This window comes from Pinus tabuliformis, chromosome 3_2 (genome assembly GCF_031772625.1).
Source record: "Pinus tabuliformis cultivar Carrire ecotype Pingquan chromosome 3_2, CPIR1, whole genome shotgun sequence".
In the NCBI taxonomy this organism is placed as follows: Eukaryota; Viridiplantae; Streptophyta; class Pinopsida; order Pinales; family Pinaceae; genus Pinus; species Pinus tabuliformis.
The window spans coordinates 301,226,382-301,370,560 of record NC_142302.1 but is presented as its reverse complement, the minus strand read 5'-3'; positions in this window follow the sequence as shown (position 1 = coordinate 301,370,560).

Below are 144,179 nucleotides of genomic sequence, written 5' to 3'. Positions count from 1 at the left end.
GCCATCATTCCACTTGACAACCTTGCTTCCTCTCCCCGTCACCTGCATCCAAAATGATCATGTGCCATGGTAGGCTAGGAGGTTTTGGATTTGATGTCGTCTCATCATGAGTGACTGCAAGTACAGGTACACCAACAAACATGGTAAGACGGCAACGAAGGGAGCACATGCAGAAGGACAGGTTCACTAACAGACAAATGAACGAAGCAGGGGAATGCGGTGAACATGCACCTTCGCGAACAGATGAGCCTGTCAAGCCTTCCAGCATGTAAGCAAGGAACAACATGCTAAAGCTTCATCAAGTGAACTAAGGACCATCGAAGACTCCGCACACTTCGCCATGTGGAAGTGACACTATGATACACCATGAGGACATCCATCACCCAACAGCACTGTAACTCGACATGCACTCCAGCAACAATGCGAATGTACCAGCACTGTCATGTTAAGTCATGTTGAGTCATGTCATGAGTCATGTCGCCCACATCTCCACTATGGGTTATGTTGTCAATCAATGTGATGTAACGTGGAAGTCCAAGATACCCACTTGTTGAATAAAGCGTCATGTAAGTCGAAAAGTCATGGAAGCCAAATGATCATGAGTGTAGTCGAACAACCACAAGGGTCAGTTTCACCTTTGGCTATAAATACCCCCTCATTTGTACATGCAAAGGACTTTTCACCTGAGCTCCTCCCACACAACCAAGAGATTTTGTAATCTTTTCTTTGAGGAGTAAGTAGTGGTTCCAATGCCCCACACTCAGGGTTAGTGATGTATGGTGTAACGATGTGTCTTGGAACTTTTGCTTAATTCAGAAGCCTGCTAATAGGCTAACACGTTTTCACACATGTATTGTATCTGTTGTAAGACTAATTTTTAACACTTGTAATGCATGTTGTTTTAATTTGTGTTCTACATCTAAACTGTTTCATTTGTTGTAATGCATAATCTATTAATGGAAATGTGTTATATATGTTGTTAACGCTGCCTCGCTTGTGTAGACTGCTCTCCCGGACATCGGACATACTTTTCACATGAAGCTTGCTATAACAACCGTTGCAATCGTTTGCACTGATTTGTTGAGTTCTGTACGTGTTATCTTACTTTGTATGTTGTGACTGCCACATCTGTGTGGATTGCTCCTCCGGAAGTTGTGCATGTCCAATTGTGTTGTGTATTCCTAGCAGTGTTGGGACTGCTCCTAATCGACCCAGAAATCATTCTCATCCTCTCCATCGACAATGAAAGAACCATTGACACAAGTGACACTTACACTCACTAGGCACGCGAACCTCACTTCTTAAAGAAAAAAAAAAGCACTCTCATGTGCTGACAAGCAAGAGTTGAGGCAGATATTTAATATAATGGCAATCGGGCCATTGTACTGGTTGGGACTCTGATGAGCCTCATAAATGGGTAATTATATGGGCTCATTTTACCTCCTAACCTAGTCAAATCAACCATTCTCTTAGCTTATTGCATGATTTTTTGATTATATTTATGCTTATAGAGTGAGTTGAGTTAGTTATGATGCCATGAGGTCTAATATGTGTTTAATGCAGATTATTGATGATTTTTGTGGTCAAAGTCAAGGATCCAGTGGACAAATGGCAGCAATAACTCGAAGTGGACAAAGGAGAGGACTTATAGGAGGGAATCCCCCTCATTTATTACTCCTCACTTCGAATTTCCCTTCATTCAGCTCGGAGTACAAGTAGCCAAGTCATGCATTAGCAGGCAGCCGAGTAAAGTGGAAGATAACTGATGTTTATCTCGAGTTTTGGGAGCCAAGCCTCCCTGATTTTGAGGAGGATGTTGGGAACTTCATTTGTATAAGTAGAGAGGCCTAGGGCCTCACTAGGGAGTTGGTCGAATTTTTGTTGAACTTTTGCTGTAGCATTGCTTATGTAAACTTTGCTCAACTTCGAGCTTATTATCTTGTGACAGTTCATGTAATATTACTATTGTTTTGAGAATAAAGATGGAATACTTTTTGAGTTAGCATTGAGTCACCTCAGAGGGTTGAAGCTCTTGGGTTAGGGCCCAATACAAGTAGCCAAGCTCCTCTTTACTTGGATTTGTATGTTTTATTTCAGTTTGTAGATTAGGTTGTTGTTAGATGTATTTCTTTTATGGTTAAGAATAGGTTGCTTTTGATGATTCGATAGTTTGTTTCTATTTGTGCTTCTATAACAGGTTAAGTAGTGATAAAAAAAAGATCCAAAAGGGTAGCAGTAGTGCTTTGGCCTCTTTTCCTCCCTTTGGGACAATGATTTGAGGCAAAGACCCTCTTTCTGCCCCAAAAACACAAATTTTCGTCATCCATAGGACTTCTAGTGTTTACAATTTTCTAGTTGGTTCATAGTCTAGTTTGCTTTGCTTCAAAACTTCTTCCTCATGCTCATTTCCTTATTTGCAACAGTGTCCTTTCATGCTTTTCTTTCATCAATAGTTATCAACATTTCCTTTCATAGATCATAGTTTATTTTGATGCAAAAAATCAGTTTTTTAGATGCACTTATTTCCTTGCTTGCTTAATCTCATTAGTTGACTGTCATTTGTTTATGCAGCAGATATTTTCTAGCAGCAGTCCAGCCTATCAAGCATTCCACCCTCCATCTGATTCATGCCCTACAGGTCGCCCAAGTCTCCCCTCAATTCTGCCTTAGTTTCCTGCATTTTCCATAGGCTTTCCTCTCTCTCCTTGAGCAAATCCAATTATATTTTTCTCTCCTAATAATTTTTGGTAGACCCTAGGTGCCCTAACACTTCATTCCAACCTTCATCTACTTTCTCCACCTACTCTCCCACCTTCAAAACAGTGAAAATTGCTCTCTGCCTCTTGTAGAACGCTGTTTTTCCTCCTGTAGATTTTCCTGTAGGCTTTCTTTTGAAGGTCGAGTTTGGGTAAAACCTTCAGAAGGCGACTTGAGACCTCCTAGGACCTATTCACACCATCCTACATCCTCTCACATCCCAAAACCGCCCTTCATCGCCACCTATTCGCTGCCACATTCACAAACAAGTAAATTACTTGCATGACAAATTCACATAAAAATACATAAAAATCCAAAAAGATGCTTTTTGCTCATTTGCTTCCAGAAATAGCTTAGTTAGATGTTGTTTACTTCCTTAAGTATGTAATGGAATTCCTTTCATGATTTTCATAGTTTTGCAAGAGTAGGATTGGTGGTTAACTAGGATTTCCTTGGTTTGATTTACATTTCAGTGTTCCTTTCTGCAAGTAGAATATCATCAGTAGAGTAATCTCTCTTTTTCCTTTCATCACATATAGAGATTCTTTTGTAATCCATATATGTTGGCTCGAGCTCTTAATGATCTTGTGCTGGCTGACCAAGTGACAACCTGTAGTAAGAACTAGTACTTGTGCATACAACACCATCGCTTCCAAGTTTGTTACGAACTACCGGGTTGATAAAAGTAAAGTAGGAAGCCCAAGAGTTGCAACATTATTTCTGCAATACTGGTGCCCACCACTTTTTGGCGCCATTGCCAGGGAAGCGTCAGAGTATTCTGTGATTACTGCTTTCTTCTATTTTCTCTTGCAACATTTTGCTAATAGTTTATTTCAGCAAAAGTAGAATAAACATTTCCTTTCTTCAGTTCTGCATTTCTTTTGCTTTCTTTTTCCATTTTGCAATTTCCATTTCATCAAAAGTAGGATAGTCATTTCCTTGTTTTCCTCTTCAATTCTGCAAATTTCATTTCAGCAAGGTAATTTTAGTTATTTGCAATTTGTTTGTTCAATCAAATTCAATTTTGCAGGTACTATTAGTGTGGGAAAAATAAACAAAAACCAACCAAAAAGATTTCCTTTCATGCCTTGTAGGAATAGAAATAATTTAGGAAAATTTTTGCCCAACACCCCCACTGCGCCACATAGCCAACCTTCTCTCTTCTTTGGTGGTTGCGATTAAGAAGAACCCTTAGGTGAACAACCCGACATATTTGAAGAACCTATAGGGGAAGAAGAAGAAGAAAACATTCCTTTAGAGCCAATGGCTGAACATAGAAATTCTAGGGGAATGAAGAAAGAATAGAGGGTACCTTTCCCATTCGGGAGACCAATGGGGACACCAAAATGAAGAATATAAGTCCTTCCACCCTACCTCATTTCCATGGTCTGACTACAGAAGATCCTAACACCTTTTTGTTTGAGTTTGTTGTTATTTGTTGAACCTTTGACTATGCAGAATATGAGAAAAAGTTGAAACTGTTCCCTTCTACTCTCAAGGATGCAACGTTGCGCTGGTTCATGGGATTCCCTGGAAATAGTATCACAACTTGGGATCAGATGCAACAAGCCTTTAACAAAAAGTATCGAGACTATTGTAGGTCAAAAGATACTAAAGAAGAAATTTTCCGAATGATTATAGGAAGTGATGAGTCCTTGGAAGATTATGAGGAGAGTTTCCAGCTCAGTTATAAAAGGTCCGAGTGTACACTTGACCCTAAGTCTCTGAATATGGTTCTGCTCAGGGGAATTTGGGAAGATCTTTTAGACACCCTCCATCTACTGGCCGGGGGAGACATCTACCAACTATCATATGAAGACATAAAGACTGTTTTTAGAAGCCATTCTAGAGAAATCAGAAAGAAAGGTAGGGGGAGTCAACCGATAGCCAGTACCTCTTCCTCCAACTCATCCATCAAAGGCGAAATTGGAAACATGTTGGAAGACTTCAAGAGTGAGATGTTGCAGACTCTTGCCATGCAAATGGATACCTTGCATATCAAAAGGAAACAAGAGGAAGCAGAGAGGGCTTTTGCCATATTTTGCCCTAGATGCACCAGGAGGCATCCTAGGAATGAATGCCCATTGAATTCCATAGAGGTTTGTTCAGTCTGTGAAGAAAATCATTCCACAGATAAGTGCCCTTCCTTATCCGGACTTAAAGCTATATATCAAGGGGCTGGGGGAGTCACTGAACAACTCTATTACATAAACCAAAGAAGGTTGCACGAACCTAGACCATACCAACAGGGGATGCAAGGGACATCCCATGCATACTACCACCCCAACCAAGTCACTTCCATACCTTCTTGGGGTCCCCCTACTCATCCTTCCTGGTCCATGCCTCCTCCTTGGTCCTTCACATCTCAATATCATGCCCAACCAGCCAACCATTCATTTCAATCCTATGCTTAGCGATCACCTCAATGGAATGCACCTCATCAGGGGTGGAGGCCCCAATACAACTCTCTCCTCGCTCTTTTGCCTCCACCACCTACCCAACCACAACCATTACCTCCTGCTCCTCCAAAGCAACCCCAAATGCCTGCCCAGCCGAATCCGAACTCGAACAACAGACAAGCTCAACAAGTGTATAGTGGGGAACCATCATGCCCAACTTATGCTGTGGAGATTCAGGAGATCAACTTGCGATCTGGGAAAGTTCTCCTAGATAGTCAGCCTCCACCTAGGGAGGTTGAGGAAGATAAAGAGGAAAGTGAACCGAAAGCAATTCCACCCTTTCCTGAAAGACTATCTGTGACAGTCCAGCCTACCCCAGAAGAAACTGAACTCCTGGGGGAATTGAAACATTTATGTGTAAAGATACCACTTCTCCAAGCCATAAAGGATGTGCCTATCTACAATAGGTTGATTAAAGAGAAGTGCTTTAGGCATCTAGGAAGGCACAAGAGAGATGCCCCAACCATCAATGTCATAGGGCAACTATCCGACCTGATGTTGGGGCAGGTAATCTGTCCAAAATATCTAGACCCTGGAAGCCTAGTAGTTGATGTCCACGTAAATGGCACTATGATTCCACATACTTTGATTGATCTGGGAGCTGCCATTAATGTGATGACAAAGGACACTATGCTCAAACTCAACCTTCAGGGCTCCTTGAGGAAGACCACAACCGTGCTACAGTTAGCAGACCGCTCCAACATGACCCCTGAGGGGATTGTGGAAGATGTGATGGTCTCCATTGATTCTTGGGAGTACCCTGCTGATTTCTTAGTTCTCCAACCCAAGGCAAAGCCCACTAGGTATCCTCTCATTCTGGGAAGACCCTGGTTAGCTACCCCCGATGCCTACATAAGCCGTTGAGCTGGGAACATGACCATAAAGAACGAGCATATGTCCAAGCAGTTAATCCTATATCCTCTTGCCCAACCTTCGTTAGAACATGATCTACCTCTCTGGTTGGAGGAGGAAAATGAGGATGAAGTTTATTCTGCACTGCTTTGTACATTATAAATCGCCATGGGAGGAAAACCATAAGATGAGGATGATATGATTAAAAATCTGATTCAAAATCCACCTCCCATTGTATCACCTTTAGAGGACATAGTAAGAGAAACCCAAAATAGCCCCTCAACTGATCTCTGTGTAGCTGACTCCACTTCTCTCCTTGTTAAGAATATAGAGTTCGGTCCCAAAAGAACCTTGAAAATCAATCCATCCCTATCCACTTCCGAGGAGGATGAACTGTGTAGCTTGCTGAGAAAGCACTTAGATGCCTTTTCCTGGAGTTATAAGGAGATGAAGGGAGTGCACCCTTCAGTTTGTACTCATCATATATACATCAAGGAAGGTTGCAAGCCAGTCAGGTAGCCTCAAAGGAGGATGAACCCAACACTTAAAGATATTGTTAAGGAAGAACTGCAGAAATTGCATGATGCAGGGTTCATCTATCCCATCTCTGATAGTGAATGGGTCTCTCTTTTGGTGCTAGTGCCAAAGAAAAATGGTAAGTGGAGAATTTGTGTCGACTATCGAGAATTGAACAAAGCCACTAAGAAGGACCATTTCCCTTTACCTTTCATAGAGAAAGTGTTAGACGGTCTGGCAGGGAAAACGTTTTTCTCTTTCCTAGATTGGTTCAACGGGTACAATCAGATTCAGATCAGCCCAGAAGACCAAGATAAGACCACTTTCACTTTTCCGTGGGAACTTTCGCATACCAGGTCCTCTTTTTTGGTTTGTGTAATGCTCCAACCACTTTCCAAAGAGCGGTAATGAGTATATTCTCTGAATTAGTTCATGATGCAGTGGAGATATACATGGATGGCTTTACTCCTTATGGCTCTGATTTTCAGGAAGCTTTATCTAACCTAGGAAAAGTTCTCGACAAGTGTATTGAGATGAACCTGTCCTTTAGTCCGGAAAAATGTGAATTTTTGATGACTGAAGGGATTGTGCTAGGGCATGCAATATCTCAACAAGGATTGTAGGTGGACCCCACCAAAATTGCCATCATCCAACAGTTCCCACCTCCTCAAAAGGTGAGAGATGTCAGAAGTTTCCTAGGCTTAGCTGGGTATTATTGAAGCTTCATTAAAGATTTCAGCAAGCTAGCCTCTCCATTGTTTGGCATTTTGGGTAAATATGTTGAATTTATATGGTCGGAAAACTGTTAAGAAGCCCTAGATACCTTGAAAAGAAAACTTGTGACTACCCTAATTTTGAGAGGCCCAAACTGGGCCCTACCTTTCCACATTCACACAGATGCTTCGAACAAAGCAATAGGAGCAGCCTTGGGACAAATCAATGAAAAGTTACCTTATGCCATATAATTTATAAGCAAAAACTTGTTAAAGGCAGAGTTGAACTATACGGTAACCGAGAAGGAACTCCTAGCTGTCGTGCATTCTTTAAACAAATTCAGACATTATGTCACAGGCTATCAAACCTTTGTGCACACTGATCATGCTACAATTAGATATTTAATGAACAAACCAGATGTGAATGCTCGCATTATTAGATGGTTGCTTTTACTGCAGTAGTTTGATTTGACCATTGTTGATAAGCCTAGTAAAGAAAATGTTGTTGCTGACTTTTATCTAGAATAAATTTTCCTGCAGGTGAAGAAAGAATGGTGGATTATCAAATGCCAGATGAACACCTGTTTGCTATCTCAGTACTCTCTCCATGGTTTGATGATATAGCAAACTACTTGGTTTCAACACAGTTCCAACCACACTTATCCTCAAAGGAGAAGAGAAAAATAGTAAGGAAAAGCTCCCCTTTCACCTGGATTGGGGGCAATCTCTTCAAATTTGGCCCAGATCAGATCTGGAGGAGATGTGTCAGGGAGGAGGAAGTTTTTGACATCCTCCTGACTTGTCATAATGGGCTTTGTGGAGGTCATATTGCAACAAAAAGAACTACCTTCAAGATACTGCGAGCATGCTACTATTGGCCCACTCTTTATCAGGATGTGAGGAGATATGTTAGCCAGTGTGATTGGTGTCAAAATATGGGGAAATACACTCCAAAGGATGAAATGCCCATGCAACCTCAAGTGACCTTTGAGCCATTTGAGAAGTGGGGCATCGACTTTGTGGGGCCTATCAACCCTCCTTCAAAACAGAAGCAATACATCATTATGTGAACCGATTACCTGACAAAGTGGGCGGAGACAAAAGCAATTAAAGCAGCGACAAAGGAAAAAGTAGCTGAATTTTTGAGAGAGAGCATATTGTAAGAGTTCGGGTATCCAAGAGAGTTGGTCATAGATCAAGGCAGCCAGTTTACTTCTAATCTGATCGAAGACCTACTCACACATCATAGAATCAAGCACAGGACTTCCACCCTTTAGCGTCCACAAGCCAATGGGCAGGTGGAGGTCACTAACAGAGCATTGGAAGGGATCGTGACCAAGGTAGTGAGCAGCGGCAGAAAACACTGGGTGGACAGATTAGTTGAGGCCACTTGGGTCTACAACACAACATGGAAGACCACTACAGGGTTCACACCCTACGAGTTGTTCTATGGGAAGAAGGCTTTGCTGTCAATAGAATTTGAATTCAACACCCTAAGGATGGCAGCTCAGCTAGACCTAGACCTTAGCCATGCATAGAAAGAAATATTACTCCAACTCAATGGATTGGATGAACAGAGAATGTAGGCCCTTCTCCATACAGAGGTAGTTCAGCTTCAGAGAAAGATATGGCATGAAAAAAACATCAAAGAGAATCAATTTCAAGAGGGAGATTGGGCACAACTCTATGATTCAAGATATAAAGATTTCAAGGGCAAGCTGAGGACAAGATGGCTAGGACCTTACACTGTGGATAACAAGGATAATTTTAGGGGCGAATGTTCGCCCTTTGGCGAAATTAAGGGGTTTTAAATTTTTAGTGGGCGAATATTTTGTATCATAGTACATTTTTACAAATCACCTCAAATAGCCCACCTTATTTTAAGGGAGAGGGTAAAAAAGGTAAATTTAGCCCTTGAAATTAGGACTTACAACCTTCCATTCACCCATTTTCAAGAATAGGTTTTATTTAAGTGAATCCATTCGTCCATTTTCAAGAAAAGGTTTTATTTAAGTGAATCCTATGGGCCAAATACCATATTTATAAAAGAGGTATGGTAAATTAATAAAAATATAAATAAATGAGAGGTATGGTAAATAAATAAAACATTTTTTATATTTACTCCATAAGTCACCTTATATACATGTAAGGGTGTAAACAAATAAAAATATAAGTAAAGTGGAGGTATGGTAAATAAATAAAACATCTTTTTATACTTGCTCAAAAGGTATGGTAAATAAATAAAAATATAAAAAAACGAGACGTATCGTAAATAAATAAAACCTCTTTTTATATTTAGTCCATAACCCTCGTTCTATTTATGAAGGCTCAAGAAAGAGGTTTTATTTAAGTGAATCCTATGGGCCAAATACCATATTTGTAAAAGAGGTATGGTAAATTAATAAAAATATAAATAAACGAGAGGTATGGTAAACAAATAAAACATTTTTTATATTTACTCCATAAGTCACCTTATATTTACGAACACTCAAAAAATGGGTTATATTTAGGTGAACCCTATGGCCAAAATACTATGGGACAAATACCATGGACTAGATTGTTATTAATACCATGCAAAAAACCATTATTAACCCTAATTTTAGAATTAATAAAAACAAAAATGGCACATGGTATTGACCCATGGTATTCACCAAAATGGCACATGGTATTGACCCATGGTATTCACCTGGAATGTAGCCTATTTAAATGGGGAAATTAGACCAGCATGTAGCCTATGCTAAGATTCACTAGGACTTTACAAAGTTTTATTATTTAGTGAAAGACTCGCCAAGATCTTACAAGATTTTATAATTGAGTAAAATATTCGCCATGCCTGGTGAGTGATTCGCCAAAAAATTATATATACATATTATATTATTGATAAAATCGCCTTCCATTTTTCCTATATACCATGGAGATTCGCCCATTTATTATATTTATAAATTTAGGGGGGGTTCTTAAAATTTTCCCTGGTGGATAAATGCAATGACAATGGTTCAATTCTGATCAGAACCATTGATGATAAAGCCATCCCCATGCTTGTCAATGGACATTGGTTGAAAATCTACAAGAAACCCCTCTCCAAGCGAGAGTTCATTGAAGGATTGAATAAGTCAGTGATGGTAGTGGAGCATGTCTTAGCTTCCACTTCACCCACTCACTGAAGAAAAGAGAGGAAAAAAACAAAAAATAATAAGGACTCAAGTGAAAACCTCCATGAGGCGCTTGAGTCCCATCATTGGGTTGAAAACCTCTCCTGAGACGGCCCAGTGGTGTCAAAAAAGAGAAGAAAGAAAATAAGATCCCTGGGTGAAAACCTCCCTTGGAGGCGCCCAGGGCAGGCAACTAGGGTGAAAACCTCCCTGAGGCGCCCTGGTTGTTTTCAAAAAAAAAAGAGAAGAAGAAAAAGAAAAATGAATTTCTAGTTGTATTGCAGGTTTGCAGGAGGACTACAAGAAGCATCAACTGGTGCCAAGGGAGCTCTAAAACTAATACCGGCACCTATCCTACCTTCCCTCACCTTTCTCCATCATTCTTGACATTCTTTTCACTTCACTGTGCTTCTTTTTCGAAAACTGTGTTTTCTACAGGAGGCTCCTGTAGAAATTACAGAGAGCCAGAAATGGATTTTAAAGGCAGTTTGATCATAAAGGGTTTATAAATCCTCCTCTAGTCTTCAAACCTCTCTTCCATCATTTATAGACCTGCATCATATCCCAAGCACCATTCTTTTCCCTGCCCAGAAAAAACACAGAAAAAACAGTGTTTTAAGAAGAGAGAAAAACACAAAAAAATAATAAGAGAAAATAACAGCACCATTCACCTCACCTGAAGCCTAACCATTACCTCTCCATCTCTATCTGCATTTTTGGCATCATCCTCACAGCTCCAAGCACAGAAAAAGCTAAAAATTTCAAAGGGAGAAGCAGCTACAGGAGCTCCTGTAGGAATTCCTGTAGCAGCTGATCCCATTAAAATATAGCATCAACAACATGAGGGTGAAAATCTGAAAGTTGAAGCAGACACCTGAAGATCAGATCCAGCCAGAAAGGAACCTGCACACAGCACAACCATATCTCAGCAAGCAGACAGGCATGCATCAAAATAAATAAGGGCATGCAGCAGAAGGAAAGGCCATAGCACCTCACAACAAACACATTTGGATCTCAGGTAAGTAACTAACCCGCTCCTCTGTTTGCATTGGTATAATTAGGGATCATGCAACAACAATGAGATGGTTGAGGCTGGTTGGGGTTGAGGTGGCCAGTTAACTTGGCCACATTCATCTAATTGACTTCACTCATCCGAAGATGTCACCACACGCGCTTAGTCAAACTCAAGAGAGATGTCAAGGACAGGTAGTGGAGGCGATGGGAACTCCGATGCAATCATGAGAGATGATTACGAGGAAAAGGAAATGATGACAAGGCAGGTGGGGGCCAACTGTCCGAATGGGGCCAACGTACACTTGGCCAACTCACCCTCCATCACCGGAGATATCCATAAAAAGCAATAAGTACTCTTTGCCGAAGCACTCTCACCACCTTTCTCCTTCATTATCTCCTCGAAACTCCACTCCTGCTACCTTCTCGTGCCCCCACAAGCCTCATACCTATCATTTTCCACTGATCTCTCCAATATCCCTGCTCTCGGCGTTCTACAAGAGCACTTACAGGTTCTACAGGAGAACCTACAGGAATCCTATAGGAGGACTGGCAGTATTTTACAAGAGGGCCAGTAAGCTGTTTTGGAGAGGGAAAACACGATTTCTAGCACAATTCTCAGGCTAAAGAGGTAAGTTCTTGGCATACCTCCATTGAATATCAAAATATGAAAACAGTGGTTTAATTTTGAGGGGAAAATAGAACTTTTGGGTGGAGGAAATTCATAAAAAGAATTGCTGCTCATTTCTTAAAAAAAAACACAGTCTTTGTCTCTCTGTTTTTCTTCAAATTTTTTTCTCTCCATCTCCATAATTGGTTTTCCAAGGAAGCAGAGACAAAATGACAGGGGGTTTTATCAGGAAGGAGCCCACCAACTCCTCCAGGCTCCATGCACGCCCCCAAGTAGTGGACATATTCACAAGAGCCAATTCGATGAACTTTTTTGAGAAATTCCGAGGGTTTGATGAAGAAATTGCTCAGGAATTTGCCCACTTTTTGGTGCCTCACTCCAGAACACATGCCATTGTCACCTTTAGGGGCCTTTCCATGGAGATAACCTCTAAATTTATCAGTAGGGTCACTACCCTTCCTCTTGGGTTGCCTTGGAGTAAGGATGAAAAACCAATTGGCTAGGTTGCCAAGAAAAACTTCTTCCAAAACAATGAAACCCCTTTAGAAAATAAGAATGGCATAAGAAGAGCTAGCATACCATACCCTTGGGATGAGGTTAGTTATCAAATAATTAAGTATATTTCCTGTGAGAGGAGGTATACATTGTCTATGGTTACCACTTTAGAATCATGCATGAATTAAGGTATGGCATGGACACTCCAGCCCCTCAGAAGCTCAGCATCCCTTACTTCCTCCTGCAATCCCTCATTGACTCTAGTACTAAAGTAAAAGCAGGAAATCCAGACTAGCTAGCTCACCATGGGTTAATCAAAATTTTAGTGGAAGAAGTCATCCATACATTTACAATTCCCATAGCATGGGAGATTTTCTGAAACATGACTGCTAAAGATGACATAAAGGCCCTGACCTATGACATTAGCCCCACTGGTAGTGAGGAGGAAGAGCAGTAAGAGTGAGAAGGTGGAAAAACTGGTGATTTAGAGGGACAGGAAGGGAAGAAGGAAGAAACCAAAAGAGAGGAGGAGAAAGATGAAGAAACAAAGAAAACAAAGATAGAGGAAAAGACAGAAGGAGGAGAAAAAGGGGCAGAAAAGACAGAAGTGTCTCTTGAGACCCTAGAAAGAGAGGCAACAACTGCTCTAACTGCCCTCAGCTCCCCAATTAAACCAAAACAAAAGAGGAAGAGACAGACCTCAATGTACTTCAGGGCTAGGAAGAGCACAAGGATCAAAACAGGGAAACCCCAGCCTTATTCCAAAGTGCCAATTATTATTGAAGATTCACCCCCTGCCCAAGAAAAAGAATCACCTTCCAAGACACCTATCACTTATGAAAGGGGGACTCCTAGGTCTCCCACATGGAAAGAAAAAGTAGAACTACAGGACTCAAAAACAATTCTACAGGAGGGACAAACTGTTTTACAGGAGACCCTGTCAAAACTACAGGAGATCGAAAAACTTGAAAAAAGGGTAGAAGGACAGCCACAGGAAAAGGAGGAAGAAATAGAGGCACAAGAACATGACCCCCAGCCTAGTCTTGGCTCTTAATACAATATTCTTGAGGTGGGGAGAATCATTCCACAAAAATTTGCAATTCCACTATTCTTTGAGTTGGAGAAAGAAAGAATAAGGACCCATAAGTGGATGCAAATAGCCAAATCCGAGGGAGTTGAGGATTTTGGCCACATGGAGAAAAAACTCAGAGAAATGGGAAGAGAATTAAGCGCTGTCAGACACAGAGAAGAAATCAAAAGAAGTCACTTGGAAACTGAAAATGAATTGCTAAGAAGACCGCTACAAGAGAAAGAGACCCAACTGGCATGCATGGCCAACTGGTCCATGGAGGCATTGCAATGTAGGACACCAACAAAATCCTATGGCCTGTATCTCAAGGACCAATGGATGCAATTTCAGATCAAGACTTTGGCACAAAGAGGCACAATGCCTTTCCAAGATTACAAACACTTTATGGACCTGTGCGACCAAAGCACATCAGAAGATAAGGCAAAGATGGCAAAATTCTATCTGCATAACATGGCCCTCATAGACATGAATGTGTGGGACCTCAATGCTAGGCTAGGGGATCTGCAACTAATGGCCATGGCCTCATGGATGAACCATGAAGAGTTAAGGGCAATAGAAATAAGAAAGTTGATGATAAAGGAGCAGAATGAGCCCTTAATGATTAGAGTTGAGCCATCAGACCCCATGGCACTCATCAGCACACATAACCTGCTTGCACATAATCCTCAGATTTCCCCTAGATATATCAGTGATCAGGCTCAAGCCATTGCACATTTTGAGGATATGGAAAGGTTACTGGGGGATGACTGTGTGCATGCTTGTATGAGGAGATGGAACACCTTACCACACAGTCTACAGATCAGGGAGTATCACTCCCCAATGAGGATGAAAGAGGCATTAAGGAGAGTGCCAATGTACAAGCGCTCTATGCAGAGGTTGGAGGTCAATTGGATTGGCCTCAAATTGAGTCCCCCAGTGTTGCTAGGAATGCTAGAAGATAGAAAAGAAGAAGAAGAGCAACAACAGTGGGAAGAGGTAGACAGAAAGACATGATTCTATGACAAAGAGGAGGAGACCACATCAGAAGCATGGGATGCTAGGGAGGCCACCAGGGCCATCAAAGATGAGGAGATGGACTAAGTTGCTCAGAGGATGAGCAATACTTTTAGTAGGGGCTGATGATGAGCCTCATAAGTGGGTAATTATATGGGCTCATTTTACCTCCTAACCTAGTCAAATCAACCATTCTCTTAGCTTATTGCATGATTTTATGATTATATTTATGCTTATAGAGTGAGTTGAGTTAGTTATGATGCCATAAGGTCTAATATGTCTTTAATGCAGATTATTGATGATTTTTGTGGTCAAAGTCAAGGATCCAGTGGACAAATGGTAGCAATAACTCGAAGTGGACAAAGGAGAGGACTTATAGGATGGAATCCCCCTCATTTATTTCTCCTCACTTCGAATTTCCCTTCATTCAGCTCGAAGTACAAGTAGCTAAGTCATGCATTAGCAGGAAGCCGGGTAAAGTGGAGGATAACTAATGTTTATCTTGAGTTTTGGGAGCCAAGCCTCCCTGATTTTGAGGAAGCTATTGGGAGCTTCATTTGTATAAGTAGAGAGGCCTAGGGCCTCACTAGGGAGTTGGTTGAATTTTTGTTGAACTTTTGCTGCAACATTGTTTATGTAAACTTTGCTCAACTTCGAGCTTATTATGTTGTGATAGTTCATGTAATCTTACTATTGTTTTGAGAATAAAGATGGAATCCTTTTTGAGTTAGCACTGAGTCACCTCAGAGGGCTGAAGCTCTTGGGTTAGCGCCCAATCCAAGCAGCCAAGCTCCTATTTACTTGTATTTTTATGTTTTATTTCAGTTTGTAGATTAGGATGCTGTTAGATGTATTTCTTTTATGGTTAAGAATAGGTTGCTTTTGATGATTCAATAGTTTGCTTCCATTTGTGCTTCTATAGCAAGTTAAACAGTGATAAAGAAAAGATCCAAAATGCTAGTAGTAGTGCCTTGGCTTCTCTTCCTCCCTTTGGGACAATGATTTGAGGCAAAGACCCTCTTGCTGCCCCAAAAACACAATTTTCCTCATTCATAGGAATTTTAGTGTTTACAGCTTTCTAGTTGGTTCATAGTCTAGTTTGATTTGGTTCAGAACTTCTTCCTCATGCTCATTTCCTTATTTGAAAGAGTCTCATTTCATGCTTTTATTTCATGCAATGGTTATCAACATTTCCTTTCATAGATCATAGTTTATTTTGATGCAAAAACTCTATTTTTTTAGATGCACTTATTTCCTTGCTTGCTAAATCTTATTGGTTGACTGTCAGTTGTTTATGCAACAGATCTTTTCTAGCAGCAGTCCAGCCTATCAGCCAGTCCACCCTCCATCTGATCCATGCCCTACAGGTCGCCCAAGTCTCCCCTCAATTCTGCCTTAGTTTCTTGCATTTTCCATAGACTTTCCTTTCTCTCCTTGAGCAAATCCAATCTTATTTCTCTCTCCTAATGATTCTTGGTAAACCCTAGATGTCCTAACACTTCATTCCAACCTTCATCTACCTTCTCCACCTACTCTCCCACCTTCAAAACAATGAAAACTACTCTCGGCCTCCTCCTGTAGGCCTCCTATAGAACGCTGTTTTTCCTCCTGTAGATTTCCTGTGTCCTCCTGTAGATTTTCCTGTAGGATTTCTTTTGAAGGCCGAGTTCGGGAAAAGCTTCCAGAAGGCCACCTAAGACCTCCTAGGACCCATCCACACCATCCTACATCCTCTCACATCCCAAAACCTCCCTCCATCGCCACCTATTCGCTGCCACATTCACAAACAAATAAATTACGTGCATGACAAATTCACATAAAAATACATAAAAATCCAAAAAAATGCTTTTTGTAGATTTGCTTCTAGAAATAGCTTAGTTAGATGTTGTTTACTTTCTTAAGTATGTAATGGCATTCCTTTCATGATTTTCATAGTTCTTTCTGCAAGAGTAGGATTAGTGGTTAACTAGGATTTCCTTGGTTTGATTTACATTTCAGTCTTCCTTTCTGCAAGTAGAATAGCATCAATAGAGTAATCTCTCTTTTTCCTTTCATCACATATAGAGCTTCTTCTAGAATCCATATAAGTTTGCTTGAGCTCCTAGTGATCTTGCTTCGGCTGACCAAGTGATAACCTGCAATAAGAACTAGTACTTGTGCATACAACACCGTCGCTTCCAAGTTTGTTACGAACTACCGGGTTGATAAAAGTAAAGTAGGAAGCCCAGGAGTTGCAGCATTATTGCTGCAATACTTGTGCCCACCATACTCCTAAACCAAACGGTGTGAGGTCTAGTTGAGACTTCATACCAGGGAGATCCCCTGATGTTGGCGGGTCCAACACCGTCAACATTTTGGCTCTAGAAGGAGGGCCAGATGACAAGCTGAGTCCTCACATCTGTTTTGAATCTCTACTTATATATCATGACTAACTACTGAGTTACTCTTTCGGAGTGTATGTCTTATGCAAATGATTTCATCATCTCGAAAAAGCTTTCAGATAACTTGTCTCATAAAACATTTGACGGTGGAGGCTATGTAGCCTTTGTTAGGCACGCGGTCAGCGTTGTAGGCTCATGCGAAAGACATGTATTTTTTGAAGAATACATGATATGCGCGTCGTTCATCTACACGCTTCGAGGGAACCACATGCACCAGTGTGCCAAGCTGTTGGAAAAATTTATTCATTCTCTTTCTTATCTGGTTGCAGAGATTGACTGTGCTTTTTATCACTTCAACTGGAAATCACTTGATCAAGAAATTTTGAAATTACGAAAAGTACTCGATGAGTCCGTTGAACAGTTTTACACACACTTTTGTAATCTTGGATGCTGATTCCTTGAAGATGAAATTGATTGAGAATTTCTTTATGGATATTTGAGTATATTTTTCACATATTCGAACCCCTCTCAGCACGCTTCGGTGATGGATCTGTGCAATCATAGGCAGGCACAGTCGCTATCACAAGTGGCTGTCCCTTCACCTCATCAAATAGCTCCACCATCGCGGAGTGATGTGGGAGATCATGCACATGCCTCTGTTCAAATGTCACACTCTGCCACCCCACCTGCTCTTGAGATTTGCGTAGAATTGGCTTGCAAGCATGTTGGTTGTCACATGGACTCTTTTCCTTGACCTCCATCCTCGTGTTCTATTCATCCTCTAGATTGTACTATCTTGTGTTTTCCCATTCCGGACTCCTCACTGGTTGTGAACGAGGATCAAGCTGTCGACGGAGTTGGTGTTATGCAACCAACCTGCGCCATCATTCATGATGACTGTGTGTGGGAATCTAAATAAGAACTTGTGGTGAAGGATGACTCCCTTCCAACCGCACCTCATCCAGTTCATCCTGACATCCTTTGTGATTCTGCCACTGCTGATTTCCCCTGTGAAAACCCATTTCCAGATTTTTCTACTTCCAATCTTTCACAAGACACCTCGGATGTCAGTCTGTCATTACAGTGCGAAGAGGACACATCTTCCTCAGAAAATCCGTTCAATATATCATTTATCTTTCTTGAAAACATAGAGGGTGAACATATTTGCTTCTCATCTACCCCTCTGCCCGATTCATCAAATCATGAGGATGCCGAAAAACATCTTGAATTTTTTGATTGTGGTTGTCGTGATCTATTCAATTCCTCATCCGATCACAATGTTGATTCAACCATTGTCAATCTGTCCCAGACACTAGTCTATGATGATATATCTGTCAACGAAGTCGAAACTCTACAGATTCTCGATGCACTTCAGCCCGAGCTGATGGTTATGTCAGGCCCTCTGTCCTGAGGTTGGTTCCACTTCCGGTCAGGAAATTTTTGAAACACTCAAGGCTCCTTATCACTCTCTGCTTTGCATTGAAGATCAACCAAACACCTAGATTTCCCTTCCTCCACTCAAGTTACACGATCCCATTGCTCATGAGTTGGAGGAACCTTACACATCAATCACACATGCACAACATAAGTGGCCTACCCTTCTCACGTTTGCTTGCACGTCATAGTCAATAGAATGCACACAGTCAACATCTGCATGCAGTGTAGCACAACATCGTGGCAACACCACAGAGTGCATGTCATGTGCATTCACTCATCTCTATTCTGTGGTTGCTCATAAACTCGGAGTTTGTTTGTCTTCACTGTTATATTTTTCTTGTTTATTGGTTCGCATATCTGTTTTGTTTGTGAACCATGCCTTCACTAATATGGGTCAACTAATGCGTCGGTGGCTGCATTGGAAGTATCACCTCACGTGAGATGGTCCATGCACCGTTAGTTTAGGAGTAGGAGTAGTGTTTGCTTTTTCGCTTGTCTTTGCTTTCTGGTTTGCATGATTGTTTTCTTGCTAACTTGGTTTCTTTGCTTTCTTTTTGTTGTTCTCACTTTGTTTGTTTTGCTTACTATTTTTGTTTACGTTGTTTTGTATACTTGGTATATTACTATTTTTGTTTCCGGAAATAAGTGCTTCCAACTACTACATTCTAACTTCTGAATAGAGTATGTGGCTAAAATTTGAGGAAAACTCGTGACACTACAGTACTTGGTCAGTCTTGTGTCCGCCTTCTCTGTGCTTGGTTGTAACCATCGACTAAAGAATTCCTGACGGAAAATACGAACTGTCTGCAAGGGAAGTTTCGGTCCAACTGTGAACTTGTGTCCACACTGTGAAGCCCCATGCCTATACCCATCCTTAATATCTGTGTGTTCAAGCTCATTCAACTAGTAGAAACGGAGAAGGGAAAAATTCAAACGAGAAAACCTATGTCAGAGGTATTACATGATTCTCTAAAGGAAGAACCTCTTTTTCTCTCAATAAATCAATATCCCACTTCTGCCCCAAAAATAAATAAGTGCATATGCATAGTCCTCTTGAAAAATACAAATGCGAAAGAAGAGAAAGGCTTCTTGTGCAGAGAGGTGAAGCATGCAACTCCACCGGGTTACTGACCAGTATCACTGGCAGTGGAGCAATGTGTATGTTCCTACGTGACTCCACCGGGGTACTGTGCAGGTATGCTAACAGCGAAGCAACACCAAAGATGAAAACTTATACTCTGAAAATATTCAACTCGTGAGCTAAACTACCCTTCCTGGATTCGAAACACTGAGATCTAAACTGAAATTTTGATTGAGTTTGAATGAGTTGGCAAAGGGTGAACCATGTATGTCCATGAGGTAAGTGGGGAAGCTGATGTAACCCACACAACGATTCAATACTCCCCAAAAGGCCAAGGCCCTGTGCTAGCAATGAACTGAAATAAAGACGCTGGAGTTATACCAGTGTGTCGCCAAGTGTTGTAGTGGCTACAACCACCCTCGAAAATTTTCCCTACACCAATTTCGGAGCCTCTCTTGAGAGTTTCACGTGAACATTGCACACAAACGGGTTCACTCTGTGCACTCCTGTGAGTCCTCGCATCTGCCTTACTTGTTCATTTCATTCACGTTTTTGCATGCTGGTGTCTAAGTCATGCTTGCGACCATGTTTCGGTTATGCTCGAAGTCTTCACTTCGTATGTGATTGTTGTGTTCGCTATGAAAGCATCTGTCGCACTCACACACAGAGTCACGTTCATTGTTACACAAGCGTCGTCTCGATCAGTGAACGGTTAATCACGAGTGCCGCGCTTGTCACTTGCAGCGTCGATCATTCATGTTGAACATGTGCGTCTGGATGGTTTGAGTTGTTTCGTCGTCGAGTCATGTGAGTGTGTGTTTGCATGATCACCTTGCATCTTTCAATCGTTCTCACACTGAAGTCCTGACGACCAAAATCTTCTCTGACATTCAGACCATCACCTTGCCATCGACTCGATCGATTGTCAACCAGAATAATGTAGAAGCACTAAGCTAGTATTTTCAAGTTGCGCTACCTGCAAGCAATTCAATCAACTTCCATGTCGACTTCCCGGACAATCGGACCTAAAAATCACCGCGGGACTGAATTATTTAAAAAAATGTGCAGATGCCATTGAACTCACTCACTCAATTGACTAAGGAAATTGTGCAGACAGGTCAGATAGACACCAAGTGCCCGTCCCTGTCTCCTTCAGAAAATTGCGTGGTTTTCCTAGTCAGCCATGTGGAAAGTTGACCAACTGCTCGTCCAAGAAATTGTGATATTTTCATGAGCAGGCCTTTTGTTGTCCATCAGTTTTCTCAGCTTAGAAATTGCACAGAGATGATCAGCAGGCAAACTTCCCAGCTTTAGTGCAATTTCCTCGCCAACAGCTCCTAGCAGCAGATTGCGAGTTCCCTCTAGGAATTGCATAGTTCTACTGCGAGTGACTAAGCAGGCAAACTATCAGTTCCCTTTAGGAATTGCGTAGTTTTGGCTTCCAGTGACCCCAGCGGTCAACTTCCAGTTCTCTCTGGGAATTACGTAGTTTTTTCTGCCAGTCTCCCGGGTAGTTCCTCCAAAAAATTGCGCAATTTCTACCTACTGACCCTTCATCCAACTCGACTCGTTCCTCTGGAAAATTGCGCAAATCTGGCTGTCCAACCCCTTGTTATAGGTCTATTTGGGCACATCAGTCTCAACGATCAAATCAGCGTAAACAAGGTCTATCAAACTCTAATTCAATTGCTACATGCCCTAGACATGCCACTTCATTGAGTGCTTTCATCCATGAGAGTTTCCTGACTTCAAACTCTGCTGAAGTGCTTCCTTGGGTCACCAGCGCACCCTTGGTCAGGGGTAAGTTCTCTGCAGAGCAGGTAGCCCCATTCAAGGCTATGTTTTAGAGCACCTAAGCCCACTAACTCTACGTTGGGCGAGAATCCCTGAAATGTTGATTGGATCCTGAGTATATTCCTTCTTTCTAGAGCCTTCTAGAAGGAACCCAAATCCTATCCTATCAAGATGAGCTTTACTTAAGATAGCCTTGGATCATCTAATCCTCTATCCTCTCATCCCTTTGAACATGGAAACTAATCATCCAATTATGGAAAACCATTCAATGCCATATTAATGACAAAACCACTTGCATTCATCTATAAATTGGTCTCCCATCATAGAACCAAGGAGCTTGGTTATTATAGAGAAATACTGTTGGTTTAGAGATTTGAAATCATTATCAAGTAATGTTATGATGCTGGATTGTTGTTACTATTGGTGTGATGAGGTATTGGACTAAGCTGGATGATTGACACGAGATCAAACCACATTGGGTGTAACTTCTTCTATCAATCAATAAAGTTGTTTGTTCCTTTTCCAGTACTTTTGTCTATATCTATGATGAATATATGTTCAAATGGTGTCAATTCCAATTGTTTACAATAAATAGATCATATGATTTGATTTTGGCAGGTACCAATTGAGAGAATTCAGTTTGAGCGGGAGCGAAGAGAGAAACTCAAAGGAGATCAAAGGAAGCGAAGCATCACAAGTAGGTTCCTTTATCTTATCTGTTTATTGTAGAAAAACGTTAAACATCTTTACTTTAGTTGTTCTAAGTGTAACTACCCACCTAGGGAAGATATACTTATCCGTAGGTATAAATTCCGTATAACAAATTGGCGACCATACTGGGGACCGACTATCATTCCTGGTACTTATCCCTTATCTTATAAGCACCAGTAGACTTTTCTTTAGTTCATTTACCCATATTCAGTCATTTTGAAGCTTGTTTGGTCAAAATGTGTGCTTATTTGTGTGCTAATAGTGTTCTCTGTCATCAACACACTGTTGTTCTTGACACAGTGCTCTGCAGAGAAACCTTAGCCTAGAGACAGTGCTCTGCAACGCACTGTCTCCCACTCAGGGCTGCGCTGGTCCATGTCAAGCCAAAAAGCCATCTTTTTGCTTTATTTTTTCCAAACAGTTTCCAATATTGTTTGCTGAATGGTCAATGTTTCTTTATCACTGAAGTCCAAATTACCATTTCTTTTCCATGCCCACTTTGGCTTTTTTTGTTCAATGTTTCTTTATGTTTTCTTTATCATTGTCGAATCAATCCCAAAGTTAGCTTACATTGATTAGTCTTTACTTTTCTGAAAAAGAATTGTCATAAAGTCTTCATTTCTTTGAAAAGGAAACTTTCGTAAAGTCTTAGTTTCTTATGAAAAGCACTGATTGATCATTTGTGCATTTAGTTTCTTTATGTTCATCTAAACATTAAAGGAATGAAAAGAAAAACATGCATAATGCATTTAGAAGTTTGTGTGTGCTTATAGGAATGTAATCTTCTGTTTATGTTGGCAGGTACCAATTGAGAGAATTCAGTTTGAGCGGGAGTGAAGAGAGAAACTCAAAGGAGATCAAAGGAAGCGAAGCATCACAAGTAGGTTCCTTTATCTTATTTGTTTATTGTAGAAAAACGTTAAACATTTTTACTTTAGTTGTTCTAAGTGTAACTACCCACCTAGGGAAGATATACTTATCCGTAGGTATAAATTCAGTATAACAAATTGGCGACGATACTGGGGACCGACTATCATTCCTGGTACTTATCCCTTATCTTATAAGCACCAGTAGACTTTTCTTTAGTTCATTTACCCATATTCAGTCATTTTGAAGCTTGTTTGGTCAAAATGTGTGCTTATTTGTGTGCTAATAGTGTTCTCTGTCATCAACACACTGTTGTTCTTGACACAGTGCTCTGCAGAGAAATCTTAGCCTAGAGACAGTGCTCTGCAACACACTGTCTCCCACTCAGGGCTGCGCTGGTCCCTGTCAAGCCAAAAACCCATCTTTTTGCTTTATTTTTTCCAAACAGTTTCCAATATTGTTTGCTGAATGGTCAATGTTTCTTTATCACTGAAGTCCAAATTACCATTTCTTTTCCATGCCCACTTTGGCTTTGTTTGTTCAATGTTTCTTTATGTTTTCTTTATCATTGTCGAATCAATCCCAAAGTTAGCTTACATTGATTAGTCTTTACTTTTCTGAAAAAGAATTGTCATAAAGTCTTCATTTCTTTGAAAAGGAAACTTTCATAAAGTCTTAGTTTCTTATGAAAAGCACTGATTGATCATTTGTGCATTTAGTTTCTTTATGTTCATCTAAACATTAAAGGAATGAAAAGAAAAACATGCATAATGCATTTAGAAGTTTGTGTGTGCTTATAGGAATGGTATAGGGAAAGTTGCATTAGATGTGCTCTATGCTCTTTGTTTAGAGATTATGATTGCTCTATCCCTTTTAGTTACGGTTTTCATTAGTTAAATCAAATGAAAATAATGTTTCTCATCTTAGTTGCATTTTAGGAGTTTCATAAACATCACACAGTGAACTTAAAAGGAAAACTTTTAAATGAGATCAACTAAAATTTATCTCAATTAACCTAATGGAGCATTGTAACTTAACGCATAAAATTTTGAGGTCTAGGGTAGAGATGTGTTTCGGCATCGTTAAACATAGCAGCTGTCGTTAATGGTCTGTGATACATTCCGAGTGTGATACCTCATTCCACGTACGTAAGTATATCGTACCTCATGCATGTACTTTCGGGTATATCAGATGGTGTTATAGTACGAAAAGTATAAGGGAATGATATCACTTTGCGGTTTCTCATTAGACAACGCTAACACGGATTGGAACTCCACGTACTTTCGAGTATATTTGGGAGGACTACATTAGGTTGCTATCCATCCATAAGTAACCGAGTCGGTTGCCTTGTATACTATGATACACTGAAAATAACATTCGAGGAGATTACCTGCACGCATGTTAAGTCCTTGGCTCCTCTGAGGTGGTATATTGTAGTTCACAGTTACTTGGTAATTATTTTGCCTAGATTACCCTCTTTTTGTTTATTTCTTTTTAGAATAAAATCAATCAGCAATTGTGGAAGAAAATCAACCTTTACCTCGTCGTTCGTGTAGGATAGTGAGTAAACCGTCTTCACCGCCTGAAGCTACACCTAGTTGGCGAAAGCGGTCTCGTTTAACTGAGTCTAGTACATCAGAAACTTCTAGTTCTTCATCTGATTTACCAGTCGCCTATACTAGTATGTACTGCGATTCTAGTTACTCCTACTATTACTCGTTTATCTTCTACTGAAGTGGAACCTTTACAATTACCTGAGGACACTGAAAGTGAACTTAGTGAAACAGTGATTGAAGTTGTCCAACAAGAAGTTGATCCTTAACTAGAAGTTGTTCAAGAAATTCATCCTGAACCCATTGTTCTTTTACTAGAACACTTGGTTCCCGAAGTTGAACAACCAGAAGTTATTCCCATACTGGAAGACGATCGACTGGTTTATCCTCAGACATCTGTCACTGTTGAGACTTCTCCTTTACCGCAGAGTCAAACACGAAAATTTATTACGAACCTGATGGTGAAATCCTTCCACCCAGTTTGATTGCTATTGAAGAGGAATTTGAAGAAGAAACTTCACCTAGAACTCCAACTCATTTTGGACCAGGGCTTTATCCTTATCCTTCTTTTCCTCTGTTAACTTATACTACTCCTCTTGATCCTGTTTACTTTCAAACTCCCATAGATTCATTAGGACATTTATTGGGTCATTTGACTATCGCTGAAACAATATCCCAGACTGCATTTTCTGTTACAGCTGCGACATCATCTACTGTCGCTACTTCTTCGATGTTTACCACAACAACTGAGTCACATCAGTATGGTGGTCCTTCTGTCCCATTGGGTTACTAATCATTATCTGGAACTCACTCCGGTGTTTCTTCTAGTCCATGGTTTTCACCCATGTCGTTCACAGGAAGTTTACCTGGTTCTTCACTTGCGAATACTGAATAGTTTGATCCATCAAGTCAATATCAAGTTGGTTCATCTGGTTACTGTCCAATGTATCCACTTAACTCTGGATTACCTCCATATGGAGAACAATATGCCCAATATTCTTATTCTCCATACTTTGAAGGGCCACCATATGGCAGTACACCGTCAAATTTAGGTCCAACTTATTCTGGAATAACTGTTTGTCAATGGCAACCTACAATGCCTATTCAACCAAGGTTTGTGTATCCATCACAGCCAATACAACTTGTTTCATCCATACCTAATACGCCTGTCGTTATGACTTTACCACAGTCGCAAGCTCAGTTGATTCTATCTCAACCTTTGCAAGTTGATCCTTCAACCTCTTATCCTAAAGTTTCAGGTCTACAGACTTAGTCTTCTTAGGCCATTTTACAACAACCATTTGTGTCTAGAATCCAACAACCTCAGGCTAGTTTACCATTAACTAGGATGACTCAGACTTATACTAGTCCAATTTATCCACAACCTGGTCAAACTTATACTGGTGGGAAACAACGTTGTATCAACAACCGTGGTAGCCACAATACCAACAACAAAAATTCCAACAGTACCAAACTTATCCTGGACTTGGTCAACAAGCCTATGTTGGGTTTGGTCAACAACAAGGTTACCTAGGTTCTAGTCGACAAGCCTATGCTCGTTTTGGTCAACAACAAATTTATCCTGGTTCCCAACAACAATCTTACACTGGATATGCTCAACAAACCTACCCTTATCAAGGTTATCAACAACAAATTCCTTATGCTGGTATGCGAAGGCCTATTTCCCAGGCAATTCCATCTTACCCTAGTTACGCTCAACCCGACCTAAATCGACAGTTGCCTTTTGTCGCAAAACTTGAATTACCGGATTTAAATTAGCTTACCAATGATCCCATTCTTTATTCAGCTTGGTGGTCGGTGATTCCACCCAAATTTCCTTATGATATTCCTAAGTTCAATGGAAACCATGGAGAAGATCCATCCAATCACGTTATGACCTTTCATTTATGGTGTTCATCCAACTCCCTAAATGATAATTCAATAAGACTACGTATTTTCTAACGAACGCTCACTTGTTCAGCTGCAAAATGGTATATTGAATTACCACGAGCTTCATTTGACAAATTCACAGCCTTAGCCACTACATTTTTTAACCATTTCCAGTTACCCATCGGATATGAAACTGGAACAGAACTGTTGACAAACTTTAAACAGACCACATCTACTCACATTTCTGATCATATTCATGAGTGGCGTCGTCGTTGTCGAATGGTCCAAACTTTTGTTCCTGATCAACTTTTAGCTGAGTGGTTTATTAAATCCTTGTTGCCATATATCACCGAGGATGTGGCTAAAGGAGGAGTAGTTACTGAAGAGCAAGTAATTGCTCATGCCCAATACTTAGACTTGATTTACACCCTGTCTGGAACGCTCTATGATAAGATTCCAAATGCACCTAGACCAACTTTTACTGTTCCAACACCTCCATCCAGTAAGGACTCTCATGCTGGTGACAGTGTGATAGGTTCTTCAAGCACTCAAACAGTAAGTAGAACATCTAGTCAAACACTTGCTAAAAAAATCAAACCTCTAATACACCTGATAATACACTTTCTTCCGAAATAAATGCCGTGTCATCTGACAAAGGTAAAAATGAAAAGAAACCTGGAAGTAAGAAAAAGGGGAAAACCAAAAGGAAACAAAATTCTCCCCCTCAAGAGAAATCCCCTGATTTCTCTTCTTCGGATAGGAAACCTCATTACCCATGTTTAATTTGTAATGAGGAGCACTTTACGTGAGAGTGTCCTCACTATTATGAAGTCTCAGAAATTCTTAAGACTTCTAGTACTTTCCCTGTGTTGACAGATAAGAAATTCTTAAGACTTCTAGTACTTTCGCTATGTTGACAGACCATTTTCCAAACCGAGAGACTCATTTGGTTGCTTCCACTTCACAAGTGCTTATGCTATCTGCCACTAAGCCTAAGACTGATGTTTTGGTGACTACACGAAGTAAATATTACAGTAATCCACCGTCGTTGTCAAATAACCAGGCTATAGATCAACCCAATACTTCGACTTCGACTTCGTCTGACTCCATTCCACCACCCATTGCACTAGAGTTAACAATAAAACCACCTAAGGGAGTTGTTCATAAATCTACATTCAACCCTTGAGCTCGAGCAACACAAAATTATAACATAGTAGAAGATTTGGCTCAGTCACCTTCTGCTATGTCGACGCTTGAGGTGCTTCAAAATTGTCCCTCCCAAAAGCATGCTTTATTGTCAGCAATTGGTGGAATTGATCCAACAAATTCCAATCTCGTAGTTTTTAACCATGCAGGTTATATGCCACAATTACTAGCACAATTAGCATTCTTGATCCAAGTAAATGCTTTGAATCACCTCATTCACCGAACCATTGTTGACGAAGGTGCATCTACTTGTATCATGTCAATGAATTGCTGGAAAACACTTGGCTCACCGCCTTTGTCACGATCACCTACGACGTTAAAAGCTTTTGACGGTTGCACTTATACACCTTGTGGAATTTTAAGTAACCTGCAGATAGAACTAGGGGGAAAAACTATAACTGTTGAAGTTGAGGTCGTTGACGGACCCCTTGACTACAATATTTTACTATGAAGACCGTGGGTTTACACTATGGCTGTTGTGGTTTCGACATACTTTCATATGATCGCTTTCCCTCATAAAGGCAAAATCACAGTAATTGATCAACTTTCCTTCTTCACCTCTAGTTCACAGGCCACTGGAAGCGCTCCATTAGTTCACGGACTTTCGCTATCTCTTCAGAACAATGGAGTAGGTCTCTTCAAAGATTCTTCCCTAATGGGCACCTTTTCACTACCGCCACCATCACAAATGGCGGAAGTTGCAAAAGTTGAGACCTGTAACATGATATCTTCCACTTCATCTAACTCATGGAAGATTTCCAATAATTCCGAAGTTGATATGTGCAATGAAACCATGTCGCTAATCCCAATTGATCTTGCATAGAAATCAATCTTTTTGGCTTGCGTAGAAAATCCAAATCCATCATCACCGATTGTATGGGTTGATTGTTCATTAGAATATGGTACTTCCTCTGATCCTTTTTCACGTACATTTTCTACTGATGAAGGAATCTTCCAATCAATGATGACAAAAGAAGAATCATGGGCAGACTATCATCATCGATCCCATCTTCTAGATCACATAGAAGATATTCCAAATGAACTAAATCACCCTCCAATCATTGATTTCCTTTCAAATTCTGTATTTATAGACACAGTCGATTCCGAACGAAACTTATCGAATATCGAAGAAACCATTTCTATCGATATTTTGACCAAACCTGTAATTGTAGAAAACATCCATGTTGGAAAATGGGTTGATCATTCATGAAAACGGGTTGATCACCTGCAACATTTGAGAGCCATATTTTTACGGTGCTGACACTACAAAATTTGACTCAATCCACATAAATGTGTGTTTTGTGTTGGTTCTGGTTGTTTGCTTGGTTTCGTAGTGTCTAAAGGAGGAATTCGACTCGAGCCCTTCAAGGTTTTCTAAGGAGATTCATTACCAACTGTGCCGAAATGGCTAAAGGATTTACTCCTCTTTTGAAAAAGGGAATTCCCTTCCATTGGGACTAGGTTGTGCAAGCTTCCTTTGATACTCTCAAAGATACCCTGATCCGAGCGTCATTAATGTATTCCCCTAATTATCAGAACGACTATTTCCTATATCTCGCCGCTGCAGATACAACCATTGCTATGGTTTTAGTCCAAGAAGAAGATGGGATTGAACATCCGATCTATTATTTGAGTCGTAATCTCAATGATATAGAAGTTAAGTATTCTTACGTGGAGAAACTATCTTTGGCTTCCGTTCAAGTTGTACATATTTTTTGCCATTATATCCTGCTTCGAAAGACCACTGTCATTTCGAATTGCAACCCTATGACATACATCTTGTCACGTCAATTGCTGGGGGGAAAATATTCAAAATGGATCGTCATTTTGCAAGAATTTGATTTGGAATTCATCAAATCTAAGTCAAAGAAATCTCTAGTTTTTGCTGAGCTTCATTGAGACCTTCCCTCTACTGCCATCGACTCAACAATGGAACAATCAATTCCGGACGAGTCTCTGTTTCTGATCTTGTCATCTGACCTTTGGTATGGAGATATACTGATCTATCTCCAAACCCAATCTTTCCGGTACGATACCTCTCACTTGCAACAACAACGTATTCGATATCAAGCCAAAGATTATCCGATCATTGGTGACACCCTTTACCGTCACGGTATCAATATGATTTTTCGTAGGTGCCTCATGCATGAGGAAGCCGAGAAAATTCTAAATGATTTCCATTCTGGTGCTTGTGGTGGACATTTATTTGGTTATGCTACCGCACAAAAAATTCTCTGTGTTGGTTACTTCTGGCCCACCATATTCAACAGTTGCATTACTGCTATCAGAAGTTGTCATGCATGCCATATGTTGGACTGTAAAACTCGATTACCACCTGCACCACTACATCATGTCGTCGCTATTGGACCATTTGCAAAATGGGGCATTGATTTCATGACATGTAACCCTCACTTGGCCGGGGAGCATGGGTATGTTATTGTCGTCGTTGAATATTTTACGAAATGGGATGTGGCGATGCCTACAATAAAAAACATTGGTGAGACAGCTGAGACAGATGCACTTTTTTTCTTCAACCACGTGGTTGAACGGTTTGGTGTACCACAAGCTATAGTTACAGATTATGGTTCGCATTTTGGCAATCACATAATGACTGAATTCATTGCCAAGTTAGGACTCTCACATGATAGTTCTACTCCTTATTATCCACAGGCTAATGGATAAGTTGAAGCCATCAACAAAGTTCTTAAGCAAATGATTCAATGAATGATAGGAGTTCACAAATGGAACTGGAATTTGATCCTGTACTCAACGTTGTGGTCTTACCGAACCTCAGTAAGAAACACAACTTGATTCACACCTTTCCAATTGGTGTATGGTATTGGGAAATCTTGCTAATACAATGTGAGATTTCATCACGAAAACTCGCAATTGGCTTGTTACCTGACACTTTTGATGAGGAAGCATATTTCTTAGAACTCATCCATCTAGATGAAACACATCGTGAAGTTGCATTGGCCAATGAATCACATAAGAAACGAATCAAGGCACAATATGACTGCAATGTGAAGCCTCACATATTCTCAGAAAGAGACCTGGTCTTGCTTTATGATCAGGGAGCCGATAAATTAGGAACAAGAAAATTTGAACCACTATGGATGGTCCCCTACATTGTTAAGTGTGTTTTGGAAAAGGGCGCTTATGAGTTGGTTGATTATGATGGAATTCCATTGTTGCAGCCCTGAAACGGGTTGTATCTTAAACATTACTATGCTTGATTGTGCGTAGTAAAAACACTGTATATATGCTTTGATTGCGTGTGTGTGTCACAATATGACTTTCAGAGTTTTTATGTGGTTAATAATCCACTTTGCATTTATTGCAGATGTCAGAATCTTTGGAACCAATTGTTGGTTATGCCAATGGTCCTAGTTGTAGTACGTAGAACCTATCCTCTGCAGCATGGGCCATATTCGCTCCAAGTGGCGAGTTAGTGAGTTTCCAAGGGATTTGTATCGGTTGTTCTACGAACAATATTGCTGAGTATAGTGCATTGATCGAATTCCTCTCTGATTCCATTTCACTTGGCATTCGCCGAATCATCATTAAGGTAGACTCACAACTTGTCATACTACAACTTACGAATGTTTATACCGTCTGAAATCGAACTATTCATCGTATATTCCTTAGAGTTCGTCTCTTGGAAATACATTTTGATTACATTCAATATCAACACATTTCCAGAAACTTTAACACATTGACTGATTCTTTAGCGAATTACGTGCTAAACAAACATTTACGACATATGTAAAAAGAATTTTCAATTCACATCAACAGTTGAATAGGATTGCACATAACCATACAAAAACACTGAAAATAAAATAGATAGATGTTCAAAGTTTTTACAAAACTTTCTGTCCAAGACATGTTGGTCCTCTAACCTCAAAACCTCAAAATTCATATAGTAAATCATCCTAAGTAGATCTAATGATTTTCATGATAACGGGTCACTACCTGAACTATCATGCACAATAGCCTCATTCAACAACTAGGTACACTAATATTATGGCGCTGTAGTCTCATCAGTAACTCCTCAATCCGAACATCCGGTATATCGAGGGTTGACCCCTATATATGACGCTGCAACTCCGCCTGTGTCTCGATCAGATCTAAATCCTGAAGAACTTCTCTTCCGACATTTCTCCATGCTGGTTCACCCGCCTCCTGTTGATAACCCATTGGTCAAACAGTGCCAACATATGTATACATGAGAACATTTTTAGTTTAGTCTTGGAAACATCCAAAAACACAAAAGCATGTAAAAACTCAAAAAATCAAAAATACATGGTCAAAACAATTTACCTATAGCACCCCATTGAGCACCGACTAGTAATCTCAAATCTGGATCTCCATGAAAATCCATCCCTGCATATGTATGCTCGTCTATGACAATATGTTCTCGATGGAACCAACTGAAGAATGTGGTAGAAAATGAGATAGAAGACTGACGAGCATGTATAACGATCAACTCTACCCGTCTTTGCATCCATGGATCTCTAGGACCAGCTAAACTCAGTGTCACATGCTGAGGTTGCATTAATGGAATTCTCTCTAAAGTAAAAGTAATCAAGATCGATCCATAGCTGAAATTTTCCGTCTTATCGCTTTTTTACTTTAGTCAACTGCTCTTTCATCAAAGAAAATGCTACCTCACACTAGTTGAACATAGTTAGCTCAAGACACTTGAGCGCATACTGCATGTATGATCTAATCGCGACATGAAGTGTCACGCTACCTGACAACTTTGTGATAGTAAAGAGGATTCTTTGCAAGGGCATATCACGAACATCTTTGATGTTTAACATTCCATCTTTGCTAGGATGTGTACCTGGCTGGCAAAATTGTTGAATGTATTCCCTCACTGATTCACCCCTACGAGTAGAACTTGAAAGAGAAATGGGGGCACCACATCTCGACAATCCTATGAGAATGTAAATATCATCAATCAATATAGGGAGCACTTTGTCCCCTATGTGAAAAACCTATTCCACTGGATCCCATGAATGAACCGACAACTGCAATAGTTCTAACTGTTGCCTTATCCTGGATAACCTGAAATATTTGAGTAACCCACAATCTTTGAGGGTCTCAACAGTACCAGGATCATTTAGGGAAACCATATTCTATTCTTCATGTTCTCTTTCATGCCATGTGATAGCCATTTTGATCCGATCAAAGTATGAAATCACACCATATGCTTAGTTAAGATCCATTTCATGCAAAAAACTGAAGAGATTTTGGATAGAAATGATGACTCAAATTTCTAAATTGCGCCCAACACACCTGTGATCTTTAGACAGTGCAATGCAAAGCAGTATCCCTTTTGTTCGACTGCTCCACAACGCAGTTTTCGATGCATAAGGGTGCATTGATCCTAGGGCGTGATATATTTACCTAAATATGCCAAAACCCTAAATTTTTTACTTGAAATTGAAAAATAATGACCTTAAATAAAAGAGAAGAGGTAGATATCCTACTTGGTCTTGACGGCACGAAGAATGATCCACAGAATCTCCCGCAATCAGCCGCTGAAGTATGAGGTAAAAAACTGGTTCATAGCAGAAAATTGAATGGTAAATGTCAAATGGTAAAATGACTTGGTAAATTATTGTTTTATGGTTATTTCATGTTCACTAAATGAATAAACTATAGTTTTTACCTATTTTTACCAATGAAACAAGTATGTTTAATCCGTTTGGTGGTTCTTTGAATAGGTTTACAGCTGACAGTGAATTTGACATGCATGATCGTAAAATGTAATGTTGACCACATAGCATACTTTTATCTCTTTTTTGAGCTCTATTAAACGTCGAAAAAGGAACCCCCCTAGAGTCCTCTTTCAACTCTTTTCAGACTCTCAAAATATTAAAAGATTGCCAGGTGCTTGTCCTTTTCAGCTCACAAACAGATTGGAAACGACATCTACTCAATATAAGTTTAACCCTTTTCCAGACTAAGATAGATTACTTACGAAAAATGAATACGTTGATCGAACATGGTCAATAGGTTCTCTCTTGTATTATTTTACGCTTTTTCAGAGTTGAGAGACAGAAAAAGAATTTGTGGAGTTTTCTTTTTGTCCCTTTTCAAACTCTCTAAACATGAAAATGACCGAGTTCTCATTGTCGTTAAACTTGTTAAAGCATGAATTAGCGACAAACTTGTCCATCATGACAAGACCGAGTTTCACCTTCGCTAGACTCATTAAAAAATCAAATAGCGATAGATTTGTAGGAATTTACAGGGTAAGTTCCTCAGACAGAACACCAAAGGACACCGCTCACAACCAGATTGCAGATCAATACACCAGTATTTTTGACGTGGTTAAAACCCTCAAAGAGGGAAACAGTCCACAGCCTGAGCCAACGTGGCCACTTCAGGCAATTTATTAATAAAAGAATGAAAATTTACATATGTTTCTCTCATGCACGGATTACCCTACAAATGACCCTCCATGCGCTTTAAATAGAAATCATGGACCAATCGGGTGTCAAGCCACGGATCAAGTGTCGGTAATACCGAGGAGAGAATGAACCGTCGGATCACTACATATCGTGACCGTTGGATTGTAAGTTACAAAATGTACAACGGTAAAGAAACACACTTTACCTAACTCTATACCTAACTCTATACTAGACCAAGTTGTACTTAACTATTTCCTATGTGTCGGAATATCCTAACATCCCCCCTTAAGAACAACTTGGGATAGGATTGAAGGATTTACAAATATGACACAACAAGAGAAGGAAGGAGGCACTAGAGCCTATCCCCCCTTAGTGACAACTTCCTGAACTCCAACCATAAATCGAAGTTTAGTGAACTTCGCCTCTGTGAGAGCCTTTGTGAAGATGTCTGCAACTTGATCATCTGTTGAACAATATTGCACTTCAAGAACATGGTCGTGAATGAGCTTTCTGATGAAGTGCATGTGTAGTTCAATGTGTTTGCTGCGCTGATGTTGGACTGGATCTTTTCATAGTTGAATGGCACTTTGATTATCACACCAAAGTGTAGTCGGATGCTGCTGCTCAAAGCCAAACTCTGATAGGATCTGACGAAGCCACAAGGCTTCCTTACTAGCTTCTACGGCACCACGATACTCTGCTTCTGCTGATGAAAGAGAAATGGCACCTTGTTTCTTGCAAGCCCATGTAATAGGTCCTGAACCAAGAGTGAACACATAACCGGCAGTAGACTTCCGATCATCAGGGTCACCAACCCAATCGGAATCAATGAAACCAACCAATAGAGGAGCTGCTTCGGCACTGTAATGAATCCCAAACTGAACTGTACCTCGAACATAACGAAGTATTCTTTTAGCTGCTTTCCAATGACTTTCACGTGGGTTTTTCATAAACCGAGCAACAAGGACAACGACAAAGGAAAGGTCAGGTTGAGTATGGGTTAGATACAAAAGTTTTCCTACAAGTTGACGGTATAAGGTAGCATCAACTTTAGGAGAAATACAAGTGACTGAAAGTTTGACTGCAGACTGGAAGGGAGAAGGGGCTGGCTTACAGTCTTCCATGTGAAAATGGCATAGAATATCACAGGCATACTTGGACTGGGAAAGGGAAATACCCTCCTTGGATTGCAAGACTTGAAGACCAAGAAAATAATGTAAGTGTCCTAAGTCTGTCATTTCAAATTTCTTTTTAAGGCTGGACTTCACATGGTTTATAAGGTTGGGATCACTACCGGTAAGGATAAGATCATCAACATAAAGAACAAGAATGATAAGGGACTTGCCCACTTTCTTGGTGTAGACAGTATTGTCAGAATGACACCTAGAAAATCCAGATTCTAAAAGAAAGCTATCCATTTTGGCATACCAAGCTCGAGGAGCTTGCTTGAGACCATAAAGGGATTTCTTAAGCTGACATACAAGGCTGGAGTCTATTTTTATGAAGCCAATGGGTTGTTCCATGTAGATTTCTTCATGCAAGTCCCCATGCAAGAAGGCAGACATCCATCTGATGGACTTCCCATTTGAACGAGGCAGCAAGGGAAAGAACAAGGCGGATAGAGTTCATTTTGGCAACAGGGGAGAAGGTTTCAGTGTAGTCAATGCCTTCAACCTGTGAAAAACCTTTAGCAACAAGACGAGCTTTATGTTTATCAACTTTCCCATCTGGACCATACTTGGTTCTGTAAACCCATTTGCATCTAACAAGTTTTCGTCCCTTTGGTAGAGGAACAAGATCCCATGTATCATTTTCCAATAATGAATGATATTCTTCATTCATAGCTGCTTCCCAATCTAGATGGCCTGAAGCTTCTGCAAAGGTGTCATGATCACAATTTACTGGAGCTTGAGCCAGTAAAGAAGAGGCTCTGTCAAACTGAGAACGTGTGCGTCGCCGATCTGTAGGATCACCGGCAAGATCACCTGCTGCATCTCGAGTAGCACGAACCCATTTTGGAAGCTGAGGAGCTGAAGGAGGATCCTGAGATGGTGGGGGAGGATTGTCATCCTCACTTTCATCATCTGAAGAAGAAATGTTTTCAAAGGTAGAAGAGATAGGGAGAGGTGGCACATCCGCCGGACTAGGCTCGCAGGCCGATATATTTTCATCAAATTTTACATCTCTTCTAATGATAACATTTTTGGACTTAAATGGAATAAGTCTATAGCCTTTGACATCTTCAGAATATCCAACAAAAGTACATTTTTCACTCTTAGGTTCTAAAGCTTTATGCTTTTCATCTGGAATATGGGCCCAAGCTTCACTTCCAAAAACACGAAAGTGACTTACATCTGGTTTGATTGAGCTCCATGCTTCTTCTGGAGTGATATTCTTTAAAGCCTTAGTGGGAGTGCGATTTATTATGTAATTTGCACAGTTAATTGCTTCTGCCCAAAAACTAAGACCAAGTCCTTTAGATTGTAGCATACAATTAGCCATTTCCTTTAAGGTGCGATTCTTCCTTTCAGCTACACCATTTTGTTGTGGAGTATATGGAACAGTATGTTGCATTTGAATTCCATTCTCAGTGCAAAAGTTGATGAATGTGTTTTTAACATATTCTCCGCCATTATCAGATCTTAGCTTAAGAATTTGATCTCCAGATTGTTTTTCAACAAAGGCCTTGAAGGCCAAAAATGTGTTAAATACTTCACTCTTGAGTTTTAAGAAGTATACCCAAGTGCGTCTGGAGAAATCATCAATGAAAGTTAAGAAATACTTGCAGCCAGAGAATGAAGCAATAGGAAGTGGACCACATAAATCACTATGCACAAGCTGTAAAGGGGTTGAGGTCTGCCAAGAGGCACGTTTTTCAAAACTGCCCCGATGATGTTTTCCGAGTACACATCCGGAACAAACACCATCTCTGCAAGATACCATAGGAAGACCCGTCACCATATTTTCTTTACATAGATGCTGAAGGGAGCGATAGTTTAAGTGACCAAATCGCTCATGCCAAAGTTTTCTCACTTCATCGTTATGAGCAACAAATACTGAGAGAATATTTGATGACCCAAAGTTGTGAAACTTATACAACCTTGTAGAATCATCAACAATGCCAGTAGCCAAAATCTGTTTAGGATCTTTTAAGTCCTTGATTACAACATCATGAGGTGAAAATTCAACGATTTTACCTTCACCTGAATGAGTTATCTGATATACAGATAGAAGGTTGCAGGATAAGGTTGGAACACATAATACATCATTAAACTGACCATTGTCTAGATGAACAGTTCTAGTCCCTACAACACTAAGAGATCGCAGATCAATACACCGACATCACAGGCCTTCAACCGACAGACTTTGTATGGTGTTTGACATCAAAACATCTATTCACACCATGTAGAATGTACTGTAGTACCTTGAGAATCATTATCATTAGCGGTGATTTCTCTCGCATCTGTTTACAACTTACATCATTGACTGGTAATCAGATGGTATCTTTCCATGTTCGACTTCAGATCATATTTTCACATGGTTAGACTCGTACTTGAGCAAACGATTAGACAAGATAGAGGACCTCAGATCTAGTTTCATCCATTCGGGTTGTGATTTCAGGAGAGTACTAAATCATCTATACGATGGCTTTACACAGATAGTCATATTATCATGGATCTATATGTATATATGTCTACTTGATTTATGTACATGTAATGAAAATTTTATATTCTGAGCATGGGTATGGCTTTCCCTCAACAATTCATGAAAAATTCAAAGATATCATGATATTATGTATTGTAATTGATGCAGGTCACTGTTTGCCTCAAATACTTCTCATCACATCATAAAGCATATGTTATCGGGAAATCTAGCGTCCACTCGGAGCTGCTAGTCCCACTAAGACTGGTAGCTATCTTAGAAACAAACAAACTAAAACTACTTTTGCTTTCCTTTATGAGAAGTAGATAAGAGGGGAACAAAGGACACCAACCTCAGTCTTGCACTTGATTCCTTGCCTGGTTCCTCTCCCTTCTGACAGATCCTTGCCGCTTTTCTTTCGTCTACCTAACTTCAAAGAGCACCTGTGGAATCAAGGCAGCATAATACTATCGAAGAATAGAGATCTACAATAATAAACAATATAGGACCAGATATATATTGACCACACAAATGCATATATCATCAAACACACAAGAATGTGGAGGAAAAATTGAATAGCTTTATTAATATCAAGAATAGCAAAGAGGATTACAACCAACCCAACGTCATCCTCCCAGCATGAAAGCCCTTCTTCACCTCATGAAAAGCTTAGATCACCCAACACTATGATATTCCACCAAGAAACCAACAACACTTCCTTACAAGATACAAAATTCTAGCCTCTGGATCTCCGGGATATATATAGATGATTGCAGGGGGGTGAGTCAGCTCCTGGGATTTTGATTAGTGTCCTCTCTCTGATAGTTCTTGATTCCACTTGGAGATTGATGATCTCTTACTCATCCCTTGGCGAATTCAGAAAGGCAAGTGTCACAGGAGAAGTTTCTGGAAGATTCCATGACGATCCACCTTGCAAACTGTCTCTGCCATTTGTCTACTCTCGCCCATCGCACCCTACAGAAGGGCTTTCCAGTATGCATCGCACCCTTTACACTGGGCAGGTGAGATGCATTGCACCCTCTGCACTGGGCAGTTTGTATGGTCCAGCTTTGACCAGTTTTGAGCAGTTTTCTGTGGAGAACTTCTGGGAGATGATGTAATCAGCTGACCTTGTTCCTTTAGGGTGTGAAGCAACACTTTTAGGGACTTAGGAGCCCTTGGTTTATGGACATGTATGATTGGGGTTGCAGTGCCCAAAAATGTCTATTACAGTTGCCCACTAAAGCATGAGGTCGTTAATCTTTTGATGTTGGGTGAAATGCTTTATCATGAGGATCCGAAGTTTTTTCAAGCTGGAAGACGACCTGTAATAAGATACAATACAATACATTATATTCATAATATTTTTCATGATCTAGCTAAGGCGGGCATTCCCATGCTCAGCTTTATAAATTCTTTTTCATGTACATAAGACAGACAACCGTCTGTGTGGCACACTGATGATTCTGATAGAGCCATCATCCTTTGATTCAGATGATCATCTGTGCAGCAATGATGTACATTCGATGTCTTTATTTTCCTGAATATATCGTAGCTCGGATGGATGAAACTAGATTCGGGGTCTTCAAACTCGTCCAATATTCACTCGGAGTACAAGTCGATCCATGTGAAAGATGTTATGGAGTTGAACATGGAAAGACATCGCCTGATTACCAGCGAATGATGTAAGCTGTTAAAAAGCACGAGAGGAATCACCGATAATGATGATGACCCTCAAGGTACTATAGTACAATTTGTGTGGTTTGAAAAGGGACTTGGCGTCGAAAACCACACAAAATCTTTCGGTCGAAGGCCATTGATGTAAACTTGTCGCCGGAAGTGAGAAACTTTCCATTGAGGCATGCAAGCTTCAAAGTACTGAAAGGGTTGTTCCTAGGTCGACTTCTTGGATAATGAGCTGATGTTGATAAGAAGCAACCTGTCGTAGGAAGGCCTTAATGAATCCCACATCTACGACATGGAACGGAGTAAATGATTTTGGAGGTGAAAACGATCTGATGATACAGGGTTCAGGGTGGTGGTCATGAAAGAATGGAGCGTGAATGTATTGCAGCGGATGAGACACAGGTGAATTCTCTGAGTGACTTCTCATGAACATACCGGTGACACTAACATGGATTAGTAGCGTTAACCCCAAATATGGATGGTGTGATGGACCAATGGTGATATGACTGGTGAACGGAATAACCCAACTCGACTCGGATGTGGAGCGAAAGTGTTTTGTTCAAGAGCGACTTGCTACCAATAAAGTTTCTTCAAGTTTTCTTCCCAATTTTCCCCAGTCATTGCTGACCAGTACCTCTTTATTTTGTCAAGCTTGAGGAGGATAACATATGATTGTTCTATAATTTTCCCTTTGGGCAAACCCGTCGCTATGTTTTAATGAGCCTAGCAACACTGAAACTCGTTCTTGTCTATATGGACAAGTTTGTCGCTATTCGGTTTTAACGAGTTTAACGACAAAGATAACTTGGTCCTTTTCAATTTTAGAGAGTCTGAAAGGGATGTAAATGAAAATCCAATAATCCTTTTTCGTCATCTAATCCCTTAAGTCTGAAAAAGTATAAAATAATACGAAAGGGATGAATTTTCGGTAATTTTAACGAGCCAAACAAAACAAGCGCTCGATCTTTTTGTGTAATAATCCCTCAGGTCCAAAAAGATTAAAATCTAGAGGAGGGATAGCACTCCCGGTAGCTTTAACGAGCTGGAGAGGCCAATCTCTCGGAAATCTTTTCATATTTTACGAGTCAGGTGAAAAGAGCTTAAAGGAGACTTGTTTTTTGAGGAACGAGTGATAATTTCGGGTAGTAGCTGATTCTAGGTAAGGTTTGGAATTTTCCAATCACGACAGTGTCACAAGGATGGCTAACAGGATCACTCTTCGCAGCTGTTCCTGAAAAGGGGTAAACAATCAAATGGAGGTGAATGATCGGCTAAAACAGAGTGGAGGTGATGGTAAGAACACGACTAGGGCTCAAAAGCTGATGATAATGCATTCACAATGGTTATTTACCGGAAATTGGTTCATTTTTTAATGAGCTTAAACTCTGGGGGAAACATTTGCTCATTGCTTAGGCTTAATTTTTAACGAGCTTGAACTCCACATAAAAAATGCTTGTGCCAGTCGTATAATAAGGATGTCTCATCGATAGGTTCAATTTTTAGGGAGCTTGCACCATTCGAAGCTTTGCACTGGATCCTTTCATTATGTAAGCTAGGAACGACCAATCCTATGAGTTTAAAGGGTTGAGAAACTACAAACTGAGAAAATAAATGGTCACTCTTTACTTTCAGGCAAAAGGTTTGCATGCCCCGAGGCATAGTGAAGTAGAGTTTCTAGGTTACCATATGAAAGTTCTCGCATATGCAAGATTGCTCCATCCGCGTTGCAGACAAAACACTTCCTTGGCGATGTCTACTGAAATAGAAAAAGGTGAGTGGCGCGGTCACCTCCTCCCACATAACTTTGACGAGGGAATCTTATTCTAGTCTAATCCCATTTTCCTAAACGGACGGGTGTGTCAGACTAGTTAGATATCCCCCGCGGAAACCTACCCTATACCCAAGGTTTTCTTGCCGAAACAGACCCGGGTGCATGCCCCCTGGGTTTCAGTCATGTCCTCCCGAATCACTCGCGCTCTTCAGGTGGACGGATTGGAGATTGATGAGACATTCCTTGCGTGAAAAGACCATTTAGGGATGGCATTTGACTATTAGCTATGTGTGAGCCGGGGAACAAAAGCTGGTCTACGAGCTGGACCATTCGGCCTTCGTGCGGAAAACACATTACTCTAAAGAGTGAGGAGACAATGTCTCCCATGCTATAAATATAGTCGCGCCCAAGGAGTAGATTATAATCTATAGGTCCTTGGACTACCATTACATTCATATAAATGGTTTTCCTTCTCAACGTTATGGGTACATTGGGAAGGATCCCTACCGGTCGACTGGTTCCTTTGTCAAAGCCTGTCAGATTTCTCATCTCAGGCAGAAGCGATGGCGAACCAAGTGCTTCCCAAGCAGTTGAGGAAAGGATACTCACAGAAGCCCCTTCATCTATGATGGTACCGACCATGATCATTTTGTAAGCTTGTACAATGATTCAGAATGGTACATTAGCCGGTAAATGGGGTCTAACTAGTAGATTCCAATCGAAGGAAACGACTAGGTTGCTTGGAGGTGGGACCGAATAGGCGGCCGGATATGACTCTAACGAACTTCCTTCCTACGGTAAAGGAACGGGTAGATTGCCCCCATATTCATCGGAGTCTGTGTTTACGAAAAGAATTTGAACGGTGTCGTTCTCATTCTCTTCGGTGATTGTATCATCTGAAGATGGACCTTCCAAAGACAAGACCGGGTCGACTGCCGCCTCAACCTTTTGACTTTTGTCTGGTATGGATTCAGCGGGTTTATCTTCAATGACAGATGCTTCGACCGACCACAATGGCGTGTTGGTTGGATTTTCAACTAGCGATGGACTCGGCAAGAGTTTCTTGTATCCAGGAGGAATCCGTAGCGGTGAAGCAGGACGGTTATCCAAGACTCTTTTAGCTTTGTCTAGGAAGGGACAACGGTGGACGACGTGATCGCCTTCACACAATTTACAAGGAAATTTACATTTCCTTTTCTGTCCAAATGCTTCGCTTTCACTAGTTGATGGTGTACTTTCAACATGATCTTCAGAGGTTGATGACACCGGATTGTGCAAACGAGGAGACCAGTCCCTTAAGATCCGAGGGATGTAAGGACAATCTCGATGATAGTGGTCTCCTTTGCAAATGACACATGGAGATTTAGGCTTGGATGGTGCAGTGTGCGGATTTTCACTAGACGATGCCCGGTTACCCCTTTTCGCCTTTGGCTCCTTCTTCTTCTTCTCTTTCTTCTCCTTCTTAGTTACTTGACTTTTGGCTTTACTAGCAGAGGAAGGAGGAGAGGGAGAATCGGATGAGGTAGAAGGTCGGGGGGTAACTTTAGTATCATCCAGTTGCTGACTCAATTGTTCAGGAATCACGGTGTTCTGAACGATGGAGGTCGAGAAAAGCCATATTGGTAAGCCAATCGTCAATCCTAGAAGTGACAATGTGGCCATATGAGGTGCACCAACATCTCCCCAAGAGGAGAAAGGACTAGGATTTCCTCCAAGGGGAAATCCTTGGTTGGTGGACCCCATTTTTCTCAACCTAAGACCAACGCGGGAATGGTGATATTATTCCGATTAAAATAAATTTTAGACGCTTTGACACAACTTGTTTTTTCAATTTTTAAGAGTCAAGAAAAAACAAAAGATGACTCTAGTCGCCTTCGATTTTTGATGAGCCTGAAGTGACAAGTGCTCAGATGGACCTTTTCCTTTAAGGAGTCTGAAAAGGAACGAAAGAGACTACTCTGGAGATCTAGACAGAGGGATTACCAAACCAATCGCAAAACTGCAGAATAATTTTTACGGTACGACAGTCAATCTTCCCGAATGTTGTGTTCAGTGCATTGCGATCGATAGGGCGGCAAACACGGCTTCCTATGGATAAAGAATATAGCCTATTGTGGTCTCCCAATATATAATCGACGGTATGTGGGAGCACAAGTCCGTACTGGCACTTGTCGTCTCCAAGAGGAGGAATCACCAACCAACAATGAAAGTGACAGTTACCAGGCTTTACGACGTCGGAATACGTCTCTAGCCTAGACTTCTAAATGTTGTGCGTTAGGTTCCAAAGCATTTTTATGTTCATTAAATTTATTTTACAGTTGATCTTTCTTAAGAAATTTTCCTTCAAGTTCACTGTGTGATGTAGATATACAATTCCTAAAATGCAATCTAAGATGATAAACAATCGTTTGATCTTCTTTTTGCAATGAAAATCCTAGTACTAAAGAAAGAGAGATGATATTCTTTCAACATAGAGCAGAGAGGACACAATAGATGCACTGTCCTAAATCAAACCAACAAGTAGTCGAAATGCAAATGCACATGCATGTATTTGTTTTCAGCTATCTTAATGTGTGAATGACAAGAAGAATGCTAAGTACAAAATCTGAATTGTCTTTTTAAAGCGACAGTACTAACAAATTTCTCTTAAAAAACGAAAGGAAGATAATGACGACACTTTGCAATTTTGAATTGAAAACTGCTTTCTACACTTGGAAAACTACTAATTCGAATCAAATACAAGAGTAACTGTATAATCGACCATCAAGAACAATAGAATTCTTTTCTTTGACTGAAAATGACACTTGCGACACTTTCAAATCAAAAGACGACAGCTTGATTATGCTACTTTTGTAAAAGAGAACTGTAAATGGCGCACAATACATAAAAACATTCACAATTCTTTGTATGATGGAGGCAGAATGATGGAAAAAAAGGGAGTTTCTATAGTGGTATACTGATCACAGACAGCAAAACTCCTGAATAAAGCTGAAGAGAGTGAACATAGAAACCAAAATCTGAGAGCAGAAGAGGTCTTGTCTGATCAGCGCACCTGCAACACAGGGAAAGTGCGATGCAGTGCACCTACTGCACATGGAGGTGCGATGCATCCAGATTCCCAAGAGGAGAAAGTGCGATGGTCCAGGGACGAGACTTCAACTTGGTTTCAGGTCACAGTTTGCAGCTTAGTTTAGGGATTTAGGCCGAGCTAATGATAGTCAGTAAATAGAAATCATAGGGGCTGATCTAATGAGGTTACTAGAGCCACCACTAGGGCAATTAGAATGTTTGCAAATCGATTGTTCAGTTTATAAACAAAACTCGGAGATAGACTGAAGCAACATTGATCTACTTTTAACTTGCATAGCAAATGCAGTTCGAAGGCTAGCTGGCTTAACTTCAGGCTCCGCCTGTAAGTTTATAAAACAAACAAATGTGGACAAGCAAACAATCTATTCGCTCCCCAGTGAAGTCACCATTTTGTTATCGGGAAATCTAGTGTCCACTCAGAGCTGTTAGTTCCACTAAGACTGGTAGCTATCTTAGAAACAAACAAACTAAAACTACTTTCGCTTTCCTTTATGAGAAGTAGATAAGAGGGGAACAAAGGACACCAACCTCAGTCTTGCGCTTGATTACTTCCCTGGTTCCTCTCCCTTCTGACAGATCCTTGCCACTTTTCCTTCTTCCACCCAGCTTCAAAGAGCACCTGTGGAATCAAAGCAGCATAATACTATCGAAGAATAGATATCTACAATCATAAACAATATCGGACCAGATATATATTGACCACACAAATGCATATATCATCAAACATACAAGAATGTGGAGGAAAACTTGAATAGCTTTATTAATTTCAAGAATAACAAAGAGGATTACAACCAATTGTTCTGACCCAGCGTCATCCTCTTAGCATGAAAGCCCTTCTTCACCTCATGAAAAACTTAGATCACCCAACACTATGATATTCCACCAAGAAATCAACAGCACTTCCTTACAAGATACAAAATTCCAGCCTCTGGATCTCTGGGATGAGGGATCCATATATAGATGATTGCACGGGGGTGAGTCAGCTCCTGGGATTTTGATTAGTGTCCTCTCTCTGATAGTTCTTGATTCCACTTGGAGATTGATGATCTCTTACTCATCCCTGGGCGAATTCAGAGAGGCAAGTGCCACAGGAGAAGTTTCTGGAAGATTCCATGACGATCCACCTTGCAAACTGTTACACAGTAATTTGTCACTGTCTTCATCCCAGTCTTCCTACTGTGTCATGTGTCCAAGTCATACATGCTCATGTTAGACAAATGCTCTCTGATGTTGCCAAATGACCCACTTTTCCAAAGGTTTCTACCTCATCGCGTATTTTGGCCAAATAAACGCACTGAAGGGCGCTCCAAAACAGCCAAGAAGCGCTGCCATCGTGGAAGTACACGTGTTTCCCGCGATGGTCCGATTTTATATGCCAGCGTGACCGTCGCTTGTAATCCTGAGTGATGACTTGACTGGATACGTTATTCAACAACGATGTCAGCGCGACAGACCAGTTATGTGCCCGTGATGATCTAGATTGGGCGAATTTGTTCCAACAGTCAGCCTTCCAGATGACTCCAGACCTGGTTGTTGGCCTAGTTTATGTCGCCCTACTTTCTCTGGCGTGGTTGTTCCGTCATTTGTGCTACCTTCCTTGGAGATAAGCTCATCCTCCCACCTTTCATGGAGACTCTTTCTCCTATTTAAACTCTCACCATTTCTATATGCTGCTAGTTTGGAATTCTTAGTCTTTGGAGTGGTTGCTGATAGTGCTGTTAGTGCTTGTGAGCTTGTTAGATAGCTGGTGTGAGCGTGACAAGTGTGGGATTGTTGAGAGCTTGAGGAAGGTTGTGAAGTGCCCTTAATCTTGTGTAAAACTTGTGAGTGAGAGAGACTTGTATGTTGGGAGATCCATCTTCAAAGAGTGAATGCTTGAAGAACATGCTGGATGGATCCCTCTGAGAAGGCTTGTGACGTCAAGACTATGGTTGTAAGCTTACTCTTATTTCATAATTAATGAAATCAATGATGTTTTCCTATGTCTTGCGTGTAATGTACTTGATAGCTCATGACTTCTTGACTTTGTGAGTAAATAGATCATTGTTGTTCCGGTTACGTGCTTTGTTGTATTTCCTTTGCATTGTTTCGGGTTGATCACTCGTTAGGAGAAGGAAGCGGAAGCTGGAGCAGTGCAACGGAACTCCATCGACCACCGGTTGAGGTAGGCCTCTAACTATGACTGTTTAAGGAAAGCTATTGTTGATTTGTCCTTGTTTGTGACTAGACCCACTCTAGGGCTAGAGGGGTTGCCTCTGTCAGCAGAGGGAACACTTTCCTGCATCACAAATTGGCAACTCTGCTAGGGAGCTATGGCCTTTGTTCTTCTCTTGTTTGCTCTTGTTTTGATTTTTGATTTGGTCTCTTTTGAAATTTGGGGATTAATTATCAGTCTTTTGAGTTTCCTGGGTTGATCTGGGAAATACCTCTATTTGATTGAAGGGTTGACTGGTTTTGGTTCAGGAGTTTTTGTTCATTTGTCATTGTTTTTTGCATCATCACAGAAAAAAGCCTAACAGTCGCGATGTCATTGCCACTTTGTAGCTTTTTACCCGCGATGATCTCGGGTTGCTAGCTTAATCCCCACGACAACTCTTGAAATCGCAACATCGCGGAAAATAGGTGTTTTTCCGTGATCACCTCGGGTTGTCTGTGTAAAATTTGCGCTGACATCTCTAGTTGTCTGTCCATCACTGGCGATGGTATCTAAACTGGCGATGACATCTCTAGTTGTCTGTCCATCACTGGCGATGGTATCTAAACTGGCGATGACATCTCTAGTTGTCAGTGTACAACTTGCGATGATTCTTGAAAAGTTGTTTTTATAACTTTACCTCCTGAATTCATCACTTTTGCTTATCCCCTGTTGTTTCTTGTCTCTCATTAGCATATTTTAAATGCTTTTGGTTAGGGCACTGTCTCTTTGATTTCATTTGAGTGAGTCTTGTGTTTTTTAGACATGTGACCTAGCCCTTTAGAAGTTTCGTCGAGAAACCGTTTGCTTGGGTTACTTGTCTGTTCAAGGTTCATCCACAACCGTCTTATTGATTTGCTTGAGGCTTTTTCACTGCTTGTTTTCTTGCTAGTTGATTTTTAGTGTCGATTATTGAACCAATTTTTTATGTTGATTCGATTTCTTCACTACCGAGCATAGATCATAATTGTTTGGATCAATCAGTTCACACTTGCTTGTTTGTCTCTTTAAATTCAAAAAAAATAAAAAAATCAAAAGTTTGCATTCATTTAGCATACGAAAGTGAAAGTACATTTGCATTACGAATTTTCATGTTTGAGAAATTGGAAAGAAAAATTTAAATCTTTCATTAGTAGTATCGATGCATCGTGAGATTAGTGTATTGATGCATTGTGTTTATTAGTGTTTGCATTCGCTTGTCTTGGTTTGGGAATGAGCTCTCTACCTTTTTGTAAGTAGGTGTTCATCGAAATGAAAGATGTTTTACTCATTCTAGCTGCATCCTAGGTTTCTGATATACATACGGTAAGGCCTGGAAACTGAAACATAATCCAAGATCAACTTTAAAATGAACTGAATAAATATAACAACGCATTGGAACATAACGCACACATTTAGAGGTCTAGGCTAGAGACGTGCTCCGACGTCGTTAAACCTAATCACTTTTGTTTCCACTCAAGGTTGGGTGATTCCTCCTTCTATGACTCAATAGTGGTCTAGTACGGAATTGTGCTCCCATGTACCATCGAGTATATGGGGAGACCCCACTAGGTTATCATCCTTTATCCTTAGGAATTCGTGTCTGCCACCTTACAAACCGTAATGCACCGAACACAGCGTTCGGGAAGATTGAATGCCGTACGGAAAGTCCTTGGTTTTCATATGACTGCCAAGGTGTATATGCTGTTTTACGGATTTGTTTGGTAAACCTTTTGCCTAGTTCTCCTGAGTAGTCATTTTCGTTCATTTTCGAACTCCCTAAAAGAAAAGGTCCATCTGAGCACTTGTCCTTTCAGGCTCATTAAACCTCGAAAGAGATAGAGTCAGCTTTTCGTCTTTTTCTCGACTCTTAAAACATGAAAAGGTCAAGTTTTGTTCCTGTGTCATAAAATTTATTGCCCACTAAATATTCATGGTAATAGTTCAAGTTCTTAGTTGTGATAAGAGTGTATTTTTAGGCTTGTTCCCGATGGCAACATTCCCCGAGTTTACCGACCAAGGTTTTCCCCCATATGGGAACCCTAGTCCGTCTCCTTCCTTTGGAAATTCTGGTGCTTCGTATATGGCAACATTGTCATTGCTTGGGATAACCATCGGCTTGCCCGTATGGTTGTTTTCAACCTCAGTGGTCTCGAGTGTCATGAATCCTGTTCCACTGTCTCCTTCGTCTGAACTAAGACATGTTGATTCCAAGGTTGAGCCTACGACTTCTTCTCCTATTTCCTCCTCCTCCTCCTCTCCTTCTTCGCCTGGTGAAAGTTTCACATTAAGTAACCAGGAGCCTAAGAAGAAGAAGAAGAAGATGATGAAGAAGAAGAAGTCCGATAAATCCAAAGCCACCAGTGCATTACTACTCCGAGTCCATCCCAGATCGAACCACCTTCTGCTACTTCGCGGAATGTTAAGTTTCCTTGTAAGTTATGCAAGGGTGACCATCTTCTTCGTGATTGTCCCGGCATTCCAAAGATCCTAGAAGTATGGTCTCACGATTCGGTTCGTCCCTCATCGTCCTCTGAAACTCAAGGCGATGCTATTCTAGCAACTAACAACAGTAAGAAGGACGGGAAGATCCGATTCCCCTGTAGGCTATGTGAAGGTATCCATCCCCTTCACCTTTGTCCGCTCATGGATAAAGCTTCCGCCGTTTTGGAAAGTCTTACAGCTTCTTCACCCCAACTGCCCGTTGGTTATCAGCGGCTTTCTTCAGACCCTCCCTCCATTGACAAAGAGATTGACATAGATTCTTCTCTTGTCCGTCCTTCTTCTTCTGAGCCTGGCTGTACTTAGCCTGTTCCAGACCAACCATTGGCCAGAAAGAGTGTCGACTTAGGTTCACCACCTGTTGATCACTCTGTTTCGGAAGAGCATGATGCTCATGTTCTTCTCGTCTCATTAGATTCTCCAGAGTTCGAAAAGGACTCTCCTATCCCAGCTGATCCAGAGAGTCCTTCTTCGGTTCCCGTAGAGCAGGGGGGCAATCATACGATTCCCCCACCAAGTAGTTTGGTTATTTCCTTCGATTGGAGTCATTTGACTGCTTTTTGCCTTCCATCCTATGTGCCTTTCGAGATTCCAGTACACGCTTATGATAAGGCAGTACCTGGCACTGTCCTGGATGAGGGTGCGTCTGTCAGTCTTATGCCTTCCACTACTTGGCAAGCTTTGGGTTCCCCACAGCTTGTGTCGGTCACACAAAATCTATTGGCATTCGACGAAGAACCCTGTCAACCTGTCGGGATCCTCCCAAAGTTCCCTGTTACTTTGGGGGGCAAAACTGTCTATTTAGACGTCATGGTTGTCCAAGGTGTGAATTTCAGTCTTCTCCTTGTCCGTGACTATATTTATGCCATGGGGGCCCTTGTCTCTTCACTTTTCCGTGTGGTTTGTTTTCCACACGACGGAAGAATGGTGACCATCGATCAATTATCATTCTTTAGTCCCCCCGTGCCTCCCACGCAGCTGTCATCCCCTCTCGGTTCTTGCTCACAAGTAGTACCTTCTTTGCCACAGGTCAATTATGTGGCTACCCATTCCATCTCCGCATCTGCTGATGATCATGCAGATGGTCTCGTACATCATGTATTGGGTGCATTGGAACCCGATCTGTCATTGGTGCATCGTGACATGTATTCCTCCCAGAGTGCGTTTCTTCCATCCCACGAAGACCTCTTGGGAGCCATGGTCTCATATGGCCCATGAGCAGGTGTCATGAGCATAGTTCCTAACCTTGTGTCAAGCTCGTTAAAAAATGAAACAAGGAGTCCCGAGGATTGTTCTGATCTTGTGTCGACCTCGCTAAAAACGAAACAAGGTGTACGAGGATAGTTTGTTACTGTATCAACCTTGTTAAAAAATGAAACTAGAAGTCTCGAGCATAGTTCCTGATCTTGTATCAAGCTCGTTAAAACATGAAACAAGGGTTATGAGGATAGTTCTTTTACTGTGTCAACCTCATTAAAAAATGAAACAACTCCTCCTTTTCCAAATCGAGTCTTTGATTAAGATTTCGTAAAATCCAAGTCGAGTCTTTCCAAGATCTCGAATGTGAACCTTCATTCCATCCACCTCATTGAATGCAATGAAGCTTGAGGGGCATGTACCTCGATTTGCATCATTATGCTGGGGGCATGCGAACTTATAACAAGCATAGTTTTTCGTTTCAAGCTTGTGTAAACATGAAACCAAATCCAAGCAAAGTTTTCCATGGTTCAAGCTTGTGTAAAATGAACCCATACTTGATTTAAACCTTGTGATTGCCATTTTTATCTGCTAAATTCTGCTAGATGAGCCTTGGTTGTTTCATTCCATTGCCACCATCTCTTTGGCCGATCATAGGCTTTCACTTGGTTATTTTTCCTTTCCTGAGGAACCACAACGATGAGTGGTTTTATTAGCCAGCCTCTTGACCATTACATGTTTTGAGCAGTGCCACCATTGCCGGAACCAGTTGCTACCCTTTATACCACTCGTTCCTCTAGGACAAGTCTCCTTTAAGCTCTTTTCTGACTCGTAAAAGATGAAAAGATTGCCGAGTATTTTTCCCTTTTTGACTCGTTAAAGAAAATAAAAATGGAGGTCTACTTTCAGCGCTTTTCCGACCATTTAAAGACGAAAAGATTGCTGAGTTTTCCCTCTTGACTCGTTAAAAGAAATAAGAGGCGGTCGCCTTTAAGCTCTTTTTTCGACCGTTTAAACACAAAAAGATTGTCGGGCTTTTGTCGTTTCAGGCTCGTTATTGGATGCGAAATGACGTGCTTCCGACCATTTTTCTACTTTTTCGGGTCGAATTCACTATTCACGAAAAGTACTCCTCGATCATAATGGTCGGGCAGTTCTTTCGAGTATCATTTTATAATTTTTCGGGCTCGAGAGACACAACTCTACGAAAAAGGTCCCCCCTGGAGTTTTCTTTTCCGTGTCTTTTTCAAACTCTCTAAACATGAAAAAGATTCCGAATTTTACCTATGTCAGACTCGTTAAACCTTGACGACATTGGACTCATCGCCATGACGAGACTCGAGCTCCTCCTTCCTAGGGCTCGTTAAACTATTACTAGGTTGACTCAACAACAGGTTTATCATTGATTGCCTATAGCAGCTAGTCACTCTTGAACATCGACACTTTTGCTTCTTGTCGGGTTGGGACATCCATACATCATCATTTGGCCCTCCGCGGGTTTGGGTTATCATTCTAGCCTTATTCCATCCGATTCATGTCGTCTCCTTCGGGCCTCTGATCCCTTGGTGCCTGAATGCTGCCACCCTCCATAGTCGTGTCGCTGACATGTTCAAGAGTATAATCCTTCTGCAGTTTACGCCCTCGCCTTCTCCTCTGATACTCTGTTTCGCCATCTGCCTCTTGTTCCTTATCTCGTGTCGTTGATGGGAGAAACATTATGGCCCTCCTGCGTCGGGTCATCTCCTATCAACATTAGCTCATTATCCAGGAGATTGATCTAGAGATCCCCTTTGGTACCTTAGAGCTTGCATGCCTCAATGGCAAGTTCTTCGTACCTGACGGTCGACTTTCATTATTGGTCGTCGATTGGGTGATTCCATGAGTGTTCAACATAAACTCCTTCTTCACACTTCGTGGATTGTGCTGGAAAGTACCTTGAGAGCCATTGGCATTATTGGTGGTTTCTCTCGCGCTTGTTAACGGTTTTCATCATTGGCCGGTAATCAAGCATGTTCTATCATGCTCGACCTCATCACATCTATTCGCATGCTAGAATTTGTACTATGATCGGATGGGTTCAAGACCCCGAACTTAGATTACACATGTTTGGGCTGCGTGGATTGGTTTATTATTACATGATTCGTTGATGGATGGCTGCGACCATACCTGAGTCTTCATGGATGGCTGCGACCATACCTTTATCATCATCATGGTCTTATTAGCTGGATGGCTGCGTCCATACCACAGACCTATTTTGTATGTCTTTTGGATGGCTGCGCCCATGCCTAGACTACATGTACTTCATTATCAGAGATATCAGTTGTACTTGCGTGCAGGTTCTTCCAGATGATGTTCCAGTTCAGGAAATTTCATAAAGCATTTCACCCCTCCCTCTCTCTCGGGCTTAATACTTTAGGGGGCATCTGTTACACAGTAATTTGTCATTATCTTCATCCCAGTCTTCCTACTGTGTCATGTGTCCAAGTCATACATGCTCATGTTAGACAAATGCTCTCTAATGTTGCCAAATGACCCGCTTTTCTAAAGGTTTCTGCCTTATCGCGTCTGTTGGCCAAATAAACACGCTGAAGGGTGCTCCAAAACAGCCCAGAAGCGCTGCCATCGCGGAAGTACACGTGTTTCCCGTGATGGTCCGATTTTATGTGCCAGCACGATCGTCACTTGTAATCCTGAGTGATGACTTGACTGGATACGTTATTCAATAGCAATGTCAGCGCGACAGACTAGTTATGCGCCCGCGATGATCTAGATTGGGCGAATTTGTTCCAACAGTCAGCCTTCCAGATGACTCCAGACTTGGTTGTTGGCCTAGTTTATGTTGCCCTCCTTTCTCTGGCGTGGCTATTCCATCATTTGTGCTACCTTCCTTGGAGATAAGCTCATCCTCCCACCTTTCATGGAGACTCCTTCTCCTATTTAAACTCTCACCATTGCTATATGCTGCTAGTTTGGAATTCTTAGTATTTGGAGTGGTTGCTGATAGTGTTGTTAGTGCTTGTGAGCTTGTTAGATCGCTGGTGTGAATGTGACAAGTGTGGGATTGTTGAGAGCTTGAGAAAGGTTGTGAAGTGCCCTTAATCTTGTGTAAAACTTGTGAGTGAGAGAGACTTGTATGTTGGGAGATCCATCTTCAAAGAGTGAATGCTTGAAGAACATGCTGGCTGGATCCCTCTGAGAAGGCTTGTGACATCAAGACTTTGGTTGTAAGCTTACTCTTATTTCATAATTAATGCAATTAATGATGTTTTCCTATGTCTTGCGTGTAATGTACTTGATAGCTCATGACTTCTTGACTTTGTGAGTAAATAGATCATTGTTGTTCCAGTTACGTGCTTTGTTGTATTCCCTTTGCATTGTTTCAGGTTGATCACTCGTTAGGAGAAGGAAGCGGACGCTGGAGCAGTGCAATGGAACTCCATCGACTACCGGTTGAGGTAGGCCTCCAACTATGATTGTTTAAGGAAGGCTATTGTTGATTTGTCCTTGTTTGTGACTAGACCCACTCTAGGGCTAGAGGGGTTGCTTCTGTCCGCAGAGGGAACACTTTCCTACATCACACAAACTGTCTTTGCCATTTGTCTACTCTCGCCCATCGCACCCTATAGAAGGGCTTTCTAGTATGCATCGCACCCTTTACACTGGGCAAGTGAGATGTATCGCACCCTCTGCACTGGGCAGTCTGTATGGTCCAACTTTGACCAGTTCTGAGCATTTTTCTGTGGAGAACTTCGGGGAGATGATGTAATCAGCTGACCTTGTTCCTTTAGGGTGTGAAGCAACACTTTTAGGGACTTAGGAGCCCTTGGTTTATGGACATGTATGATTGGGGTTGCAGTGCCCAAAAATGTCTGTAACAGCATATCACTCAACATTATCATTTTTGACTTCATGCTTTATGGGGCAACTAAAACTCAAATCAATGTAAACAAGGTCTATCAAACTCTAATTTAGTTTCTACATGCCCTAGACATGCCACCTCATTGAGTGCTTTCATTCATGAGAGTTTCCTGACTTCAACCCTTGCTGAAGTGCTTCCTTGGGCCACTAGCGCACCCGTAGTTAGGGGTAAATGCTCTGCACAGCAGGTAGCCCCATTCAAGGCTGCGTTGCAGAGCACCTAAGCCCAATCAAGCCTACGCTGGGTGAGAATCCTTGAAATGTTCATTGGATCCTGAGTATATTCCTCCTTTCTAGAGCCTTATAGAAGGAACTTAACTCCTATCCTATCAAGATGAGCTCGACTTAGGATAGCCTTGGATCATTTAATCCTCTATGCTCTCATCCCTTTGAACATGGAAACAAATGATCCAATTATGGAAAAACATTCAATGACATATTAATGACAAAAACACTTGCATTCATCTATAAATTGGCCTCTCATCATAAAGCCAAGGAGCTTGTATATTATAGAGAAATACTATTGGTTTAGAGACTTGAAATCATTGTCAAGTAATGTTATGCTACTGGATTGATGTTTCTATTGGTGTGATGAGGGCTTGGAATAAGCTAGATGAGTGACACGAGATCGAACCATATTGGGTGTAACTTCTCCTTCTATCAATCAATAAAGTTGTTTGTTCATTTTCCAATACTTTTGTCTATATCTATGATGAATGTATGTTCAAATGTTGTCGATTCCATTTGTTTACAATAAATAGATCTATGCTTTGATTGTTCTTGTACTCTGTTTATGTTGGAAAGTACCAATTGAGCGAATTCAATTTGAGCGGGAGCGACGCGAGCAACTCAAAGGAGATCAAAGGAAGCAAAGGATCACAAGTAGGTTCATTTATCTTATCTGTTTATTGTAGGAAAAGATTAAACATCTTTACTTCAGTTGTTGTAAGTGTAACTACCCACTTAGGGAAGATATACTTATCTGTAGGTATAAATTCTATATAATAGCCCCAATGCCCGTTCGTTTTGGAAAATGCGCAGAGCATGCCTACCTTGCCTTCTTTCAGCCGGGACTGTCCCTCTCAAAATTTGCGCAATTTTTCCTCCCAGCCGAGCGAGACCTCGCAGGAAGTCACTGTTGACTCAGACTTTCCTTCTTCAAGACTTAGTGACTCTTGTGCAATTTTCATCAGTAGTGCCTAGAGCCATAATCCCACTTCACAACCTTGTCGCCTCTCTCCGTCACCTGCATCCAAAATGATCATGTGCCATGGTAGACTAGGAGGTTTTGGATTTGATGTCGTCTCGTCATGAGTGATTGCAGGTACATGTATACCAACAACCTTAGCAAGATGACGAATGGGATGAACAAAGGGAGCACATGCAGAAGGACAGGTTCACCAACGGACGAACGAACAAAGTACGCGAAGCAGACGAACGCGATGAACATGCACTTTCGCGAACATATGAGCCTGTCAAGCCTTCCAACATGTAAGTAAGGAACAACATGCTAAAGCTTCATCAAGCGAACCAAGGACTATCGAAGACTCCACACACTTCGCCATGCAAAGGTGAAGCTATGATACACCATGAGGAGATCCATCACCCAACAACACTGTAGCTCAACATGCACTCCAGCAGCAGCACGAATGTACCAGCACTATCATGTCAAGTCATGTCGAGTGATATCACCCACATCTCCATTATGGGCTATGCTGTCAATCAATGTGATGTAACATGGAAGTCCAAGAGACCCACTTGTTGAATAAAGAGTCATGTAAGTCGAAAATTCATGGAAGCCAAATGGTCATTAGGGTAGTCGAACAACCACAAAGGTCAGTTTCACCCTTGGATATAAATACCCCCTTATTTGTACATGCAAAGGAATTTTCACTTTAGCTCCTCCCACATAGCTAAGAGACTCTGTAATCTTTTCTTTGAGGAGTAAGTAGTGGCTCCAATGCCCCACACTCGGGGTTAGTGATATATGGTGTAACAATGTGTCTTGGAACTTTCGCTTAATTCAGAAGCCTACTAACAGGGTAACATGTTTTCGCACATGTATTGTATCTGTTGTACGACTGATCTTTAACACTTGTAATGCATGTTTCTTTAACCTGTGTTCTACATCTGGACTGTTTCATTTTTTGTAATGCATAACATATTAATGGAAGTGTGTTGTATATGATGTTAACGTTGTCTCGCCCATGTAGATTGATCTCCTGGATATTAGACAAACCTTTCACATGAAGCTTGCTGTAACAACCATTACACTCATTAAAACTGATCCGTTGAGTGCTGTACGTGTTATATTACCTTGTATGTTGTGACTACCACATCCGTGTGGACTGCTCCTTCGAAGCTGTGCATGTCTTGTTGTGTTGTGTGTTCCTAGCAATGTTGGGACTGTTCTCAATCGACCTAGAACTCACTCTCACCCTCTCTCTCGACAGTCAAAGAACCATTGACACAAGTGACACTTACACTCACCATGCATGCGAACCTCACTTATCGAAGACAAAGAAAACCACTCTCCTACGCTGACAAGCAAGAGTTGAGGCATATCTTTAAGATAATGGCAATCGGGCCATTGTACCGGATGAGACTCCTACACAAAATGGTGTGAGGTCTAGTTGGGAATTCATACAGGGGAGATCCCTTGATGTTGGTGGGTCCAACACCGTCAACATTTTGGCGCTAGAAGGATGGCCAGATGACACGCTGAGTCCTCACATCTATTTTTAATCTCTACTTATCTATCATGACTAACTACCGAGTTTCTCTTCTGGAGTGTATGTCTTATGGAAACGATTTCATCATCTCGGAAAAGCTCTCGGATAACTTGTCTCATGAAAAATTTGATAGTGGAGGTTACGTAGCCTTGGTTAGGCACGCGGTCGAAATTGTAGGCTCATGAAAAAGACAAGGATTCTTTGAAGAATACATGAGCTGCATGTTGTGCGTCTACATGCTTCGAGGGCACTCCATGCACTAGTGTGCCACACTGCCGGAAAAATCTATTCATTCTCTTCCTTATCTGGTCGCAGAGATAGACGTGCTTTTAATCACTTTAACTGGAAAGAACTTGATCAAGAAATTCTAAAATTACGAAAAGCACTTGATGAATTCATTGATCAGTTTTACACGCTTTTGTAATCTTTCATATTGATTCCTTGAAGATGAAATTGATTGGGAATTTCTTTATGGAAGATTTGAGTATATTCTTCACATACCCGAACCCTGCTTAGCACGCTTCGGTGATGGAGTTGCGCAATCACAGGAAGGCACAGTGGTTGTCACAAGTGATTGTCCGCCTTCACCTCATCAAACAACTCCACCATCATGGAGTGATGTGGGAGATCACGCACATGCCTTTGTTGAACTGTCACACTCTCCCACCCCACCTGCTCTTGAGATTTGTGTAGATTTGGCTTGCAAGCCTGTTGGTTGTCACGTGGACTCTTTCCTTCGATCTCCGTTCTTGCATTCTGTTGATCCTCTAGATTGTACTTTCTTGTGTTCTCCCATTCTAGACTCCTCACCTGTTGTGAACGAGGATCAAGCTGTTGATGAATTCGGTGTTATGCAGTCAACCTGCGCCATCATTCATGATGAGTGTGTGCGGGAATCTAAAGAAGAACCTATGGTGAAGGATGATTCCCTTTCATCCACGCCTCATTCTCTTCATCTTGAAATCCTTTGTGATTCTGCCACTGCAGATTTCCTTGTGAAAACCCATTTAGAGATGTTTCTACTTTCGATCATTCACAGGACACCTCGGATGTTAGTCTCTCATGACAGTGTGGAGAGGATGTTGCGTTGTGTTATATTATTTCTACGACTAGTTTCTCTAGTTAACCGGGGGGTTAGAGGGGGTGAGGAGCCCCCTCTTCGTTGCGCCGCGGCGGGTTTGAGGGGGGCAGGTAGCCCCTTTCTACGGGGTCCGGGGCAGCACTCAGGGGAATTTTTTTTGGACCCTATATTAGGTTGGGTGGACCTATCTATGGTTTTGTGCATGGTTTTCGCACATGGTTTTGGACGTGATGGTTTTTTGGTCCATGGTATTGGATGATTTGACATGTATAAATATGTATTGTAACATTGAAAAGAACATAATGAAAAATCAAGCTCGTAGTCCCGATTTTTGGATCCAGGGGAAAATATCTGTGTATATGTGTTTTATGTGTTATACTCTCGCATTATTTATTTTTTGTTCTTAGAATTTGTGTGTAGGTAATTTCTGTACGGGGTTAAAACCTACATTTGGTATTGGAGCTGTTTTGGTTTCAAAGGGACGCCTTTGTTGCTGAGGGGTTTCGCTCGGGCTGTGGTAGACCCTATTCAGTGGGAGATTTGTAGGATCGATTCTGGTGGCGAAAGAAGATGACGAGCAATGGAAAGATAGAGATCGATAAATTTAATGGTCAGAGTTTTTAGTTATGGAAACTCAAGATGGAGGATTTGTTGGTGGATAAAAATCAGTGCATCGTGGTAGATTTGGGTACTAAACCAATGGGAGTGTCCGATGAAGAATTGAAGAAGTTGGATCGGAAGGCAAAGAGCACAATATGATTGTGTCTTAGATTCAGTATTGTTGAATGTCTCAGGGGAAGCTACGACGAAGGCTTTGTGGGACAAGTTAGGGACTTTGTACCCATATAAGTCTCTAGTGAATAAACTATTCCTACGGAAAAGTTGTATAACCTGAGGATGAAAGATGGGGACTCAATGATAGATCATCTGAACGAATTTAATACTGTGATATGTTACTTATTATTTGTTGATATTAAAATTTCAGATGAATATAAGTGCATCAGTTTGTTGTATTCTTTACCAGATTCGTGGGGTACTCTTGTTATTGTAATAGGTAGAAATGCAACTGCCTTGCAGTTTGATGAAATACTCTCATCCTTGTTGACAGAGGAGATGAGATTGAAAAATATGGAGAGCCAGAGTGGTGATGCCTTGTCTGTACGAGGGCGGTTCCATAACATAAACAAAAATAAGTCATCGAGTGGGAGATCTAAATCTCCAGGAAAACCTATAAAGGTGGTTTGCTGGAAATGCGGAAAGGAAGGGAACTACAAAAGGGATTGTAAATCTAAATCTTCTGACAAGGGAAATGGATCTGATGATGCTCCTTCTGCAGAGGCGAAAACCACCTCGGATGAAGGTGGGGATGTGTACTTGGCTTCTTCAAGTACACATGTAGATCACGAGGCGTGGTTGATTGACTTAGGTACATCCTTTCACTTCACTCCTCATAAAGAGTGGTTCTGCGAGTATGAGAAATATGATGGTGGTGATGTCTTCTTGGGGGATAACAAGAAGGCTAGAATCATTGCTCGTGGAAAAATTCAAGTTGAAGTTGCAAGGTGGAAGAATTATAACACTTTCGAGTGTTCTGCATATTCCTGCATTAGCCAGAAATCTGATTTTTGTAAACAGGTTGGATGATGCAGGTGTAAAAACAATGTTCGAGAAAGGTACCTGAAGATGGTTCGGGGAGCATTGGTATTGATGCGGGGAGTTCAGATTGGAACTTTGTACAAGCTGCAAGGTAGCATTGTTGTTGATGGCTGAAACAGTTCTGTGGTTCTTGAAAGTGGAGCAGAAAATCTAGTGGTCTCTGGAGAAAATACTATGCTATGGCGTCAAAGGCTTGAACATATTGGAGAGAAGTGCCTTCGAACAATTCATGGTAAAGGTATGGTAGAAGGTATGACTAATAACTCTCTGGATTTTGATTTATGTGAAAATTGTGTATATGGGAAGCAGAATCGGGTGAGTTTCCCCTATGGTGGTAACAGGGAGAAACATATATTAGAGCTTGTGCACAGTGATGTGTTTGGACCGTGAAGGTTCCATCACTCAGTAAGTCTGTGTACTATGTATCATTTATAGATGACTTTCAAGGAATAGCTGGATATATTTCCTCAAGAAGAAATATGAAGTCTTTGACAGGTTTAAATAATTTAAAGCTGTGGTGGAAAACCAGACATAGAAGAAGATAAAGGTGATGAGGACATATAATGGTGGAGATTTTTGCAGCAAGGAATTTGCAGAATTCTCTAAGAAGTGTGGTATAGCACGACAAAAGACCACTCCATACACACCTGAGAAAAATGAAGTTGCAGAAAGAATGAACAAGACGTTGATGGAAAGGGAAAGAAGCATGCTCAGTGGTGCCGGGTTAGGACAAGAATTCTGAGCAGAGGCAGTGGAGACAACATGTTACCTGATCAACAGGTCACCTTCATCAGTGTTGGAGGATAAGACTCCACAAGAGGTCTGGACTGGTAAGAAACCCTCTCTTTCACATCTGAGGGTATTTAGATGTGATGCATATGTACATGTTCCAAAGGAAAAAATAACTAAGTTGGATAGTAAATATGAATAGTGCATTTTTATTGGGTATAAGGCTGGTTAAAAGGGTTATGAGCTTTGGAACCCAGTAATGAGGAAGGTTGTGTACAATTGAGATGTGGTGTTTAGAGAGGTGAAAGATGTTATTAAACATGAAGTGCCATCAAAGGAACCTGAGAAGATAGAGTTTGAGCTAAAGGAGGAAGAATCAGACTCTACAGTAGAAAAGGAATCAGAAGATGAAGAGCCACAAACTCTGGGTGTGAGAAGATCAGTTCGAGAAAGAAGGCAACCAGAATAGTATAGTCCATCTACTTTCTGTTCAAATTTTTCTTTACCTATCACTGATGATGATCCCAAAAATGTGAAGGAAGTAGTAGATACAGAGGATGGAAAACTCTGGAAAGAGGCCATGGTTGATGAAATGACATCTTTGCACAAAAATGAGGCTTGGGATCTGGTGGAGTTGCCGGTTGGAAGGAAACCCATTGGCAGCAAATGGGTGTTCAAGAAGAAGACCAATGCATAAGGAAAGGTGGAGAAATACAAAGCTCGGTTGGTAGAAAAAGGTTATTCCCAGGTGTCGGGAATTGTTTTTGGTGATATTGTTTCTCCTATTGCCAAGGTAACTTCTATTAGATTACTTTTATCTGTTGCTGCTGCTTTTGATTTTGAGGTAGAATAGATGGATGTGAAGAAAACATTTCTTCATGGGGATCTAGAAGAGGAGATCTACATGAAGCAACTTGAAGGCTTTACGATGAAGGGTAAGAAAGAATTGGTATGCAAGTTAAAGAAGTCTCTGTATGGGTTAAAACAGTCACCAAGGATGTGGTATGAGAAATTTGATACATTTATATGGGGACTTGGCTTCACCAGAAGCAAGGCAGAACACTGTGTGTATTTTAAATTAATTGGTGACTGTTTTATTTATATGTTCTTGTATGTGGATGATATGTTGCTGGTTGGAAATGACAAAGAAATTATCCAGGATTTGAAGACCTAATTGTCCTCCAAATTCGATATGAAAGATCTTGGTGCTGCAAATTATATTTGGGGCATGGAAATTAAAGAGATCAGGCAAAGAGGAAGATTTGGTTAAACCAGAGGAAGTATCTTGAGACAATATTGCATAGTTTAATATGCAGGATAGTAAACCAGTGAAGGTTCCTATTCCTGTAGGTGTAAAGTTATTTGCTGAACAGTGTCCCAAGACACAAGAAGAGGAAGAGGACATGTCCCTTGTTCTATATGCAAGTGCAATCGGTAGCTTGATGTATGCGATGGTCTATACTAGACCAGACATTGCACATGCAGTGGGAGATTTGAGCAGGTTTATGTCAAAACCAGGGAAGGAGCATTGGACAACAGTGAAGTAGGGTTTTAGGTATTTGCGTGGCACTAGTGATTATGGTTTATGCTACCAAGGAAGATCAAGATTGGACAGAGTGTTGGATATTCGTGGCTTTGTTGATGCCGACTGGGCTGGAGATCTGGATCAAAAAAGATCTACAAATGGGTATGTGTTTAACCTATTTGGAGGTGCAGTTAGTTGGATGAGTAAGAAACAATCTGTAGTGGCACTATCAAATACAGAGGCAGAATACATGACAGCCACTCATGCAAGCAAGGAAGCAATTTGGTTGCAGAGATTGTGTTCAAGTATGGGGTTAGTACATGGAGATATAAGGATAGATTGTGACAACCAAAGTGCAATTTTCTTGGCAAAGTACCCTGCTTATCATTCAAAGACAAAGCACATTGATGTTTAGTATCACTTTTTGAGGGATATGATAGAAGACAAAAAAGTGTTGCTGGTAAAGGTGGACACTTTGAAGAATACAACAGATGCATTGACAAAATCTGTGAGCTCTGAGAAGTTCTCTTGGTGTAGAGAAAAAATGGGCATTGCAGGACTGGATAAATGACTAAGATCTCTTGTGGCCCCCTCTGGAAAGAAAACCACAAATGGGAGAATGTAGGGTTGTGTTATATTCTTTCCACAACTAGCTCCCCTAGTCAACCGGGAGGTTAGAGGGGGGGCCCATTCATTGTGCCGATTGCGCAGCGGGGGGGTCACAGTGGGGGCGGCAACCTCCCCTGTCCAGGGGGTTTGAGGAGGACGGGTAGCCCCCCTCTATGTTGCCTCGGGGAAATTTTTTTTGGACTCTATATTAGGTTGGGCAGACCTACGTATGGTTTTGTGCATGGTTTTCGCACATGGTTTTGGACACGATGGTTTTTTGGTCCATGGTATTAGATGCTTCAACATGTATAAATATGTATTGTAACATTGAAAGGAACATAATAAAAAATCAAGCTAGTAGTCCTAATTTTGGGATCCAGGGGAAATATTTGTGTATATGTGTTTTATGTGTTATGCTATGCTCTCGCATTGTTTATTTTCTATTCTTAGAATTCGTACGCAGGTAATTTCTGTACAGGGTTAAAATGTACAGAGGACACATCTTCCTCAGAAAATCCGTTCAATCTATCATTCATCTTTCTTGAAAACACAGAGGGTGAACATCTTTCCTTCTCATCTACCCCTCTGCCCGATTCATCAAATTATGAGGATGCCGACAAACATCTTGAATTTTCTGATCTTGGTTTTTGTGATCTATCCACTTCCTCATCCGATCACAATGTTGATTCAACCATTGTCAATTTGTCCCAGACACTAGCCTATGATGATATATCTGTCAACGAAGTCGAAACTCTGTAGATTCTCGATGCACTTCAGCCCGAGCTGATGGTTATGTCAGGCCCTCGCTGTCCTGAGGTTGGTTCCACTTCCGGTCAGTTAATTGTTGAAACACTCAAGGCTCCTCCTCACTCTCTTCTTTATATTGAAGATAAAAAAAACACCCAAATTTTCTTTCTTCCACTCAAGCTACACGATCCCATCGCTCATGAGTTGGAGGAATCTTACACAACAAGCACACATGCACAACATAAGTGGCCTACCCTTCTCACATTTTCTTGCACGTCACAGTCAAGAGAATGAACACACTCAATGTATGCATGCAGTGTATCACAACACCATGGTAGAACCACATAGTGCATGTCATTGACGTTCACTCATCTCTAATCTGTGGTCGCTCGTAAACCAAGAGTGTGTTTGTCTTCACTGTTATATCTTTCTTGTTTGCTGGTTCACATAGCTGTCTTATTCATGAACCATGCCTTCACCAATATGGGTCAACCAATGCACCGATGACTGCATTGGAAGTATCACCTCACATGAGATGGCCCATGCTCTGTTAGCTTAGGAGTAGGTGTAGTGTTTTGTTTTTCTCTTGTCTTTGCTTTCTGGTTTGCATGATTTTTTTCTTGTTGACTTGGTTGCTTTTCTTGCTTGTTTTTGTTTTCACTTTGTTTGCTTTGCTTACTATTTTTGTTTATGGTGTTTTGTATGCTTGGTATGTTACTATTTTTGTTTCCGGAAATAAGTGCTGCCAATTAATACATTCTATATTTTGAATAGAGTGTGGCAAAAAATTGAGGAAAACTCATGACACTGTGACACTTGGCTAGTCTTGCATCCGCCTTCTGTGTACTTGGTTGAAACCTTCGACCGAAGAAGTCATGACGAAAAATATGAATAGTCTGCAAGGGAAGTTTCAGTCCAACCGTGAACTTGTGTCCACACTGGGAAGCCCCATGCCTATATCGAACCTTCTGCTCTGTGTGTTCAAGCTCACCCAACTAGTAGAAACGGAGAAGGGGAAGATCTAAACGAGTAAACCATTTCTATAATTGTTTACAAATCAAGTAGATTGTTATGTCTGGATCTATGCTATGACTATAATGGGATTTTATTTTACTATTATATAGACATATATCTAAGTAATTTGTCATTCAACTCCAACTTTCACCCCTAGATTTCAAAATATATTTTTCCAAAACATATGCGAATATAATGATGAATTAAATCAACGAGAAACCAAAATAATTATGACATTTTGTAGCATGACTTCTTCATGCATACCTTAAAGTTTAATGATAAATTTAATCCTAAATTTGGAATAATAATAATATATCCAAAGGTCTAACACTAGATTTCATAATAATATTATATTTGAAATAATAATTCCCAAATGTATCTAGAATCTAAACCTGGCTCTGATACCACATATAATACTCGAAAAGAAGATGAATACTAATATGCTTACCTTGTATAGGGATTTGGATCCTTCATGCTACTTTATCAATTCCAAAATGATGGTATGGGAAAAAATCTCCTCCCAGTCATAGGCTTAGCTCAATCATTGACCCCCCTGAGGCTTAATCTACTATTGCCATATTTACCAATATTTTCTTTCACCCTCCAGATGTCCTCTTATTATTCCCCATTTCTTATTTAGATTATTTCCATCATAAAGGAATTAATCCCAAGACTCTACTTGTCATAATTATATTTATCTTAATTTGTATCTTAATATTTCTTGTTTGTCTTTCCCTATGTCTTTATTTATTTTATTAATTTAAATGATTTGGGGCATGCTAGATTTTGGTTATATATCCCTTCTTTAGGGGTGTTAATTTTAGGGGGTCTATTAATTTTGGCCTAGTGACTTATCAACCTTCCTCTAGTTATCATTCCATCTACCTCTCTAAAATCCCCCCCTATCTCTCCCTAAGCCATCCTTGTTTCACTTATCTAAGCTTACTACTCCCTTTTGTGAGTTCTCTAAGATTTCCCTACATTTTTCTCGATTCTCCTACCCAACCCATGCAAATTCCTACTTTCGTCCCTATTGCATGATATTTTATTACCCTTCCTTCCCATCCTAAGGCCTAACTCAATTTCCAGGTGTTGACTCTCTACTCCTTTGGAAAGTGGAAGGATAGGACAATTACGTTTTTCCCTGAACTTTAATCATAGTCCTTCTTCTGCAATCAAGACATTATATTTCAGATACAAAATTTGATCAAGACACCAATGATTTAATTCTAGATGTGGGGAATTACACCAGATCAAGAACCACCTCCTATATGTAGACCCTTAATCTATACTAACATATCAAGATTCTCATGAGTTGAGTCCAAATTGATAGAGCCAATGCCCAACAAGAATTAGTCATTTGTGTGGAGAAATTGAAGGAAAAAGTTGGCAGGCTCAACGTGAAGGTCACAACCCTTGCCAAGAACTTAACACATCTTATTTTTTCCTCCTCTGGCAATGGTAGTGAGCTGCAACCACTACTTCAGGTGAATTCTCCTGCAAAATGAAGTCTAGGAGAGGCAATCACTTTAATTATAATTTATTTAATGTCAATCTCATTAGCATGCTTATCAATTTATAATTTAATTTATCTTACATTCATAGTTTATTTTTGAAATTCTATCATATAGAAAACATAATTAGTAATATGAAAACTTTGAACTTATATTATTTGTATGGTTTCCCAAAATGACAGACTAGTAGCATTCGTTAATTGTTTGTATATCTATTTTCAAAGATAATATAAATGGTTTGAATTGACGAAAAAATATATCATAATTCTACAAAGTGACCTTTTCCTTGATGCCCAAATTATTTACCCAATAATTTTGATCTTTATGACAACCCCAATTGAGTCTCAGGTGGTTTTGATTGGATTTTGAAGCGATCATAGGAAACCTATTGTATTATTTTTTTTATCTTCTGCTTGTATACTAAGTTCCTACTAAAACCATGCTATCAAAGGGGGAAACTCATTTCTACGAGCATAGGATAAGGTGTATTTCCTTTCATTTTAATATTATAAGTTGTAAAATAATTTTGAATTTGGTTTATCCTTGTCCACAATTCAATCAAGATCTTGTAACCCCAACCTTCACAACCATATATGATAATAGGGGTAATGAGAGTCTCAAAGGGGAGCTTCTTCTTGTTTGAAAGCCAAAGGACCATTGATTTACAACTATTTTCAAGTCTATAATAAAATTTTCACGCTCCATTTATATTTTTATCAATGTTATGGTTCTCATAAAGTTTTTTATGTTGATTGATTCCAATATATTTGTCTAAAGTCACTTCATGCATGTTGTTGTAGTGATATATAAAATTAGCATAAGTAATCTTTTTGGATTTTCCTATCACAACATTTGTTTTTCTAGTGTTAACAATAATACCTATACTGGAGAAAATATTTTTGAGAATTGTTAGTTGCATTTCAAGTTCATAGAGACTCACCATATAAATAATATGGTTAAGATAAAAAATGATGATGACTGTTCCAACTAAAAATGTGTTGTCACAGCTTGATTCTTCCAAATAACCCTCTAACTTATTGACATATATGCCAAAAAGTGTAAGATAAAGATGACAAAATTACTTAACTCTTATACTAGCAATTTTCCCTAAAGGTGCAAAGGTACACCGAAGGGATAGAACATGCCTATGATGTTACTGCAAAAATGTTGCATAAAAGGAAATATAACAACCTAAAGGGTGGAGGATGGAGGGGAGGAAATGTGTTCAGGCTTGCAATAGTCTCACACTTGTGCGGATCCCTGTCTGATAGATGTTGCTCGAACCATATCGTTAAATCATTTTTTTCCAATCATACCATTATGTAAAACAATTATATACATATTATATCCAAGCTATAACATGCAAGGTAATGAGGAGAAAGATTACCACAGGTCCTTGTGGTAACTGCGCACAAAAAATGTAATTTGCACAGAGGAAATGACTAGAGTCAGTGTGTGTTGATAATGATACTAAATAAAGAGCATATTTCACTGGCATGACCTTCAGATTCTAGGATATTCTACAATCAACATAAAGAAGGGGGTTTGTTTTAGAATTTTAACTATCTCCTTTTAAAAATTTTAAATTTATCTGGAGCCATTAATTCCAATTTTAATTTAAATTTAAATTTCGTCTAGCAAAGATTTGTTGGAATTGAAAATTTATGTGGTGTAGTTTACACAATCCAAGTGTCCAAGTAAACTTTCAAGGCATTGTATCCATTTATGCATTCAAAAATACAATTTTAAAAATGAAAAGTTACACATGCTATATGCATATATAGAACCAATATAGATCCATTTTGAAGAGGATTAAATCTCTTGAGGTGCATATTTTTTTTTCAAGTTTTTCACTTTAAAAGAGGTCCCATAGGCTATCTTTAGCCTTGTGGATGTTAAAATTTTCTTTATTTCTTTCTCATATTCTCATAAGTAATTACAGTTTCCTTTGCATAACTCGTGCAGGTCCCACAATAAATAGTTACCATGTAAGTTAACAGTGTTTAAGAAGTATTTATGTCAAGGATGGCCATTCCTAAACAAAAAAATACCTAATAACGTCTCAGGTTGAACACGATTTAAGGTGGGACTTTATCATAATTAGTTAAATAAATTTTGTGTGGGAGTTATCTTAAGAATCCCCAAAGCCAGAATTTCTATACGAACTTGACCAAAAATTTAGATATTTTTTGTTATATAAAAAAATTGGTTAGGTTATGATCTAGCTGTAAATTGGTTGAAAAAAATCAAAATTAAGCCCATTTAATTTTTCAATTAAACATTTTATATCATTCTACCTAAAAAAATCACTTAAACACCTAAAGAAAATCTTTAAAAATACATAATTTAATGTAAATCCTATCATATTTATTAATACGCTAGCATGAAGATAGCGTAAAACGCCATGCCAAAAATGGTTTGTTTAAATCAAATTTAATTTAAGTTGTTTGTTCCCCATTACATCATAGGCATCATGGATTTTGAACATGAAGCTCCATAACCACATCCTAAAACTGAATACATTTAGTTTTTATTTATGATATATAAATAAATATTCAACTACACATTACACGTAACACAATCAACCAATGTAAAACCCTTGTACATTTCCTAGTTCCAAGATGAAGACAAATCATTATATGTTAATAAAAATAAGAAATATTTTCTGGTAAAAGTTTTTATAACTTTCGTAATTGATCTATTGCATGAGTCTGCTTATTTACATTTTATTTTCAATGTCATATTATAGTGATGCATATTTTTTTCTTATTTCTTAATAATTTAAATATGTAATATAATTGTAAAAAGTAAGGTTATCAAGTTTTTATTAATATAAAGATTTAAATATGTGTGTGTGTGTTTTTTTTTAAATAATGCTAATTAAAAGTGAATTTCATTAACTGGAAACTTTTTATAAATAACTTAAAAATTATTTATATTTAATAAATAAAATAACTATAGTATATATTTTTTAAATGGCAATATTTAGTTTAAATGAAAGTGAGTTATTTAATTGATGTGATAATTTTTCCATCACTTGAACGTTAACATTGTTAATAATTTTTTTTATTATGCTTTACTTTTCTTTAATAATGAGTGAGTAAACATTTTCCCATGTTTAATTTGAAACAATAAGTAAACACTCCTCACTCTTGATTTAAAGGAGTACCTACTAAGTATATGATATGCATTTATAGTTTGGGAAATTTTCACATCATTGAATTGTTTATTTTACATATATTTGTTTTGTTATAATATCATGGGCCATTACTATGGCTTATCAATACAACATACCCAGAAAACCATAATTCATTTCATATGACACTTGTTCATATAACATTTTTTTTAATTAATTAATTTAATTAAAAGAATAAAAAACCATAACTGCTTTGGAGATAAATCTTAATCAATGATTTGTGCATACTACTATGAGAATTCTAGAATATTTCATGGAGGTTAAATTCTTACCATCCACGCAATAATTATTGATAAGAATTAATAAGTGGTTAATGTGGAGCTCCAAGCGAACCACTGTGAGAACATGGGTACCTTGATCTTCGTCATCACTATATTAAAACCAATAAATATCCAACTATTGCATTTATGAATTTGCGGTTGATTTTTTATTATGTTTTTTTGTTTTGATTTTTTTTTTTCTCACTTGAATGTTAACATTGTTAATATTTTGTTATTATGCTTTACTTTTCTTTAATAATGAGCGAGTAAACAATTTCCCCATTTTTAATTTGAAATAATAAGTAAACACTCCTCAGTCTTGATTTGAAGGAGTACCTACTAAGTATATGATATGCATTTATAGTTTGGAAAATTTTCACATTATTGAATTGTTTATTTACATATATTTGTTTTGTATGTGGAAAGGAGAAATTATAAATCTCAATTTCATATTATCAAAGTATAAATATATATTCTCTCGTTTATATTATACTTTGTTAATATGAAATTGAGATTTATAATTTCTCCATTCCACATACCAAACAAATATATGTAAAATAGACAAATATATATATATATATATATATATATATATATATATATATATATATATATCAATGGTTAAGAGTGTGTTTCTTTGGTAGAATGTTATAGGTTCAAATTCAAAGAGGATTAAACCAACAATTGCACGAGATGTTGCAAAGGAAACGTCATAAGGCATAAATTCTGGAAGAATCGTGCCATATAAAAAACGATTGCAAATAAAAATTAACAAACAAATGGCATTCAAAGTTATAAGATAAAGAAAAATCACTTATGTTATGCCAAATTGATAGATTCTATAACCTTTTCAACACAGATTGCCTCTTAATCTTTAAAGGTCACCTTTCAAGTTCCAATGGAAAATATTTGATAGATTTTGAAAAAATACAGGTAGTAGATGACATAAGATAAACTAAATAAAATAATACTAGTCATGAACAATATGATGGCTATATTTTCAAATATAATTTTGCATTATAATCTCACAAATTCAGGGATCACCACCTATTAGATGAAAATGAGTCAGACTCCCAATTATTCATAACTTTTGGTGTAAAGTATCCAACTTTGATCGGAAACTGTAGTGCACTACAGTTGATGATGTTCAATATCTTCAATGTTTCTTTTTAGAACATCATCTCTAAAATTGTAAAGAAATTTTTTGAATTGCATTGACACTAACAAGAAACTATTTTAATATTTTGCCTTGCCCTCTCAATAGTACAGGGTTTACACCTCATGGTGGCCAAAATTTTAATTTGTATTATAACTTCTTGTATATATCATCGATTTATATTGTCAATTGCAACAAACCATTGCAACAATTTACATGGTGAAGAACCATCTACATGGTTGAAGATACTTATTATTCACACAATCTAATGAACCATCAACCACCTGTAACTTGACCAACTCAAAACTACCCAACAAAAATTAATTAAAAAAAACATTAACTTAAATTTTTTATTTTAAAATAAGAATATTTTAATTTTTATATTTATTTCAAATTTACCTTAACTATTTAACAAAAATTGATTAAAAAAATAACATTAAATTTTTATTTAAAAATAGGGTTAGTTTTATTTATTTTATTTTATGATCACCTCTCATTGATTTTGAATTTATGACAACTTTTACCACAAATTTGTTTCTTTCTAACAAATAGTTCTCCCTTTTCCGATAATTTTGTAAATTATTTTATGCTGATGGGGAAGTATTTTCATCTGTGTAACATTCACAAACCTTCGATTTTAAACTTTTTTTTTTTCATAAAGAATATCCTATTCTATGCAATAGAAAATCTTAGTATTTTTGTCACCCTCACTAATCCACACATATCTATTTTTAAGGTGTCATTCATTATCTTCTTTGTTAGGAAGATAATAGATATCTCTTGATCCAGTTTTCTAAGAGTGGGAGTGGTTAGTACATCCTTGGACAAGACCTGGTTGGAATTAAGATACAAGGATTTTATGTTATGTTCCACTTCATTTAAATAGGATAATTAATTTTCTTTATGTTGTTGAGACCATCCTTTCTGTTTTAGTTTGGAATTATTTTTTGCAAATTGAGCCATATAGGATTTGAAGCATGAGGGATGTAAGTGTGGCCATGTGTCCTCGACCATGTTTTTAAAATCTTGTTTAGAAAACCAAGAGTGGTTTAAGAAAAGTGGGTGTGAATATTTATTTGAATTGACAGATGATCTAAGAAAAATGGGGAGATGATTAAACAATCTGTTGTGAGATAGTTAAAGGGTTTAGAAAATCATTTGAAATGAGGTACCTATTGAGGAATTTGTATTAGATCTTGTTGATGTCTAAAATGGTCTATGACCAGCTAGGAAACCTCTACCTGAAGTCTAGTAGAAGACTTTGTGCTTGATCAGCAAGGAGTTCTCTCCTTTCCGCATCTACTACGAAGTCTTTCATGTTGCTCCAAGAAGACTTGGAGTTAGGTTTTCTATCTTTTCCATTTTTGTTTTCAAGGAAGTTTTTGATTCCACACATGTATTGTAGTTTCAATACGATTTGCAATATCTAAGATGTGATGTTGAGATGACAAGTCTAGGCAGTCTAGAAGAAAATTTGGGGAAAATTTTTGTTGTTGTTATGTAGCGTCCCTATATTTTGTATTCAAATTCTTTAACAAGTGACACATTTGACTCTAATAATAGTGAAGTAATACACTATGTTAATGTGGTATACTCTATATTGACACCTATGCAAGTGAAATAAAATATAATGAAATATTGTTACTGTTAGGGTCATTAGTTTCATTGTCAGATGTATCTTCCATGTCCCTTAATTTTCAGTTTTTGAATAAGTTGAGCCTATGACCATTGCTATTGTCATAGCCTCAAAGTTATTATCCAACATCCTTGAATTTATTCCATAGCGAGTTCATCCAAAGCACGAAAGAGTGTCAAGGCGGTGGGATTCATGAGGTCACACATGTTTATACAGTTATGTCAAAAGGGGTTATGTGTCAGTTGTTCATTGATCAGAACCATCCGAAATGAAGTTGTGTCAATCTAAAGTACTGATGGTCATGAGGTATGGTCATTAAATGTGTTTTAAATTCTTATCCCCTATTCCTATCTACCCCAAGTTTCCCTATTCCCTACCCTATTTCCCTATTTCCCTTTATACATACCTTCACATATCATTTGCATCTTATTCACATTACATTTCCTTTCCCTCCCTGCATTCTAAACCTATCACCATGACACCACTACAACTCCCCTATACCCATCATCATGGGAATTTGCTACAAAAACACTATGTTTTAGTTTGAACACATGAAAGTGATATTGTGAAAACTGAAAGAGGGTTTTCTCAACAACAGGGCAAAGAATAATAAACTCTTCCATATTTTTCACAGGTATCATGGATCAGGAGATTTGATTGCATCTTCAAAGCCTATTTTTTGGACTACACAAAAACACTCTGTTTTAGCCACCATTTTGCAGAATGTTTTCCGACCACATGAAGGATCTTTTCTGGAAACTGAAAGAGGTTTTTCTCAAGGAAATAGCAAAGAACAATAACCTCTTCTATATTTTTTACAGGACTCACAGATCGAGATATTAGATTTTATCTTCAAAGCCTATTTTTCAGACTACAAAAATACTCTATTTTAGTGATGGTTTTGCAGAGCGTTTTCTAGGAAGATGGAGAAGAATTCAGAAAAACTGAGAGAGGTTTATCTTCAGAAAACTATAATATAAAATAACCTCTTTTATTTTTTACACATGTATTACTTTTTGGGAGATATGGCCCGTTGAAAATCCACTGTGCTGGCGCTATGCATGCGCTACACGCTCAACAATCAACTTTTGTGATTTTTGTAATTTTCATTCCAAGAAGATATGATTCAAGGACAAGTGATTTTCCAGTAGTTTAGTGTTTTTCTTAATATAAGAATGCTTTATGGTTATTTATATAGAAGAAAAAGACTTGAAACAACAAAAAGGTTTCCTAATTTTACTTTGATTTGATCCTTTGTTGGATCAAAGATGTGATGCATATAGACATTATGGATTGGCTATTGTATTTATATTTAAACTGACTAATGGATATGGAAAGGGTTGTTGATGGTTGAACGATGTGTGAGTTTTAATTTTCCGAGATTCATGCTTGTGTGATCAATTCATGGTGCATGTTGCTTATGTATTTAGGGTTATCGATTTCACTATATAAGGATTCTTACGGTATTGTGCATGGGATTTGTTCTGTTTACTATTTAGTTATTTTATTTCCTCTCTATGTTTTATGATTATTTGATGTCAGTTGGTTCAAAATTCAGTTTAACTACTCTTTCTCAATTGTCTGCACGTTTCAATTTCAAATGAAATGATATATACTCATGCATGCTATCTTCTATGTTCAATTTCTCTTTCTCCCATATAAACAACATTGTCTTATTGCAGAGGAAGATTTATTTATTTATTTTTAATTTTTAATTTTAATTTTAATTTTAATTTTTAATTTTTAATTTATTTTAATTTTTAATTTATTTTTATTATTATTATTATTTTATTTTTTTTTATTTTTTTATTTAATTTAATTTAATTTTTATTTTTATTTTTATTTATTTTATTTTATTTTATTTTTATTTTATTTTATTTTTATTTTATTTTATTTTTATTTTATTTTTATTTATTTATTTATTTATTATTATTATTATTTATTTATTTTTTTTTTTTTTTTTTTTTTTTTCAGTTTATCTCCTTTATACTATAAACTATCATTGTATTCAAGATTCATGTTTACAAGCCCTTGTAATAATTGTCAGTTTACTTACATAAGTAAATGAGTAAAAGACTAAATTGATCATGTGTTATTACCTATCCTGCCATTCACACTTCAAACAAATACTTTTAGAATTCCTTTTTCAGAGCTGGTCTCTGTTATAAATCAATGATTTAAATTATTTGTATTTTAGAGTGAGGGAGTCCCCCCTGGCTAGAAAAGACCATTTTCTAGCCCAAAGTAGTTTGTGGTTACCTCTGGGTTCCTCTCCTAATTCTGGAGGAATTACAAAGTGTTAACATAGTGGCGCCATTTCCGGGGACCAAACAGTTTCATCTTCCTTGGGAAAAAATTCTTCAAAGTTTTAGATTTGGCTGTTGATGGTGAACAACAGTCTGACTTAGGAAGGCTGAACCATTCACCTGAAAATTCCAATCAAGATAAATTCAAATTTTCAAGTTCCACTGGTGTCTACACTACTTCAAAATGAATTTAGCTGCAACGTATGCTCCCATGAATCGCGATCACATCCCAGGATTTCCAAACCGCATGCCTTGTGTAGATTGGTAGAATTATCTACCAAGGTTCAAAGATGATGACAGAGAGGATGCTGCTCTACATCTGGTTAAATTTCATATGCATGCATGCAAGTTGAAGGTTCAATTTCATGAATATTGTCTCATGAAGATGTTCATGGCTACTCTGGAAGGAAAAGCGCGGTCTTGGTATGAAGGTTTTCCATCTGGTAGCTTGTATTATGTTATCCACGATAGCCCCTAGAAATAATTTTTAGTTTAATAGTCATTTTAGATAAGGTTTTTTATCACTGCTCTTTGCATTTATCTGCTGCTTTTCTAAAAGAGGTTGTTGTGCTTACATTTGGAGATTTAAGGAAGATGAACAGGTCCAGCTTAAATTGTTTTGGATAAATTCTATAAAACCCATTTCTTTCACTCATCCTTTGTCTTTCAACTCTAGCCGCAGTTACCCATGGCAACCTCTAGCCGTATTAATATTTTAACTCTAGTCGTGTTTCCCAATTCCCTTTGAAATACTTTAAAACATTAAAAAACATGCCACAATCCTTTTTAAAGAGCTGGGACCCACAAAACATATCGTTATCGACCCTTCCCTTTTGCAATAAACAACCACCTGTCTTCTCTTCCCTTTTGTGATTGCGATATAGCATATCGCAAAGTCCCTTGTTGATTTCCATATTGCAAAGTCTCGTCACAACTCCTTCACCGATATCGCAAGTTTCTCACGCCGATTGCGATATCACATAAAGTTATGTCCCCCTGCTGATTGCGATATCGCATAAATTTCTGTCCCCTCACCGATTGTGATATCACATAAAATTCCGTCCACCCGCTGATTGTGATATCGCATAAAGTTCCATCTCCTTTCCGATTGTGATAGTTTCCTCTCTCGCTGCTTGCGATATTGCAATTGTGGACCGCACAGTCATAAATCACTCCTCCAATGAACTCCCTTCTGGTTTGTGATTGCGATGGACCTGATAAGTTATGTCTTATGGTTGTGTGAAATGTCAGGTTCGACGTATCAAGAAATCACTGTAAATCAGTGTTAAAGGCCCCCTCCTGTATTGTTATTGCGATAACAATGGCCCATACCGACGAGCATGAAAATATCCATTTCGCTTCCACTCAGTGGGACAACGAGGGTGTTTTTCGACGTATATCCAACAACATGGTCGTCAAACATAATGCAAAGAAAAGAGGACAGTGAGACACATAGGACATCGAGACATTTTCAGCACGGTTTACTCAGAAACAACAAAATAGGATTTGAAATGTCCAGATGTTCTATAAATACAGTGTCACACTATAAACAATTTTATTTTCCTAAATAATTGTAACTGTTATATAGATTATGTTTAGGAGAATCCCATTTGTATTCAAACTCTGTTAAAACAGAAAATACCTATGAAGGCTCCATGTTTTATTAATCAAATAGGATTAGATCTCTTAGCTGTTGATCGAATCTAGCCCAGGTGGCAGATTTTGTAAAGAAGATATAACTTTATATATGGGTGGTTTCTTGACTTTCACAAAGGGGGATCGATGATGTGAGAACAACAATTTTGTATAATTTTCAGTTAATAAAATACGGTTTTCAGCAATACTTTGTTTTAACCTGAGATTCATTTTTGGTTTTAGTTCCATCTTATCATGCTCCTATGTTGTTATCAGTTTTCATGGATTATTTGATAACTTGGAATTCCATGTTATATTACTCCAACTTCCTTCAATTTGCTATGATTACTGTAAATATACATATTCACATTAGTAAACCAAAGAATGCCTCAACTTCCACAAGACAATGTTGTTTGTAATTTATTTTGTTGAATTGACTCCATGCCCAATGGTGGTTGTCCTCACACTTTTTCACCTGTAAAAATCACGTGAAACACAGAGTTAGCCATCTGTAATTTTGAGCTTATCATAGCCAAATTTTTAAGTATATTGAGAGAGCCCTCCCAGATTGGAAGAACTAACTTCTAATCAAAAGTTGTTTTGAAATAGTTACAATGGGTTGAAGGTTGACACATCCCAAACCTTTCCAGCATAGTGATAACATTTTGGTGCATCTGCCAGGAGCCGAAAAGATCCTTTTACTGGATTCTCTTTGAATCTCTTCATTCCGATTCCTGAGGGTAACAGGAAATAAAAGTTTTTTGACGGTTGTGATATTATCCCGACGACTCCAATTTCAAAACATCTAGAAGATCAAAGCTTCATAGTGACTCCACTGCTTGAAAATCAGTAGCTTGAATAATTTCCAAGATGAGTTCTACCGCAAGAAGTAATGTTAGGTATGCTCCTATGGATCGGTCTCACATCTATGGTCTTCCAAATCCTATGCCTTGTGTTTATTGGTCAAACCATCTTCCCATATTTACAGATGAAAAGAAAGATGATGTTGGTCTACATTTGGTTAAATTCCATATACATGTATGTAGATTGAGTGTTGAGTTTCCCGAGGATTGTCTCATGAATATGTTTATGTCTACTCTAGAAGACAAAGCTAGAGTATGGTATGAAGGGTTTCCATCAGGAAGCTTGTGTTCTCTTAAAGAATTCCATAGAATATTTTTTGGACATTATGGGAAATCTCATCCGTAATCACCACTGTTTATCCAAAATGGATTCAGTTTTGCCTCTAGATCAAGAGTCTTCAAATGCAGGTGAAAGTAGGCTCAAGTCAAAGTTCTTGTTAATATGAATATAACGGTGCAAACAACATGTAAATCCGAGTTCGGATGAAGAAATTAGAGCCAATTAAAGATTTAGGTCAAAAGTCAATGCTTACGTCAGCAGGACACGTGGCAACCTGAGAATGAGTCACAGGTTCTGGATGATGTCAGCACAGAAGGTGACGTGTCAATCTGTGATTGGTTCATACCACTGGCGATTAGATCAATGAACGAGAGAGGAGATCGTCCGATTAAAAGAGATCGACACATATCGCATCGAGACATGCAAGCAAGTTATCCTTGAAAACGGACGTGATGAGGTTATTCAAAAGAAGTTAAACTTCTTTGAGTTCTGACAGGGAAGCGATAAATGGTTTCTTGCGCGCCTCAAAGGTTGGAAATGGGTTTTTAGAAATCTACGTGATTCCACTCAGCGGTTGACATGTAGCAGCCTGAAACAACTTTTCTCGTGTGCTTTGAAAGAATTAACCGATGTGCTAGTTGGAGCGCGAGATTGCGCGATAGCCATCGGATCGAGCAAGACAGATCAACAGTGGAGATCGTTCGAGAGTGGATGATGCGATAACTGTCGAATCAAATGTTATCGAGATCTGCATTGGGAATAGGCCGGACGGTCGCGGTCAACTCCACGCCCGTCGGTCCTTTGGTTTATCCTCTTTTTTTAATGTAATCGTATTATTCCGCGTTTATTGTAGTTTGTAACTAAAAATGGTATATTAATACCATAACACCAAAAAAGTTGACAAAGTGTGGTTTTGAACCATTCCAGGGGGTTTGGAGGTCATAGTGGCCAAGTACGGTCGAATGTATACTCGTTTTGACTCGAAAATGTGAGCTGAACACAGTGGTGAGATCCATTTTCATGTTTGAGACTCTGTTTCTGAGCTCACACTTGTAATAGCAGTTTGAAGACATAATAAAGAGGCCAGCACTGGAAGCGAAAGGACTAGGAGATGTAGCGAGGAAGTCTGGTGAACTCCTTTATTAAATTTGGTTGCGTTGATGTGTTTGAATGTGTTTTCTAATTGTTGAAGTGTTTATGTTATTCACAATCTTTTTGATTCGTTGCACTAAGTAACATAGGCAACTTCACACATAGTCTGTAATACCTTTTTCATTAACGGATCAGGTGGTATCAGAGCTCAAGGTTTTTAAGGTTGATAAGTTTGTGTGGAGATTTGAATGCTTACTAGGTTGAGGTTTGGAAGAGGTGAAGGTGAACTTGTTAAGGAAAATCCAGAGATTGGAAGGGTCTTTTCACAAAGAAGGATGCAAGATGAAACTCCACTTGGGTCAGAATCCCAATTCTTGGACAGTTTCATCACGATACGTGCAATGGCGGAAGAGATGTATAATGAGTTTAAAAAGGGTAAAGGTGAAGGCACTTCATCACCTAAACCAGATAAAGGAGTAGAGGAACCTTTTATTATTTTTCCTCCAGATAAATAAGATAAAGGAAAAGGAGGAATGCTTCCTCCACCATCTCCTCCATCATCACCATCATCGTCTTCATCATCATCTTCTTCTCATAAGACTAGCTCTTCTAAAAAGAAAAAGAAGAAATCCTCTTTGATCAAATTAGATGTAAAATTTGATTTTCCAATTTATGATGGAGAACTTGATGCCGAAAAACTTGATAATTGGATAAGGAAAATTGATGTATATTGCAGGGTGCATAAAGTTGATTCAGAAAGGAAGAAGATCCAACTTGCTAGCCTTCGACTTGGAGGAACCGCACTTGTATGGTGGGAAGGCAAGACAAAAGCAGATCTCCAAAAACATGGTAAAATCATTTCAACTTGGAATGAATTTGTTTCTGCTATTAAAAATAAATTTTATCCTTTGGCTTATATGCAACAAGAAATGATGAGTTGGCAAACACTACGTCAATTAAAAGGTCAAAGTGTTCAAAGTTATACTCAGGAATTTCATAAGAGAGCTTTAACATTAGGCATATCATTAGATTCACCAGAGACATTATTGAAATACATAGGTGGTCTTCATTGTTATTTGAGGCATACTATACTTATGTTTAATCCAACTAGCTTAGATGATGTATCAGTTCAAGCAACTCTTCTAGAAGCTAGAGGTAAAAATGTAACCCCTGATGTTGGGAAATCATCCAAACCTATTGAAAGCAAGAATAAAGGCAAGAAGAAACTGAAATGGAAGGAGAGGAAAACAAACACTATGAAGAAGGGTAAAGCTTCATGCACTCATTGTAAGAAGGAAGGACACGATGAGGAACACTATTGGTCTTTGCATCCAGAATTGAAGCCTAAAAAGTTTGGGAGTAAAGAGTGAAAGAATGCTGCTGCTATTCAAAAGGACTTGCGGTCAGACTCAGGTGACGAGACAATGGTTACATCTATAGGTATACAAGGTAAAGATTATAAAGAATCTACAAGTGATTATTCACATTTTGTTGATAACGATAATGATGAGAGGAAAAGGAATGATCTATTTCATATTAGAGTCATTTCCAAGCATACTAAAATTAACACTTTATTTGATAGTGGGTCACAAGATTTCTGAAGCAACTGTAAAGAAGTTGGGTCTAGAAATAAAACCTCGAAAAAATCCGTATCCATTAGGTTGGGTATGATAAAGCTAAGCTACAAGTTACGAAACAATGTAAACTCCATTTTGCTATTGGGTCAAAGTTTGTAGATGAGGTTGAGTTAGACATAGTCCCATTGGACATATGTGGAATTGTATTAGGAAGTCCATACTTGTACGATAGAAATTCTACCTTCTATTGAACTGAAAATAATTATCAGCTCACAAAGGATGAAACTGAATATATTGTAAGAGATGGAACTGAATATATTGTAAGGGCTCATAAACTCAAATATAATTTCTCTCTCATAAATTCAAGATAGATGAAAAGAATTGTAAATTCAAGTAAGCAATTTTTACTTATGATTGTAAAAGCAAAGGATATTGATAGATCCGATGCATTCCAAGGCTGTAATCTTAAATAGAAAGCAGATCTAGTTAAAGTTGTTTCCGATTATGATATTGTGTTTCAAGAGCCTAAAGGGCTTCCACCCAAGCGAGAGATAGAACATGAGATTTATTTTCAGCAAGATGCTCCACTACCGAACATTAGAATGTACAGGTTACCAACTCTAGAGAATTCAGAGATAAAGAAGCAGGTACAAGAGTTGCTCGATTAAGGGTTTATTCGACCAAGCACATCACTGTGTGGATCAACTATTGTGTTAGTGCGAAAGAAAGATGGTTTATGGAGAATGTGCATTGATTTTAGAGCATTAAATAAAATCACAATAAAGAATCATTATCCTCTTCCTCGTATTTATGATTTGTTAGATCAGTTAAAAGATGCAATTTACTTCTCTAAATTGGACTTGCGAAGCGGCTACCATCATATTAGAGTTGCAGAACAAGATGTATGGAAGACTTCTTTCAAAACGAAGCAAGGACTCTATGAATGGATTGTTATGCCTTTTGGCTTAATTAACGCTCCATCTATATTCATGCGAGTCATGAATGATGTATTTAGACCATTTATTGATGATTTTGTAATAGTATATTTAGATGATATTCTTGTTTTTAGTAGAACATGGGATGAATATGTAAAGTAGCTTTTAGATGTATTGAAAAGAGAAAATCTCTATGTAAAATTGTCAAAAATGTGAATTTGGCAGAACATATTTGAATTATTTGGGTTATATTGTAGGGGGTGGTGAATTGAAGATAGATACTTCTAAGGTCGAAGTCATTATAAATTGGCCTAAGCCCAACACTGCTACAGAAGTTAGAAGTTTCTTAGGGGCAGCGCAATATTGGAGAAAGTTTATTGATAACTTTTCTTTGATTACAACTCCTTTACATGATTTGACAAGTGCGAAACAGGTGTTTCAGTGGGGAGTCAAACAACAGAAAGCCTTTGACACATTGAAAGAAAGGATCAGTACAACACTGGTACTAGTACTGCCAGATCTTCAACATCCATTTGAGATTGAGACAGATGCAAGTGAATATGGCATGGGGGCAGTGTTGATGCAACATAAAAAGCCTATATTCTTTCATTCCGAGACATTTACATCAGCAGTAGTTAACTACCCTACATATGATAAAGAATTGTATGCATTAGTTCAGAGTGTTAAAAAGTGGAAACATTACATAATGGGTAAAGAAACAATCATACATACAGATCATCAGCTACTTCAATATTTACACTCACAAACTAAAATGAAACAATCAAGACATTATAGGTGGATGGGTTTTCTACAACAATTTCATCTTGTTATCAGATATAAGAAGGGCATACATAATAAGGTTGCAGACATGTTATCAAGACCAATTATAAATGCATCCACAATACTTCAGCATAATTCAGTAATTTATGAAAGTTACATTGAACAATATGCTCAAGACATAGATTTTAAGGATGTATATGCAACTTTAAGTCATGGCAAGAAGGTAGAAGAATTGAATTATCACATAAAGGACAAACTCTTATATCATTTGGGAAAGTTATGCATTCCACAAATTGAAAGAGTTAATGTAATTCGAGAAGCACATACTTCTCTCGTATCAAGTCATTTTGGTGTAAGTAAAACAGTTGCACAATTACAAAGTTTCTGCTATTGGCCACGAATGAATGAGACAACTTCTAGATATATTAAAGGATGTACTATGTGTGCTACAAGAAAGCCAAGTAATAGAAAAGTAGTCTTGTATACTCCACTTTCAATTCCTTCTCGTCCTTGGGAAAGTGTTTCCATGGATTTTGTTCGGGGATTGCCAAAATCTAGAAAGGGTCATGATTATTTGTATATGGTTGTGGATAGGTTCAGTAAGATGTGTATTTTAACACCATGTAATAAACATGTCACAACTAAACAAACTAAAAAATTGTTCTTTCAAAATGCATGGGTTCATTTCGGGTTACCCACTTCTATTGTATTTGATTGAGATTCTCGATTTGTTGGGAAATTTTGGTCAAGTCTGTGGGAGTTAATGGACACAAAGTTAAAGAAGAGCACGACATTCCATCCACAAATAGATGGTCAGATAGAAGTGGTCAACAAGACAATGATATAGTTGTTTTGAGGATATTGCAACAAGCATCCAAAAATTTGGGATGAGCATTTGTGTTATGTGCAACATGCTTACAACGATGCAAAACATTCTTCTACTCAGAGATCTCCTTTTGAGACTTGTTTTTGTTTTATACCAAAGTCTCGCTTGGATTTTGTCATTGGTAAAGACATAGTAGTTGATGGACACAGTGATGTGGACAAAGAAACCAAGTTCATTGAACACATCCAGGAAATTCACCAGGCAGTACAGGAACAGCTGGAAGGAAGCCAAGAAAAGTATAGTGTGTGACATGAAAAGCATCAAGTTGAGCATAGTTTTGAAGTTGGTGATCAAGTCTAGTTGTACATCAGCAAAGAAAGACTGCAAGGAGAAGGTAAAAAGTTGAAACCAATTAGCTATGGTCCTTTCAAAATACTTGATAAAATTAGTGAAAATGCTTTCCGCTTAGATCTACCAGCCTACATACAAATCTACTATATCGTAAATGTTGAAAACTTGTGATTATATGAACCTTTATTGATTGAATATCCCAAAGAGCAAGGTCAGATACCTTCTATTGAAGATCTACTACTCGATTATCTCAATGAGTTACAAGAGGACACAGTTCTTGACAGGAGGATAAGAACTCTGTGAAGGGGAAATGTTGAGTATCTTCGAGTTTGCCTAAAAGGTACAAAACCAAGTAAATCACGATGGATAGAGATTGGAAAAGTGAGGGAAATTTATCCTCAATTACTCAGTAGCTAAAACCAACTTTTGATGGACCAAAAGCTTCCAGTGGGGAGGAGTGATCCAAAATGGATTCAGTTTTGCCTCTAGATCAAAAGTCTTCAAATGTAGGTGAAAGTAGGCTCAAGTCAAAGTGCTCATTAATATGAATCCAACGGTGCAAACACCGTGTAAATCCGAGTCCCATTGAAGAAATTAGAGGCAATTAAAGATTTAGGTCAAAAGCCAATGCCTACGTCAGCAGGACACGTGGCAACCCGGGAATGAGTGACAGGATCTGGATGATGTATGCATAGACGGTGACGTGGAAATCTGTGATTGGTTCATACCACAAGAGATTGGATCAGCGAACGAGAGAAGAGATCGAAGCATATTGCGTCGAGACATGCAAGCAGGTTATCCTTGAAAACGAATGCGATGAGGTTATTCAAAAGAAGTTAAACTTCTTTGAGTTTCGGCAGGGAAGCATTAAACAGTTTCTCGTGCGCCTCAAATGCTTTAAATGGTTTTTGAGAAATCTATGTGATTCCACTCAACGGTCGACATGTAGCAGCCCGAAACAACTTTTCTCGCGTGCTTTCAGAGGATTAACCGACGTGCTAGTTGGAGCACGAGATTGCGCGATAGCCGTCGGATCGAGCAGGATAGATCAATGGTGGAGATCGTTTGAGAGCGGATGACGCGATAGCCTTTAGATCGTATGGTATCGGGATCTGTGCCGGGAAAAGACCGGATGGTCAGGGTCAACTCCACGGCCTCCGGTCCTTTGGTTTATCCTCTGTTTGTAATGTAATCCTATTATTCTGCGTTTATTGTAGTTTATAACTAAACATGGTATATTAATACCATATCACCAAAAAAGTTGACAGAGTGTGGTTTTGAACCGTTCTAGGGGGTCTGGAGGTCATAATGGCCAAGTACAGTCGAGTGTATACTCGTTTTGACTCAAAAACGCGAGCTGAACACAGTGGTGAGATCCATTTTCGTGTTTGAGACTCTGTTTCTGAGCTCACACCTGTAACAACAGTTTGAAGACATAATAAAGAGGTTAGCACTGGAAGCGAAAGGACCAGGAGACGTGTCCAGGAAGTCTGGTGAACTCCTTTATTAAATTTGGTTGTGTTGATGTGTTTGAATGTGTTTTATAATCGTTTAAGTGTTTGTTATGAAACCAGCTCAAAAAAAGATAGAATGGATAGATCAACACCTTAGAATTCAGCCTCTTCGAGGGGGAAACCTCCTTTACATTACATAAATGAATAATTCTTGGATGATACAAATAAAAATACCTCCTTTCTATATATAGGAGTCTAAGGGGTCATAACATAATCAGAGCCGACATAATAATAATGTAAGGGCATAATAATAACAATAGTGGGTTTCTATGGGGCACAATAGTAACAATATGGGCACTACATGGGTACATCAATATAATAAGGGGGTGTACTAATAACAATAAGGGGTTACCTTAGTAGTATAGGGGCCTAACATGCCCCTCTCCTTCAAAAAGTGTTGTCCTCAACGCTTGAGTAGTTCTTGATGCTTCTGTATAAAATTCTTATCCTCCCATGTGGAATCTTCAGTGGGTAAGTTCTTCCACTTGATGAGGTACTCTAAAATTGATCAATTTCATAGCTGTCAGGTTCTTGTTTCTGTGACTGCTCCAGGTTCCAATATGAATTTTCCTTCCTCTTCAATTTCTTGCAATATTGTTTGAATTGGGTTCTTTTGCAACTTTTGAATAAGTGGCCACACTTCTTCATCCTTATTCCATTCATCCCTTACTTCTTTTATCCAATCTGGTTGGATAATAGAAATAGCACAAACCAATGCTTGCACATCCTCATCCTTTCTTGAGAGTGCATCTGCAACAAAATTTTGCTTCCCTTTTCTATAGATGATGTCAAAGTCATAACCCAACATATTTGTGACCCATTTTTTTTGTTCTTCTAAAGATAATAGTTGTTATAAAAAGTATTTAAGACTATCATGATCCATTTTTACCTTGAAGTGTCTTCCCATTCGGTAAGGTCGCCATTTCTTAAGTGCATATAATATTGCCAACATTTCCTTCTCATAAATAGCTTGATTGATGTGTAGCAATAAAAAGACCCAATCACCTACATCAAAACATTTTTCACTACAATGTTGATTTACCTGTTATTTCATTCGATTTTGCACCAAAGTGGCGTTATCCTTTAAAAGTTGGAGAACTTGTTGTTGATGCTCGATGTGATCTTTCACTGCTTGAACCTTTTTCTTCTTGATATGTCCTTTTATACTTAGAGTTTGAGGAGTGGTAATTTCTTCCAATCCTTTACAAGATATGGTTGGATTCATTTCTTGATGCTCGATGTGATCTTTCACTTCTTGAACATTTTTCTTCTTGATATGCCCTTCTATCTTGATAGTTTGAGGAGTGGTAATTCCGACCAATGAATTACAAGATATGGTTGGACTCATTTCTTCTTTCTTGATGTGATCTTTCACTTCTTGCACCTTTTTCTTCTTGATATGCCCTTCTATCTTGAGAGTTTGAGAAGTGGTAATTCTTGCCAATGCTTTACGAGATATGGTCTGATTCATTTCTTCTTTCTCTGGGGTTGGGTCTTGGCGTATATCCTCTTCTTTTGATGTTTATTGATCATTTTCTTCCTCCTCTTCATACTCTATGTAAAATAATTTCTTCTCAGCACACTTATGACCTTTAGTGCATTTGCTATCACAATTGTAACAAAGCTATTTTTCTCTTTTTTCTTCCAATTGTTGTGGTGTAACCCTTGTAGGTTGTGGAAGGCTAGAAGAAACAACACTTCCATTATTATAGTTGTGAGGGATAGACTTCCTTGTTGCCATAATTTTACTTTCCACTATGTAACAAAACTCTTTTACTCTTTCCAATTGTTGTGGTGTTGCTCTAAAGAAGGTGTTGCTCTTTGTATCCTCATAATGTGCTATCATTTCCTCCGTAAAAATTGACCACGTAACAAGTTGTTTACGGGAACAAAGCCCTTTATACCATAAAAATTGATCTGGTTCTAAATATGAAGATGCAATACATACCTTTTGTAATAGTGGTACACCATGTAGATCAAAATATTGCTCCATCTGAAGTATCCAATTTACCGGATCCTTGCCATCAAACTTCCTCATCTCACTTTTTATTGATTTTAGGAGCTTTATCTTGAAACGACTGTAACTCTGTATTTTCGGATCTTTAAGTTCTAAAATTGCAACCTGCAGTAGCCCTCTGTGTCCTCTTTCCAATGCCACCAGTCTGATCAAATTTAGATTCTCCAAGAAAGAGTTATGCACAATCTCCAAAGATGACCTGATTATAGATCTTTCCAGAAGAGCGAACTTGTATGAAGTGCCACATGTCATTGTTTCGACCTTTAGCTCTGAAAAATATATAAAAGAAACTAAATTCCGTCCTCTTTCTGTACCTTCTTACGAAATTTCAATCTGATGGTCAGAGAGAAAGTTATGACAATTTTCCCCAGGTCACTTTTTTGGAATGTAATTCAAGAGTATGCAAAAAGACCAACTTTCTCAGATCATATCTTCGAAAATATAGAGCAAAAAGCTCTAAAATTCGGACCCGAGGTCTAGTGTGATTTCGTGTCAAATGGGTTTTTTTTTTTTCGCTTCTGAAACGTTGTAGAAAAAAAGTTATAGCGAAAATGCCACGATGACCTATTTGGAGCAGCGAAACCCTAGAATCCAAAGCTCTGATACCAAATGTTATGAAACCAGCTCACAAAAGATAGAAAAGAGAGATCAACGCCTTAGAATTCAGCCTCTTCGAGGGGGAAACCTCCTTTACATTACACAAATGAGCAATTCTTCAATGATACAAATGAAAATACCTCCTTTCTATATATAGGAGTCTAAGGGGTCATAACATAATCAGAGCCGGCATAACAATAATAATGTAGGGGCACAATAATAACAATAATGGGCTTCTATGGGGCACAATAGTAACAATATGGGCACTACATGGGTACATCAATATAATAATGGGGTTGTACTAATAACAATAAGGGGTTACAATAGTAGTATAGGGGCCTAACAGTGTTTATGTTATTCACAATCTTTTTGATCCGTTGCACTAAGTAACATAGACAACTTCACACACAGTCTATAATACATTTTTCATTAACGGATCAACTGTTTGAATACTGTTGTAATTTTTGGAAAGGTTTCATTCAATATCTCAAAATTATTGATGATAATGTAGAATGTATGGATGATGAGGAGATGTTAGAGGCACTTTATGAATTTTCTTCTCAAGCTAGTTGTCATGATGATCAAGAAGTTTTCCAACAAGAAGATGTGTCTTCTTTAGTTGAAGATGAAATAGATAAGAAATTTGAAAGTAAAGTCATATTACATGAAATCCATGAAGATTGGAAGTCTTTTCAATCTATATGTAGTCAAAGGTATGAATCCTTTTCTAAGATTTTATGTCAAGAAGAAACTCCTCAAGATCAGGTTGTTGAAAATACATGCATGAAGATTCTGAGAAGAGAGGTAACATGTGAAGAAAATTGTCTACCTAGATAGGAAATATTTTCCGTTGAAAATCATAATGATGTTATCCTGATTATAGTGCATGAAAGTTCATTTTTAGGTAAACCCGAGTTACATGAAGAGCTGAATATACATGTTTTACTTATTCTATTTGAGGATCGTCAAAATGACATGGATGAAATGCATAAAGTTGTTTGTATAGGAGCTATTAGTGTTCAGACTCAAGATGACATTCCTCAAGAAAAACTACCAAAGGTTATACCTAATTTGTTTGATAAGCAAAAAAGTAGTTTTTATACACACAATATGGATGCCATGTTTGAATATGTTTAAGGATGCATGGATGGTTTGTTGATTTACATGAAAGGGAAGACAAATATATTATTTTATTTGATGATGTGCTTGGAATTGAAGACATAGGACAACATAGGCCATCAATTATGAATGAATTTAGTCCTCATGGTGTTACTCATCAAGAAAAGGTGATTTTTCATGATTATCAAGATCATTTGGTAAGTCTATTTTAGTCACAAGTGAAGGTGGATTTTCTTTCATTTATAAGCTCAAGTGATGGATTCAGTTTTTATTTTGAATTTCCAATTGATGATCCACCACTGATTTTGTTCAAGCACAATCAAGAAGCCATGGTGTTGGATAAGATTTTTGATTGGTTATATTGGAGGTTTCATATTGCTTGAATTAAACAGGTGGATTTTCAATGTTAGAGTAGGGTTATAGGTACATAAATAAGCTTTTTGGGCAAGCATTTCCTTCATCCTTAGGAAATATTTCGCAATTGTCAGCTCCAATTTGTACAAAAGTTTGATATCATGTTATAGCAATAGTAGTTGGTTTCCAGTTGGGTTGCAGTGTGCTTGTCATTTTCAAATTGGGATCAGTTCAATGGTCAGGCAACTGGTCTGCTGGTTCTTTGCTGCACCACAGGGGTGCAACGTCCCCATTGGAGCCATTGTTATCTATGATAAACCATAGAAATAATTTTTAGTTTGATAGTAATTTTAGATAAGGTTTTTTACCACTTCTCTTTTCATCTATCTGCTGCTTTTCTGAAAGAGGTTGTTGTGCTTACATTTGGAGATTTAAGGAAGATGAAGAGGTCCAGTTTAAATTGTTTTGGAGAAATTCTCTAAAACCCATTTCTTTCACTCATCGTTTGTCTTTCAACTCTAGCCACAGTTACCTATTTCCAACTCTAGCCGCATTAATATTTTAACTCTAGCGATGTTTCCCCATTCCCATTTGAAATACTTTAAAACATTAAAAAACATGTCACAGTCATTTTTAATGGGTTGGGACCTGCAAAACATATTGCTATCGTCCCCTCCCTTTTGAAATAAACAACCACCTGTCTCCCATTTCCTTTTGCGATTGCAACATCGCATATCACAAAGTCCCGTCACCACTTCTCCGCTGATATTGCAAGTTTCCACTGCTGATTTTGATATCGCATAAATTTCGGTCCCCCCGCCGATTGCGATATTGCATAAAGTTTTGTGTTCCCGCCAATTGTGATATCACATAAAGTTCCATTCACCCGTTGTTATAGCTCCAAATCTCACTCTTATGGTTTGTGATGCTGTACTCATGGCCTAGGGCAACCCCTCCTTCCAGACCTGGTCCTAAAATTTAAAAAACAGTGTTTTATCCCTTATACGTGACATTGCCCTGAGTTAAACACGTGTATACGCGGGTCTGTATATATCCAACCCGCGTATATGTATTAAAAGACTTAAAAAAATATAAAATTCTTTATTTTCGGGCGGAGATCGCGGGTTTTACCTGCTGATCACCTGTTAGTGCCCGTGGCCCAACTGTTCCCAACCAACTCCCAACTAAAAAACTACTTTGGGAGAGGTATAAAAAGACCTCAAAGGGAAGGCCTAAAGGAGGAGATAGGAGAGAGGAGAGAAGACAGAGAAAGGTTATTATGCTGAGATTTTTTCCCCTGACCAGGTCTGAAGTCCCTTGTGCCTCTTGCACTTCCCCCATTTGTCCAGGAAACCTTTGTTTCCTTGTGTGTTGATGTTCATCCACCATTTATGACATCATGGAGAGAGTCATGGAAGGAGTTTGTTAAAGGCTTGAGGCTGGAACGGATCCAGAAGGAAGCTTTGTTTGGAGCCTACTGAAGGTGATTTAGGTGAAAATGTTCCTTTTTATGTACTTTATTTGTCTATAATAAAAGAAACACGTCTTGGTTCCCGAAATGAATCCTCTTTATGTTAATGACATTCATGTTTAGAATTCATATGTAGATGGTTGTTTAGATTTCACAACTAACTACCTTTATTTATAACATGAAGATGGTTTCTTTATAAGGTTTTGTCCATATACTGTTGTGTTCTTTGAATTGGTTGTTTTGCAGGACAAAAGAGAAGAAGGGAACTCCAAGAAGGGTTTGGACCCTAAAGGCCTTCTCGAACGTAGGACCTAAGGTACATACCCTTTACAATAGAATTTGCTTATAATAGCATAATGGCTGTGTGAATGTGTGCTTCTTTGAATAGACAACTTTCAGTCTGCTAGGGTTTCAACCCAAAAAGCCCTAGGGGAACATTTCCCTCCATCAGAATTGGCGACTCCACTGGGGACAACACTCTTGTTGTTCCTAGTTTGGGTGTTTTTCAAGCCAATCAGGGTTCAACTGCCTGTTTGTTTGCTGTTGTTGTCTGGTCTGTTTTTGAACTTTAAGTTTTGCCAGTTTCTTCAGTTTGTTTTTTTATTTTTCTTGAAACCTTTTATATACGCTATTTTTCTTAGTTACAGAGGCGTATGTACGCATGTTTCTTTAAGTGAACCCGCGTATACGCAGGTTTCCTTAGTTACCATAGTGTATACACGCATTCTGTACATAAGTACAGTCGCGTATATCTTGCAATTTTCAAGATTTGTAAATCTTTCTGTCTCTGAAGGTCTGTCTGGTAGTTTGAGTCAGTGTGAAACATTCATTTTCCAGTATCAGTTATTTGTTTTAAAGCGAGCATCTTGCTCTGAATTCTCTCTGATTATAAGAAGTATTGGTCTTGTTTTTTGTTGATTGCAAGCATCATCGTTTTTTGCTAAAGCACGAAAGATTTCTTGCTAGGAACCTTGGCTGCTCTGATTCATCAGGGTAGGAAGATTGATCTCAATCTTTGTGTTAACCTTGCTTTTGTAGACTTTTTGTTTGCTTGACAAAACCGCTTTTTGTGACCATCCACTTCTTTGTTTCATGAAAAGTTGTTGATTGACACTTTCTTGGAATTTGTCTTTTTAATCTTTTTGGTTTTCATTGCCAAAGCTTTCATTGCTGCTTTTGATTGTTAAGAGCACTTTTAAACACATTTATTTTTGTTGAGTTTTCATCCGTTGTGTGGTGTCAACTTGCAAAAGTGTTTGATTGCCTATTCTTCAATCACAAGTTTCAGTGTGTTAAGAGAATTTTTTGAAAAGACTCTTTTGTTGTTGCTTTTGAAGAAAATCTTTTGAAAAACTTAGTTTTGCTTTCTTGAACTTGGCTTTCATTTGGTTTCCTTTTAGTGAGTGAAAGTGCTTTATGTTTGTCTTAGAACTTGTTTTTAGTGTTTAGACGAAATGAATTGTAACATCTCATATTCCATCTAGGCATTTTAAGTGGCAAGATAAAGATTGATAAGCAAGCAACTTTCATTTTTTGTTTTTAGAGTAGTTTTAAATCTTGCAACGACATATATTTGTTGCATTAGGATAGATTTGCATCCCCTTTTAGGCATACATAGTTTTGTTAACTTTTGTGAGTGTGAAGCGTGAAAAGAAAAGAAAATTTGTTTTATTAGAAGTTCCTCTGAACCCTATAGAAATTGCTCTTCATCGAAAAACGAAAAAGTGCATGTGCATGTAGTTAAGTTTTTATTAATTTCTTTTGCGTCAAAAAACACCACTAGTTTCACTTCTGTTACCTTGTGACTTAAAGAACAGCCTATTTTAAAATCAAGCGTTAACTAAAATTCACTAGAACTTTTTGTTTTAGTCAGTTACACCAACAAGTTTAGGATTTTAGGGCCTTGGATTAGGCAAGTGGAGAGTTAACTCTCCAAGGCGATATAAACGTCAAACGTAGGAGTCTGAATAACGAGAGAAAATCCAATAGCGTTAGGAAGACTAGGAAAGCTCCGGATTTGGGGGTTAAGCACGAGGGTCTGTGAAAACAGGGAAGAGAGATACCCCCTCTCCTACTTGTCCGAACTTACCTCACGACTGTTCCGCCTGGCTTCTGCGACGAGTTGGTATCGATAGTTGCTACTCCTACGGATCTACACAGGTGGCTGCGGAGGGGAATCCCGTGGCACCTGAGGTTGACGTTGCATCACTCTCGACAGTACTACTGGAGGGCACCCTTGCGAAGCTTGGGGGCTTGCACCGACGTAGGCTGTTGTTAGGAGGTCAGCGTAATTTCCTCTGATACCTTCGCTGATAGGACTGGGCCCTCATCATCCCAGACTATCTTCGGAAGGCCCCTTAATTCACTTTCTTGTATTTTAGTGTCCGGTCCTAATCAGCCGGAGCGGAAATACTTGGAAGTTGTTTGACTGGCTGTTATCTTTAGGGACTTTATAGTGTGTGCTTTGTGCTCTTATTTGGCCTAGATTTTAATTTTTTGAGTCTTTAGTTAGATCATAACAAAAAATTCAAAGTGGCTGACCGATCTCCCAGACGGTCTCGAAGACTTTGCGGTCTTTCACCACCAAGTTTAGAGCCTTCTCCTAGAAGGCGCAGAGGTAATACTACCGGTGGTTTTCGTCCCACGCCGGTTGACGCATCGGGGATTGATCCTCCTCTCGGGGGCATTAGTGTTCAAGCAAGGCCTGGCACTTCTGAACAAGAGAGGGACACTCTAGTCCTTTCTCGAGTTCTCTTTCAAGCGGAGAATAACATAGAGGTAGAAGAACTCTCAGAGTCATTAGCGGCTCCGAATTCTCCACTACCATCTAGTCATCCAGACGTATTACAATACGTTGGGACTCCGACGCATAGACCGTCAAGTCCAGGTTACGCTACGCGCTTACCATCGATGACCACTACTGGAAGCATGGCTTCTACAAGTGCTACGACTATGCAAACCCCAACATCGGTGCAAGGAGGAGGAACGATTTCCATCTCCTCTGCTTCCTTGTTTGGATCTTTTGCTAGCACATCTTTAGTTGGGTCTACCTCCATTTTGTCCACGAGTGGAAATGCCCAAACCAATGCTTTTGGTACTGGATTCTTCCCATTTGGCACCCACTCACAGGGTATTCCATCGGTTCCGTTTAGTGCCGCTACGTCCATGATGGGCGGATCGGCTTCATTCCAGGGTTTTCCTTTCGGAAGTGGTCATATACCACATTCCAACCCGACGATAGGATCCATGCCTTTTTATTCTGTAGGACAAAGCAGCAATTCTTTCCAAGGTTGGAATAACCCTGGGGTTAGTGGCGCGGGAACTGGGAATCCGTTTATCGGCCAACAAAGGAATAGGCTGTACTCCACGGTTAGTTCGTTTCAAAATATTCCTCCCCTAGCTTCGACTTGGAATCCTTATCAGGGGTTATCAACCCCTTATAATCCTTTAGGAGGAAACTTTGCTGGTTATGGAGGTTTTGCAGCCGGAGTTGGTCAAACTCCAAATTTTGCTGGATCACAAGGCTTGCCTTTTGGTTCAACCGGTTCTACGGGTTACTTCGGGCAGCCTGGTGCCTCCCAAAATCCAGGACAATATTTTCAGAACTTTGGGAGTTCTGCCCATTCTGGGTGGACTCCCCAAGGTCCTCCTAGGCTTCTGTTTCTGGAAACGTTGAACTTGCCAGATCTCACTAAGTTAACAAATGACTCAATCAAATACAATCTGGCCTGGCCTCCGATCCCAACCAAACTCCCTTCGGACATTCCAAAATTCGAAGGGAAGAGCGGTGAAGACCCAGGCGACCATGTAACCACATTCCATTTGTGGTGCTCATCTAACTCCCTTATCGATGACTCGATTAGGTTGAGACTCTTTCAGCACACCTTGACTGGTAATGCGGCCAAATGGTATATAGAGTTGCCAGGGGGCAGCTTTACATTTTTCGCTGACTTAGCCAATATTTTCTTAAATCATATCCAGTTGCCTCTCCGCTATGATTCCGACACTGAAATTCTGGCCACTTTTCGTCAGGATAAGGCAACTCACATTTCTGACCATATTCAGGAATGGAGATGGAGAAAGAGGCTCATTAAAACCGAAATCCCTCCGGAGTACCGTCTTGAGTGGTTTTTGAAATCTTTACAACCCGAGATCTCCAAAGATGTCTCCATGTCTGGTGTCTATTCTGAGGAGCAAGCCATTTTTAGGGCCCAACAATTAGAATTGATCTATTCTCAGTCTGGGATCCTACAAAAATACTTGCCAGATGCTCTTGGGTCTAAGGTTGACGTAGCTAAGTCGAAGCCAGGTCCGCACGCAGATGGTATCGTTGGGTCAGTAGACACAACTACCGTGAACTTGTTGAATCAATTGTAGCAGTTGTCCTTACAAACTGTTTCTAACAACCAAGTCACATCGTCTAATCCCCCGGCTTCCCAAACTTCTTCAATTAATGCTGTCTAATCTGATAACCCCAAAGGAAATCAAAATTCCAATGGGAAAAAAAGGACGAGGTAAGAAAAAGAACCAGAATGGGAAGCCTGATGCAAATAAATTCGGCAACAACGCTAGTGGTGGTAGAAATGAGTCGAGAAAGAAAGTCAAGTTTCCATGCAAGTTGTGCAGTGGAGACCACTTAACTCATCTCTGCCCTAAGATTGAAGATGCTCAGCGCTGGTTAGGACAGCAAGGGACTTCTAGTTCTCAAGCTGTGTTAACTAACCCGTTTCCCCAAGGGCAGCAACTTCTTGCTGGCGCGAGTTCAAACCCTGGAACCTCTGCAGGGGGCAACCAGGAAGGGGAAAAATCATCGAATGTTTTCATGATGGGTTCTAACATCCATGTGGCTACTCGGTCATGTGATTACGGTGAAGCCGAAACTTCCAAGGACAAGATTGTTCCCGGAAGTACTGACCTTCATATTGAGCGACCCCTTGTCGAGACTATACCACGGATACCGAAAGGTTCCGCTAAACGTGTGTTACAGGGAAAAGTGTCTACTCAGAACTGCTTATCCCACTAAGGTGTGACAACTGCCTTAGAAACAAACAGAGTAAATCTACTTTCGTTTTTCCTTTATGAATTATAGATAGAGAGGAACAGAAAGACCAACCTTGTCTTGCGCTAATCTCCTGATTTGATTCCTCTCTTCCTTGATAGTCTTTCGCTACTTGTTCCCTTGCACGCCCAGCTTCACAAAGTACCTGTAAGATCACAGTAGCATAGCACTATACAAAGAGATGGATCTATAATCATAAACAATCTAGGATCAGATGTAAATTGACCATACAAATGTAGCAAATATCAATGACACAAGAGTATGGAGGAAAACTTGAATAACTTTTATTGATAAACAAGAAAGAGCCAAGAGGAGTTACAACCAGTTGTTCTGACCCAGCATCAACCTCTCAGTAAGGAAGCCCCTCTTCACCTCATACAAAGCTTAGATCACCCAACAATCTGATGTTTGTCTCAAGAAACCAACAACAATTCCTTACAATATGCAAAATTCCAGCCCCTGGATCTCTGGGATGAGGGATCCATATATAAATATCTGTAATGGAGATGAGTCAGCTTATGATTTGATTAGTGTCTTCCCTCTGATAGTTATTGCTTCCACTTGGAGATTGATGATCTCTTACTCATCCTTGGTCAAATTCAGAGAGGCAAGTGTCACAGGAGAAGTTTCTGGAAGCTTCCATTGCCTCTCCACCTCGCGGAATGACACTGACATTTGTCATTTCTCTCCCATCGCACCCCATAGAAGGGCTTTTTGAAATGCAACGCACCCACACAGTGTACTTAGGTGAGATGCAACGCACTTGGCCAGTGGAGCAGCTGAAATGATCATGTTTTGACCAATTCTGAGCAGTTTTTTATGGAGAACTTCTGGGAGAAGCTGTAATCTGTTGACCTTGTTCCTTTAGGGGTTAGAACAACACTTTTAGGGACTTAGGAGCCCTTGGTTTATGGAAATTTCATGCTTGGGGTTGTAGTGCCCAAAAATGTCTATAACAGTTTCCCCCTAAAGCATGAGGTCGTTAATCTTTTGATGTCGGGTGAAATGCTTTATTATGAGGATCCAAAGTTCTTTCAAGCTGGGAGGAGGCCTGTAATAAGATACAATACAATATATTATCTTCATAATATTTTCATGATCTAGCTGAGGCGGGCATTTCCATGCTCAGCTTTATAAATTCATTTTCATGTACATAGGACAGACAATCGTCTGAGTGTAGACTGATGATTCTGATAGAGCCATCATCCCTTTGATTGGATGATTATCTGTGCAACAATGATGTACATTTGATGTTTTTATTTTTCTGAATGTATATCGCAGCCCGGATGGATGAAACTAGATCCGGGGTCTTCAATCTCGTTCGATCTTCACTTGAAGTACAAGTCTATCCATGTGAGAAATGTTCTGAAGTCGAACATGGAAAGACATCGCTTGATTACCAGCCAATGATATAAGCTGTTAACAAGCGCGAGAGGAATCACCGATAATGATAATGACCCTCAAGGTACTGCAGTACAATTCACGTGGTGTGAATAAAGGACTTGGCGTCGAACACCACGCAAAATCTTCCGGTCGAAGGTCATTGATGTAAACCTGTCGCCGGAAGTGAGAAACTTTCCAGTGAGGCATGCAAGCTTCAAAGTACTGATGTCGACAAGAAGTGATCCGTCATAGGAGGGCCTTAATGAATCCCACATCAATGACACGGAACGGAGCAAATGATTTTAATGGAGGTGAAAATGATCTGGTGATATAAGGTTCAGGGTGGCGGTCATGAAAGAATGGAGTATAAATGTATTGTAGTGGGTGAGACACAGGGGAATTCTCTGAATGAATTCTCTTGAATATATCGGCGACACTGACGTGATGGATTGGTAGCATTAACCCCAAATGTGGATGGTATGATGGGACCATGGTGATGTGATCGGTAAATGAAACAACTCAACCCAACTTGGATGCGGCGTGAAAGTGTCATGTTCAAGAGTGATTTGCTACCAACAAAGTTTCTTCAAGTTTTCTTCCTAATTTTTCCCCAGTGATTGCTGACCAGTACCTCTTTATTTTTATCAAGCTTGAGGAGGATAACATATGCTTGTTCTATAATTTACCCTTCGGGCAAACCCATCGCTATGTTTTAACGAGCCTAGCGATAGTGAAACTCGTTCTCGTCTATAGACAAGTTTGTTGCTATTAAAATTTTAACGAGTTTAACGACAAAGATAACTCGGTCCTTTTCAATTTTAGAGAGTCTGAAAAGGAACGTAAAGGAAACTCCAAAATTCCTTTTTCGTCATCTAATCCCTTAAGTCCGAAAAAGTATAAAATAATACAGAAGGGATGAATTTTCGATACTTTTAACGAGTCGAACAAAACAAGCACTCGATCTTTTTGTGTAATGATCCCTCAGGTCCAAAAAGATTAAAATTTAGAGGAGGGATAGCACTTCCGATCTCTTTAACGAGCTGGAGAGGCCAATGGCTCGGAAATATTTTCATATTTTACGAGTCAGTTGAAAAGAGCTTAAAGGAGACTCGTCTTTTGAGGAACGAGTGATAAAATGGGTAGCAACTGATTCCAGGTAAGGTTTGGAATTTTCCAATCACGGCAGTGTTACAAGGATGGCTAGTGAAATCACTCTTCGCAGCTGTTCCTCAAAATGGGTAAACAATCAAATGGAGGTGAATGATCGGCCAATGCAAAAGTGGAGGTGACGGTGCAAACACGACCAAGGCTTTAATGGCTGAAGTACTACATTCACGATGGTTATTTACCGGGGAATAGTTCATTTTTAATGAATTTAAACGCGGGGGGAAACATTTGCTCATGGCTTATGTTTATTTTTTAACGAGCTTGAACTATGCGCTAAAACTGCTCGATTTAAATGGTCTCTTTTTGATTTTACCATAAATAGCTTTTTTCTTTCAAAGATTGTACTGTATTCTCACTTGCTTCATCAAACTAGTCAGAAATGAACAATATATGCTTGAAAAATGAGTTAGAACACTAATATTTTACTTTGAACTACGTAAAAAGTAATGAAAAAGTGCTTTCACCTCTCATTTTACCATTTCATTTGAACTTTGTTTTGTTGGAGCTTTGGAGGTGCTTTCCCCCTTTGATTTTCATCAGCTGGTTTCGGGAGATTCTGTGGACGATTCTCGGCGCCGTCTGGACCAGGTAGGAGCTAAACCTAAGCTCTTTCATTTCATGCTTTCCATTTTGCATTCTGAGCTTGATTCCTGGTTTTTCTGAGCCTCTGGGGTTTGAAAAACTCGTTCTGCCTTCAGCGCACCCTCTGTGTATCGAAAGGTGCGTTGGATGTTGGCCTGTTCACTATTTGCAAAGATTTGTTGCTCAGAACCTTGGTATACTTGTTGGAATTGCGGTTGTTGGTATTGTACTGGCCATGGTTGTGAAGCCACGTGCTATTGCCTGATACTAACAGTTTGACCAAGATGAGGGGTAATTGTACCCGTCTAAACCTGTGTCATTCCTCAAGTCGGCGATTGTGGTTGAGTCACAGGGTCAAGGGGCTGTTGCATTACAACCTGAAAAATCTGAGGTTGGCATACAACAGGAGCGCTTGAACTTGTGACACCATCACAATAGATGGCGTAGTTGGTATATTTGACATAGGTAAGCATTGTTGCATTGAGTATACAACTCTTGGTTGTTGAGGTAGTATTTGTACCCAACCGCTAGAAGTAATTCCAACATAACTCGAATTTTGTTGTGAACTCCCGTATAGTTGTCCCCCCGGAGGGGATAACGAAAGGGTATACTGCCCCCCATACGGTGGTAATCCAGAACTCAAGGGAATGGTTTGCCCTTGAGGGCCGGATTGCCTAAATTGACCTCCAAATGGATCAATTTGTTGAGACTCAACATAAAAGTTTCGGATATTATTCCGGATGAACAAACATGGACAGACCATACTGTCGAAATGGCCCCTGAGTGGGCTCCTTCTAGCGATTGAGAGCTAGTTGGAACAGATGGTATACCGGCGAACATTGTTGGAGTGATAGCAGGGGGTTCTGCCGTCGCTGTGTCAGACGACACAGTCCTAGATGTTGACGGTTGTTCAGACATTTATAGTCTATCCAAAAGATTACCTAGCGATTCTACAGGAGCTTCTGCTAGCGGTAGACTAACTTCTGATGAAGAAGGATACAGAGTGATCCCGACTCCAAATTGCGATGGAGTACTAGTTGGAGGATCTTCTACAATCTCTTCTATGGCAATCAGACCAGGTGGAAGGGGTAGACCGTCAGGTCCGTAGAATATTTCTGGTGCTGAAGAAGGTATGGAATCGGTAGCGACAGATGTTTGAGGAGCAAGACTCTCCGAACCGGTTGTAAATGGAATTGGTTTGGTAACACAAGTGTTTACCCTCAGACTAGGATCAGTACTACTGTCCTTCTGTGGCTGCTGAACTTCTTCTGTAGAGGCAGGGATTCCAGAAATGTTTGGAGTAACCGGAGTCTCTGATGTTGTTGGAACACTTGTTCTAACTTTAACAGGAGATTTGGAACTGGTTAAACGAGTTCGCTTAGGTCCGTACTAGCTTCGATTCCGGAGACAAAGACGGTTGACTCGTAAGCCTCCGCGAACGACGGGGTTTCAATTGAATTTCTTCCACGATTGCGGATTACTCGATCAACTAAAAATAAAGGGGAAGTATGTTTCCGAATTAAATGAATTTTAGACGCTTTGACACAACTTGTTTTTTCAATTTTTAAGAGTCGAGAAAAAACAAAAGATGACTCTAGTCTCCTTCGATTTTTAATGAGCCTGAAGTGCCAAGTGCTCAGATGGACCTTTTCTGTTAAAGAGTCTGAAAAGGAACGAAAGGGACTGCTTTGGAAATATAGGTAGAGCGATTACCAAACCAATCGCAAAACTGAAGAATACTTTTTACAGTACAGCAGTCAATCTTCCCGAATGCTGTGTTCAGTGCATTGCGATCGATAGCAGACACGGCTTCCTATGGATAAAGGATTAAGCCTATTGGGGTCTCCCAAAATATACTCGACAGTATGTGGGAGCACAAGTCCGTACTGGCACTTATCGTCTCAAAGTGGAGGAATCACCCAACCATCAGTGAGAACAACAGTTACCAGGCTTTACGACGCCGGAATACGTCTCTAGCCTAGACTTCTAAATGTTGTGCATTAAGTTCCAAAGCGTTGTTAGATTCATTGAATTTATTTTATAGTTGATCTTGTTTATGAAGTTTGCCTTTCAGGTTCACCGCGATATGTAGATGTAATTCCTAAAATGCAATCTAAGATGATAAACAATTTTTTTATCTTCTTTGTGCAATGAAAATCCTAGCTACTAAGGAAAGAAAGACAGAATCTTTTCACAAAGAGCAAAGAGCACACTCTAAATGCACTTTCCTAAATCAAACCAATCAGATTGTCTATATGCAAATGCACATGTATGTATTTGTTTTCGACTTTCTTAGTATATGAATGATAAGAAGAAAGTTGATGCACAAATCTGAATTTCTTTTCAAGCAACAAATATCAACAAGTTTCTTTTCGAAATAAAAAATGGAGATGATCACAACACCTTACGATTTTGAAATGAATACTTGTTTTTGACACTATAAAAATTACAAATTCAGACCAAAAACAATAGTAACAGGATAATCGATTATCAACATCAATCAAACTCTTTCCTATGATTGAAATCGACACTTGCGACAGCTTCAAATCAAAGGACGACAGTACGATTATGCTACTTTTGCAAATGAGAACTGAAAATGACCCAACAAACACACAAAAACATTTACAGTTCTTTTGTACAAAGGAGGCGGAATAACAGCAAGGAAAAGGGATTTCAAACAGACATATACTGATCACAGGCAGCAAAATTTAGGAATAGAACTGGAAAGAATGAATCACAGAAACCAAAACTGCACAAAGCCTAGTCTGATCAGCGCACCTGTAACACAGGGAATTTGAAATGCAGCGCACCTTCTCCACTCGGGAAGTGCGCTGAAGTTCAGATTCTCTGAACAGTACCTGCGCTGGGCTAGAAACGAGACTTTGTTTGGGTTCCGGGTCACAGTTTGCAGTTCAGTTCATGGGTTTTGGCTGAGCAAAAGGTAATCAGTAACTCAACAATCAAGGGTAGATCTAAGGAGGATCTAAGAGCTATCACAAGGGCAATCAGAGAGTTTGTGAATCAGTTGTTTAAATCATAAATAGATCCCGTAGATGGACTGAAGTAGCATTTATCTACTTTGCATTTGCTATGGCAAATGCAGTTCGAATGCTACCTGTAAGTTTATGAAATAGACGCAAGGAAGATAAACAAACAAACTAATTCGTCCCCAGCGGAGTCTCCATTTTGTTACAGGGAAAAGTGTCTACTCAGAACTGCTTATCCCATTAAGGTGTGACAGCTGCCTTAGAAACAAACAGAGTAAATCTACTTTCGTTTTTCCTTTATGAACTATAGATAGAGAGGAACAGAAAGACCAACCTCTGTCTTGCGCTAATCTCCTGATTTGATTCCTCTCTTCCTTGATAGTCTTTGGCTACTTGTTCCCTTGCACGCCCAGCTTCACAAAGTATCTGTAATATCATAGTAGCATAGCACTATACAAAGACATGGATCTATAATCATAAACAATCTAGGATCAGATGTAAATTGACCATACAAATGCAGCAAATATCAATGACACAAGAGTATGGAGGAAAACTTGAATAGCTTTTATTGATAAACAAGAAAGAGCCAAGAGGAGTTACAACCAGTTGTTCTGACCCAGCATCAACCTCTCAGCAAGGAAGCCCCTCTTCACCTCATACAAAGCTTAGATCACCCAACAATCTAATGTTTGTCTCAAGAAACCAACAGCAATTCCTTACAATATGCAAAATTCCAGCCCCTGGATCTCTGGGATGAGGGATCCATATATAGATATCTGTAATGGAGATGAGTCAGCTTATGATTTGATTAGTGTCTTCTCTCTGATAGTTCTTGCTTCCACTTGGAGATTGATGATCTCTTACTCATCCTTGGTCGAATTCAGAGAGGCAAGTGTCACAGGAGAAGTTTCTGGAAGCTTCCATTGCCTTTCCACCTCGCGGAATGACACTGCCATTTGTCATTTCTCACCCATCGCACCCCATAGAAGGGCTTTTTGAAATGCAACGCACCCACATAGTGTACTTAGGTGAGATGCAACGCACTTGGTCAGTGGAGCAGCTGAAATGATCCTGTTTTGACCAATTCTGAGCAGTTTTTTATGGAGAACTTCTGGGAGAAGCTGTAATCTGTTGACCTTGTTCCTTTAGGGGTTAGAACAACACTTTTAGGGACTTAGGAGCCTTTGGTTTATGGACATTTCATGCTTGGGATTGTAGTGCCCAAAAATGTCTATAACAACGTGCGACGATTAATCCTAATGCTAGGGCCGCCCAGAATTACTCCATTGTGGAGGATCTGGCTGAGAGTCCGTGCGCCATGTCCGCTTTAGAGGTTCTCCAGTCGTGTCCGGCTCAGAGAAGTGCTTTACTTTCCGCGATTGGAGCAGTCGATCCAACTAATTCTTTAGTGCTCACTTTTGACATGTTAAATGTCAAAAAGCGACTCTCTCATCATATGGCTTTCCAAATAAAGTCTACATACCGGAAAATCAATATTTTTCATACCATTATAGATGAAGGAGCTTCCACATGTGTCATGTCGATGTCATGCTGGAAGGCTATTGGATCGCCTTCGGCTGTTCCTTCACCCACCGTTTTGACTGCATTTGATGGTCATTCTCATAAGCCGCATGGGATTATCCCGGCCTTTCCTATATGTGTTGGGGGGAAGGTCATCAATATTGAAGTAGAGGTCATAGATGCTAACCTAGACTATAATCTCCTATTAGGAAGGGATTGGGTATACGAAATGGACGCCGTTGTTTCGACTCTGTTTCATGTCATTTGCTTTCCTCATGAGGGGAAAATCGTTAAGGTTGATCAAATGAATTATTTTCCAGTAGATCCTGAAGCAAGCTCTAACTCTACTGTTCCTTTAGTGGATAACCCTCGCCCGCCTACTGAGAATTTAGGAGTGGGAATGTATTCCTCATTGATGGGTACCTTTGATCTTCCCTCTCCTTTCGCTAAAATCAATGCCATTTCATCATCTAAGGAGTCCCCTCGAGAAGAGTTCTTCCGAACTCGTTATTTTTCAGACCCTTGGACCTTGCCTTCACCTACGACCACATTAGTTGAAGGACAAGTAAATGGAATGGAATTGCAGCTGAGCTTAGATATCAGTCTATCATAGACTCTGCAGACAACCACTCTGCTCCTTTTTCCGAAGAGGAGCTAGATGGTGATGTGGCCCCGGCTTGGAGCCTTGATTCTACCTCTGCCTTGGACTGCTTAGATACAGTTTTACCTTCTGAAGAAGCAATCCTCGAAGCAATGATAGGTATAGATCGACCTTCGGAAGACTTACACCATCGTTCGTACTTTCTTCCTCCATTGCAGGAAGTAGAATCTAGATTCTCCGAGCTCTTTACTAGTGATGTTTGTACGGTGTCGAATCCTTTGGCTCCAGCACATATTCGTGCCGAAGGTAATATGTCGGTAATTTCAAAAACGATACCTATAAACATCTATAGGGACCCTAACGTCATCGAGAATCTCTTCATCGGAATTGAGTGTTCCCCTGAAGAAATTCAAATTTACACCAACCTTTTCAAGGAGTTTCGAGATGTATTTGCTTGGTCTTATGAGGAAATGCCTGGCATTGATCCTTCTATAGTTCAACATGAGATCAAGACGTATGAGAACGCCAAACCAGTTCGTCAAAGGCTTCGGCCGGTTAACCCTAGGAAAGCAGCAGCTATCAAAGCTGAGGTTGAGAAGATGCTAAGGGCGGGTTTCATATACCCTGTTCCTCTTACTGATTGGGTTTCTAATCCAGTCCCTGTGGATAAAAAGCAAGGAACAATCCGAGTATGCATCGATTTTAGGGACCTAAACAAAGCCTGTCCGAAAGATAATTACCCCACGCCATTCATTGATCAGATTATCGACGAGTGTGCAGGTAATGAGATTTTTTCCTTCATGGATGGTTTTTGGGGTTATAATCAAATTTCTATCCGTCCTGAAGATCAACATAAGACAACCTTTATATGTCCCTGGGGTACCTTTGCATATAGAAAGATGCCTTTTGGTCTTAAAAATTCTAGAGCCACTTTTCAGCGGGCCATGTCATATGCTTTCCACGACATCAAACATGTCATCGAGGCATACTTGGATGATCTCGCTACTCGTTCTCAAAAGAGAACTGACCACCCTAGTCATCTTCGATTGGTTTTCGAGCGATGTCGTTTTTATCAAATCCGGTTGAATCCCAACAAGTGCGTTTTTGCGGTTATGTCCGGTCGGTTGTTAGGGTTCATCTTGTCCAATGAAGGGATTCAGGTTGATCCCTTCAAGGTTGAGGGAATAGTTCAGTTGCCTCCCCCGTCCTCGATTCGACAACTTCAAAGTCTTCAAGGGAAGGCTAATTTCTTAAGACGGTTTATAGCAAACTATGCCGAGATCACTAAAGGGTTCATGCATTTTCTTCGGAAAGGCGTTCCATTTGTATGGGACGACTTTGCGCAGCGATCGTTTGATGCTTTGAAAAAGGCATTAGTCTCTGCCCCGCTTTTGAGTCCACCGGATTATGGTAGAGACTTCCTTTTATATCTCGTTGCAGTAGAATCAACCATTGGTATGGTTCTCGTTCAGGAGGACGATGCTCTCACCGAGCATGTGATTTATTATTTGAGCCAAGGCTTAATAGGTCCTGAACTTCGCTATTCTCCGGTTGAGAAGTTGGCCTTGGCAGGTCCATGCTGTCCAGCGGCTCCGTCATTATATCCTGCTATGCAAAACTTTTGTCTTAGTGGCAGTCAATCCATTTCAATTTGTTCTCAGTAGGCGAGTGATTGGGGGCAAATATAATCGATGGATAGTAATTTTGCAAGAATTCGATCTCGAGTTCTTGTCTGCCAAGTCTAAGAAATCCATGGTTTTTGCGGAGCTAATTTTTGAGATACCTTGCGGAGAGGATACTGTTTATGAGGAAAGTTTTCTCGACGAACATTTATTCCTCATCTCTTCACTCGACCCTTAGTATGGAGATATCATTGTCTATCTCCAGACTTCGAAGTTTCCCTCTACTTTCTCCAAGGATGAACGTCGAAAATTACATCACCTGGCTAAAAACTATGTTATCATTGGTGACACGCTATATCGTCGAGGGGTTGATTCAATCCTTCGACGGTGTTTAACCTTAGAGGAAGCAGAGTCAGTACTCAATGACTGCCATAGTGGAGCTTGTGGTGGTCATCTATCAGGGCTTGCTACAGCCCAGCGCATCTTACGTGCCGGCTGTTTTTGGGCTTCACTCTTTAAAGACTGCGTGGAAGCGGTCAAACGCTGTCACCCTTGTCAAATTTTTACTCAGAAGATGTGCGCGCATCCAGCTCCTCTTTTTCCCGTTGTCACCGTCGGTCCCTTTACAAAGTGGGGCATTGACTTTACAACTTGTAATCCGCCTTCAGCGGCGAATCACAGGTACATTATTGTGGCCGTAGACTACTTTGTGAAGTGGGCTGAGGCCATGCCTACTTATAAGAACGATAGTGACATGGCAACATTGTTTCTTTTCAATCAGGTTATCTCAAGATTCGGTATCCCGAGAGAGATTGTCACTGACCATGGCAGTCATTTTCAGAATCAACTGATGTCCGAATTGGCTCTCAAATTAGGTTTCCGGTAGGAGCATTCGTCTCCTTATTATCCTCAGGCCAATGGACAGGTCGAGGCAGTCAATAAAACTCTTAAGACGATACTCCAACGGACAATCGATAAAAATCGGTCCAATTGGCACGTTATGTTGTATTCGGCTCTTTGGGCATACCGAACCTCCGTGAAAACGGCTACTGGTTTTACACCTTTTCAGTTGGTTTATGGGATGGAATCTATCTTTCCGGTTGAATGTGAAATTCCATCTCTTAAATTGGCTGTTGAGCTCCTTCCAGAGACTTCGAGTCTCGAAGAGCACCTACTTCACTTGGAACATCTCGATGAGCAGCGTCGAGATGCCGCCACGATGAATGAGGCTCATAAGAAAAGGGTTAAAATGCAGTATGATAAATCTGTCCGTCCTCGAGTCTTTTCTGAAGGTGACCTTGTCCTGGTCTATGACCAAGATAAAGACACCTTGGGGGCAGGCAAATTTAAGCCTATGTGGTACGGTCCTTTCATTATTAAACGAGTTTTAGAAAAAGGGTCGTATGAGTTAATCGACTTTGAGGGAAACAAGCTGGCGGAGCCCCGAAACGGGCTCTACCTAAAGAAGTACTTTGCTTAGTTTTGGCCAGGCAATGGCTTCTTTGTACTTTATGTATATTTGTACATATATCGTCGAGAGTTTTCTGATATAAATACTTTTTGGTCTGGTGTGGCAGGAGTTGATGGATGATTTGGTCTATTTTGGGTTCGCCGATGGTGCTAGTTGGCACACTCAGAATCTCGCTTCCGCAGCTTAGGTACTCTATTATCGAACTGGTCAATCGATGGCATCAAGAGGCGTGTGTATCGGTCCCGCTTCAAACAATATGGCCGAGTATACTGCCGTTATTAATTTATTATCCGAGGCAATCTCTCATGGGATCGACTCGTTGGTAGTGTATCTTTATTTTCAATTGATAGTGTCTCAATTAAATAACATTTATTGGGTACGGGATCCACCTTTATATCGCCAGTATTTAAGGGTGAGGTTGTTGCAAAGATCATTTACTTATATTAATTATTTGCATATTCCAAGATCTCATAATTGGTTAGTTGATTCTATCGCTAATCAGGCATTAGACTGGCACATCGATCATTCATCATAATAAAATCAAGCATCAAAAAGTCAAACTGTATATATATCTATATATCATAAAGCGTTTCGAGTGTACATATGTGTGTCCAAAAATATACAAAATTTGGGACTCAAATGCCCATAATCATGTCCGGCATATTTAATGCCTCGGCTCAGGATGAGCGTCTAAGTATGTAACTATTGCAGTGGCCACACGCCGAAAAGTGCGAACCCAGTCACGTGGCATGCCAACCACATGACGCTGCATATCCTCAGGAAGGTCCTCTATGACGGCCATCGGTACTCGGCAGCTCAGTCTCGCCAAGTGTCGCTGGATGTTGTTTAGAGTCCGTTCTGTATCAGCAGCCGCCTCTTCGGCTCCTCGGTTGCGCTGTCCATGCCGTGGGAACCCATCTGGTCGTACCGGCCCAATGTCTGGAACATGATCATCATATCAGTCATTTGAATCTCATCAAAAATATTTTTCAAAATGCATCATTATATTTGAAAAATCCAAAAAAAAAAAAAAAAAATCATAAAATCAAAAAATCTTACCAATCTCACCCCATGCTGCGTTTGGTGGTAACACTAGATTAGGATCTCCTCGGAAATCCAGCCCAACATAGGGGTAGTCATCCACGGCGATGATCTGCTGATCCCACCAGGTGAAGAAGTCATCGTCGAAGGCAGTCCTTGGGACCTCCCCACCCCCCAGACGTTTCATCAGATCAACCCACCGGCCCATGCGTGGATCGCGTGGGGTGATGATAGAAACTGCTACCCTGGGGCAGAGTGCGGGAACCTTCTCGAAAAAGAAAGTACACAAAATAGTCCCATATCCAAAGTTCTTGGTTTGTCCCCTCCTGATAGAAGTGAGCTGGCTCTTCATGTTGGCCAGAAGAGGAGTACACCAGTCAAACACAGTAGTGAGACAGTCCACTGCCACACTCATGGTGACCCGTGACGCCTGATGTAGAGAGGATGATCCGTTCACTCGAGCTATGCTGAACAGGATTATCCTAAGTGACAAACTCCCCACATGTGTGATGGAAATCTGGCTCCCAACCTTCTTGGGATGTCTCGGGCAGTATATCTGTACATAGTCCTCTATCGTGAGGCTACTCTGTGTCCTGCCCCGGGAATGTACCACCTCTCCCCTTCGGGAAAGGCCCGTGATAAAATAGATATCCTCCACTTCTACCCTAAGCGGCATCTGATCTATCATAAAGGCTTCCTCCTCGACGTCCCAATAATCAATGAGCATCTCAAGCAGACGCATGTTCGCTTTCATATTTGGCAGTTTGAAAAATTTAAGCAAACCGCATCCCCGTAGGGCATCTAATGCTTCAGGACTGTTCATAACTTCATTATCTACCGCTGCGTGCTCTCTTTCACGCCACGTGACAGGCATCCTGAGAAAAAATCGATTTAAAACTGTTAGTTTTTGTTTAAAAATGGTTCGCGGCGTATACGCGGGTCCCTGTGCACACAATTGCGTATAGGGCCCGCGTGTACGCGGGTTCAATATTACCAACCCGCGTATACGCTGCGGAGAAATTTTTGACAAAAGTTCAACGGTGAAACATCAATCAAAAATATTAAAACCTGTCACAATCAATTGCAAGCTAAGTATAAGAGTTACCTGGAGGTCTTTGACGAATTTGAACGGTTGAATCTGGCTGTGGGAAGTTTGCTCCTTTTGCTCCAAATCCTTTGCTCTCAAACTCAAATGGTAAAAATGGTGAGTCCAAAATGCTTTTTATAAGTTTTGAAAATGCAAAATTTTTTCAAAATTTTATTTTGTTTGGCCTCATGTGACTTTTAACTTGGGAGCTTGGAATGTCGAGAATGGTTTGTTTTTCAGGACATTTTGGACGTTTTTCAGTTTTGAGACGGTTCCATGACTGCTGACCCATCATGGCAGGTATCGTTTTCTCACTGGCATATAGGTTAGGGACACCACTTTTCCGTTGCATTATGCATACTAGCCTCCATTTGCCGATACATCTGCCATAGGGTCGATCCCATCATGTTATGATTCGTAATCCATCTTCACTCGCAGATTCTTTAAATCATGACACGATGGTAGAGCCATCCTTTACATGGGCATCGTAGTTAGCACCTCACTGACATTTGTTGCCCATGCTGCTCCATTGAGTAGGCTCGGGAGTCCTCTGTAGTCCCGCCATGACTTATGCGTTGAATACTCATTCCTCTTAGCTTCTCCGCTTTGTTTTGGCCTTATACCCTAGAGGCTCCTTTGTGTTGAGTTGTACTACTGCATTGCATGTTGACCACTTGCACCTTTTGGCCTACAGCCGGCTTCACTTGGACTCGTGTTTAAGCCAACTTTTGACGATGACGACTGCAAAATCAACCTTGCATACCTTTGACTTCTACAGCTTGACACACCTTGACCCGTGGAAGGAACACACCTTTGCGTCACTGACCAGTTTTCACCTCCCTGCATTGAGCATAGGAATGTTCCATTCCCAGGAACTAGATCCTCTGTTTCACCGACACTCGTTCTTTCCACTGTACCATAGCATTCTTTTATTCTTTTTCCGGCTTAACAGAAAAAGACAAAAAAATTAAATATTCCAAAAAAGAGCGGGAACGAGATAGTATTTCCATTTATTGTTGGCAGCTAGAGTTAGTCGTGTCGCCCTTGAACAAAGCACTCAAAACAAAGTCTCCTTCGCATGGGTGGGATTTAGTTTGACTTAGGTACACCATAACCTTGTTATTGAGTTAGTTCTCCCCTGATTGGTTATCTCTTCCAATCATATGGAGGGTTCGTTCGTGCCTCCTGCATGGCGAACTTATACAGAGTCATCATATGCTGCCACATAGTCACATTGAGTCGTGCTTTTGTTCAAGGGAAGTTAGCCTGAGTCAGCCTCTCTGCGGTGTCTCTTGACTCATTTTTCAGTCGGCCATCCGTGGTTGTCAGTGTCATGTCTATCATCACATCTGCTATATTGGTCCTTTACTCGTGCCGGTTTGAGAAGGTCCCCATTGACTTTTTGCTGGCGGGTCTTGTTCTTATCGACGACGACACCTTGCTCTGAGGACAGGTCTAGAGCCGCACCCTGGCCCTATTTTCATTATTGATAGGTCACCTTGTGCTCAACATCGATCAGTATCATGGGTCTTTGACTGAGTGGTTTCCCTTGTGTTCGACATCAGCTTACATTATCACACATTGGGATTCGTGCAGTGCCTTGGTTTCCATTTGACCCTATTGGTGGATACCTCGCCTCTGTGTCAGCTTTCATTATTGGTTGGTTCAGAGGGTTTCTGTCATGCGCTAGTCACATCTTGTGTACGACGAAAACGTACTTCGGTAGGGTTACTACATCTTTTTCATCCGATTCCTTCCACATTATTGGCCTACGGGTTACACTCGCGCTAGACTGATGAAGGATGCCTTAATGCCTTCCTTCTAGTGGATCTTTCCCTATCGACTCCGACTCATTGCTCTGGGGCAAAGATCCAGAGTCCATTTGGCAGTACCTTGGGGTTTGCAGTCATTAGTGGTAGATCCTTCACTATCGACAGTGGGAAACCATCATTGTCTCCTGATTGATAGATTCTTACAGGGGTTCGACTCCAGCTCATCTATTCACACTTGTTAGATTGTACTGGGTACCTTGACGCTCATTATCATTATCGGTGAGTAGTCTCGCGTTTGTTAACGGTATACATCAATGACCGGTAATCAAATGATTTCTCACATGGTCGACTTCAGATCATTTATTCCCATGGTGTAGAAATGTACCACGGCGGTCGGTGAAGACCTCAGGTTGTATCAGCATTCATTGGATCACTTGACAGTTGCTCCTGTTGTTGCTAGTTGATACCACTCCACTTTATATGTTGCAGTCAGTCATGGCGACATTCTATATGCTGGCACCTGAGTTTACAGTGTAGTACCATCCTATTCCATCGTGTTCAGTTGGTACCTTTTGGGATCAGTCTTTGATATCAGTGATCCGTTGCATCTTTCAGCATCATTGACAGTCTTATATGTGATAATCAGACATGTACTTGTTCATTATGATCAGATGATCCATTATGTATCTTTCAGTCATTTATACTTGTATACTTAGTGGATCCGCTTGTACTTGCTATGCGGACATGCCTTACTTTTTCTGAGCATGGGTATGCCCGCCTCAGACAGTGTTTCTTTCTGATCTCCTTTGGTGGCTTGGCAGGCTGAATTCTGGTGAAGTCCTCCTCGTTTTTTGACAGACTTACTTTCCATGTACTTGTATAATACATTTCGGCCATCATGTACCCCTTCTGACCTCATATATTAGGGGGCATCTGTTATAGCTCCAAATCTCACTCTTATGGTTTGTGATGCTGTACTCACGGCCTAGGGCAACCCCTCCTTCCAGACCTGGTCCTAAAATTTAAAAAACAATGTTTTATCCCTTATACGCGACATTGCCCTGAGTTAAACGCGTGTATATGTGGGTCTATGTATACGTGGGTCTGTATATATCCAACCCGCGTATATGTATTAAAACACTTAAAAAAATATAAAATTCCTTATTTTCGGGTGGAGATCGCGGGTTTTACCTGCTGATCACCTGTTAGTGCCCGTGGCCCAACTGTTCCCAACCAACTCCCAACTAAAAAAATACTTTGGGAGAGGTATAAAAAGACCTCAAAGGGAAGGCCTAAAGGAGGAGAGAGGGGAGAGGAGAGAAGAGAGAGAAAGGTTATTATGCTGAGATTTTTTTCCCCTGACCAGGTCTGAAGTCCCTTGTGCCTCCTGCACTTCCCCCATTTGTCCAGGAAACCTTTGTTTCCTTGTGTGTTGATGTTCATCCACCATTTATGACATCATGGAGAGAGTCATGGAAGGAGTTTGTTAAAGGTTTGAGGCTGGAACATGTTAGGATATTCCGACACAGAACAGATCCGGAAAGAAGCTTTGCTTGGAGCCTGTTGAAGGTGACTCAGGTGAAAATCTTCCTTTTTATGTACTTTATTTGTCTATAATAAAAGAAACACATGTCTTGGTTCCCGAAATGAATCCTCTTTATGTTAATGACATTCATGTTTAGAATTCATATGTAGATGGTTGTTTGGATTTCATAACTAACTACCTTTATTTATAACATGAAGATGGTTTCTTTATAAGGTTTTGTCCATATACTGCTGTGTTCTTTGAATTGGTTGTTTTGCAGGACAAAAGAGAAGAAGGGAACTCCAAGAAGGGTTTGGACCCTAAAGGCCTTCTCGAACGTAGGACCTAAGGTACGTACCCTTTACAATAGAATTTGCTTATAATAGCATAATGGCTGTGTGAATGTGTGCTTCTTTGAATAGACAACTTTCAGTCTGCTAGGGTTTCAACCCAAAAAGCCCTAGGGGAACATTTCCCTCCATCACCTGCCGATTGCAATATTGCATAAAGTTCCGTCTACTCGCCGATTGCGATATCGCATAAAGTTTTGTATCCTCGCTGATTGTGATAGTTTCCTCTCCCGCCATTTGCGATATCGCAATCGGTGACTGCACAATCATAAATCACTCCTCTGCTGAAATCCCTTCTGACTTGCGATTCCGATGGACCCGATAAGTTATGTCTTATGGTTGTGTGAAATTTTAGGTTTGGCATACCAAGAAATCACCGTAAATCAGTATTAAAGGATGCCTCCTATATTGCGATTGCGATAACAACGATTGAGGTCAACGAGCATGAAAATATCCATTTCGCTTCCACTTAGTGGGACATCGAGGGTGTTTTTCAACGTTTATCAAGCAACATGGTCGTCAAAAAAAAATGCAGAGAAAAGAGGACATCAAGACATTTTCAACACGTTTTACCCAGAGACAACACAACAGGATTCGAAAGGGCTAGATGTTCTACAGATACAGTGCCACACTACAAATAATTTTATTTTCCTTAGTAATTATAACTGTTAGATAGATTTTTTTAGTCGACTCCCATTTGTATTCAAAATATGTTAAAATAGAAAATCCCTATGAAGGCTCAATGTTTTATTAATCAAATAGGATTAGATCTCTTCGTTGTTGATTGAATCTATACGAGGTGGCAGATTTTGTAAAGAAGATCTCACTCTATATATGGGTGGTTTCTTGAATTTCACAAAGGGGGATCGATGATGTGAGAAAACCACTTTTGTATACTTTTCATTTAATAAAATACATTTTGTAGCAATACTTTGTTTTATCCTGAGATCCATTTTTGGTTTCATCTCCATTCTATCATGCTCCTATGTTGTTATCATCTTTCATGGTGTATTTTATTACTTGGAATTCAATGTTATATTGCTCCAACTTCCTTCAATTTGCTATGATTACTGTAAATGCCCATATTCACATTAGTAAACCAAAGAATGCATTAGCTTCCACAAAAAAATGTTGTTTGTAATTTATTTTCTTTAATCGACTCCATGCCCAATGGTGGTTGTCCTCACACTTTTTCATTAACAAAAATCAGACGAAACACAGAGTTAGCCATATGTATTTTTGAGCTTACAATAGCCAAATTTTTAAGTATATTGAGAGAGCCCTCCCAGATTGGAAGGACTAACTTCTAGTCAAAAGTTGGTTTGAAATAGTTACACTAGGTTGAAGGTTGAAACAATGCAACCCTTTCCAACCCATTGATAACATATTCACTTAAGGATTTTCATTTAGTATTTTTTGAGAAATACAAAGAATCTCATCCTTTTTTGTTGTTGGTTGAGAATTGCTACGACCATGTTGAGAATTTCATTCAAATTCTGGAAATATTTTAGGGTGATGAAGAGTTCATGGATGAAGAAATCCTAGAAGCTTTGCATGAGAACCCTTTTCATCACCAAGAAGATAGGGTAACTTCTCTCTTGCCCACAAATGAATTAAATCAATTCTTTGATGCCGACAATTATGATTCAGCTTCTAAGTTTGATGAAAGTTTGCAACAAGCTTGTCAGTCTTTTTGTGATCAAAAGTATGAGAATTCTTGAAAACAACAAAAGGACATGGTAAATGTAGATGAGAGTTTCCATGATATTCAGGTGGATTTACAAAAGATAATAGTTTCTCCAAGGGTTGAAAATGAAATAAATATGCATTTCAATGACGTGCTTTATCTTGAACTTGTTGATGACATTCAACAACCTTTAGACATTTCAGAAGAATAAAAAAACAATCAGGTCAGTTATAACGAAGAACCAATGCTTACATACAACAATCATGTCCCATCCTTTGAGTTTAATGAACATTTGCAATAATCTTGTCAATATTTTTGTGATCAAAGGTATGGTGATAGTCATCCATATGTCTCTTCAGATTGCACATATCCTAAATCTTTCATTCAAGAAAAAATTGGTCTGAATCAGTTTTCTAAATCAACAAGTGTATAAACTTTAGACACTCAAACATCACATATCATAGGTTGCAAGAAAGCAACAACCTGGTATATGATGTGGCTTTCCTCTTTCAATCTATTCAAGAATATACAAAATATCTCCTTACTATTAATAATGAGGACGGTAAAAAGATTGCTACCATTTATTTTGAGAGTGTTCTTGAAACTGATGCCATAGAACAAGAACAACCAACGGTTAGGAATGTTGTTTATTTTTCTTCTTTTGCTGATAAAAAAGAAGCAGTCTTTCGAGATCCTTTGGTTAGCTTGTTGGAAGCATCAGAAAAGGTGGAGTTTGTTTTTCTGTCAGCACAAGTTTTGGACTCAAGTTTCATATCAAATTACCAGTACTTACATCCTTTTGTCTGCTTACAGAAGGTGTGAGAAGAACTCAGTCATGTAGCCTTCTGCTTGACTGGCTATATTGGAAGAAGGTGATTACCTACTGTACATACTTTCAACATGTGCAAGATTCCATTATACATACCACTTTACCTTTGAAATATTGTAGATGTGGGTAGTCAGGGTTGACATTTAAAGCCCTAGGTGAAGGCCATAAGATCTTAACTTGTCATTACCATATGTATTTCAGTCAGTCAATTAGATAATTTTTTAGTGTCTATGGTTGAATCTATTGCCCAATGGTCTAATTAGGCTAATAGTTTGCATTTTTGTTCTTGTAACCTCGCTAGGAGGCTTGCATCCCCATTGGAGCCAATGTTAGGGTCATTATTTTCATTGCCAGATATATCTTCCATGTCCTTTAATTTTTAGTTTTTGAATATGTTGAGCCTATGACCACTGCTGTTGTCATAGCCTCAAAGTTATTGTTCGACATCCTTGAATTAATTCCATAGAGAGTTCGTCCAAAGCACGAAAGAGTTTCAAGTCGGTGGGATTCATGAGGTCACACATGTTTATACAGTTAAGTCAAATAGGGTTATGTGTCAGTTTTTCATAAATCAGAACCATCCGAGATGAAGTTGTGTCATTCTAAAGTTCTGATGGTCATGAGGTCTGGTCATTAAATGCGTTTTAAATTCTTATCACCTATTCCTATCTATCCCATGTTTCCCTATTCCATACCCTATTTCCATATTTCCCTTTATAAATACCTTCACATATCATTTACATATTATTCAAATTGCATTTCCTTTCCCCCCCTTCATTCTAAACCTATCCCCATGACACCACTACCACTACCCTATACTCATCACTATGGTAATTTGCTGGAAAAACACTCTGTTTTAGTCACCATTTTGCAAAATGGGTTTCGACTACATGAAGGAGAATTTTTGGAAACTGAAAGAGGTTTTTCTCAAGAATAGGGCAATGAACAATAACCTCTTCTTAATTTTTCATAGGTTTCACGGATCAGGAGATTTGATTGCATATTCAAAACCTATTTTTTGGACTGCATAAAAACATTGTGTTTTAGACACCATTTTTCAGAACGGTTTTCTATCACATGAATGAACATTTTTGGAAAATGAAATAGGTTTTTCTCAAGGAAACGGAAAATAAAAATAACCTCTTCCATACTTTTCATAGGTGTCATGGTTCAAGATATTAGATTGCATCCTCAAAGCCTATTGCTCGGACAACACAAATACTCTGTTTTAGTCATGGTTTTGCAAAGATTTTTTTGGGGAATATGAAGATGAATTCAGAAAAATGGAGAGCGGTTTATCTTCCAAAAACTATAATGTAAAATAATCTCCTTCATTTTGTACACAAGTATGACGGTTTTGGAGACATGGCATGTTGAATATCCACTGCGTAGGCGCTACACAATGAGTAGTGAACTTTTGTGTTTTTTTTCATTTTCATTCCAAGAAGATATGCTCCGAAGACAAGTGATTTTCTAGTGATTTAGTGTTTTTCTTAAGATAAGAATGCTTTATGTTTTTTTATTTATAAGAAAAAGGCTTGAAACAACAAAAAAGTTTCCTAGTTGTACTTTGATTTGATCATCTATTGGATCAAAGATGCGATGCATCTAGACATTATGGATTGGCTATTGTATTTATATTTAAACTGATTAATGCATATGGAAAGGGTTGTTGATGGTTGAGCAATGTGTTAGTGTTAATTTTCTGAGATTCATGCTTGTGTGATCAGTTCATGGTGCATGTTGCTTATCCATCGAGGGTTATAGATTTCACTATCCAAGGATTCTTACGGTATGGTGCATGGGATTTGTTCTATTGACTGTTCAGTCATTTTATTTCCTCTCTGTGTTTTATGAGTATTTGATGTTCGTTGATTCAAAATTCAGTTTAGCCGCTCTTTTTCAACTGTCTTCATGTTTCAGTGTCACATGAAATGATATCTACTCATGCATGTCATCTTCTATGTTCAGTTTATCTTTCTCCTATATAAACAACATTGCCTTATTGTAGAGGAAGAATTTGTTTTGTTTATCTCATTTTATAGTAATTTTAGATAAGGTTTTTTACCACTTCTCTTTGCATCTTTCTACTACTTTTCTGAAAGAGGTTGCTGTGCTTACATTTGGAGATTTAAGGAAGATGAAGAGGTCTAGTTTAAATTGTTTTGGAGAAATTCTCTAAAACCCATTTCTTTCACTCATCGTTTGTCTTTCAAATCTAGCCACAGTTACCCATTTCTAACTCTGGCCACATTAATATTTTAACTCTAGTCATGTTTCCCCATTCCCCTTTGAAATAATTTAAAACATTAAAAAACATGTCACAGTGCTTTTTAACGGCTGGGACCCACAAAACATATCGCTATCGTCCCTTCCCTTTTGCAATAAACAACCACCTGTTTCCTGTTTCACTTTGCGATTGCGATATCGCATATCGAAAAGTCCCGTCACCACTCCTCCATTGATATTGCAAGTTTCCATCGCTGATTTCCATATCACATAAAGTTCTGTCCCCTCGCTGATTGCGATATCGCATAAAGTTCCATACACTCGCCAATTGCGATATTGCATAAAGTTCCATCTGCTCGCTGATTGCGATATCACATCAAGTTTTGTATCCTTGCTGATTTCAATAGTTTCCTCTCCTGCCGATTGCGATATCGCAATAGGGGACTGCACAATCATAAATCACTCCTCTGCTGAAATCGCTTCCGACTTGCTATTGCGATGGACATGATAAGTTATGTCTAATGGTTGTGTGAAGTTTTAGGTTTGGTGTATTGAGAAATCACTGTAAATCAGTGTTAAAGGCCGCCTCCTGTATTGCGATTACGTAACAACGACCAAGGGCAATGAGCATGAAAATATCCATTTCGCTTCCACTTAGTGGGACAACGAGGGTGTTTTTCAACGTATATCGAGCAACATGGTCGTCAAACAAAATTAAGAGAAAATAGGACATCGAGACATTTTCAACACGTTTTACCCAGAAACAACACAACAGGATTCGAAAGGGCCAGATGTTCTACAAATATAGTTCCACATTACAAATAATTTTATTTTCTTTTGTAATTATAACTGTTAGATAGATTTTTTTTTAGTCGACTCCCATTTGTATTCGAAATCTGTTAAAATAGAAAATCCCTATGAAGGCTCAATGTTTTATTAATCAAATAGGATTAGCTCTCTTCGTTGTTGATCGAATCTATCCGAGGTGCAGATTTTGTAAAGAATATCTCACTCTATATATGTGCATTTTCTTGAATTTCACAAAGGGGGATCGATGATGTGAGAACACCACTTTTGTATACTTTTCATTTAATAAAATACAATTTGCAGCAATACTCTGTTTTACCTGAGATCCATTTTTGGTTTCAATTCCATCCTAGCATGCTCCTATGTTGTTATCAGTTTTCATGGCGTATTTGATTACTTGGAATTCAATGTTATATTGCTCCAACTTCCTTCAATTTTCTATGATTACTGTAAATGGCCATATTCACATTAGTAAACCAAAGAATGCCTCAGTTTCCACAAAACAATGTTTTTTGTAATTGATTTTCTTTAATCGACTCCATGCCCAATGGTGGTTGTCCTCACATTTTTTCATTGACAAAAATCACACGAAACACAGAGTTAGCCATATGTATTTTTGAGCTTATAAGAGAAAAAGTTTTAAGTATATTGAGAGAGCCCTCCCAGATTGGAAGGACTAACTTCTAGTCAAAAGTTGGTTTGAAATAGTTACACTGGGAAGAAGGTTGACACAATCCAACCCTTTTTACCCAATGATAACATATTCACTTAAGAATTTTCATTTAGTATTTTTTGAGAAATACAAAGAATCTCATCCTTTTTTGTCGTTGGTTGAGAATTTCTATGACCATTTTGAGAATTTCATTCAAATTCTAGAAATATTTTAGGGTGATGAAGAGTTCATGGATGAAGAAATCCTAGAAGCTTTGCACGAGAACTCTTTTCATCACCAAGAAGATATGGTAACTTCTCTCTTGCCCAAAAATGAAGTAGATCAATTTTCTGATGCCGACAGTTATGATTCAGCTTCTAAGTTTGATGAAAGTTTGCAGCAATCTTGTCAGTCTTTTTGTGATCAAAAGTATGAGAATTATTGAAAACAACAAAAGGACATGGTAAATGTAGATGAGAGTTTCCATGATATTCAAGTGAATTTACAAAAGACAATAGTTTCTCCAAGGGTTGAAAATGAAATAAATATGCATTTCAATGACGTGCTTTCTCCTAAACTTGTTGATGGCATTCAACAACCTTTATACATTTCATAAGAATAAAAGAACAATTAGCTCAGTGATAATGAAGAATTAATGCTTACATACAACAATCATGTCCCATCCTTTGAGTTTAATGAAAATTTGCAACAATCTTGTCAACCTTTTTGTGATCAAGGGTATGATGATAGTCGTCCATATGTCTCTTCAGATTGTGCATATCCTAAATCTTTCATTCAAGAACAAATGGGTCTGAATCAGTTTTCTAAATCAACAAGTGTAGAAACTTTAGACACTCAAACATCACATATCATAGAGTTGCAAGAAAGCAACAACCTGATATATGATACAGTTCAAACATAATCACATGAAGTGTTAAATTTTAATGTTAGTGATGTATATGATGTGGCTTTCCTCTTTCAATCTGTTCAAGAATATACAAAATATATCCTTGCTATTAATAATGAGGACGATAAAAAAATTACTGCCATTTATTTTGAGAGTGGTCTTGAAACTGATGACATAGAACAAGAACAACCAACATTTAGGAATGTTGTTTATTTTTCTCCTTTTGCTGATAAAAAAGAAGAAATCCTTCGAGATCCTTTGGTTAGCCTATTGGAAGCATCAGAAAAGGTGGAGTTTGTTTTTTTGTCAGCACAAGTTTTGGACTCAAGTTTCATATCAATTTGCCAGTACTTACATATTTTTGTCTGCTTACAGAGGGTGCGAGAAGAATTCAATCAAGTAGCCTTCTGCTTGAGTGGCTATATTAGAAGGAGGTGACTACCTAGTGTACATACTTTCAACATGTGCAAGATTCCATTATACATATCACTTTACCTTTGAAATATTGCAGGTGTGGTTAGTCAGAGTTGATATTTAAAGCCCTAGGTGAAGGCCATAAGATCTTACTTGTCGCTTCCATATGTATTTCAGTCAGTCAGTTAGATAATTTTTTAGCGTCTATGGTTGAATCCATTGCCCAATGGTCTAATTAGGCTACTAGTTTGCGTTTTTGTTCTTGGAACCTCGTTAGGAGGCTGCCATCCCCATTGGAGCCAATGTTAGGGTCATTAGTTTCATTGCCAGATATATCTTCCATGTCCTTTAATTTTTAGTTTTTGAATAAGTTGAGCCTATGACCACTGCTGCTGTCATAGCCTCAAAGTTATTGTCCGACATCCTTGAATTTATTCCATAGAGAGTTCATCCAAAGCACGAAAGAGTGTCAAGTCGGTGGGATTCATGAGGTCACACATGTTTATACAGTTAAGTCAAAAGGGGTTATGTGTTAGTTTTTCATCGATCAGAACCATCCGAAATGAAGTTGTGTCAGTCTAAAGTTCTGATGGTCATGAGGTCTGGTCATTAAATGTGTTTTAAATTCTTATCCCCTATTCCTATCTACCCCATGTTTCCCTATTCCATACCCTATTTCCATATTTCCCTTTATACATACCTTCACATATCATTTACATATTATTCAAATTACATTTCCTTTCCCTCCCTTCGTTCTAAACCTATCCCCATGACACTACTACTACTACCCTATACTCATCAATGTGGGAATTTGCTGCAAAAACACTCTGTTTTAGTCACCATTTTGCAGAATGGGTTTCGACTACATGAAGGAGCAGTTGCTGAAACTGAAAGAGGTTTTTCTCAAGAATAGGGCAAGGAACAATAACCTCTTTCTAACTTTTCACATGTTTCACGGATTGGGAGATTTGGTTACATATTCAAAACCTGTTTTTTGGACTGCATAAAAACATTGTGTTTTAGACACCATTTTTCAGAATGGTTTTCTATCACAGGAATGAATGTTTTTGGAAAATGAAATAGGTTTTTCTCAAGGAAATGGAAAATAAAAATAACCTCTTCCATACTTTTCATAGATGTCATGGTTCGAGATATTGGATTGCATCTTCAAAGTATATTGTTTGGACTACACAAATACTCTGTTTTAGCCATGGTTTTGCAGAGCGTTCTTTTGGGAATATGAGGATGAATTCAGAAAAAACGGAGAGAGATTTATCTTCAAAAAAATATAATGTACAATAACCTCCTTCATGTTGTCCACAAGTATTACGGTTTTGGAGACATGGCCTGTTGAATATCCACTGCACAGGCGCTACACAATGAGCACTCAACTTTTGTGCTTTTTGTCATTTTCATTCCAAGAAGATATGCTTCGAAGAAAAGTGATTTTCTAGTGATTTAGTGTTTTTCTTAAGACAAGAATGCTTTATGTTTTTTTATTTAGAGGGAAAAGACTTGAAACAACAAAAAGGTTTCCTAATTATACTTTGATTCGATCATCTGTTGGATCAAAGATGCGATGCGTCTAGACATTATGGATTGGCTGTTGTATTTATATTTAAACTGATTAATGCATATGGAAAGGGTTGTTGATGGTTGAGTGATGTGTTAGTGTTAATTTTCCGAGATTCATGTTTGTGTGATCAGTTCATGGTGCATGTTTCTTATGCATCGAGGGTTATCGATTTCACTATCCAAGGATTCTTACAGTATGGTGCATGGGATTTGTTCTGTTGACTGTTCAGTTATTTTATTTCATCTCTGTGTTTTATGATATTTGATGTCAGTTGATTCAAAATTCATTTTAGCTGCTCTTTTTCAACTGTCTTCATGTCAGTCTAAAATGAAATGATATCTACTCATGCATGTTATCTTCTATGTTCAATTTCTATTTCTCCTATATAAACAACATTGTCTTATTGCAGAGGAAGAATTTGTTTTGTTTTAGTTGATCTCATTTATACTACAACCTATCATTGTATCCTAGAGTCATTCTTACAAACCCTCGTAATAGTTGCCGGTTTACTTACATAAGTAAATGAGTAAAAGGATAAATTGATCATGTGTTATTACCTATCGTGCCATTGACACTTCAACCAAATACTTTCAAAATTCCTTTGTTAGGTCTAGTCTTTGTTATCAATCTGTGCTTTAAGTCTTTATATTTTAGAGTGAGGGAGCCCCCTCCAACTAGAAAAGACCAGTTTCTAGCCCATGTTGGAAATTGACAACTAATTATGTAAATTTGGGTAAAATGTATTAGTTATTAACAAGTTATTTTTATACCGAAACATCGGTTATGTAACTGAGAAGGCTCATATAAAACTGATGAATGCCCGAACTATTGTAAGGAGAATCATTTTTATTGATTGAATAGGGATTCCAATCCCTTGCCCCGTGGATGTTTCCTTGACACTCTGTCAGGGTTTTACCACGTAAAAATCTTGTGTTTTTCCCTGTGTCTTACATTCAGTTTCATTTGGTTTTATTTATATGGTTCTTGGTTAATTAATTGTTTTTGCTAACAAGTGGTATCAGAGCCATGTCTGTCGAGCCTCAGTTGAAATGAGCGGATGAGCAGGAGTGGATGAGTGGTAAGAAGGAGATTTCGTGGCTGTGGAAACGTGCATAGTTCTGCCGATAGCCAAAATTGTTGAAAACATGGAAACATGCACAGTTCAGCCGTGAGCATATATTATAAGGAAAAATACTACGCAAACAAGGAAAACTAACTGGCTTTGAAACGAGGAGGCCGGTGCAACCGAAATCGTTGAAAATTGCTAGTTGGAGGAACACTGTCCCTGCACGATTGGAGGAAACCTGTCAAGGGCTTCACATGCTGGTGGTCTTGTTGTCTGAAAAAAAGTCGATCTCAGTGGGTGCAGCCGAAATCGCTGAAAATTGCTAGTTGGAGGAACACTGTCCCTGCACGATTGGAGGAAACGTGTCAAGGGCTTCAGATGCTGGTGGTCTTGTTGTCTGAAAAAAAGTCGATATTAGTGGTTTCTGAAAATCATTGGCTTGTCGAGCGCTGCCCAAAAAAAAAATCCTGCTAGCCTGTGTAATCGAGGAGCCATTTGTCAAAGAGGAAGAGGTCACTGCTGCTGCGTGAAGAGGATTTTTCGAAGGAGAAACCACTAAAAAGAAATCCGGGTTTTCTTCAGAAATCATTTGTTGTGAGTGTAGAAAACCAATAACAAAATTCTAGAAAGATGAAGTAGGGTTTCATTAAAGGGTTTCTTTATATTGAAGAATGAAGATTTTTTTTTCTCTTTCAAGAAGCTGAAATTAAAAAAGGGGGAATTTGTTTCCAAAAACAAAAAAAGGTTTGCATTGAAGAACATAGATTTTGTCCAGGAAACTCAAATTAAAAGGAAAAGGAAATAGTTTTTTCTTCAGAAAGCTTATTTGTGAACAGAATTCTAATTTTTTCTTTTTTGGAGTAAAAGAAAAAAAAATTGAAAACCCTTGTTGGAAGAAGACAAATCATTTTTTTTTTAAGGAAACCCTAGTTGAAAGAGCGAAACCCTAGGAGAAAATAAATGGCCAAGATGTCGAATGCAAAGTTCAAGGTGGAGAAATTCACTGGCAAGAGCAACTTTGCTCTTTGGAAACTGAAAGTTAAGGATTTGCTGGTGCAACAAGGGTTGCACAAGGCATTGGACGGGGCAAAGAAGAAACCTACAAGCATGACTAATTTGGACTGGGAAGACTTGGATGCCCAAGCTCTCAGTACCATTAGGTTATGCCTGGCAGATGAAGTTCTCTTCAACATCGTTGAAGAGAGTACAACTTTAGGGTTATGGGAAAAATTGGAAAAACTATACATGACAAAGTCGTTAACTAATATAATTTATTTGAAAAGACAATTGTACAGTCTTCAAATGAAGGAGGGTTCAAAAGTTGCAGAACATTTGAATGTTTTTAATACACTTATCTTCCAATTAACATATATGGAAGTTAAAATTCAGGAAGAAGACAAAGCTATAACCTTGCTGTGTTCTCTGCCCGAATCATGGGATCACTTCGTAACTTCAATCAGTTTGAGCACCACTAATTCTTTGAAATTTGAATCAGTTGTGGGAGCTCTCTTGTCTGAAGAAGTACGAAGGAAATCCAGTACTGAAATAGCTGCATCAGAAGCCATGATAGCTAGAGGACAATCAAAAGAAAGAGGAGAAAAAATAAGGAGGTCTTCCAGATCTAAATCAAAGGGAAATAAGTGTAAGGCAAAATGTTGGCACTGCAATAAAATTGGACACCTAAAGAAAGACCATTGGAAATGAAAAGAATTTGATAACTCGAAGAAGGAAGCAAATCAGGTTGATTCAGGTATGATAGACGAAGTTTTATCTGCTGAAGAATTATGTATGATAGATGAAACTTCATGTAATGTCTCTCAGGGTGTTGAAAGCTCGCTGTTAGACTCTGTGCTTCTCATCACATGTGCCCACACACAAATTGGTTTACTTCATATGAAAATGTAAATGGTAGTTCTGTATTTATGGGTAATAATGTATCATGTCAAACTGTTGGGATGGGAAATATCAGGATTAAAATGTATGATAACGCAGTTAGAACATTAACTAGTGTTAGACATGTACCTGATTTGAAGAAAAAATGGATTTATTTGGGAGTGTTGGATTCAGATGGTTATAAATTTACAGGTCAGAATGGTGTGTTGAAAGTCTTTAAAGGTGCCCTAGTTGTTATGAAAGCAGAAAAGGTCGAAAATCTTTACAGACTCAAAGGAAGTACTCAGGTCAGTGAAGCAGCGATTGTGTCAGAAAAATAAGAAGGTACTTGCCTATGGCATCAGCGATTGGGTCACATGAGAGAGAAAGGTCTTTAGGTACTGATGAAATGTAAATCACTTTCTGATTTGAAATCCTTGAAGTTGGATTTATGTAAACATTGTGTGTATGGAAAACAATGTAAACAGAGATTTAAAACTGGGAATCATAATAGTAAAGATATTTTAGACTATATTCATTCTGATCTGTGGGGACCATCTCCTGTTGTATCATATGGAGGTGCTCTATATTTTTTAACGTTTATTGATGATTTCTCCCGTAAAGTTTGGGTCTTTATGCTAAAAAAGAAAGCTGATGTATTCAATGTATTTAAACAATTTAAAGCAATGGTAGAGAAAAGAACATGCAAATCAATTAAATGTTTAAGAACTCACAATGGTGGTGAATTCACTTCAATAGAATTTGAACAATACTATAAGGATGAAGGAATTGTTAGACACAAAATTGCTGTTTATACTCAGCAAAATGGTGTTGTTGAACGTATGAATCAGAATCTTATGGAAAGAGCCAAAAGCGTGATCAACAATGCTAACTTGCAAAAGGAGTTGTGGGTAGAAGCAGTATCCACTGCTTGTTATTTAGTTAACAGATCACCTTTAGTAGCAATTAATTGTAAATTTCCTGAAGAATTTCGGACAGGTCAGTCTTGTGATTATTCACATTTAAGGATATTTGGCTATGATGCTTATTCTCTTATTCCTAAAAATCAGCGTTCAAAATTAGATCCAAAATCGATATGTTATGTCTTTGTTGGGTATGACTATGCAGTGAAAGGATATAGGTTGTGGGGTCCTACATCGCGGAAGATAGTCATTTATACTCCTTAGCAAAATGGTGTCGCTGAACGTATGAATCAGACTCTTATGGAAAGAGCTAGAAGCATGATCAACAATGCTAACTTGTAAAAGGAGTTGTGGGTAGAAGCAGTATCCACTGCTTGTTATTTAGTTAACATATCACCTTCAGTAGAAATTAATTGTAAAATTCCTGAAGAAGTTTGGACAGGTCAGTCTTGTGATTATTCACATTTAATGATATTTGGCTGTGATGCTTATTCTATTATTCCTAAAAATCAACGTTCAAAATTAGATCCAAAATCGAAATGTTATGTCTTTGTTGGGTATGACTATGCAGTGAAAGGATACAGGTTGTGGGATGCTACATCGCGGAAGATAGTCATTAGTAGAGATGTAACATTTGATGAATCTTCTTTTTTAAAATCAAATGTTGAAAGAATTGAACATGAACAGGTATTGCCAAATCAACAAGTTCAGTTGGAGGGTAGATTTTTTGGTGACAGTCAAAAGGAAGAAGAAGCTTCTGGAGAAAAAGGTGTTGAAGATACAAAGGAAGCTGTTGAAGTTTCTGAACCAGTTCAGAAACCAGTGACTCTAAGAAGGTCAACAAGGGAAAGAAAAACTACCAAAAGGTATGAAGATTCTGCTTCGCTTTGATTACCGAAGATGGGGAACCTTATTGTTATTAGGAAGCAGTAGATGATACGGATAACGAAAAATGGAAAATGACTATGGAAGAAGAAATGGATTCCTTAGCCAAGAACAATACCTGGGATCTTGTAGAACTTCCTGAAGGGAGAAGTGTTGTTGGATGCAAATGGTTCTTCAAACTGAAACGGAAATTTGATGGAAGTATCGAAAGGTATAAGGCGAGACTGGTAGTAAAAGGGTATTCTCAGGTTGAAGGTATCGACTTTCATGATATTTTTTCACCAGTTGTAAAACTTGTTTCTATTCATACTGTGTTGGCACTAACTGCATTGCTTAACCTTGAGTTAGAAGAGTTAGATGTTAAAATAACTTTTCTACATGGTGATTTGAATGAAGAGTTATATATGGAACAACTAGAAGGTTTTGTACAAGGTGGCAACAGAATATTAGTTTGCAAGCTTAGGAAATCATTGTATGGTCTGAGGCAGTCTCCTAGACAATGGTACAAGAAGTTTGACTCCTTCATGATGAGCAAGAACTTTATTAGAAGTGAGTATGATCATTGTGTATATTTCAAAAGTTTCAATGGCATATTCATTATCTTAGCTTTGTATGTTGATGATATTCTAATTTCAAGCAAAAGCATGGAAGAGATCAACAAGTTAAAGGTTCAGCTCTCTAGGACGTTTTATATGAAGGATCTTGGAGCAACAAAACATATCTTGGGCATGGAGATACACAAAGACATGAAAAATGGTAAGCTTTGGTTATCACAGCAAAAGTATGTGGAGAAAGTACTTGAAAAGTTATGTATGAACAATGTGAAACCTATTGATGTTCCATTAGCTTCCCATTTTAAGCTTTCTTCAGGTTTGAGTCCTAGAAATTATGAAGAAAAGTAGTATATGTATCATGTACCATATGCAAATGCTATAGGAAACTTAATGTATGCGATGGTATCTACAAGACCTGACATTTCACATGAAGTTGGACTTGTCAGTATGTTCATGGCAAATCCAGGTGAAGAACATTGGCGAGCAGTGAAATGGGTGCTTCGATATCTAAGAGGCACAAGTGACCGTTGCATCATCTTTAATGGTAGTGAAGGATCAGTCTGCGGATATGTAGATGCTGATTATGTAGGTGATTTAGACAAAAGAAGATCTACTATAGGTTATGTCTTTACTCTTGTAGGTGGAGCAATTAGTTGGATGTCAAAGCTTCAAGAAACAGTTGCATTGTCCACTACTGAAGTAGAATATACAACTGCTTTAGATGCCAGTAAAGAAGCAATATGGTTAAAGGGTCTACTTGATGAGATTAGAAGGATGTAGGAGAAAGTGAATGTACTTTGTGACAGTAAAAGTGCTATTAACTTGGCTACAAATCCTGCTTATCACAGTAGAACCAAGCACATTGATGTAAGGTATCATTTTCTGAGACATGTGATCGATGGCGGAAAAGTATCTCTTCAAAAGGTACATACACGAGAGAATTGTGCAGACATATTCACAAAGCCAGTTATAGTAGAGAAGCTGCGATGGTCTTTAGCTTCTCTTGGCTTGCAGAAAATATGATGAATGGGCATGGGCAAGGGATTAGGAAGATTGTTGTCAAGGTGGAGTTTGTTGGAAATTGACAACTAATTATGTAAATTTGGGTAAAATGTGTTAGTTATTAACAAGTTAGTTTTATACCGAAACATCGGTTATGTAACTGAGGAGGCTCTTATAAAATTGATGAATGCTCGAAATATTGTAAGGAGAATCATTTTTATTGATTAAATAGAGATTCCAATCCCTTGCCCCGTGGATGTTTCCTTGACACTCTGTCAGGGTTTTACCACGTAAAAATCTTGTTTTTTTCCCTATGTCTTACATTCAGTTTCATTCGGTTTTATTTATATGGTTTTTGGTTAATTAACTATTTTTTCCAACAATACAAAGTGGTTTGTGGCTACCTCTGGGTTCCTCTCCTCAACTTGGAGGAATTATTGAGTGGTAACAATTACCAAATTCACTTACAATAATTTCCTTGCAAATGAGTTATGTTAATGTGTTATACTCTATATTAAATCCTCTGCAAGTTAAATAAATATAATGAGAGATTGTGCCAAATCCACTTTAGAAGAATTTCCTTACAAATGCCTCACCTTGAAACAATTTCCATGATTTTTTTATAATAAAATATACCCTTCATTTCCCTTTTATTTAGGTGGCTTTTCCATTCTCACAAGTAAAAGTATAAGGCAAAATAGGATTATATCATACATGATAGTTCATTTATTACATTGATTATATATATATTTATAGCTCTAATAACATCCACTACTCTCAACATTCCCTTCTATTGATGGAATTACAATTATTAAAACTGCCACACTTTATTTATATACATTAGGAATTACCTATGCAATACAAATATAATTTTTCTTTCCTAGATTAGTTTGTATCTCTTTTAATAAAATTTCCAGGGAATTACAACTCCATTACATGGCGCCCTACTTTTCATTACATGCACATTAAATTCTTATTTCTAAAAGACATCAATATTAAATGAGTTTCTATACCTTAGTTTTTTGGCATCTATAGTTGGGTTGATAGACCTATGGACAACCCCTTTAAACATTCAGAGAAATCAAGATCATATCTGACTTCTACCAACAGAATTAAGTTGGTTCTTTCAAATCATAAGTTAACCAATCCAACCTAACACATATTAAAGAGGAAAGATATGATCTCCTTTCATAAAAAATTGCAGAAGAAATACCATACACATCATAATACTTTAATTTTGAAAATAAAAACACATATATTATTAATATAATAAAAAATTATTTTTAGCAATTGCATTTTACAATAAATTCTTAAATATCCTCAAATTAGTAATATGTATTTGAACATTTTTATATTCAAATATTGGTAGAGACTATGGAGGATACACCACTTATATATATATATATATATATATATATATATATATATATATATATATATATATATATATATAAGTTTTTGAACACTTCAAATAATACAATTACAATTATGTCTTAATGTTTAAGGTGATGAAATAAAATTATTAACAACATTGTCTATAAACTAAATTAAAGTAAACAAATTAAGTTTAATATGAATAAATATAATTTTATTCACTCAAGTTGAGATAGAGAATAAAGTGTACTAATGAAAATTATAATAATTTTTTAATTACAAGAATGAAACTCCTTTCTCTTTTCATAAAGAAAATTCAACTGACAAATCCACTCATGCTTGTGAAAAGTAATGAAACAAAGTGTAGATTTTCGTTGATTGATATAATTTTTAGAAATTAACTTTAAATATGTTAATGCAAATCTAAATGTAAATTTTCCAACTTAAATAATGTAAAACATTAAAATATTTTCTTTTAACATTTTTTTTTTCTCTATATAGATATATATAAAGTTGATATTCACATAAGTTAGTTAACATAAAATATACAAATAATCTATTTAAATAACATGTTATAATATTTTTGAAAAGTATAACATTTAAACATATTGTTCACATAATTCTATACATGAAATTATATTAGATTATATGGACAACTAATTAAGCATGCATGGCATATATATATATATTTTAGTCGACATTCGTTTTCTATTTAGAGAATATTTTATTTTTATTTTAAAAGGGACTCGTGTCAACTTCAAGTTGAACATGGAGATACTTACACATAATTTGAAGGCGAACATACTTACACATCACCTTCATTGGCTGAAGAATGAGCCCTCGGTTTTATTTATGTGCTTCCTTAACTCCTATTTTTACTTTTAAGCATTTCTTAGATTTTCTTAAAATAATTTATTTTTGTGTCACATGTATAAGTTAATTACTATATCTCATTAGGTGTATACTGCTATTTTAATTTCAGAACTACTATTTTTTATTTCACAATCGAAATTGAGTTAACATTAACATTCTTAATTTTTCCCTATGATTTATGGATGTTAAACTTGATAATATCCCATTTTTCTATAATACTTAATTAACTAAACTTTCAACAATATTAATCAAAATTCATATGTCATTATGACATCCCTATAGCATTAAGATGTATCACACACACACACACACACATATATATTTGATTCCAAACCTTCTTTTTATAACCTTTGTGGCTCATGTCATTCATCTCACCCATGCAAAATTATAATTTAGTTTTATCTAAAATATTCATGCTCTCATGTGGCATTCACATGTACATATATAGTTACCCAATTTAAAAATACTCCACCAATTGAACTAACCATGGAAACTATATTTCTCAATATTAATAAAAGCACTCTTAAAAAAAACATTTAAAACATTAATATTTAAACCTAACTGTTGTAGCGACTGCAAAACCCTCCAAAATTTTGGCCAACATCCAAATTTTGGAGCCTTCCTTAGTTTTAACTTGATGGTCACAAACACTCGGGCTCATCCCATGAGCGCTTGTTGAGTTTTGACACCCTCTTCGCTTGATTGATCACTAGTCATCTTTTGGCATGTTGATCGCTATGTCACGATTGCGAGTTTGTTCTGACATTTTGAAGGTCTGTCTTTGTGTGTATGAGTTGTTTTTGATCTGTCGACATCGATTGCACCCACACACTAATTTGTAAACACTATCGCACAAGCGTTGTCACGGTCGTTCAAAGACATATTTCAATTGTCGCACTTGTCGCTGTCAACCTTCGAGCCAGTCTCACTAAGCATATCTTGTCCTGTTGGTTTGAGGTGTCTTGTCGTCAAGTCGTGCTGAGTGTGTGATCACATTTTCGTGTTTTCATGAGTACACTTGCTTGCACACTTAGCCAATTTTCCTGAAAATTTGTCGATTGGACAACCCTGTGTCAACCAGACGCGATCTCAGTGATCTTGCACTGCTGCCTAGAACTGCGTAGAGCTTGAGGCTATCCTCCAGGAAGCATTCTCTATGCAATTCTGAAAATGATTTAGCTGACTCACTCCCAGAACTGCGCAAAAGTTGTCCCAGAATCCATCCACTTTGCGCTTCCTGCGAGAACTCCCATCAAGCCTCCCGTTGTTCAACCAGAGAGAGAACTTGAGTTGTCCTGTCTTGCCCATCCTGCCTACTTTGCAACTAGCTCAAAAATTGCGCAGAGATGTCCTACCAACCCTTCTTGCCCGCTCTACAACCAGCCCAGGAATTGCACAAATTTGTCCTTCCCTACCAACCCTTCTTTCCCTCTCTACAAACAACTCAGGAATTATGCAGAGATGTCTTGTCCATCCCTTCTTCCCCGCTCTACAATCAACTCAAAAACTACAAAAAACTGTCCGAGCACAGTCTGTCTCTTAGGATTGTGCAGTTTGAACCAGCAGCTCCCGCAACTTGGCTTTGTGCTCCTATGGAAAAATGAGTAGATTTTTCTGCCATTGCCTCTGGTTGCTCGCATTTTCCTCCCCGGAGAAATTGCACAGATCGTCACTGGATGACCTGCCCAATGCTCCCTTGACAAATTGCCCAGATTGGCCCAGCTTCTCCTCGACACTCCGCCTAGCCTTCCTCCCGGAAACTATGCAGTTCTATCTCCTAGCTAGGGTTTGACTCGTAGCTGTTACTGTTGTCTCAGATCGTGAAATATGTCTCCCATTGACATCTGTGCAATTTTTCACGACAGTGCTCTGGAGCCCCACATCTTGGCCTGTGTTGTTCTCCCGCAACCTCAGTTCCTTGTCCCTCTCCCAGTCACTTGCACTGAAATGAAAAACAATGCATCATGGTAGACTAGGGGATTTTTGGATTTGATGTCATCTCGTCATGAATGATTACAGGAACAAGTACAATGATGAAACATGGCATGACTACGAATGAGATGGAAAAGAGGCACATGTTAGATGACTTGCTCGTTGTTGAACAAACACATGAAGCACATCGAGCAAGCGAGTGAAAGGGACACATGCAAATGTACCATCAAGAAAAGACCAAGACCATCACACTTTTCCATGTAGAGGTGAAGACATGTTACACGAAGAGCATATCATCACTCAGCAGCAGAACAACTCGACACAGACACCACGATCAACCAGTACATGTTATCTGTGTCATGTCGAGTTGTGTCATGAGTTGTCTCAACCACATCAATACCATGGGCCATACTTGTTGTAATCAATGTAATGTAAAGTGGAAGTCCAAGAGACCCACATACGAAATTGAAAAGTCATGTAAAGGTGAAAAGTCATAGGAAGTCGAACAGTCATGAGGGAAGTCGAAGAGTCATAAGGGTCAGTTATACCCCCTTGGCTATATGTACCCCCCTCATTGTATGAGAAAGGACTTTTCACCTTGGCTCCTCCCACATAAGGGTCAGTTATACCCCCTTGGCTATATGTACCCCCCTCATTGTATGAGAAAAAGAATTTTCACTTTGGCTGCTCCCACATAGCCTTGAGAGTTTGTAATCTATTCTTTGAGGAGCGAGGAGTGGCTCCAGTGTCCCACTACTGGGACTAGTGATGTATGGTGTACAAATGTGTCTAGGATCTTTTGCTTAATTCAGAAGCCTGTCTCAGGCCAACGCATTTTCACACATGTTCTTATCATTTGTAAGACTATTCTTTAAACATTTGTAATTCATGTTTTCTTAACTTGTATTAAGATAGTTGACCTACTTCGGTTATTTTAGTACTCATATTGTTGAAGATGTGTTGTAATGTTTATCACTGTTGTCCCGTCCATGTGGACTACTCCACCAGACATTAGACAGACCATCTTTGTGTATTTCTTGGTGTTAATGACCGTCACCCTTGTATGGACTATTATGTTGGATGGTGTATGTGTTTTCCCTTGAGCATTGGTTTTCACAACTGTCGCATCCGCTGTGGACTATTCCGTTGGATTCCAAACATACCCTTCTTGTTGTTCGTGTGTGTTTCTTCGTGGATTGGGACTATTCCCTCTCATCAAGAGGCTCACTTTACCTCCCCATTTTGGCAGTAAGAGAACCCAGACACAGAGTTACATTACGCACTCACCAGACACACTCACCTTACTTTCTTGAAGTTACAAGCATAACACTCTCATGTGCTGAACAACAAGAGCTAAGGCAAATCTATAAGAGAATGGAAATTAGGCCATCATATTGGATGGGACTCCTACACCAAATGGTGTGAGGTCTAGTTGGGACTTCATACGCGGAAGATCCCCTGAATGTTGGCAAGTCTAGCACCATCAACATTTCTGGTGCTAGAAGGAGGGCTGCTAGTTGTTTATGGTTGAATTTCCTCTCAACCCCACACATCTATCATATAGTGAAGGTAGTAACACAAACTCCCTCTCTCCCATGTGAAACTTTGAAGTTGGTTACTCCTCGCCTCCTAGACCCGAACAAGAAATCTCATATCATCACCTTCACTCAGCCCGTCCCATCACCCTTTAGTTTTCCAAAGATGTTGGACTGGTCCCATGAGTACATAACCTTCCCTTTTCTCGAAGGAAGAAAAATACTACACCCATTGGTGTGGTAGTCTTGTCTGTTGAATAAGTAATCCTTGCCACTCTTGAAGATCTGGCTGAAGCTGTTGAGAATGAAGAGGAACCTCTTGTTTTCTTACAAGGAGAAGAGGTTAACAACACACTCTTAGGCTCAGGTTCCGATGGAGGTAGCAAAGGGGAAGGAAAAAGAGGAGGTAGAGGTAGAGATGAACCAACAAATTCAGAGGCTGAACCATTTGATTCAGAAGAAGAGGATGAGTACGAAGAAGAAGAAGACATGACTGATCAAAATTTGGAATGGAAGACCCACGATCCATTGGCACTTGGAAGTGCCTTTCAAAATATTCCAAGGCACACAAATAAATTGTTAACAAAATATGACCCTGACAGAGCAGTGAAGGCAGAAGACCATCTGGAAACATTCTACCTACACTTGCAGGCACTCGAGGTACGTTATGATGATGTTGCATGTAGATTTTTTCCATGTACCTTGGATGGAAGAGTAGTTGTATGGTATCACAGCCTTCCTGTCAACTCCATTTAGAACTGGGGGATTTTCAAAAGAATTTTCCTTGAAAAATTTGCTGATGACAAAACCCCCACCATGTTGTTAAAAGAGTTGGGTAGTCTTAAGATGGAGATGAAAGATAAAGTGAAAGATTTAAACCATAGGTTTAACCATATCCTGAACAAGTTCACTGCAGATACTAAACCTCATGACTCCATCCCAGTCAACTACTACACATGTACACTACTAACCAGTGTTGCACATTTGGTCAAGCGAGCTACGAAACCAACACTATCCAAAAATTTCCAAGAGGCAATTGATGTGGAGAAAGAAATGCGAGTGATTCGACTCATTATGGATGATGAATCAACGAAGGACTCCAAAGATGTGGGTAGGAAGAACCAGGCTTCTGTGAGTAAGGTGAAGGAAAAAGAAACAAGTGAAATTGACACCCTTACTCGTCTCCTTAAGTCCTTGACAACTAAAGTAGAAGAACTCAAGCAACGGACAAACGAGACAATAGTGAGCAACAAACCTTACATTTTTGTGCACATAAAGAGTGGGACATCAGGTAATAGTAGTAGTCACATAGCTAAATCTGCATAGAGTTCAAATGTTGTGTTCCAAGTGGAACAACATGGTACAGATAACTTTTGTGATTTCCACCAAGCGCAACAGTCAGAGAAGACCTGTATAGATTGGAATTGAGTTGTGGGCTTCGTGGCTTCAAGAATGAATGATCATCTTAGTTCTAGTGAGAAGGTTCATCCAGAAGATGAAGATGATGAAGAAGAGGCTGCATTTGATGAAGCCCCAAGTTCTGGGGATGTGGTTAACATGTATCAGTGTCTAAACGCTACCTAGAAGAAAACAACCACTAAGAAGGAGGTCCCAAAATAGGACGATCGATATATCTTAAGAATTCAAGGGGATCCTACTGTGATTGATGTACTGAAAGATAAATTCAAGCAAATGTTCAGAAAAATTGAACCACCGGTATCGTCAACACAGAAAACACAAAACAAGTTCGAGAAGACAACTCCAACAAAAGATATGTCTATGAGAAGCTCACTTCAAAACACTCCACCGGACAACACAAACAAAAGTCTTCCCTCAGATAGCTCCGTGAGTGTCTCTTTGGACTACAACATTGTTGAAGATAAGAAGAAGACTTGTGCGGACATCTCTCTATACGAACTCACCAAACTCATGGGTGAGCGGGATATTTTGTTGTGCGCAATGGGCAAACCTTCACAGATAATTTTTCCTCTTCCAACAAGATATCAAGTAAGTTTCCTGGATCACTCGAATTTGTACTCAATGCAGTTCCCAGAGGAGAAGCTAAATCGCTTTGCCCACTATTTTTTATTATCTTTCGAAATCTTCAACTTCAATGTCCATAATTGTTTGGTTGACTATGGTGCATCAATCAATGTCATGCTACTCTCCATTGCTAAAAATATTAATGCGCAATGGAGCAGCACAACCACAGAGATCATACAACTTGATCGAACATGTGTACCAGCCATTAGTGAACTTCAGGATGTGATCATCTAGTTATCTTTTGACGGATGAGTTCACCAGTGCATAAACATTGTGATAGTGGACATACTAGAAGCATATGGCTTACTGCTCAGTAGAGCCTAGTCCAACAAGTTGCAAGGATATTTTTCTATAGACTTGGTCATATTTATGGATTCTATATTAGGGTAGAATCAACTAGATTTGAGTGTTGTCTGAGAGGTATATGAAGAACAACATTACTCCCTTCAATGGTCAGAATGAACCGTTGGATTTTGCAAAACTTTTGTTTGGCAATTTCTTTCTAGAAACGCAGCTGGGGTGCTATCTTGCACAATCAATCTCGACCCCACCAGATACACAGTTGTCTCTCGTTCCTTTCCCAATAGGTGAAAATGAAACTTTTACTGTACTTTACAAGAGCAGTAGCAGTAGCATTAGTAGTACTAGCGTGGAAAGCAGTCCTTGTACAGATGATTTGTGGACCTTGTATTTTGACGGATCAAAAACATAGGATGGCTCTAGAGCTTGGTTTGTTTTGATCGACCCAAGGAAAATAAAGAATTTGTTAAACACACATGGGCAACAACATAATTTGAAGGATAAAACATGAGAATACATTTTTATTAACAAGATATATACATTTGTAGTGCATGGTTTGATCGTTGGGTTTCACATCCCAAGGTCTCTTGGACTCCTTTTGTTTATTTGGCTTCCACACTAACCCATTGAGGATTAGGTGTCCAACATCCCCCCCCTTAATCCGAAGGTTTATGTATGAGTCCAAGAAGAGAGCTGTAATACAAAATGTGCAAAAATGCATGGCACCGCTAGGCTGAATGTGTTCTATGAAATGTTGGTATAAAGGGCAGTGGTTTAAGGATGACCACCAACACTAGAACACTTAGTGCAGTTCCCGGAACTCTTCCAAAACTGGAATGAAGCTAAAGTCTTCTGCTAGAGGAAGTTCTCCTATTGTTTTGAAGAGGGAAAACTTCAACGATGAAGGGGAGGTCTCACCCCGCATAAAAGGGAGAACTTCAACCTGAAAAGGGAAGTCTCAACCTGTGATGGTTTAAGGATGACCAACAACTTTGGAATGATTAATGCAATTCCTGGAACTCTTCCAAAAATGGAAAGAAGATGAAGTCTTTTGCTAGAGGAAGTGTCCCAAATTACCAACTGAAGGCATGCTCAGGGGCATATTTGTCTCTGGCTACAACTCTGAAACTAGTGTGACAGGTTATGGCTTAGGCTCGGTTGATGTGGCTTTGAAGCTTGTAGATGACCATCATTTCCCCCCAGTTAGATACAAGGTGAGATGATGGAGAAAAATCAATTGCAATATTGTTCAATACTCTAGAACAAGTTCTGACATGTGATTGGAATATCTTCTTGGTTGTTGATGCCCATTGCCAAGAAGCAATCCATCCAAGATGAATCTTTGTTCTTGTAGGAGGTTTGTTTTTGAAGCATCTGTTTGAAGAATAACTGGTTTTATGATAGTGATTACATGGATGAAGATCAAAACAGTGATCTTTCAGATGGCCAACTCGGTCACAGTGTTGGCATTTCACAATCTTTTGTTGTTGTTGTGGAAGAGAAGCAGAATCTGGAATAGCTGGAGGTGAACTGTCATGAATGAATCCAACACTCTAAAACTGAATGGTCTTTGAGTAGTCTGGAATGTGAAAGGACACACCCTTCTCATATCCAAGACCTATTCTGTGCTTGTTATGGACAAGCTCTTCCCAAGGTCTGATGATTGGCTTGGGAAGTGTTGGCTGAATTTTTGCGTCTGTATGCAATTCTGCTACTTCATTGGGCACTAGATCTGAATCAAATTGCTGCTTATGGGAGTCTATTTCAATGTTCTGAATAGAAACAGGTTCAGAATGATGACTCCTCTGTTTTAATTCTTCTTGCTAAAGCTGAGATTCAAGCTTCAAAAATTATACCTTTTCTTCTGTATACTGCAGATAGGTTTTAATATCACAGAGAGTGTTCCTGCTGATTTTCACTGTATCATGATCAATAGAATGCATCAAAGTTTTCAAAAATTCTAATACTTCAGTAATTTGAGCCATATTATCCATTGTCAAAATTACACCTTTTAAAAAAAGATCACAACTATGAACAAATGAATAAGCAACACCCACTCACAATACTATGTCAAGAATCTTTTCTTTATCACTGGAAATTTGGAACCTTGAGCAAGTCAACATTACCATTGACCAAGAAAATTTCAGCTTTGGAAAGAGCGCAACTTACAGTTCAAGGTATATAATTCAAAGCAGAGGAAACATCAGCATATATATACCACACAACCTTAAAAAATAACTCAATGCGCATATAATTTGTCATTTGTCATACGAGTCAAGCTTTCCATGCAAAGAGAAGAGCCACCATACCACATACTACTTGCAAAGCATACCATGAATTACGTGGTCATACCAAGACCTTCAAAACGTATGCTCCATTCACTAACGCATAAAAATAATGCAGCATATAAACCAACACCCATCACAACGCATATATATGTCTTCAACATATATAAAAGAAATGCAGCAAACAAGGGTTGGATCACACCAGTGCTCACGGAATTGTAAACACACCAACACACCTCTTTTCCTTCCAACCATATATCCCATAAACGTTGTCCATGGTTTTTTTCATCCAGGCTACGCAGTTGATTTGTAAGCTTGAATTATAGATTCTAGACAACAGTTTTTGGAGGGATTTATCCCCACGTCCCTATCTGCAAAATCAGAGGATTTGGCATACCCATATGCGCATCTACTGTAAAATCTAGAGGAGTCTAGACCCAACAATGCAGGGCCCAATGAGGAGCATCCAAAACTCAAGCAAAAGGGAGCAGAGGCTGAAAAAGTACTTGAAACCTGGTGCATCATTCACCGTGGAGCAACGACAGGAGCAGAGAAGGAAACACATTATTTAGGTTTGCTCGAGGCTACGCACGGGCTCGCACCCATTCCTTCGAGTTAAATACTGGCAATGCAGTCGTTGAATACAACATCACTGTCCTCGATTACTAGCCTTGTTTCTCTGTGTATGTGTCGAAATTTCTTTATATTTCAAATCTGTGGAAAATTTAATAGACTCAACGAACCTCGGCACTGATTATGAGGGTTTTCCTTCTTCTTTTTTCACCCTGTCACTCACGAATCCCAATTCGATTGAAAGAATGAATTCTGATTCCTTACGGGAATTCGATAGCTGGACGGGTCAGAGTCCCTTTTCGTTCACAGTTTTTGCAATAAATTGGGGCGCAAGTTTCGATCAGTTATTTAATGGTGGGACCAAACGTTTGGAAAGGCACAACCAACAAGGAGGAGCGTTCAATTCAAAATGGCGTTTTTTTTTTGAGCAGATTATTATGACTGAGTAGATTCAGAATGGCAGAGACATAATTAGATGAAATGGCTTGGTGCATGTAAGTAGCAGACCTGATAGACAGAGGGACAAGGGCTTTATATGCAACATTTTATTAAACCCTGAATTCTCAACAGTGTTATGAAGTTTTGAAGGAAGGACAGTGGAACATCAAGCACATACAATTTTAATAGGGGTGCGGACGATAGTTATGGTAGAGGAAGTGTGCTCTGATGCCACAAAGAGTGGTATATGATGGTGTTGTAATATAACGTATGTCACCAGTGATGGTTGCAGCGATAACATTTGAAGTTGGGAGGATGGATGATTGTTCGAACAGTGTGGACTGTTGACCTGCAGCGTTTGGACTGGAGCAGTGGATGAGGTTGTTATACAAGCAGAGGCTGATTATGTATGGAGTAGTATTTGGGTCCAGTGGATCGGTGTGCTACTACACCACAATACCGTAACATAGGGACTATGGAGTGGTATAACATCGGGAGTCCAATACACAGTTACAGTCTTCAAAAAAGAAAGGTGTATGAACTTATCAACTCCAACAAATTATGTCATACTTTTCACAGAAAAATTATAGCATACTGTTCACACTTGCATCCTCTGATGCAGCCTACAAACCACCACACCAAGGGCTGACTTGACTCCACCGTACCATCAATGTACCAAGTAAAATTGTTGTTGTCGTTGAGATCTTAAAACGACCGGTTCCTCTGGAAACAAGTGACTATGGATAGATATTAAACGGTTGACAAGTCAAGGCCCGAGTTGACCATACAAGAGAATGCGATTTGTATCACCACCCAAGGGGTCATAACGAATTACATGAGCTATGCCACTAATCCTTTACAGAAAAGCGAGGCACCAGTAGTGCCAAGAGTTTCGACCCTAATAGAGTATAATCAGAAAAATTGACAGGACTTACATGTATAAAAAAGGCCACAGAAAACAAGTGGCTCACTATATTATGCAGGGCAGGAATACGCCTGCAGATTTGATACCATGTTAAGCACACATGGACAGCAACATCATCTGAAGGATAAAACATGAGAATACATTTTTATTAACAAGAGATATACATTTATAGTACATGGTTTGACCGTTGGGTTTCACATCCCAAGGTATTTTGGAGTCCTTTTGTCTATTTGGCTTCCACACTAACCCATTGAGGATTAGGTGTCCAACTGAATTTAGTCTCAATCCACCTGGAGTTCGAGTGCACAAACAACATTACCAAATATGAAGCACTCGTCTTGGGTTTGCATAAAGCCCTCAACCTCCATGTCAATGTGCTTAAAGTGGTAGGTGATTCATAGATTGTGGTACAACAGGAATGTAACACCATACACTGTGTCTCACATCATCTTAAAGGTTATCAACAAGAGATAATTCACTTTATGGCCAATGCTGACGTTTTCAAAGATGTAACCATAGATGAAGACGTGCATGAGAAGTCTCTATAAGACAAACCTGATGACAACAAAGGAAACCCCATTCCCAATGGGGTGGTGTCACTTGAGAAACCATATGACTTGCATAACTGCTTCAAAGGGCCCAGGAACAACAAAACCCACATTTCCACATTGATGCACAAACAGAACAACTTGGGAATAGAAAAGGATTTGAAGTTTGTAAATATCAGTACATGTTGCAAACCAGAGGAGTGGCAAGCCTTTGTCCACCTGTTCAGACAATACCGTGATGTATTCTTGTGGAAATATGATGACCTGAAAACATATGACACACGAATAATCCAACACATCATTCCAATAAAAGAAGGGGTCAAGTCGTTCCAGTGAAAACTCAGGAAAGTCCTTCAGTCCCTTGAACCCCTCATACAAAAAGAATTGACTAAGTTGTTGGATGCTCAGATCATATACAAGGTTCATCATTCTATATTGGTTTTGAATCTAGTTCCTATAAGGAAGAAGTCTAGGGAGATCTTCCTGTGCGTTGATTTTCAAAATATTAACAGGGCCTTAGACAAAGACAACTATCCTATGCCGTCTATGGAGCACATCTTGTACACAATATTTGGAGCTGAAATTTTTTCTCTCCTTGAAAAATTTTCTATATATAACCAGGTTCTGGTAGAAGAGCTTGACAAAATCAAAACTATTTTCCGTGCAGACGCAAAATTTTAGCGTGCTATGGACATTGCCTTCCATGAGCTCATTGGGCAGAGCGTGGTGGTCTACCTTGATGACATGACAGTCTTTTCAAGAAAATGGTTAGACCACCTTGTTACATAGTAATTTGTCACCATTTGTCACCGTCCCTGTTACCCCTCTCCCGCACACTGGAGGACTCATTCCAAGACTTGTGAGAAGTGACATGACCTGAAACCACTTGCATCATATTCCTCTAAGTATGAGCTTCATATGCCCTGAATACATCTCCTGCAGAATACCCATAAAAAGACCTCTTTTTGCATTGGCGCGGTTCCACAGTGTGCTGCTCGTGCCAATGGGGGAAATCCTCTAAAGAGGGCGCACCATTGGCGCTTTGTCTCAGAGTCGCACTCGCGCCAACCGAGTTGGGTAAAGTTTTTAACAAACAAACTTCCTAAGGTTCTCCCTAACCCATTCATCAACTGAATCTATGTTGAGCTAGGATGGTTTTGCTTCGAATCTCCATAGAAGGGAAGTGGTTTTCCACCTTTCATGGAAGCTTCTTAGTGATAAAGCCAATCCCATGAATAATGTGGTTGATCCTATCTCCTTCCCCTCTATCTATAAAAGCTTGTCTCTATGCCTTGAGCAAGCTAGTTCCAGCATAGTGCTAGTGATAGTGAGAATTCCAGGAGCTCAAGAGATTAAAGTTGCAAGAGCCTTCTTTGCATCCATAAGACCAAATCTAAGTGAGGAGATTCTTGTCACCAAGGATAGAGAGGCTTGTTTCCCATCCCAACAAGCTTTGCAAGACTTGTGTAGCTGACTACCTAGCCAAAGGAGGATTTGACGTCAGAACTATGGTTGTATTCTTCTTTGTTATTTATCAATAATAGATGACTATCATTATGGTTCCACTCTCATTGTCCTTTGTAATGATTGATGTTGAGTTATATCTTTTCTGACTGATATATAATTGCATCTATTGGATTTTATGCTTGTATTTGTGTTGTTCTTTGCATGTGCAGGTGTCCAATCACGGAAAACGTGGGGATCGTGACCGGCCGAAGCAAAGGAACGAGAGCGAAGTCTCTTCTACGAATATTAGCGTTGGAATCCAAGTAGGTTCTCATCATCCACCTTTAATTTGCAATTAGGAACTTGCGTGATAGCATTGTTTGATTGTTGCTAGACCCAGTCTGGGCTAGTAGGGATCGTCTCTGTCCGCAGAGAGGATTTACCTCCACAACAATTTGGCGACTCCGCTGGGGAGTCTTGTCTCTTTGGTTCTCTCGTTTGATTGCTTAGATAGCTTTCTGGGTTGGATTTCTTGCTGTCTCTTGCTTCCTGGTCTGCCTGGATACTGTTAACCAAGCCCTGGACTGCTTGTTTTTATTTTTGACCTAGCAAGCTTGATTAGCGTGCTTTTTTGCCTGACAGTCGCGCCAGTTGGCGCATGTTGCTCAAAGACAACCCGCGCCAATCCCTTAAAAGCGCGAGTTACAGCCTGATAGTCACGCCAGGCCTGTTAACTTTTCCAGTTTGCTTGTTTGCAAGCCTTCTGAGCTTGGTTTTGTATCTTGCTACATCTTTTTCAATTACTGGTGTGTGTTTGATCCTTGTTTGACTGGTTTTCCGACCTCCATCCTTCAGGTGTTTGCCTCTTTCCATCGATTTCACATTTCAGCCCTAGGGCATCTAGTGGCTTTGTGCATCGAGCCTTCCGTAGGAGTCTTGGGTTCTTTGATCGTCCAGTCGACTTTGTGATTATTCTTTTGCACTTGCTCAGTGGTTGTTAAAGCTTTTTATTGTTATTCAAGTGATTTGCTTCTTTTCCGCTTGGATTTCCCTTGGCTTCGTTTGGGATTAGATCACATAGCTCATAGAGGTCTTTGTGTTTTCTTTTTGGTTTGAAGGACTGCCTTGGTGTTTTGGGGATTTGATTGCATTCTCATTGAGTGAAATTTGTCTCTTTTACTCGGTGTTATTATCTCTCAAAATTTGTTTAGTGCACTTTGCCATTGAAAAGAAAACGAACGGTCTCTTTTGCGTTAAATTAGTTAATGGAAATTAGAGCTTTTCATTGATTAGTGATTTAAAAAAAAAAAGTTTCGTTTATTGCCATTAGCTGCATTAGAGTGGTTCTTGATTGTTTATGGTCATTTTGTTTGATTGAAAAATTCTCAACTCTCTCGTAGTTAGTGTTCATCGAACGAAATGATATTCTTTGGCATATAGCTTGCATTTAGGGAATTGTGAGAGATTACATACGGTAGGACCTGGAAATCGAAACCTAATCAAAGATCAACCATAAAATGAACTGAATGAACTTAAAAACGCATTGGAACATAACGCTCACTGTTTAGAGGTCTAGGCTAGAGACGTGCTCCGGCGTCGTTAAACCTAGTCACTTTTGTTTCATTTAAGGTTGGGTGATTCCTCCTTCCGTGACGCAACAAGTGGTCTAGCACGGACTTGAGCTCCCACGTACCGTCGAGTATATAGGGGAGACCCCACTAGGTTATCATCCTTTATCCATAGGAAGCCGTGTCTGCCGCCTTACAAGCCGTAACGCACTGAACACAGCATTCGGGAAGATTGACTGCCGTACGGGAAGTCCTTGGTTTTCATATGACTGCCAAGGTGTATATGCAGTTTTACAAATTTGTTTGGTAAACCCTTTTGCCTAGTTCTCCAGAGTAGTTACTTTTGGTCCTTTTCAGACTCCTTAAATGAAAAGGCTCATCTGAGCATTTGTCACTTCGGGCTCACTAAACATTCGAAGGAGACTAGAGTCATCTTTTTGTCCTTTTCTCGACTCTTAAAACATGAAAAGGTCAAGTTGTGTCCTTGCGTCTTAAAATTTATTTGGCCGCGATTAACATTACCTGGTTAGATCTTGTGTGCGTTAGTTTGAGTAGGGTCCTTTATCGTTAGATTCCCTTAGGTTTTGTTTTGAAGTTTGTCATCCTGGCTGAACCATTGATCCCGTCTCCCGTTCCAAGTGATCAAGGGTCTCCGTCTTCCGTTGCTCCTGAGGTACCGGTTGTGAGTGATACTCTTCCTGTTATCCCGAGTATCCAACCGATCAACTCTCGTGCTCCGGACGACGAGGATTACGAAATTCATTGGAACCCCATTTGGGAGCCTGAAGAAGACAATATTCCTTTTACCCCTCCTGGTGTTTCGTCTCCAATGTCTACCTCTCACATGGATGAGACATCTCCTAGAGTGAGTGAGACACCCGTCTTGTCGAATATCGACACTCCTATCCCCGGCCACTTCTCCGGTACCCTCACGCTATAAGTCGTTGAGGGATAATATGAGTGCCAGGATCCCCGCTTCAAGTACCATGTGGGACCTCCGTATCACTCCCACCACGGGATCTTTTGTTTCACAAGTCCACAGCACACCCGTCACTTCAGTTCCAACGAATCCAACTGTTTGTGTAGCACATTCAACTCCGGTTGTTAGTGCCATTACGGCGTCTTCAGCTGTGACTGCTGGTGCTGGTCCGCCTCTCGGTCAAGTGAGTAGTGGCCAGCCGGCACATACACCCAAAGTTGTTCATC